The sequence below is a fragment of the Phaethon aethereus genome (assembly GCF_964289735.1).
Source record: "Phaethon aethereus genome assembly, chromosome: 1".
NCBI lineage: Eukaryota > Metazoa > Chordata > Aves > Phaethontiformes > Phaethontidae > Phaethon > Phaethon aethereus.
This window is the reverse complement of record NC_138575.1, coordinates 56,222,632-56,344,527: the sequence shown is the minus strand read 5'-3', so window position 1 is coordinate 56,344,527 and position 121,896 is coordinate 56,222,632. Positions and strand designations below refer to the sequence as shown.

General features: G+C 39.6%; 1 protein-coding gene across 1 annotated transcript; it reads right to left on the bottom strand.

Annotated features, from left to right (window-relative positions):
• Nucleotides 1-734: 734 nt before the first annotated feature.
• Nucleotides 735-62,387, bottom strand: ATF7IP (activating transcription factor 7 interacting protein; the record flags this gene model as incomplete). Its single annotated transcript, XM_082008783.1, has 14 exons — nucleotides 735-1,151; nucleotides 2,580-2,692; nucleotides 9,912-10,097; nucleotides 11,170-11,328; nucleotides 18,956-19,034; nucleotides 35,206-35,273; nucleotides 36,648-37,286; nucleotides 38,549-38,637; nucleotides 40,099-40,172; nucleotides 40,883-40,948; nucleotides 42,716-42,853; nucleotides 44,070-44,215; nucleotides 48,552-48,641; nucleotides 61,334-62,387. 14 exons carry the CDS (start codon nucleotides 62,385-62,387, stop codon nucleotides 735-737), a joined length of 3,318 nt encoding a protein of 1,105 aa, XP_081864909.1.
• Nucleotides 62,388-121,896: the final 59,509 nt, after the last annotated feature.

Genomic DNA, 121,896 nt, shown 5'->3' with positions numbered 1-121,896 from the left:
GTGTGAATGTAGTCTCTACAATCCAGTTTCAGACCTGACCCGGGAACGCTCCCAGTGGGAGTGGGGGAGGATGGTGAAAATCAAGGAGTGTTCTTATTTAGGAAAGGTAGAAGGTAGTGGGGTGATTTTTTTCCCCCACCACCTCCAAATTTACACACATACTGGTTCCCTGGCCAGACTCAAGTTCCATTCCCTCCCCTCAGAGAGCTCATTACAGTTTGTAAAGTAAGACCAAACCACTCAATCTTCCAGTACAAAAGTGAGACCTTGAATCACCCTTCATATCACAGCCTGCTCACAGAGCGGTGGAAGGCAAGAGGCAAATCTGTCCTTGCCCTCATGTTAGTGACTTGATAGATATTACAGATGTGTATGTTTTGCTTCAGACAAACTGTAATTTATTACTGTGTTCCCACTCTGAAGCAGAATCCCAGGCATCCAGGGTACGCTTGGATAAAGGGTAGGTAGGTATCTAAGTGGAACAGCTGTCATGGAAGGGAAAATGAAATTTTCAAACGGCCCATGACTTGAGCTATCCAGAAAAAACAGGCTCTCTTGCTGCAGGTGAGACTTTATTTTTCTTTTGGTTCTGAATGCATATAGTGTATCACACAATTTTCTAAAATAATCCTGCAGAGAGTGGATTTAAAAGTGAATTTCATGCATGGGATCAACCCCCCAAAACTGGGGTAATTCTTGGTAGGACAGGTTTAAAGGCTCCAAAGATCTCTAGTTTAACTGCTCTGGGAAGAGATCACATCTGTGGACTGGGGGTCACAGAAGGGTCCAAAACGTCCATAGATGTCCTTAGCCCGGACCGCAAAGTAGTATTTGCTGCCAGACACAAACTGCGTAAGAGTGCATGCCATAGGTAGTGGGAGGGCCTTCACTTCCCCAATCTTCTTCCACTGGGAGGGCATAGTGGCACTCGGGTCCTCGTGGTACGCATAGAGATGGTAACTGTCCACAGCAGCGCAGCTCCGGTCCACCTCCATGACACTCCATGATAGCACAATACCGTTCTGGCTCTGTACCCGTGCCAGCTTCAGTTGTGGCTTTTGAGGCAGAGAAGTGTTGGCAGCTTCAGGGGGCAGACGTGGTGGCTGTGGTGCCTCCGGGAGCGGGGCAGGATGTATGGGGCGTGGTGGCTCCTAAGCAATGTAAGAGCAGTAAGGGAAAGGTCAGCGTCCACAGCAGTGGAAGGAGGCTTTAATTCATCGTTCCCCAGCCAAAAGGGGAAAATGAGCCTGCAATCACTCAGCCATCACAAGTCTCTGTGTGCAGAGACAAGAGACCAGCAGCAAAGGTTGAGAAGGGGCGGGACTAAGGATGCCGTAAGTTATTATTATTCACATATAAATCCCTAGCTGTACAGATGATCGTTGCCAGTTATTTCCCTATATCCTCCTCGGTTCCCACTCAAGAGGTGATGGACAGAACACTGTGCCCTTTACCAAAACTCAGCACAGGCAGGTTCACAATGACTTTGAGCTAATTTACATTTGAGCTACTGTTCCCACATTACCCAAAACACTCCAGGCAGTGAATTAAGCTGACATTTCATCATCTTTTAAACAGGCAGGTTTTCAGTCACAAAAGGAAGAATGAGTAACGGTGTCACATGGATTGTGTCACCTTAAATTTGATCACAAAAGCTCAGCCTCAGTTTCAGAAAATTCTGAAATAAGAGCACAAATGTGGCTTTCCATTGTTTTTTTTTTAATACAACAGAAACAGTCCTAGGTCTCTCGTTTATGTTAGTTAAAATGAATTTAGGAATGTGTTTACAAGGAGTATGAAATTTTGTTATCCTTCCAGTGGATATCCAGCCAGTGGCCTTTCAGGTTGGAATCTGGGGTAGCTTTTGTGTTGTGTGTGATGTGGACATATGTATTCAGTGTGACTGGAGAATGCATGAAGTTGAACAGTGTCTAGATTGAAAGAATGGTGAGCCACCCTGTTGATAATGTATTTACCATTTCAGGACATCAGAAGTGATGTGACTGCCCAACAGTGAGTATGCAGGCAATGTATTTGGTTCAGTCTCAACAACAAAACCATATGAAATGAGTCAGAGTAAATTCTCAAATACATACACAAAGGGGTTTGAGGTGATTAGAAGTAATCACCCCCAACAGTGATTAAAAAAACCCTCTGAAATTTGGGAGTTGGCAACCTTGAGGATCTTGTATCTTGTTCTCCTACCTCAGTTTTGCAAACAGCTGTACCGAGAAACTGGTCATCCAATTCATAGCCAAACCATGACTAAACTTTTTAGTGGCAGTTCTTCTGTACCCGTGACTCCACAAGTCACCTGCAGACAATTCATGCGCCGTTTTTTAGTATGAGCTGCTGGTGATCTGGAGAACTCTGGGGTAAGCTAACAGATTGCATAGCTTTTACCATTCTTGCCAGTGGTTGCTCTAGGTGATAGGGTGGTGCTATGCACGTGAACTGGCTGCAAAGTGTCTACAAGGCAATTCACTATTCTGCAGTTCACACTAAGAAGCAATCTGCAAGACATTAATGCAGAGACAAGCCTGTAAATTGCATCAAGTAATTCCAAAATGACTACTTACAGCATGCACTTGTGGTGGTCGATGATGCACTGTAAGCTGAGGTGCCCCAGATCCAAGAGTTAGTCCATTGTTCACAACATATGCAGTTGTTTGAGGCATTCGTACTGTCATACCTATAAAAAGCACAGTGAATACTCTGAATATTCAATACTTAAAATCAGCTAAACGGAACACTGGAAGACTTAACTCCATGGTTCAGTTGGATGACATCAAATTTCAAACTGACACACTCTCCTCAAACTGCCAGCAGACAGCAAAACAACAAAACCAACCTCCTGTCTCCTGAAGCTGTAAAAGTGAAAGAGAGCAAGTGCTTATGTCTGCAGAGGGGACAAAATGATGTTTTAATAATTTGTAGCATGAAAGAAATGGGCGGGGAGGGGAAGCGTGGGAGATACAGGGAGCTTAAGTATGAAAAGAAAAACTATCACTTTGGGATTCAGAAAGGAAAAGATAAATGCTGCTGCAGCAGAATGATATCCACTCAGTATTCAAATACCAGAAGGCTGTGCTGTGGATGGCACTGAAAACAAAAAAGAGAAGTTGTTGTCCAAGAAGCTTGTCCTCCCTCACAGAATGGACACCACAATGGATGTTACTCACAGGTGTTACCATTTCATTAATTCTCACAGCAAATTGACCTTACTGTCAGGAATAAACTGGGTAATTTTATAGCCTTGAAGATAATACCCAGAACACTTGCAAACTACCAACTTTTCATTCATTTTATACCACATCTCACTCTCTTAAGTAATATTTTGTCCATTTACTGTTGGAACATGTATGTTCTGTGAGCTCAAAGTTTTGCTCATTGTTATGGGTTGCCTAAGGTGTCCTTATATTTCTGTCTAGAAATACAAGATCTAGGGCAATCTCCACACTTGTATGAGATAAAAGCATTCTAATACTCCAGAAGAGGAGCTTTCAGAGTAACACATCAGGAAACCACAGCTATTGTATGGTAATTCCTTCTCTATAGACAAAGTTATGGAATTGTACAGTCACTAAATAGTTTGGGTTGGAAGGGACCTTTTAAAGGTAATCTAGTCCAACCCTCCCTGCAATGAGCAGGGACATCTTCAACTAGATCAGGTTGCTCAGAGCCCTGTCCAACCTAACCATGAGTATTTCCAGGGATGGGGCATCTACCACCTCTCTGGGCAACCTGTGGCAGTGTTTCATCACCCTCACTGTGAAAAATTTCTTCCTCATGTCTAATCTAAATCTTCCCTCTTTCAGTTTAAAACCATTACCCCTTGTCCTATTGCAACAGGCCCTGATAAAAAGTCTGTCCCCATCTTTCTTGTAAGCCCCCTTTAAGTATTGGAAGGCTGGAATAAGGTCTTCCTGGAGCCTTCTTTTCTCCAGGAGAAGTGGAGAGGTGTTCCATCCCTCTGATCATTTTTGTGGCCCTCCTCTGGACCCTCTCCAACAGGTCCATGTCTTTCCTGTGCTCCAGAGCTGGATGCAGTACTCCAGGTGGGGTCTCACCGGAGTGGAGCAGAGGGGCAGAATCACCTCCCTCAATCTGCTGGCCACGCTTCTTCGCATGCAGCCCAGGATATAGTTGGCCTTCTGGGCTGCGAGGGCACATTGCTGGCTCATGTCCAGCTTTTCATCCACCAGTATCCCCAAGTCCTTCTCGGCAAGGCTGCTCTCAATCCCTTCACCCCCAGCCTGTATGGATACTGGGGATTGCCCTGACCCAGTTGCAGGACTCTGCACTTGGCCTTCTTGAACCTCATGATGTTCACACGGACCCATTCCTCGAGCTTGTCCAGGTCCCTCTGGATGGCATCCTGTCCCTCGGGTGCATCAACTGCACTACTCAGTTTGGTGTCATCTGCAAACTTGCTGAGGGTGCAGTCAATCCCACTATGTCATTGATGAAGATATTAAATAGTACTGGTCTCAATACGGACCCTTGAGGGACACCACTCATCACCAATCTCCATCTGGACATTGAGCTGTTGACCACCACCCTCTGGATGCAACTAACCAGTTCCTCATCCACCCAACAGTCCACTTGTCAAATCCATCTCTCTCCAATTTAGAGAGAAGGATGTTGTGGGGGACCATGTCAAAGGCCTTACAGAAATCCAGACAGACAACATCCGTAGCTCTTCCCTTGTCCACTGATGTGGTCACTCCATCATAGAAGGCCACTATGTTGGTCAGGCAGGACTTGCCCTTGGTGAAGCCATGCTGGCTGTCTGGAATCACTCCTTCTAGGAGGATCTGTTCCATGCTCTTCCAAGGCACAGAGGCGAGTCTGACTGGTCAGTAGTTCCCATGGTCCTCCTTTCTACCCTGTTTAAAAATGTGTGCAATGTTTCCCTTTTTCCAGTCCTGAGGGACTTCACCTGAATGCCATGACTTTTCAAATATCATGGAGAGTGGCTTGGCAACTACATCAGCCAATTCCCTCAGGACGCTGGGATGCATCTTGTCAGGTCTATGTCTTATGTATGTTCAGGTTCCTGAGGTGGTCTCAAACCTGATCTTCTGTTACAGCAGGAGGGACTTTGCTCCTCCAGTCCCTGTCGTGCAGGCCATCCCCTCGAGGTGTGGGAAGAGAGACTGCCAGTTGCAATTGCAACTGGTAAAATTTGCAAAGTTGTTGTTGAGTACCTCAGCCTTCTTGTCATCTGTTGTTACCAGTTTGACAGTTGTCTTCCTTGGAGGGGGAGTATACTTTCTTTGGCCTTCCTTTTCTGCCTGGCATACCTGTAGAAGCCTTTCTTATTATTCTTTGCATCCTTTGCCAAGTTCAGCTCCAGCCGCACCTTGGCCTTCCTGACCCCACCCCTACACAACCAGGCAGTGTCCTTGTACTCATCTCGGGATCCCTGCTTCCACTGCCTGTGCATTTCCTTCTTGCCCTTTAGTTTGATCAGCAGGTCCTAACTCATCCATGCCAGTCTCTTGCCTTCCTTTCCTGATTTCTTACACCTGGGGATTGAGATCTCTTGCAGTCTATGGAAAGCGTCCTTAAAGATCTGCCACCTCTGTTCTGCGCCCTTGTCTCTGAGGCCAGTTTCCTGGGGGCCCTATTGACTAACTCCCTGACGAACTGGAATTTTGCTTGCCTAAAGTTCAGGGTACTGACTTTACTCTTCACCTGACCCATATCCCTCAGGACTGTGAACTCTACCAGTGCATGATCACCGCAGTCCAGGCTGCCTCCAATCTTGACATCACTGATTAGCTCACTTGTATTGGTGACCAACAGGTCCAGTATCACATTCCCTCTGGTAGGCCTGGCTTAAGAAGTTATCCTCAATGCATTCCAGGAGTCTCCTGGATTGCCTACAGCTCACCATGCTACTTTTCCATCAGATGCCGTGGTGGTTGAAGTCCCCCAGCAGGACAAGAACCTGTGAGCACAATGCCTCCTGTAGCTGGAGTAAGAAAGCTTCATCAATAGTCTCCCCTTGATCAGGGGGGCTGTAGTAAACACCGACCACAAGGTCCCTTTGTTGCCTTGGTCTCTGATTCCTACCCATAAGCCTTCAACCTGATTGTGGCTATTCTTCAGAGACAGCTCTTTGCACTCTATCCACTTCTTGATGTGGAGGGCAACCCCTTTGTCCTTCCTTCCTCGCCTGTCCCTTCTGAACAGTCTGTAGTCATCGGTAGCAGCACTCCAGTCATGGGATTTGTGCCACAAAGTTTCAGTAACAGCAACCACGTCGTAGCTTTCTAGCAGCACGGTGGTTTCCAACTCCTCCTATTTGTTGCCCTTGCTGCATGCATTGGTGTAGAGGCACTTTAGGTGGGCTGTCGGCCATGTCACCTTCTTAGAGGAACACCTCTTAGTTCCTTTGAGGTATTCCACTGGTGTTTCCTGTTGGCTCCTATTACCTCAGGAGCCCCTGGCTCATCTCCATAAGACTTCAAGCGTGCTGCAGTGTAGCCAGCATGTCTCAACAGGCTGAGGGCCCTCGCTAGCATCCCGTCTCTCTAACCTTGGCGTGTCATCCCACAGCTTGTCACGGGCAAGCCTGATATTATCCCCCTCCCCTTCCAAGTCTAGTTTAAAGCCCTGTCAGTAAGTCCCACTAGCTTGTGTGCAAAGACCCTCTTCCTCCTTTGAGAAAGGTGAATCCCATCTGATGCCAGCAGGCCTGGTGTCATGTAGGCCATCCCATTATCAAAAACCCAAAACTGTGGCAGTGACACTAGCCACAGAGATATGTATTAATAGAGTGGGCCCATCTGCTTCTTCCAGTATTGCTGCACGCAACTGGAAGGAGAAAACCTAGCACCTGTATCATGACCATCTCCACAAGGAAGAAAAGACAGGTTATAGTTGTAGGCAACTCCCTACTGAGGGGAACAGAGGGTCCAATGTACCAGACAGGCTCTCCTCTTAGGGAAGTCTGCTGCCTCCCTGGAGCCCAGGTTGAGGACGTCACTAGGAAACTTCTAGCCTGGTACAGCCCTTGGACTATTACCCATTAATGCTCGTCCACGTGGGTGCAATGAAGCCACAACGCATAGTCTAAGGGCAATCAAAAGAGACTTCAGGGCCTTGGGACAGCTGGTAAGGGAATCTGGAGCACAGGTTATTTTTCCTCATCAAGCTATATCATAGGTCTATGTAATCTGTGAATCTGAGGCAGGGAGCTCAGAATGCTAAATCTTAATGCTTTTATAATAAAGTGCTGAACTCTAGGTAGCTGCTTCCCGTCTTTTTCCTAATGGCGTCTATCTGAGAAGCTAATGAAGCTGTGTTATCCTGTAGGATAAACAGTCACCTGAACTGGCTATTTCTCATGTATGAGAATCCAATCAGATATGCTGTTTTAGCATGACTGTGATTCTATGTCAGGAAATTACAATAATCAGATGGACAGAAATGCCTTAATAAGATATAAGGTACAAATTTAGCATTATTTCTAGGTAGGCATACTACTTGGTTGAGATAGAAGTACAAAACTACAATTTGCAAAAAACCACTTTGGATGAGTTCTCACAGTTAATCTTTCAAAGATAAAGGGCAGAGGTCTCACTCCTGACGTATCTGTTACTGACGCTAAAGATTATTTCAATGATAATATAAACTAATACACATCAGTAACAACATTTCTGAAAGCTGTATAACAAAGATGGTGAAAAATGTAGCATGGACTAAAAGATGAAAACTCATGACAGCTAAAAGGGATCAAGAAACACGATTGCTTTTTTGTTAACAATACGTGAAACCTCTCTACCTGATATGCAAATACAAAGCCTTGAAATAATCTGCATTCTACCTAAACAAGTCTTTTATCTACTCAGGTTAACCATCTGGCTTCCTTGTCCTGAGGTACAGGAAATACACAATACTATGAAGGAATTGTCATTTTATTCCTTCTTAGGTGGCTTGTCAGACTATAGTACTATGAAATACATAGACTTTTTTTTCAAGCCAGAGTAAGAGAACTGCCTCTAACAGAATTACAGAAAAGTCCAGGTTTGAAGGAACCTCTAGAGATGACCTGTCCCAACCTTCTGTTGAAAGAATGCTCTTAGATTAGGTTATTCAAGGTCTGGTCAAGCTGAATCTTAATTATTTTGGTGGAAACCTGCCTTGATTTCCAAGAATTTGTAAGCAGACAACTGAAGGATGAGCATTCATTGTATCAATGGACCATCATGTCAGAAGCACATTACACAGAGATCAGTTGTTGGATGACCTCGCCCGAAAAACGTATGAATTCCCTACCTCATTGAGTTCTCCTAGAAAAGGCCTTAAAATAGCGTATTACCTATTACATGTTCTTCAATAACATATTAATTACCTTGCATGTGTAACACTAAAAGGTATTCTGTAGCTATTAATACTAGCTATGCGTCATAGTAACTGCCCTAAGAAGTGGCAGATTTTGACAAAAACATGTTTTATATTTTGGTACAAAATAATTATTTTTAATAGTACTTTCTTAACATAAGTGAATGCACGGTTAAGTACTCAAAACTACTTCCAAAACAACAGGTAGATCACACACGTCTAACTTGTAGCTTAGGGTAATGATGAAGAAAACTAAGTGCAGGCTGAGGTTACCTTGTCTTTTAATGGCCTTTTGCCAACAGGAATGCAAGATGCAGACATGCCCCTCAAAAGATACTTGCAGGTCAGAAAAACCTGAACTCAAATGGCATAAGAGTGTGAGAAGTTTAAGAAAGATGAACAAGTACTCTGAAACAAACAGAAATTTCCTCACACCCTGACATTTCATAGAGATCGCTCAAGAACTGTCCCATCAAATTCTGTTTAGCTAGCACAGCTGATTTTTCACAGCCTATGGCAATGGAGCTAAATCCAGTCGTAAGAGACACTTACAACTGAATTGCTACAAACATATGCGGATATTCTCCTTTCCAAAAAACTGTAATTTCAGAACAATAAATCAATTATTTCTGCACAAACCTACATAGGTACAGTCTTACATGGCTCAAGCATGCAGTGTTCCGAGTCTGGTTTATACAGATGGTGTCTAAAAAATCACTACCTGGATGTCACAAAAGTAGGTTCATACTCAGTGCACTGGAACAGGGAAATTTATGTTCAACATGATGGTGTTAAAATAACCATAGTGTAGAAATTGTGGGGAGCTAACAAAAGGCAGTTAAGATCCACCACTTAGTATTAGAATCTAAACTATCATTCAACTTTAAAGTTACTTTGGACACCTACCTTTGGACACCATTTCAGAAAATGTGTTTACTGCTATGGTAAGATAGCAGTTTTTATGCTAAGATACCAGCTATGTTTTTCAAGATGAACTTGCTGACATCTCTAGTCAAGGAAACTCAAGCATGCATCAATTTCTGATACCTTTGGTGAAAAATTTCATTTCTCCAGACCTTGAGAAAATAAGAAAATTTGCCGGACACAAGACATCAGAGATCATTAAAGAATTACCTTAGGATGCCTGATGTAAATGTAACTTTTAGACAGGAAATCGAACACCATTTACTACATGCATAACTGTTTTAATTTTATTCCACAATAACAAAATGGTCTCTAACTATCTTTCTACAAAACAGTGATAAAGTATTGGGCATGTCATCCAGAGATGCTTAATTGGCAGAGTTAGTGCCTGAGATGACTTAAATCCAGTTTTTCCCCATTCACATAGTTGCAGGGGGAATGATTTCTTAATAGCCCGAGATTTACTCAAGTCTGTAAGTTGGAAAAAACCCCTAACCTCTATAATTAGGACTAATATTGTAAATAAACACAAGCAACAAACCCAGAACAAAAAACCCAAACCCCACACGCATCAAGTAGAACATACCAGGCTGTGTTGTGCTAAAATGTGCATGGAAGAAAGCATCCCCTACCTCCAGTCTGTGGGTTGACTGGCCTTAAGCCTGGGCTTGACACGACAGCTCCTCTTGCAGGATTCTGAGCTGGTGGTGCAGGAAGAGTGGTATAGACCACCTGATGGTTGGCAGGGGCTCTTGGTATAGGAAGTTTTGCAGCAGTTTGAGTCACTGGCCGATGAGTTACATTCATTGTTGCCGGAGCTGGAAAAAGACAGAGATATCACAACCTAGAGTGGAATTCCATGACATTAAGCTAATATGCCTATTCCAGAGTATACACCTCCTTTGGAAAAGTGACTCATCTGAGCCATCCAAAATAAAAACTCTCTGTGAAATTCTATCTGCTTTTGATAATGCAAGAAAAGAGAAAAGAACCTAAGCAAACAGTAATTTTCACATGAAATAATCATGCCAATATATATACAAATTCCAAACAAAAATGTAATGCCCTCTCCCCCCAGGAAAAGAGGAGGAAAAGAGGAGGAAAAGAGGAGGAAAAGAGGAGGAAAAGAGGAGGAAAAGAGGAGGAAAAGAGGAGGAAAAGAGGAGGAAAAGAGGAGGAAAAGAGGAGGAAAAGAGGAGGAAAAGAGGAGGAAAAGAGGAGGAAAAGAGGAGGAAAAGAGGAGGAAAAGAGGAGGAAAAGAGAAAAAATTCTGAATGCAAGCACAGCTGTGGAGAATATAAAACTCACCACCAAAGAGTCTGTAGAACAGATCAGTCATAATAAAGAAAAAAAAGAAGAGGACCTATGTTTCTTTACGCTAGAAAGAAAAGGGCGGGGAGGGAAATCACACTGCAGACAAAGTAACATTTAACTAGGGACAGAACTTCAATGTCAGCCTTGCCATTCACTCTGCCAAAAGGAGTAATTGCCATGTGCAGGTCGACAGAGCTAGGAGTGATGTCACTAATGTTTTTTTCCCCATTAGTTAAACAATGCAACTACTACTGGTTTCTTCTCCTTCACTTTTACAAAGAGCAGTATATTTAATAATTTCCATGACCATCCTTAATAGGATTTCTTCCTCTCCATAAAATTAATTTCATCCTAAATTCTTTCCAAACCCAACTGGACTATCTTTCCCTTTCACTTCATCAGTTCAAAAAAAAAAAAAAAAGTTATGGGAAACTGACTAGAATGGAAGATTAAAAAGTGACTCAAACATTCTGAATATCCACCTGAAAAGATTAGCATCCTGTAGAACACTCAAGAGTCTAGTTTAAGAAAAAAAAGCGGTCACTGCATTCACATAATGATGTAAAATGAAGTTACCTGTAGGTAATACATGTATGGTGGTCTGGGAAGGTCCACTTGTTGGCACACCTGTCTGCTGCACAGGATTTGGCTGCAAAGGCTGCAAGGGTCGAGCCAGGGGCTGGGTGGATACACTCGCCCCTGTAACAGGTGTCTGGTTCTGTTTCTTGCCATCCGCTTTAAAACAAAATAAAGTTATTGACAATAGCAAACAGAAATTAGAACATCACAGAGTTTTAAAATATTTTCTCCCTGCTGTCATTCACAGACTAGCAAAGAGTATTTCCTAGCATGACATTTCTTTGGCCTTTTCATTCTGCAAAAAAAGAAAATTCATTCAGTTCCCCTCATTTTCATTATCTCACTCTCCCACCCCCCATAATGTTTCATTCTGTCATCATGAAGTCTGTATTTCAGCATAATTTGGAAACACAAATTTAATGGAACACTATGCTGAAGTCTTTAGAAGTTTCTATAAAAAAAGAATAGCCTGAAACCTTAAAAAGACCTAAACACTGCTGTACTCAATTTGTCTCAAAAGTGATAGAGGTCCCTAAATAAATCTTGTCTACCTTTGCTGCTTACATCCTTTTATTATTTGCTCTTTCCTTTGTTCAATCTGTTAGTCAGCCCTGTTTGTTGCGGTTGTGAATTTTCATGCTATTTTCTTAAAAATAGGAATTGCTTTATTATTTATAGAAAGCTTTAAAAAGAGAATTGAAGTTGTTTTCTCATATTGACACCATCCTCAACATGACTTAGTGACTTGTGAGAAGTGACAAATAGTGTCTGTAGTTTACTATAGCAATATTTTTTCCTGCTTTAGTTTATGACAACATAATATTGTTATGATAACAAATATTCATTTGAGTGCAAGTCTGTATGTAATCAAGCCTGTGCACAAGTTGAATAAAGAAGAATTAAGAAGCTTTTGCCTGGATATTTCAGTCAGAATACAGTAGTAGTTAGGCAGAGAAGGAACCACCAAAACCCAAAACTTACAAGAAAAAAGAGTAAGTTTTAAGGGTATTCATTCAAAAAAGATTTGCCCTAACAAAATTGTACATGCAGCAGCCACTGATTTAGTAAAAGAGCTTTATTTCATTTGCGTGGCAAGGTTTTGGTAGTGGGTGGAGGGGGAAGCTACAGGGGCGGCTTATGTGAGAAGCTGCTAGAAGTTTCCCCATGTCTGATAGAGCCAGTGCCACCTGGCTCCAGGATGGGCCTGCCGCTGCCCAAGGCCAAGCCCATCAGCAACGGTGGTAGCACCTCTGGGATAACAGTTAAGAAGGGGAACGGCAACAGAATGCGCAACGGCAATTGCAGCTGGAGAGAGGAGTGAGAATATGTGAGAGCAACAGCTCTGCAGACACCAAGGTCAGGGAAGGAGGGGAGGAGGTGCTCCAGGCGCCAGAGCAGAGATTCCCCTGCAGCCCGTGGAGGTTAACAGTGGAGCAGATCTCCACCTGCAGCCCATGGAGGACCCCACGCTGGAGCAGGGGGATGCCTGAAGGAGGCTGTGACCTTGTGGGAAGCCCGCACTGGAGCAGGTTCCTGGTAGGACCTGTGGACCCATGGAGAGAACCCCAGGCTGGCGCAGGCTCTTGTCAAGACTTGTGGCCCCATGGGGGGACCCACACTGGAGCAGTCTGCTCCTGAAGGATGGCACCCCGTGGAAGGGATCCATGCTGGAGCAGTTCGTGAAGAACAGCAGCCCATGGGAAAGACCCACGTTGGAGAAGTTCATGAAGGACTGTCTCCCGTGGGAAGGACCCAACACTGGAGCAGGGGAAGGGTGTGAGGAGTCCTGCCCCTGAGGGGGGAAGGAGTGGCAGAGACAACATGTGATGAACTGGCCACAACGCCCATTCCTTGTCCTCTTGTGCCATTCGTGGGGAGGAGGTAGAGAAATCAGGAGTGAAGTTGAGCCTGGGAAGAAGGGAGGGGCAGGGGGAAGGTGTTTTAAGATTTGGGTTTAGTTCTCATTACCCTACTCTGATGTGATTGGTAATAAATTAAACTAATTTCCCCAAGTGTGTTTTTCCTGTGATGGTAATTGCTGAACGATCTCTCCCTGCCCTTATCTTGACACACCAGCTTCCCATTATATTTTCTCTCCCCTGTCCAGCTGAGCAGGGGAGTGATAGAGCAGCTTTGGTGGGGACCTGGCATCCAGTCAGGGTCAACCCACCACAAGAGTGCACAATATTTAAAAAAAAAACCTTAATAAAAAAAAAGTTAATTACTCTTGAGAAAACATAGCAATATACTGAAGAACACATTTAGAAACTATCAATTAAGTCTGATTTCAAGTTAATTTTTAAGTTAAGATTTCAAAGAATTAACAACAGGGTTAATAGCAGTGTAGCTCAGAATGCTGGGGTTTTTAGCAGTTGGAGACTTTTGATGTCTCACCAAGCTGTCTAACACCAACTACTAATAGCTTGAAGTAACAGCACCCTTCACAAACTGCTATATGATAAATTAAATACAATTCAAGACTTCAAAAATAAAATACAATATAAACTGCAGACCACATTGTCTTTCTGTAGTCTGAATAGTTGAGATAAAATTATGTTTTCATCAAATGGCTTTAGTGAATTATTTTCTTTCTTTTTTCGAAATCTATAAAAAGAGCAGTAAAGGAATGCTAATTTTGGGAAAAAAAAAAAAGTGAGAAGTTTCCTGCTCTTTCATCAACAGGACTTGTGATTAGTTCAAGTTTCCTTCTTTTACTTTCCATGAGAGATTTCCCAGTGTTCAACAAATCATTTGATGAAGAGATTCCTACAAACATGCATACACCTGTTTGATGCATACACAAACTTTGAATATTTACAAACTGATACACATTTCAACTGCCACTGGATAATTTAAGTGACGCGAGCACATTCTTAGTCATGACTTACAGAAGATGTGCTCATGATCTAACTAGTAAAAATGCAGACACACTACTGCTGTAAAAATGTAGTTCAAGTAAAAATGACAGTCTGGACAAATGTGAGGACTTTTTTGGTTGTCCTTTTGTTCTTCATCGCACAGAGAAGCAAGTTCATTTGTCCCTGACAAATCAAGAGCCCCATCCAGATTCCAGTTGCTGGAAAAAAGGTCAGGATTGTACCAGCCACAGGAAATGAAAGATAACCAGTTAGATTTCACTAAATAAATGGAAACAAATAGCAAAGGCTAATTTAGCCATGTAAGTAAAAAATCAGCAAGGAAAATGGGAGAACTGAGTGCATAGTAAGCACAGGACTAAGGTTAAAAATAATACAGGAACAGTTCCAATGCTAAAGGAACACAGCATAATATTTATTAAAAATGAGGAACTGGAAGAGACTGGACAATCTGATTTATGGAAATGAGCATAAAACGGAAATCATTACTACTGGAGGTGTAAGCAAAACTCCAAATCTAATACACAAAATGGAAAAGAATAGGGGCTAATTTCCGTGCCAGAAAATGGGCATACAACACTGCAGTTACAGCAGCAAGCAGTTTTAATCATCATATTAATTCAGAAGTGGTATAATGGGATTACAGAACAGCAAACATACCATACATGTTCAAGAATAAGACAAAAAGTGATCCAGAAAACTAGATTTGTTAATCAGATAAAACAGCTTATAAAATAAAAACTTGACTGGTATGTATTTAATAATTTTCCCTATAAAAAGATAAATGCTAAAAAAGTCAAACATGGCTGTTTTCTAGAGTATACTTCTGTGTCTTTCTTAGATTACAAATCCATTTTAGAGTAGGGATAGGTATCAGCTAAATCTATTAGTTGCTTTAGTAGTTTTATGAAATAATTTGATGCAGTGTGCTACACATATATTTAATAAAAAGGACAGCAAGAGGACTGTACAGGTATTGCAAGATACTTGCAGACAGGTATCTAGATTTTTATCTCAAATAAAAGGATGATGTCTGAACAGAAATTAACAACACACTTTCTCAAATGTTACACAACATTTTCATTAATAATTTTTACACGCATCAGAGGGTGTGCACTTAATTTAGTGTACTAATCTGGAAGATGCTACCAGTATGGAGGTGGACAAAATATCACACAGGAACAAAGCTAAGTCTTGATAACTAGAAAAAAGAAGATAAGAGAGAGAGTACAACATCAGTCATTTAGGAATTTATAAGAACTTCTACTATTAATGTGGGAAATCATGTGTGGGGTAGTGAAGATGATCAGGAAAACCTGCATATTTTATTGATTACAGAATATCTGTGTGTTGCTTGTCTGATAAGATAAAGAGAAGAAATGCAAACCTAAGCTCTGTGGGTCGAGTGTTTCCAGCGTGGTGGTAATACTTCCCCCCCCCATGAAGCACAAACTGCTACATGTAAAGAAGGGGCTGGAAGTTAGAAACACACATTTCAGTGTTAATAGTGGGGTTTCAAAATGCCAAACCAATAGCTGTTGAAGGACAGCTGCTCTGTTTTGTAGGAGTACTGTGTCCAAACCCAGTGGCTCAAGCACATGATTAGAGGTCCCAGTAGCTATGACACTGTCCCCCCACAATCTCCCCCCCCCCCAACTTGATCAACTCTTAAAAATAATGCACAGGGTTTTGTCTATCTACCATGACTGAAGACTGGGCTTGATGACAGTCTATACAGGTCTGCTCCTCCATGACCCAGTACAGAAACTCTGATTTCAGTTTAATATCCTCACAAAATGGAACACCTAAAAATTCCATAGTTCTTAACCTAAAGTTTAAGTCTAATTTACCCTATATGCATACACTAGTATACAGTATTACAGATATTGATTATTGATCCAAATGGCAACTTCATTGGGAAAAGGAAGGGTTGGAGAGTCGATTACACTAACAAGTTTTAAAATCTGCAACTATGTTAAAATTTACTCTCAACCTGAATCTTTAGTAGTTTCAACCAACAAGGACATACATGGTAGTTGTATACTACCAAAATAGTGTAACTGTTTCCTAGTTGCACCAGAAGAGATTTAAAGGGAAGCACATGATAGACATCTCTCTCCAGATATTAACATCTATTTAAATACCTTTTGTAAGTAACAGAATTAGGTTTACCTAGTATGTGGTGACACTGCTTTAAACAAAATAATCAGGATCTGAGTGTTCCCAAGAACACTATATAGGTATTGCTCTTCTATTTGAATTAGTACTGAACTGACATTCCAGCATACTGCAGAAAACACCATAATGCTGGAGGTACTTTCTACCCTAAGGTTATGTACCAGTAAATCTAGAACAAAATCAAACTTGCTCCACATTTGCTGTAAACAAAGTGCAGTGGAAAAAATATGTGGCCAGAGGTATAACATGCATATGATTATGCAAAAGGTGTCAGAAGTGTAGTCTTCTTAGAACACATGAATTATTTCCCAAGAAACTTGTTCAAAATCCTAGAGATGTGTTTTCACTGCATGGTGAAACTCAAGCTTTTATTAGGATTTCAGTCCATACATTTCTACAGCTTGTATGAAAAATACTGACTCCTCACACAAACTAAATATAAACTGATCTGCAAGGCTGCAGACTATCCGTTAGAGGCTGGCTTATGCTTTGCAGTGAAGAGACACACAGGAGCTAACCCAGCCTGGAAGTACCCCACTAACACTCCTCCTAATGAAAGGATGATTTTCTAAAACCTGGTAACTAAGGAGAAAGAATCTCAGAATATCCCAGAAGAAAGAAATTATAGAGATACTGGCTCAAGCCCCAGAAAAGAAACCGAGAAAGAACATTACTATACTGTAATGCAGCTACGACTCTGCCATGGCTGGTAGCATTTCTACTTAGAGAAGCATTCTTACAGTTGTACATGCAATCATGGTGTTGATCTTTTATGGTAATTGTGAAGACATACTTTATGCATCAGGGAGGAAAACGCTCTCTGAAAAATGTTACTTTTGGTAGACAAGGATTAGCTGAAATACATTACAATACTGTGACATGCTACTTTAAAACATACCATAAACCCATTCAGATCTGTTGGTGTCTTTCACAGACTATTAAATAGGACTGGGTAGCTTAACCCTACCTGACAGAGTTCCACAGTTCAAGTGCAAGAATCTTTTTCATCTTTTTGAGAACCAGCCCTCAGAGAGATGACAGTGGTTAAAACTTGATTCCCTATGCTATTCTGACACTCAGCTAAGCAATTCACAGAATCATCAAAATCCTGGCTGGAAACGACCTCTGGTGGCCATGTAGTCAACTCTTCTTTAAGCTGGACTGTCACCAACACTAAATCAAATGACTTGCGGTTTGGCTCAGCTGAATGTTCAGAACATTCAAGAGTGGAGTTTCTACCATCCCTCTGTGCTGCACTACCTTCCTACTGTGATTTCTTTTCCCCTCAAGCTCAAACTGAACCTCCTGAACTTGTAGTTCATGGCCACTGCCCCTTCATATTATCATCTGGCACTGCTGAGAAGAGTTGTCTCTATCATCTTTGTAACTACTCTAATCCTCCAAGCAGTTGTAGGCTGCTATCACATTGTCTCTCAGTTTGCTCTTTACCAAACGTGCCACGGTCTGTCAATCTCTTCTCACAGGTCACGTACTCTATGCCCCCATCATCCTGACACCATCTACTGGGCCCTCTCCAGTGCCACCACAACTCTTCTGAACTCAAGGAATGGGGAGCCAAAACTGGACACTGTATTTCAGGTGTGAGCCCACTAGTATCAATGTCGGGGGGATACTAACTTAAATTTACATGAGAACACACTGTTAACTCATACGCAATTCAGCGTCCATCATATATCCTCTGTTGATAAAAGAACCAGACTGACAGCTATCTGTATTGCATAATGCTTCTCTAATACCTGTGTACCACATGAACTCCTTTTGGTGGTAATACTATATATCTCCCTCACTGAAAGAAATGCTACCATATCCCAGTATGATTTTCTACTTTTGTGTAATACTAGTATGGAGCAAGTAAAAATATTAAGAATGTATCTGTAGAACTTCAATGCAGTAGCTAGAGAGATCGTGTAGAGGAATCAAACTTCTTGGTGGCTGGACTTCAGAATATGTTTAGAGACCACACAGAACTTAAAATTTATCTCTAATAGTAGAAAGATCAATTTTTCAGTTAAGATGACAACACCATACATGGCCTTAAGTACAGACTCATTACTTCTCTGAAATAAGAGAATTCTTTGCTAATCCAATGCAAATATACAGTGTATATATAATTAGACCTGCCCACAGTTACACAAGACTTTTAAAAGAATCCATTTTTTATAAGATGAAGTACATCCACACTGCCAAAGGATACAAGAGCAAAACTGTATTTACTCTAATCTTGGCATACAGTCCCAAACCAAAGAACAGATCTGCATTCGGAATCTAAACTCTTGCAAGCGAAATTTTTTTAGTTAAACAAAAGATTAGAAGCTGTAATAATCTAATGCCTGAATACCCACTGTAGAATCAAAAGGTCTTTAATCAGTAAACAGAAAAATTAAATATACCTGGAAGAACTTTCCAAAATATAATAAAGAATTCAAACATCTCAAATTATTCCACAAGCCTGACAGATTTAAGCATAGACAGCAACAATGCCTAAATTAAGGGAAAGGTAAAAATCTTAAAGACAGTTTTACAGCAAGTAGAATTCTTTTTATTTAATGCCTATAAGAATTCTTTAATAACAGTCCTGTTTAACTGAAACACCAGGGAATAAAACACACTAAGCAGAAACAGAAGCTTATCCCTTTCTATCATTCAAGGGATGAAATAATACTTGTAGCTGAATTACCCCTGCAGCTAGCAAAATCTTTTTCACCTACCTTGAGAAGAGGCGTCATCCTCTTCATCCAGTGTAAGATCAATGACACCTCCTGAATCGCTTCCTGTGACCTTCCCGCTCTGAAAGACAAAACTCCTTCATTTTGCAAAAGCAAATCCAGGCAACACAGGCGGAAAAGGGATACAAATTGAACATAGAGAAGGAGAGGTCTCAGAAATGATGCACTTCTTAGAAGGAATTCATGAAATGAGCAGGAGAAGGAAATTGCAGACAAATTTCCCAGGAGTTGAAAAACAGGCAATAACCAAGTGACTGTACTGTGATATCAAATATTAACGTATATTTAGCTTTATAAGGAGTAAAGAAACCCAATGACCAGTAGCATATTGTTACTTTGACAGGTAAATAAATAATACTTTGGTGTTACAGAGCATCTTTCAGTTATGACTTTTAATATTTTAACCTAATTGTAATCTGTGCTTTCCTTTACAGTAGTACAACCTTTTGACGGAACAGTCACTAGGACAATATATTACTTATCTTGAGACAGCTCGGCCTATGTGCTTATAAAGAAATTGACTTTGCAATAAGAAAAAGGGAAAGCTACACCAGAACCTGTAATGTTTATAAAACATGTCATCAAAAGCCATCAGAAAACTCCAACTGTATCCATCTTTTTAAAGTAATTTCATCACTGTACTTTTATCCATTTTCACAAATTTTAGGATTCTATTGTTCCACATATGAAGCCATTTGTAACTGTCTCTTTAGAGAGGATAAAGGAATCTTTTAAGCTATTGTGAAGTCTAACTGTTAAAATGTTATTAAAAAAACCTAGAGGACCATCAAACAAGATTTATCTTCTGGATCAGTTGCTGTCCCTCGTCTATTCAGACTTGGAGGGACCATCAACATTTTCCTTTAGGTGATGGAAGAAAATACTGGAGGAGGTCCTATATATTCCTGTGTTTTTAAATATACTTTCCAGAAAAAAATCTTGAATTATGTAAATTTCTAGTTCCTTAAACTTGCTGCAAAAATTAGGGTTTTTTTGGTTTTGTAGAAGAGATTATCATTTATTGTTGCATTGAACTGCTACCAATTTATGGATTAGAGTAAACCAAGTTCCTTAGGACAGACAAAGGGTTAGGAAAACAACATAATTATCAAAATCTCTGAACCATACGATGGAAAAAAGTGTAAAGAGTTATCAGCCCCACAAATGTCAACATCATAAATCCTAGGAAGAGTAGAGATTTTTCTGTGCAGTCTGATGAGGGCAGATGCAAAAAGCCTAAGCATTGAGATTACCTGCTCTATGACCTTTCATTTGGGTAAAACTAAGCCTTTAAGGAGGTCCTAACGACAATTCTCATACCGGCAAGGCTTTGAGGGAAAAGAGGTATTGTATGATTACTAAATGCAAACAAAAGCTGTGTCCAAATTATCAGCTACTGAATCTGGAATGCCTGACATGACTATCTCTTCATTATGCATTATTACAACCCAATTTCTTCTCGCCTTAAGTTCTGATGCTGCCACCGATGAAATTCTGGTAATAACCTATATGATACACAATTCAGTAAGAAATATCTAACTACTTATGGTCACAGGCAATAGAAAAGACCTCTGTAGGTACTCCCTCTTTGCTATAGAAAGAGAAACATCTTTCAGATTTATTAATCATGGAATTCTTCTGTTGAGCAATTTCTATTTCAATGACTTTCCAGCTTCAGTTTTCTTAGTATGATGAGCTGATTTACCCACTTGAAGCATAAGATAAAAGGTGCACTCAAATAATCAATGATTACTCGATTAGCATAAATTCAAAGGGAATTTCATTCCAACTTGATAATCTTCCCAGTAAATTATGTATATTTTGAACTATGGCATGCTCTGCCAGGCGAAAGCAAATTGAAAAATGGAGGGGGAGATTTATAAGAAACTGGAGAAATAAAAAACTAACACTAAGCTATTCATTTCTCCCCACTATAAAATACATTAGTCTGAAGTAATTTCCTTTCAATTCTTCCTCCACAATCTAAATCCTTAGAAAAATACTCTGTGTGAAAGCTAACTGTTTTGAAGTCCTACTTAACTGTGCCGGTCAAGAAAGTTCTTTGAATTTCCAAGTCAGCAAGTGTCACTGCATGAATTTTTTATATTGGTGTGTCTAGACAGACAAAATCTTGAATTAGTTAAACAGGCAACATGAAAAACATGAAAAATCCAAGCAGCTGACAAGGTCTCACACATGCACTTCTCAGGAGCAAAGATCTTCTTGTAGTTAGCCACACTACTCAAGGTTTTCTACTAAACAACCCTGGTAGCAATCTCCTCAACAGGTAGCAGTTAGGTTCTTTCCACAACCCACACCAGAAGTTATAGATCTGCAGGGCAACGTTTTTAACCGTGCTCTGTGGTACATCCCCCACTCCTGGTTCCATGGCACACACTCCAGCTACTCCAAGAATATGCTGTACTCCACACACTGCACACCCTGAAGTCCTGACTCCCCAGGGTCCTCAATTAGATTCTCCTAGTTCACAGACCATGCATCTCCCTTGAATGAAATTTAGGGGTACAGGAAAATTTTGAGGGAACTTGAACACTGAAAATGCTGCACATTGTGTTTCCTACTTAGCGGGGGTATAGTGCCAGAGTGTTGTCACTTAACCACCTGAATGGTTAAGACCTACAAATGGAACTATTTGGAATCATTCCTACCAAAAGCAAGTAATAAACTATCTTCAGATAATTCTCTGCCCAAGCAATCAAGAAAATAAACACATCCCTTTTGAGTATCATGACTATTTTACTCAGAAATTCTCTCAGGGAAGTTTTTGTTGCTACAAGGACTTGTGAAAACTCCAGTTTACAACAGAGTTATGTTTGAGGAAAGGCTAGAGAGAAACAACTGCTAATGCTTCTGTAAACCAAAGGGAATGGGATTCTGAAGAGGAGACTGCAATGTCACACATCAGATTCAGACAAGCTGCTCTGAGCAAAATCAGAAACCAGCTTAAGGCAGTTGGCTTGCAGCCCTGACAAAGGCAAAAGGAAGCCTGACGTTGGACTTTTGGTCATGTATGAACAACCTTCACATTTATGTCAAAAACATAAGATAACAAAGTCTTTCAGTGCCTAATACTACATTTCAGCAAGCATTTCGGCAGAAACTGCTAAGACAGAGAAGCCAAGTCAAAGCATTCTGGTCTGCTATCAGTTTTCAGCTTTCTCCAAATACAGGAAGTCAAGAACCTGAACCTGCTTCAGCTGATCTCGGCAGAAGAGCAAGATGATGCAATCATAAAACCTTTTCATCAGTATAGTCACACTAGTGAAATAATTAAAACCATTTAATGGAAACCCAAAACATATGCCTGGTGCTTTAGTTCACATATTGCCTAGCAAGTCTGAATAACAGAAGATTCAATCACCTTAAAATACCAAATAAGCTGAACAGAAACAAAATAACAACAGTAATAAGAAGTGATCTCTAGCTATTTAAAGATCACAGTTACCAAAAAACCAAAACAAACAAAACCACAAATCCCAAAACCACCTTTTCATCATTTGTTAGAACCAGAGCACCAGTCTCCAAACAGACAGGAAACGGCATTTAAATCTGATTGCTTACTGACAGCAACAGCATCTGGGTAGTTTATAGTCATCAAACACAATAAAGTTTACCTCAAGATCTAACCTAAATGTAAACTGCCAAACTCCCTTCTCCATCCTTCGTAACATCTCACACATGTTAATGTGTATGCCTTTAAACTCCCAGGTGAGTGGAAATCCTCCAAAATACTGTCATTCACACTGCCATTTTGGACCTGTTTTATCTATAGCTGAATGAGGTAACTTTGTACACCCTGGAAGTAGTAACATCATGAACTGAACTATTCAGTTAACCACAACTGTTTCTAAGCTGCCAAAGTTAAATCTTTCTCTATTACAGTGCTGGCTGCTATGTGAAAGCAATCTTAACATAAAACAATGCAAAAAAAAAAATTAAATTAAAAATTAAGTCTAACAAATCCAACTCTGAAATGTCCTGGTTTTAAAGATAAACATGAGAAAAATTTTTAGGAAGAGAGCAAGAAAAATACAAACTTCATCTTTTCCTGACTTCCTAATTTTAATATAGTCACATCTTTATTCTTCATCTGGTTGGTGAACTTCCATTTGCAATTAAGATGTTTTGCATAAAAATGATGCGGCCTGTAACTGAACATTTCATACTTAAGTCTCATGTAGATCCAGCCCAAGATGATGCACGCACCTTGGAGTTGAAAGGCAAAACACTAGGTGAAGTGGGGGAAGAGGACGGTAAGGTACAATTAACAGCAGAAAAAGGTGAAGAAAGGAGGCAGAATGAGGAAAAGGCAGCAGGGGAAAAGAGAATTACAAGCCAAGAAGCAACCATGCATGCACCACCGCAAATAGAGAAGGATGCTGTCAGCATACTGTACTCTACTATTCTCATTCAGTGTTGTGTATTCTTCCTGAAACAACCAGCCAAGGAGAAGGCACTTCACATTTACAATCTTGATCTGTTTTGAAAAGCGTGTTCTTTAAAGAAAACCTTGTCAAATTGCAGGCCTTCTGCCCCAGCTTCTTCAGTTTGCAAAGTCATGTCCACACCTACTGCATTTATCAATATATAACTATCCCTGGGCTCTGTTTGCATGCCAAATGCCCCCGGCAAGCATCTAACTTGGCAAGTGTGAAGGAAAAAGTATTTTAATGCCAAGCACATAACTTGTGAAAGCTGCAACTGAAAGACCCTAGAAGAGGGGCAAACCCAAAAGAATAAATCCTTATTCCTTTCAAATATCTGAGCGAAACCTGGTAAGTCCTGAAACAGAGGCTAAATCATAACCTCCTCTGAATACCGCTTAGTTAAGCATAAACAGCTTTATAGTACATATGGAAGATAAAATAATGAAAAATATGTATGAAATGAACACAACTATTCAGATTTGTGCATATTCTCACTTAAAGTAGTATTAGAAATAGGTATTTCTACATGTTCCATTAGCTGTAAAACTTCTGCTGAAAAGTGATCTATAGTACTTCCTTGTTCCGAGTATCATTTTCCAATCTTTTTTTACCATGAAAACTACTAGAAACAGACTTTGATTTAATTTCTTTTCATATTACAGTAATTATACTTCAATTCAGGGTTTTCTACAAAGGATGGGTAAAAATGACCTATACTCAGAATTTCCTGTATTTTCCACTGCATATACTATGAGAACGTAACATATTCTTCCTTCCAATCCCAACCACAAAAGTCTTTTTAACAATTAAAGAAAGTACTGAGAAATAGATGTACTGACAAATGAGATATACTTATGGGGAGAAGTGCTAGGAAAAAGCAACAATAATACAGTATTCCTTAAGGAAGAAAATAATTATACAGTGACTTTCTAGAACTAATGCCATATAGGTATTACAGAAATTTTTAAAACAAGTATAATAGAAAAAGAGTTCTTCGAAGTAATAAAAATCCTGGAACTTGTTAAAAACACATAAATAAAGTGAACAGGGTCACCTGAATCTGATGTCACAATTAAGATGTGCAAAAAACCCCAATATAAATGCCTTTTAATTAAGAACTTTCTTCCTTCTTTTGGAAGACTGTCATTATATCCCATATGTCATTGACTGCAATATCTAATAATTAACCTACACACTAGCTAGTAGTAAATTAATAAAGGGAAATCAGAAAGGAATCAGCCTCACAATAAAATGAAGGGCTGCCTCGTGTTGAAGTGATTCTGAAGCAGTCTCCTCATCTGCCTCCGGAAAAGCACGGACACAGAGCCAGGCTACTATCTTATGTGCTACGCTCTGTTTTTCCACACACTAAGACCATTTCACACTGCTGTAATATACACTGCAGGGTGAGACAGAAAGAATATCGCCTTAGCTTTCCGATCCAGCAACTTTTACAAATCAGCACTGCTGCAAATTAGGCTGATTCATCATTTGTAATTTTGAAAAAGGAAAGAAAAAAAGGGATGGGGGTGGGGTTCGGAGAAAAAAAGCTATTCCAGTTCCATGAGGAAAACAAATACAAGGAACGAGACTTGAATTTCAAGGCCAAAGCATGTACGGTAGACATGATGGTGAAACAAGAGGTATCTTCCACCATAATTACAATTGTGAAATTTAACACAGAAAGTAGTACTTAGAACATCACAGCATATATATGTCAATGGCAAACTACTGAAGAAAACTGGGAAAGAAATCTCTAAAACTCAAATTGAACAGAAAATATTACCCATTACATTGTTTTATATAACAGCACACATACGCCAACGTGCACATGTATTGCACCACATGAAAAACCAAAAAGGTAAACGGTATTTTGAAGAAAGTTCTGGATATGCACTATTAATTCTCTATTCATATATGATATGATTAAAAAAAAAAAGGTTTTGGTATTATATAACGCCACGGTTCAGTTCATCACATAGTGATAACAAAGCTACTAATTGTAATGCCACCTGCTTTTCATAAAGGAACATTTCAGTAAGTAAAAGTGAAAAATGAAGGGGAAAAAAAAGGAAACAAAAAACCACAGTGCAAAATAAAAATTAATTCCAGGGTAGTAAAGTTAAAAATTCTGAAGCTTACATGTGGCACACTGACACAGCACAGACAACTTTATTATTAACAGTTTCTACAGTAACAAAACGGAAAAAATTCTGGGGGTTGTAAAACAGACAATCCATGAAGCATCACACCACCACAATCATACACGACGCACCAAGGCGTTATATAATAGCAAAATCAATGTTAAATTATGGGGAGCGGTTAAAAACATGTTCTCGGAACAAGGTGTGTGTTGGGAGGGTGGTGATACTGTGTATGTATGCATAATTATAAGGCCCATATTACTTCTTTAGTGATACATATACAAAACAATAGATTTCAAGCACAGTCTAAGCAGCTGTGGAATTTTTTTTTTTTTAATACATTTTGGAGCATATTTCAGTCATTAACTGCTTCAGTGTCAGACTTATCACTTCTTAACAGTTTTTTCCAATGCAGTAACTCCCACAAAATTGAAGTAACTATTCCAGCCTTGCAAAGCTGTCATGTATTTGTCATCTCTTACCAAAATAAAAATGAAAATGATAATTTAACGAAGTCATCAGTTTACCGAGATCACAGTTCACACAAACAAAATTTCACAGGGCTGTAATATATGTTTTGATAGTGTGTGGTTGCATACTTGTATAATATTGAAACACTATTAACAGACATTTTATGTATTGCATTTACAAGACCGCTGCGTTCCCCTTAATAGGTACTGTGCAAGACTTCCTACAGAACAAGAACAATGCAAACATGGAAAAGATGAACAACCAGTCTTAGTAACCCCTATGTATTATATACACTCTCATTTCTTTGGTGCAAGCAGTACATCTTAGCTCTGCCACCCCTATTAATAAGAATCATAAATCAAGAAGGCTGAGAGATTGGTTGCCAGAAATGCTGGTTTTAGGCATTAGCAGTCATAATTCCAACTAGAAGCCATAAAGGAACACTTGACACAATGCTTGAAGTATTTCTCTACTGCTGTGAATTTGTTTTTCCCTAATCAATTAAAAGGGTATATAATAAACACATACATGCATGCACGCGCCCACACACATCTCTCTACTGGTTCTTACTCTTTTAAGGTGAAACATCTACCCTGCTTCCCCAAAGCCCACTGGCAGTTTCCCAACAGTATTATGTGGGATGGCCATTTTGGGTAACAGAAGATCATCTTATTAATCAGTAAATATATTTTATTTATATTGCTTTTCAGACTAGTATAATGAAGCTTTTAAAAGCTATTATCCGTGTCTGGTGTAATGACATCATCAGTTAGATTGTTTTAGTATTCCTCTCAATTTTTTGGCCCAAAATGACAAATTGGAGCCTACAAAACACAAGTGTATTTACTTACTGAAAGCTGCTCTCAGTAACTGGGGAGGTTTAGATAACACAGATATTTTAAAAAAATAACCTGAAAAATTCCCAACAGGACGTCATGTAGCTGAATTGGGTGGCTGTTGTAATGAACAAAATTCAAATTAATTCATTCTTGTATGTCTTTTAAACTGTCCTCATGCTAGTATCTTTGTAATTTAGATTTCTAATTAGTCTCAGGTAAAGGTTCCACCTCACAGATGAGCTAGTTGCATTTTAAACAGCACAAACATAACCCCAGGGTCAGAGACAAAAATCAAATATTCCATTTTACATATATAATTATGCATGTTTATTTTCAGTGACAAAACCATGAAATGCAAGGAAACATATTCATCAATAATGCTTCAACAATATAGGATTAATAGCTGCTTACAAATTGTAAGCTGACATATTCACTTTGTTCACATTGTTTCCCAACAGACATTCACAAAGTTTGTTACACACTGCAAAGTAAAGGGATAGGAATTATAAATGTACTTTATTAACATTTTACCAGATGCATTTCCAATAGCTAGCAAAATACCTTAAATTAAACTGTAATTCAACCAAACAAATCAAGGCATGTCAGAAACAATGGGAAATGGATAGAACACAGGTGGATTTTTTTTTTTTTTTTAAAACTACTATTAGCTGAAAAGGTGAAACGCACAGATGAAATTTAGACTGAAAAAAGATATACTCCATAAGAGGGTAAGGTGCACCTGCAGTGGGGAACAGGGAAGAAAAGACTATTCACCTGACCTGGTGTTTTAATAAATATAACGTAAACATTCCTGAACAGATTGACTTTATGCCAGCCATTTTTAACACATTCAACCCCATTCAAATTTGTCCACTGTTATTTTATGTCATAACTTAATAAAAGCTGCTTTCACAGATTCCCTCAGTATACCATTGCTATATTTATATATTATATATAATATATATAAATCCTATATCTATAACTGGGATTAATAATAAAATACTTAAAAAGCATTCTAAAGATTTGTTATATAAGTAGAAATGCCTTTGCCTCTGTAACAATAATATTTACCCCAATACATCAAAAGTGCTTGTTAGTCTTCAGAAATGCAATTCTAGGACCCGAGGCACTGGAACAGTCATTGGTAAAATGACAGGGACTGAATAACAACCCTTAAATTTCTATGTATGCAGGAAAAAGTTGAAGTTGAGAGACTAACACAAACATAGTAAGATGCCTCCTCCCACATTCCTGTGGCCATTCCTTTTGGAGCAAGCAGAGGAAGGCTGAAAAAGGAGAAGCAGTCACACAGCAAAATCATATGTCCAAGCTGCTTACTGAAAACTTTGACTATAAAACAAAACAGTGTGCAACTATTGAGAAGTTGTATAGTTCAGGGTAACAAAAGAGAGATGTACCAGACTAAAACCACAACAAAGCCAAGAACACGTTCAGTTTCAGAGCATCCTTCCAATGCTTTCAGGTATTTGACATTGTGCACAATGGAGCTCTTTGGGGGCACACAGAAGGTGCATATAGCGAAGAACATTTACCTTCTATATCTCCCACACTGTAGATCACAGTGCCTTACAGTGGGATGAATTACTTAAATAGCAATAAAAGAATAAAAAAAAATTACATACTGTAAGATACTGTGCCAACTTCATAAAAAGTAATTAGGGTACTCCTTGAAGTAACGGCAGAGATTTCCAAACATATCACGAAAAAACACAAAAACCCCCAAGTTCTAGATTCACAGCACCAGTACCGAATCTTCATTATGAAAATGAGATTAAAAAAAATAAATATATATATATATTATATAGGGTTCTAGTAATTTCCCACTGTTTTCAGAGTCATCTGCATCAAGGGAAATGGAATTTAATCAATGTCATGGCAGCCATTATTAAAAAAATAGTTTAGTTGACTTGGTTAAGGCTAAGTGCTGTTTTTTTGCAACTGAAATTAAATATTCTTATTCTAGGAAAAGATCTAATTAGAAAATTCAAGAGTGACAGATGACAAATTTCTTTCAAAGTATATTTGTTATATTTAAGTTTTTAAATTATGATTAAAAATTCTGTATTAAGTTTACAGACAAAGTCTAAATTTAAGCTTAGACAAACAGACTGTATGTAATCTGTTGGTTCACCAACATGCTTTACCTATAATGGAAATAAAATGGAAAAAAACTCCCAAACCAAAACTCAATTATCCTGCTGTGTTGACATTCTCTGCTGATACTGCCACTGAGGAGACCAATTCATGTCTATTTTGATAGAATTCATGATGTTCACACAGCATAACCTGTACTGCAATGAACAAGATTGACCTGAGATTTTATCTCACAGTTAAAAAAAAACAAAACAAAAAACACATAGCCAAAGTTAACTTTACCGAAGTGGCAAAACACCCATTCTGTTTGCCTACTTCAGGTTTTCTAGGATGGAAATACATGTAGGAAAGAGTCATTTAACGCTTTGGATGGCAGGGGGAACAAGAGAAAGATTTTTGAGTTCTGGAAGGTTAGAAATATGTTCTATTAGTTAGAATTAATTCAACTATTAGCAGAAAGCTTAGTGAACACCGACTCCGGCTCTTGTGAAGCAATACTACTTCCAGCCCAAACCAGGAATGCTTTTTCTTATTTTCAAAAAATATTTCTCCCATACGAAAATAAAAAGCTAGTAATACTGCAGTCAGTAGCTTTGAAGTATCAGGTTCAAACTGAAGGTAGTAAGAGTACATTGTATAGCTGGGTGCCAAGAGAATTAGAATTTAACAAAAGAGAAGCCAAAAAAATCCCATTTTGAGCCAACAGAATGGAAGTCAAGTTAGAAGCCAAATGATAATTAAAAAGAATCAGAGACATGCCCAGATTGGCCAAAAGAGTCCCTTTTTCAGTGTAAATCACCAACAAGATTTGTGTTAAGGAAAGAAACAATCAGCAATATGCTGTTACAGTAAGTTACCTAGATGCAGTTAGGACCAGAGCAGGGCATGCGGTCAGTATGACCACAGTATGCAGCAAAAGGAAATAAAAAAATCATCATCTCCTGGCAACATATTCTTCTTGTTTCTGCAGGATGAATGTTCAACGCCAGTATGCTGGAACAAGCAACTACCTGAGACAAAGACAGGATTTTTTTTTTTTTTTCTTAAATAATAGATACCCATCTTGGTGAAAGTTTAGAGTAAATCTCTTCAAACAAGAAATTAAATTTGCCAGTATTGCTGAATTATGAATTCTATGAATCCCTAACATTTGGAAATCTGTTACGCTAAAATATCCTAGACGAAGTTACTGCACAGTTCTCCTATATTTTGAGAATTGTTTGCCCTTTCTTTTTTTCAATTTTTCTTCCTTTTTCTAGCCATTAGAAAGGATTACTTTCTTTACCATTTCCATTTGATTTACTCTAGGCTTGACAAAATGATTATCCTGGATCCGTGATTTCTTTCCTCTAGTCATTGATGACATAAGTTAACGCTGCAAGTAAGGAAGTGTAGGATTGTGCAGAAGTAATTTTTGTATTAACAATTACATCTGATCAACTAGCTCAATCATTATAAAAACAGCAAATAGAAGTGACTGTAAACACAATATGTAAGATGAATATAGCACTTTCAAAACCTTTTAATCTTTAACATGATCCATCAGAAAGTGGAACACTTTCTGCTGGTCTTAAACTTTGAAAAATTGATGCAGTAAGTGTGAATAACCTACCCAAGGCCACAAAGGTAAACATTATCAGCCAAGATGAAAATAACTCCAAAGTTCAGGCATGAATTCCTCTGTTCAGACTATAACAAAGCGATAAATCTCGTTCAATATTTGAAAGCCTTTCCCAGCAAGGAAGTTCTTCACAGAATTAGAAGTTTATAATGGTCAATTTGTTATTTCAGCTGGGATTTTTCTTCTATTTTGTCCACTGCTGAGCAACACAAACACTTCCAGAAAGTCCTTAGTGTGACAAACTGTGTGTGTGGGCACGTGTGTGTGTACATACAAATACACATGCACTTCAGAAAGACAAAGTCACTTATTTCATTCAGTTAACATAATGGAAAACAGTTTTAAATGCTACACTGTTTCTTCTTCCAAGGTGAACCTACCATAATTTATGATTTGATGACCAGTTTTGCATTTTCATTTACAGGAAGATCTCTCAATTTGTCAAAATCTCTGATGAAAATCATGGCAAAAGAATAGCAGAGACGAACCATAAGTTAGATTCTCAAGTGTGATTCATTAAAATGAACATGACTAGCCCTCCTAATCTGTAATTTTTCTTCATTAAAGAGCCTTTTAAACTACACTTTTATTCCTTTTAAACTACACTTTTATTTCTCTGACAAAATCCACATCCACTATCATGAGAATTTCTAACCTGTAAAAATTTCCTATGGAAAATGTAATGATAGGATCAGTTTGCTACAGTGAACAAAAGAAGTTAAAACCAAAAATAATATTTGTAAAGGTTTGGTGAGGAAGAACAGGATGCGCTTCTTGTGAATTACACTATACTGACAAAGACTATACTGACTATACTGCAAAGACAATGTGAAATGTAATGGAAGGACTAGGTGAGAGGAAATACAAAAAAATCTCTCACAAGATAAGCACATACAGAAACAACACTTCCACTTCAATTACTTGCCATTTAAGCAACCAACCTGTTCTTGACTCTTTTGAGAACATTTTCCCCATTTCATGCATAACTGAAGAGATCCCAATTTTAATATAATTTCTATCAAATAGTGCCTTTGGAGAACAGAATGACTGAAATCTCAGCCAGAAATATTAAATAGAAAAAGGAAAGACCTGCAATACAAATCTGTAGCTCACAGATAAAATCAATTTAGAATAATGCGCTTTTTTTTTTAAAGAAAGGCACAATCCTCTGGTAAGTCTGATAACTATTTGAACAGAGAGGGTGACAGTGGTCAAGCAATTCCAGGTGTTTTCATGCTTATGTATATATTTGTAGTGTATCTGTGTCTATTTCATTCAGCTTCTACTTTCTCTGTGCTCTTCAGTAATCAAGTGTTTGATTTATAAGATGCTACATTAGTGCCAACAGGCACAAAATTGTATAATAAATACACTCTTCACAAAATATAAAAGCCATGCAGTCAGTGAAGAAAGCATAGCTCTTCAGCTAAGTGGAAATCAGTATCTCCCTTTCATTTTTTTAAAATAGCTCTGCTCGGCCACTTCAAGAGTCCCAGCTGCCACAGAAAGTCATACAACTCTAGGCCCTGCTCTGTTTAGAGTCTCTGTTCCATAGCTCACTTCAGGAGTGCGAACAGGATACTTCTTGCTGAACTAGACCGTAAGAAATTTCCTTAGTAGACCAAGTGAAAAAACAAATATGGTAATTTTTCCATTTTAGCAATTAATTTGAAATCAGTTCCATTACAGATGCATCAAGTCATTGGTTCTTGTTTTATCACACGCTTTATAAAGACAGGTTCATTACAACAGCCTTGAAGGGGACAGGCAGTTAGGTTCCCACTGACCATGCTCTTGGGGAGAAACACCTTCGACAAACTGTGGTTCAACAGGACAGGGCTTTTGGAATTCAGAGCTGGGTGTCCCTCAGGGACTAAAGTCACAGAATTAGTGCCAGGTGGCACCAGAGATTTCTTAGGGAATGAAGTTTTGCTTTGTTCTAGAACATGGTTTATAGAAGAGGTGGAGGCACCAGATAATGATTCTTTTATCACTTCATTTGGGATCTTGCCATATAGGTAATTGGGGGCGTTACTCTCCATTATATCTGACCAAGCCCTGTAGCGAACTTCCGCAGCTCCCCAGTAGTGTCTAATAGCAGACTCGGAGCGATGGCCTGTCACTGCCATTATTTCTCTAGGCCCCAGTCCTGCTTCACACAGTAGCTGGATGGTAGTAGTTCGGAGAGAATGATTGGTATACCGTTGAGAGAGTCTGGCTGCCACACTTATCCTGGGCATCATGGTACCTAAGTAGTTCACACCCATCGGTTCTCTTTTGTACCAGACAGGCTGTTCTTGCATTTGCTCTGATGTTAGCTTTAAAGGATGCAGGTAAAAGGCAGGGGGCTCCGGAGGCAACTTAGACAAATAAAGCTCCAAGGAAAAAACAGGACAGTTTGGGTCCCCTGGCATATCATACATTTTACCCATTTTATGAGGATCTTCTCCATTTTTCCCTTTGCCAGGATACCTAAACATAGCATATCGACGCCCGCTCTTGTCCTTCTCAACAACAAAGGCATCTGGAGCCAGATCTCTTAAAATTTCCCTCCCTCGTTTGGCAAAATGCAACTGCAAATCAAACCACACCTTGTTGACGAGTGCCAGTGGACTGTGCAATCCCAGCACACCAGATTGTTTAATCTTACGCAAGTCCTCAGCGGCTATAGGAGGATGGTGGCGAGTCTCATCCTTTCCCTGCATGCGCAGCATCTTCAGCACGCTCACAAATACCATGTTTGCACTAGCAAACTCTTTGTCCTTCATTAAGCAAATCTGACGATTATAAGGTGGCATTTTGAGATGCCGGTTTAAGCCAGCACGCATTGACTTGTAGCTTGCCACACTGTAGGTATTTCCATCATGATTCCTTATTGTGTAATAAAACTCTCTTAAGATATCATTGAGTTCACTTACTGGGGCCAATTCAAAGCTAGGATCCTTGCCATTTTTGGCCAGCCATTGTTTTAATAGGTTAGCTGCCCAGCCAGTCTGCTTGTGGGTGTTTTTGATGCTCTTAGCATCCTCTTCCTCTTCCTCCAAGCCAAAGAGGACATCCTCGGTGAAGTTAAAATCCGTCTGTGCTGCTTCTACCGCTTCTTTATTTTCTGACGAAGTCTCTTCCTGTTTCAACTGCTTTTCGAAACAATTGATCAAAGTTGTACCATCAAATATGCCACAGGTATACGGCACACAGCGAACTACTTTTTGTTCTGAGAGCTGTGAAGTGCGGAGTAATACATAATATTTTGGATTTTACACAACAAAAAGCAGGTGGCATTAATTGGATTTTTCAAATGATATGGCATGTCAATTCCATACCTCACTAGCCAATTAAAATGCATCAGGTCCTTCTTTATTAACCATGGCATTACACATGCTTTAACTAATTTGACTGAAAGCAAACCTAGAAAAACACTGTAACAGAAGACTGAAAACCGGAAAGCATCATGTGTCCTTTATTTCCCTCCTCCTTGCTCATCTTCCATTGCTAAATACCACTATCACACACAATCTATTTTTCCAAAGTCTTTTCCGGGTTTCAGGCTCTACTGAAGAAGAAAAATTCCAAAATATGCATCTTATATTGAAAATTAAATCTTAAAACCATACATCTGTCATCCATTCTGGTACTGAATTTCCTATGTATCAAGTACTGACAAATGTTTTAATAGCTATAATCCACAGGTATCTTTGAAGTTCCAAACAACCATTCTTTATGGAATGCCTTAATAAAAAGGTAGAGTGAGGCACAGTTTATGCTCTATAATACTGGCTATCTTTGCCAGACTATTTCTCTGATAGGTGAAAAACAGAATCATGTCCAGTATATTTTCTTCTTGCTTTGAAATACAATTCAGATTTAACTATACCTTGAAATACTATTAAATGTGGAAATTTTGGCCAGAAGAAATTAATTTTATTCCCCCTAATAAAAAGGCTTCCAGTTAGCAGCAAGGTACGTATGAGGTGCTTTGTGAACTATCTGGATGCAGAAATAAAATTAATTACAAAGTACTTAAAATAGTTCAATGTCAACCTTTAAATTTTAAAGCAAGTCAACAAATCTCAGATGAGGAATCCAGAAGTACTGCAAGTTCTCCCTTATCATGAAGTAGTTATTTGTGAAGAAAGTTTCTTTTTCCTTTTTTTTTTTTTAATGACATATGTCAATGAAATATTAGAACCCAAATTCTTATTAACTTCTGGATTAGTGTGGAAATGAGAGCGCTGCAATAATTTACAGAATATTTGTAGCTTTAAGTTCAAGCCCTTCAGACAGAAACTGGGCAGGGTTTTCTTTTGTATGTTAGCTCTGTTGTATCAGACACATTTTTAATATGCTCCTGAATTACTAACTCATCTACTTACACAAACACCATCAGAAAACTTCTGAAAAGATTATCAGAAGCTCATGCTCCCAGTAATACTCTGGATCAGAAGAAGAAGAAAAATACAAATGGACAGAAACTAGAAAGGATGGCACAAAAAAGAAACTAAAATTGTTTCATTATAAGCAATAAAGGTAAAGAACTTTTCTCCTGTGGATTGTAACTTTAGAATTTTATATAGAAACATAATCAAAAACCTACCTGTGTTGTTCCCTCAGCAGTTCGCTTGTTTGCCGAAGTATCTGCTGGTGGCTTGCTTGTCTGGTTTTCTGAGGGGTCAAGAAATTGTTCATTTGCAGTATCTAATCAGTATCAAATACTGCTATAAATTTGGAGGCAATATTCAAAATTGTTTGATGCTAAACATTCAGTATGTGGCACATTTAACATTTTTAAGCCCTAATTTTCAATTGTAAGTATTCAAGCTTGATTATTACCATTTTTCAGAGGGAACAGAAGAAACAGAAAAGCAAAAGCACTTTCCAGCCTAGAAGCAGTATATGTTTCCTTGCTTGAAAGTCTGGCATTGTATTCCAAATATTTTATGAAAAATTCCCTTGCCTAGCTGAGGACAAAGCATAACTCCAACGTCTCCTCCTTCTGTATGTAAACTGACAAAGATATTAAACAAAAAACCAGAGCTTATCCACAACAGTGCTGGCCCAAAGCAGTGTTTCAATTCTGGTGAGAAAACTACTATGGTATACACCAAGGCTGAACTGCAGAAAATGAGACGCATCTTTGGACTCACATGCCCTTCCTTTGGTCACTGTCCCTGGTCTGTCACAACCCTTTTTATGTTGCATTAAATCATTATATTAGTTTTAGAGTTAAAAAACCAATACAAAGCATATAACTGTCCAACTCCATGGAAGATATATTTTAACACAGGTAACTTAGAGATGGGAAAATGAAATAAAACTAGTTCTGACATCAAGTTCTACTTGGAGTTCATTTTAACATATTGTGCCAATGAGAAACTTGCAACTCACTTAGAAATCTTGAGGACTTCTTAGAAAAAAATTTTCAAGGTATGCAAAATCAGAAGTGCACAGAATCATCATGGCATGGCCAAAGATGGAGAGAAAGTATATTTTCACTATAAAATAGTTCATCTAGATACTGTATTTGAATATTCATTATCTTCAGAGACTTTATTTTAAATACAATAAATGTACTTGTTTGGAACTTGCTTAATATTCATTTGCCTTTTGTTGCCCCATTTTGTGTACTTTTAAGTGTTGTGAAAATTAAGTTAATGATTGTACTTTCCTTTCAGTATGTCTTTGCTTAGAAAGGCAGCCAGATTATTTTGAGAGGCTGTATTAAAAATAAATACCAAGTTGTTCATGGTAGAATAGGAGTTTCTGATTTCATGCTAGGAATGATATAAATCAAGTTCTAAATAAAACAAAACTTACAGAGCCACACTACTGACTCCTTCTAAGGAGAGATGATTTTAAACAATGGCTGAAACACATCTATGATGGATATGATTTCAATCTTGACAATTTCAGCAGAAAGGCAACCCAGAAGTATCTCGGTAAAATACACTAACAAACAAATTTCCACAGAGTGGAGTTTTGTGTTTCTCTTTGACAGCTATTTTTCTTTCCCAGTGTCAACATTCAAGCATAACTTACCAACTCTGGGCGCTGTAACGGCGGGTGGTTCAATAGGAGCTGTACTACTAAAAGCAGAGAGGGGAATCTTCATCTGTAGGGGGGCTCGACTGGTGGTAGCATTATAAAGTCCTGAAGTACCCACTGTGGGCAAAGAAGTCCTTGTGGCCTGGGCAACAGGATGTGCAGTAGAAACAGCCTGTACTGACAATGTTGTGCCTACTGACCCAGCACTAGCTGGAGAGTTCCTTTGAACACTAGGACTGGGCACAGATGGGCTGTTATTTGGTTTCGTTGGGTTAGTTGATGCCAAAGACACTGTAGTTTTGGTAAGGCTACCAACTGTAGATGAGCTTTGTACAGATATAAATTCAACATTGCCTGACTGTTGGTTAGTGACCAAAGTCCCTGTGTGGCCTTGCAGGAGCTGAGGCTGGGAGGACACTGCCAGAGGTACATGCAAGATTACGGGCAAAGACTGCAATGAGACAGACACTGACTGAGTGCTGCCACTAGGCACTTGGTTAGTGCCTACAACCGTAGCTGTGTTAGCTGTGGGGAGAACTGTTGTTGTCAAAGAGCTGGTGGAGGTCGCTGGTGTCTGAGGCTTAGGATGTCCACTGACAACTGTCGGAGGAGCAGCAAGACTGGAAGTGGGCACTACACAGAAAAAAAAAATTAAAAAATTTAAGTACTTAAACCAAGTGGGAAGTTTCACTCCAACAGAACAAATGGAAATGATTTATTATGAGGACAGGACACTGCAACAGAGTGTCTGGAGAACTTGTGAATGCTGTATCATTGTCAGTGTTCAAAGTCAGGCTGGACAGGACTTTGAGCAGCCTGATCTAATGAAAGATGTCCTGGCCCATGGCAGGGGGTTTGAACTAGATGATCTTTAAAGGTCCATTCTAACCCGACTGTTCTATGATTCTATGAAAAATGTGGTACATGATTAATCTTTTTTCAAAGACAGTCTATAGGTACTCTTTTTTTTTTTTTGTACACTGATATTCAATGGCCTAGTTAAAGACAGTTAATATTGTATTTCTGTTTGAAGGAACTATATATAAATGGTGAAAGATTAAGAGATACAAAACACATGAAATACAGCGTTTTAAACACTCATTACAGAAATGGTAGAACAACTGGTCCTTCAGAAAACACAAGGAAAGAAAAACTAAGATAGTTATGAGTAACTTGCCTTGTATAGGTAGGACCTTGTATCCAGAAGGTTCCACTGAAACCAAGGATTAATGTGTCAGAGAAGATAATCACTTTTACACAATAAAATTTCAGGAGTAAATCTAGAGATCAGGAGCATAATACACTACAGAAAGCCAGTATATGTCTACTATGAGATGATTCTGTGGGAAAGATTCAGCTTTCAATATTAAGTAAACTATTTTTAAAACCAAGGATGGTGTGACTACAATGAATGTAGTTAATGGTGGTTTTGATTCTACATTCCCTGTAAAATTCTAATCTAGGAGTTCCATTTTTCAACTTCATTCTTTTAAGGAATAGGGTTTATAACTTCCTTTGGTTCCCCACTCAACCTCTGTAGCCATTATAGGGGAAGATATCAACATCGTACTATGATCAAGTACAAAAAATGGCCTGTGAACAATGTGTTTCACCTGTCTGCAGCTCAGAGACTGCAAGTTTTGCTGCCATACCCAGCAAGCAGTCTGCCGATTTACCCACATGTTCTAGGTGGCCAAATCAACACATTTTTCCCTTACACAGTAAGCACACTACACAAATGTAAACTGGGAATGTGGCAGGGAGCTGAAAATAATGATTTTTGATGTCAGAAAACAAATGTCATAAAATCCAGCTTTGGTCTCTTCAGTTACCTAATTAATGGAAAGCAATAAAAATTTTAAGAGGTGTGTTTATAGTCCATAGCAGTTTCTTACCTGCATTCACAGGGGCTTGAAAGGTTGCTGGTGTGCTCTCTCCTGTATTCCTCTTTGACTCCAGCATCTGCCTCACTGTGCCAGCATTTCTGTGGAATCACAGAATCATTAAGGTTGGAAAGGACCTTCAAGATCATCAAGTCAAACCATTAATCCAGCGCCATCGTGACCCCAAACCATGTCCTGTAGCGCCACATCCACACGTTTTCTGAACACTTCCAGAGATGGTGACTCCACCACTTCCCTGGGCAGCCTGTTCCAATGCTTGACCACCCTCTCGGTGAAGAAATTTTTCCTAATATCCAATCTAAACCTCCCCTGGTGCAACTTGAGGCCATTTCCTCTTGTCCTATCGCTAGTTATTTGGGAGAAGAGACCAACACCCTCATTGCCACAACCCCCTTCCAGGTAGTTGTAGAGAGCAATAAGGTCTCCCCTCAGCCTCCTTTTCTCCAGACTAAACAACTCCAGTTCCCTCAGCCGCTCCTCATAAGACTTGTGCTCCAGACCCCTCACCAGCTTCGTTGCCCTTCTTTGGACACGCTCAAGCACCTCAGCATCCTTCTTGTAGTGAGGGACCCAAAACTGAGGACAGTATTTAAGGTGTGGCCTCACCAGTGCCGAGTACATGGGCACGATCACTTCCCTACTCCTGCTGGCCACACTATTTCTGATACAGGCCAGGATGCTGTTGGCCTTCTTGGCCACCTGGGCACACTGCTGGCTCATATTCAGCCGGCTATCAAACAGCACCCCCAGGTCCCTTTCTGCCAGGCAGCTCTCCAGCCCCTCTGTCCCAAGCCTGTAGCGTTGCATAGGGTTGTTGTGGCCGAAGTGCAGGACCGGGTACTTGGCCTTATTAAACCTCATACAGTTGACCTCTGCCCATCGATCCAGGAGAATGCTGTGGGAGACGCTGTCAAAGGCTTTACTAAAGTCCAGGTAGACAACATCCACAGCCTTTCCCTCATCCATTAGGCGGGTCACCTGGTCATAAAAGGAAATCAGGTTGGTCAAGTAGGACCTGCCTCTCATGAACTCGTGCTGGCTGGGCCTGATCCCTTGGTTGTCCTGCACATGCCCTGTGACCACTCTCAGTTAGCGTTTCTCAATGACCCACATGAAGTATAATTATGAACAGTACAATGATTAAAAAAACCCTATTTTACAACTATTCTTTTCATTGACATTTTCTAAACCCATCAAAATCAACCTTAGGTATTCTCCTGCTAAAAAAAAAAAAAACCACAGAATTATTTGTAAATTTTCAAGAGCTTGCACCAAGTTTGCCTGTCCTTGAAATTAAACCTCCATTTTTATCCATTATTTTTTAACTGCTGAAACACTGATCTCAGTTTACCTACGAATGGATTCAATACTGTCCATTTATGACTTCTGTGAAAGAAAATTGAATTTTACAATTGAAGACCAATGAAGGAAAAAGAGCACTTTAAGTAAAAAAAGAAAATACAGGGATTATCCATTACATTAGGTATCTCAAGTGTCCTATTGTAATTTTTAACATGGTCACAGTGAAGAGGTTTGCTTACCGATATGTCACATTGTTTGTGTTTGCAGTGTCACTTGCTGTTTTCCCTGGAGACAGAGGTGCATTTGATGAATTCTAAAAAAAAAGAAAAAAAAAAAAAAAAGAAAAAAAAAGAAAAAGAAAAAGTGCCATAACGAAACAACCATAAGTCAGATTGCAAACTCATTGTATTTAATTTTCACTAATTTCTGTTACTGATATGTATTTTCTGGAACCAATGCTGCAGGAGAACTTGACATGTTTTACAACCCCCCAAAACCTCCTTGATTCCTACTTGCCTCCCTCTCCTCCATCCTCCTTTTTTGTAAGTCTCTTGCCTTCAGGTTTTTATAGCATGATAACAAAAATTTCTTCTTGAACATTAATGGACTTCTAGCTTCCACTTCTTCACAGTAATTAATCCAAAATATTCATTCTACACACAGAGAAATACTATTGCTTGTATCCATTCCTCTCCCCACTCCACCCCCAAAATCAAGGTACTGGGATTCACTTTTATTTACTCTGTATTCTTCATATTGAATCAAATTCCATTTACTTACATATAGTTTAAGGTGCTTTCACACTAATAATGCCTACAGAACCTTCTGTACAAATCAGAATTACATAACAGATGTTAAAAGGCTATTCTTTCATATCACTGCCTTTAACCAAACAAGACAAACCTACTTTGTGAACACCACTGAACAACCAAGTCACATCTTTCTGTATATAAAATTTCTTTATTTTTCAACACAGGGTTTAGGCTAACTCAGAAAAACAAATGTAACAGATCTAGTTCTTACTTCCTGTCTTTTCTTCAAGTCCTCCCTGGCTGCTCCAAACCGCTTTGTCAATCTAGCAATTTTAGCCTAAATGGGAAGAAGATGAAAACAAACAAACCCATAAATATCCTCCCCAAGAACCAAAGAAATTATACAAACTAAGAGATACGTAATTAAGACATCAAGTCAAAGTCTGTTTTCATATCAGGGGCAACTATTCTTCCTTGAAACATAGTACAACTATATTACTTCAGAGCAGCAGAAAGACACACATGTGTATCACAATCAAGCTATCTTGGAGACAACTGAATTATTTTCCTTCCTATTCACAATCGCACAATCAGAATCCATACTGCAGAGTTTCATGCAATATTCTGCATGAATGAAAGCAACTGAAAGCGTTTGACTGTTTTAATGCCTTAGGTACCAGCCATATCAACAATTGCATGCCTTTTTGCCTTTCATGTTATCTACTCAACCCCTCCATTTATCCTATTTCTGCCTCTCACTGATACACTTCATATCACACACACCTTACTGTCAGCTTTGTTCTACTCTATTTGATGGTCAGGTGCCAGGTTCATTATCTTCTTAAGCACCATTCTTACATCTCGTCTTTTACTCCTTGTGCTTCCCTCAATATACTATTTGGTGACCATTCCTTCTGTAATTACCTCAGCATTACAAGATACTAATGTACCCTATCTAGGTTGCAGTTCTGATGGTTGACTTATTCTGGAGGCAGCAGCTGTGCCACTTGTTCTAAGCAGGTACTTTTTCTTTTCTATTTTTTGGGGTTTTTTTTTTTTTTTTTCAAAGAAAGAAGAGTTAAATTATTTTTACAAACTCCTGAAAACACTAGGTTAGCACTAGAAGAATGGAAGTTTTTTAAAAAGTCAGTGAGTTTCATATACCATGATTTCAGAACTTCTTACCTAAAAGGAGCTGGCCCATTGAGAAATCTCACCTCTTTCACATTTTTACAAAGCAACATGACAGGCTACAATTATAGTCTGCCTTTAATTACATTTATATTTCAATTTCTGTTATCTTTTACAACGTAGAGGTCTTTTGGAGCACCTTGCATAATAAAACCTTGTAAGCTTAGATTGCGAGGATATTAACACATTCACAGCCTTATATGAGGTTATTAATTTGACACTGTAGTTGATGGCTAAAGACAGTGAATACCAAAAGCGCCGTAGCACTTTGTTAACAAAAAGTCAACATAAAATATCTGGGGTGGCGAGGGGGAAGAGTTATATAGTAGGAACTTCAAAACTGTGATGTTTCTCACCTCACCACTATGTACATAATCTCTATAAAGAATGCACGAAAGCATATGGCATTCAACACTAGTTATTTGTTTCCTTGCTAGAACATAACTACTTAGTTTCTGGGGAAATAAAACGGGTAAGTATCATGTGATGTTTCTTTGCTTGAACATTCTACAAGTACAGTGCTATTGTCCTCTCCTTTCTGCACTTCTCTGTTTTTAAGCAAGTTTCTGGCTTCATAGTGGCATTAGATATTTCCACACTTAACATTTATTTGAAGAATATCTAAATGGAACATAAGAGTGGAAAAGTGGTTTATTAACTAATGAATCAGTTTGCCAGAAGGAAGATTTGCTTTGGGTTTTTTTGATAATTTATTGGTTGCTTTCTTCTTTCAGTAGGGAAATAGAATTTCACAAGTTCAAGCAACATTATAGTATTTGCTGCTTCCTCTCCCTTCCCTTTGTGGAGTCAAAATGGCTTTCCTACTGACAATTACAGGAAACTTACTACTAAATGTTGAGGAACTTATTTTTAAATTTGACTCTAGTATGCAGTTCAACACACAAACACTCACCTGTAGTTCAGTAAGCACAGTTTTATGCCTCTTATTACATTCTACTTTCTCTATTCGGGTTTTCAAGTCTGCCAGAGTCTTGTCAAATACAGCACACTGTAAAGCAGTAAGTTTTTCTTCTAACAGTCTCTGGATAACCTGCAAAATTATTACATGCCCCCCCCCCCAAAAAAAAAAAAAAAAAGAAAAAAGAAATATAACAATGCACTCCCAGAATCAAGGAGACCATCTATAAAAATGTTCTCAACTCTTAACAAGTATCCTGCTACAAAAAGGACAATGACAACGGTTGTGCCCTGCCAATCAAATAAATCTATAGTCACCAATAAGCATGTGGTTGCACAGCTAAGAAAAGTTTCTACATCTATTTCGGCAAATACAAATGGTGCCTCTGTCATTAATTCAAGAAATTAATTTCATTGTAGTATGATAAATGTATAAAACCTTATTACATATAAACCTTATTACATATAAAAAGAACCCTAACAACAGAAGATAGTTTCATAAATTAATTTTTTACAAATTTATTTGTTTACACAAATTAATCTTTTTTCCTCTTACTTTTCTGTTCTTGAGAGGGACATTGGCATTCAAACAACAGAAACTAAAGACATTCAACAAAACTTTATTTCCGAGATGCATTTTCCCCTAGTAGAAATGCCCTATGTTGCTTTTCTTGCAGAAGCTAAAAATGGAAAAAGAGACTGATTTCCGCAAAGGTTATTTGTTACACTTGTTATTTAAATTTTTTCTCCCTCCTACACCTATTGCAGTGCAAAAATTTTCCTTAGGAAACAAAAATAAACAAGCAAACATGGTTCAACATTAATGAAATTTTAACAGCCACTAGCTAACTACCTAATGGAAGAAATGCACAATTTTGTTTTTCTTCAAGAACATAGGTTTCTTTACACACCAATGGTGCAATCAGGCAATTAACAGCTCTATAAAAACCTGCAAAATGCTATGTTGATTGCACTCCTTTGGAGACAGACTTTCTTTAAAGCTAAGCACACAAAGTACACCACATATAAACCTTTACCACACTGAAATACCTCCTTAGCTAAGATTGTCTATCTATAGTCACTTAAGAATTTAAATATTTAACGCATTTCAAATATAATTCTTGCAGCAGTTTCCAAATGATATTTGATCTCTTCTTAAAAGTAGGGCTATACAGGACTTTATATGAAAAGCCACCTTTGTTATTTGAATTATGTCCAATCTGCAACCACAAAAAAGAGAAAATGTTTTGGAGGGGCAGGAAATGTGTTGGAAAGGATAGCTAATTCAAAGACAGTATGACAAGTGACTGGTGTCTGTTTCCTATCTTTGCTCTGCACCTCCATACTACCTTTTGTAATTTTTGGTCAACATCCCTTCTGGCTGTAATTTTTACTTGAAGTTCTGCTTCATAATCTTCTCCCATGTACCGACGACGCTTAGAATGAACATTGTCCATGTCCTCAGATTTGGAACGCTTTCTCCTTGATGCTTCACCTGGAACAATTGGATACAACTGCTCGTGAGGAACTTTTGAAAAATGGCAGAATGCCATGATTCTTATGAAGTTTCATTTGTCCCCAGTTTCAGGGTGTCATCCTAAACCAGTAAAAACGCCTTTGGAAAAACAAGATGCTTGATGACATCAAAGCAGTTCCTTTGGTCTCTGTACATCGCTGCCCTGTTAGTGAGTTCTGCTTTGTGATTTACCAAACCACTGCCCCAAACACAAGACGGCTCTAGTACCACCATTCCCTTCTCCAGAACTTGCCTCCAGTTCTTCCTGCTCCTATCAGCACCATCTTATAATGAAACATGGCTTCTGAGAAGCAAAACAAAACCCTCTTCTAAAAAAGGAATCCTCTTCTCAGGATTCCAGCCAAATAAAACTACATCTCATTCTGCCAGTATCAGCGATGAACTTTTTTTTCTACCTGCCATTGAGTTTTAACCTGTACCTCCAAACCCTGGCTGAAAAAACATTCAAACCTTTTTCTTACTTCTTGGGTAAGAAGGAAAGTAAAAACCTAACAAAAGAACAGGCTCAAAGCAGAACTGTATTTTAAAAGTAATTTTCATCACAGCAATGAAGCACAAAAGTACCAAAAAGAGACCTCATTCACACCTCCAGCTTCTGGCACTGTATCCTCTAGAGATCCACGTAGAAAACAAGTCTAGGTAAATTATCAGGAAGGGAAGCTACAGAGTGTACTATGGGTGGGTACCTGACCACCATCAAAACATCAAAGACCACAGGCCCAACCCCTCCACCCCAAACCTGAGGATGATTCAGAAAGACATAATGAAGATTCACTGGAGACTGAAATGGCGTAACAGTTACTTTCTATTGCCATTTTTTCTTTACTTATATTACCTACACTCTGTGAGTTGTATTTCTAACTTCACAAATTTCTTATAATCTGATTTTTTTGAGTTAGATTTCTGATAGTTTCAGTCTGGTCTGATTTCCTGATGGTTTCTGGGTTTTTTTGAGAGTTGCAATAGAAATGCACTAATGTACTAAAAATTATTAAAAGGTAGTATTTCAAAATCTGCATGACAACCTAGCTTATTTTTAAAAGTTTGTGAAAGCGTAGGTCCTCAAATTTTAGGTAGGTTTTATAGGGCCACAGGGCTCTTCATAAACATTTGCAGAATGCTGAATATTTGCAAGCAATATAAATGTCTAAGGTATGAATTTGTCATGGTTTTTCTCAAAATGATAGTAAACAGTGGAAAATAAAGGAGAAAAAAAATTAAATAGCTACATCTCCAGTTTTCTTCCATCCATCAGAAAAACTTGTAGAAATAATAAATAAATAAATCGGAAGTTAGAACACTATTCCCAGACTACTGAAGACAAGTTTATTAGGATCTTCCAGACTCCTTCCTACTCCCAGTGAGTCTCTTCAGAAAAACCCTAGTCACTGAACAGTACAACAAGTAGTTTGTAACATGCAAGAGCTGCTTACATATTTAACAGAACATGTTTAATGTTCAGGTAGTTTGTTCTAAAGCAGATGCTACATCTAATTTTATTGCAGTTTGATTCTCTTTGAAGAACTTCAGGTTGCTTATTACTAGTGGAAAGGATATCTACAGGAGGCTGTTACTTCCAGGAAACCCTAGCAGCTTCTAATGAGCTCCATCTTGATCAAAGGGTGCTTTGCGCTTATGCTCCAGCTGATTCCTTATAGAGGTTGAAACACCCTTTCAGCAGGTACTAACTAGAGACCGACATTTTTGCTGGGCCTAGAGTGCAGCTCCCAGAGAGCAGTTAAGAAACATAGGACTTTGCACAGCAGGGTGCACAGAAGGTGGTCATGGTCCCTGTGCTCAATAATGGTGGTGATGTGCCAAATGGTGTGGTCTCCAGCAGCCACTGGAACAACTCTCTCAGTAACATCTGAGCCTCCACCCAAACTGAGCTATTCTGGGGAAAGATATAGCTTTGCAAGTCTTGGGCTGCAAGGATTATGTAGGGCCCCCTGTTCTGGTTGAAGCTATGACAGAGGTAGAGGAGTTTCTTGGCTACAGAAGGTGCAAGCTAGTGGGAGAACTGTGTCACCAAGTTAAAAGGAGCTATGGGAGGTGGTCAGGGAACGGCACAGCATCAGAAATAATGAAAAACAGACTGACTGGATTTACTTCAAGATCCTGCAGCCTCAAGAACTGCAATCCCCAGCTGTACCAAAGGAGGTACAGCCAGAGCCTGAGCTTATCCAGCTGTGAAATGGAAACTCCCATGTGATAACAAAGGCTGGAAGCATGAGGACAGAAGCTCCTGCTCTGTCTGCAGATGTACAGGACAATGACAGAATCGGTTCAGTGCCCTCATAGCAGATAGGGGCTGTGAGCTGTGCCCACTGAAATGTCTGACCTGGTTAAGCCTGAGCCATCCAGTAGCATCACATATTAGTAGTGAGTGACTCCCTGCCTGCAGGGAGTGGAGACACCCATCTGCTAGGGACAGGTCACCCATGAGAAAGATAAAGGCACTGTGTGGGTGGGAATTGGATTAGGAAAGCTGAAGGTCACCTTAAGCTGAATCTGGTGAGGGACCTGAAGGGCTACAAGAAGGGCTTCCACCAGTATACCAGCAGCAAAAGGCAAGCTAGGAAAAAAACGTGCCCCCCTGCTGAATGAGGCAGGAGACCAAGTGACAAAGGACAAAGAAAAAGCCCAGGCACTCAATGCCTTCTTTGCCTCAGACTTTAATGCGACGATTTGTCTTCAGCAATGCCAGCTCCCTGAGACCAGTGGGACAGACTTGCTCTCAGTAGAGGAGCATTGAGTTAACATTTAAACAAACTGGACACACACAAGTCCATGCAAGCTAGAAGGATGCACTCATGAGTGGTGAGGGAGCTGGCTGAGGTGACTGCAAAGCCACTCTCAACCTCTGAAAGATTGTGGCAATAGCAGAAGGTTCTTGAGGACAGAAGTAATATTTGCTTTCTTCTAATCTTCAAGTAGGGCAAGAAGGATCCAGGGAATTACAGGACGGTCAGCCTGACCTCAATCCCTGGGAATGTGATGGAGCAAGTAATTCTAGAAATCATCTCTAAACATATTAGGAAGAAGGTAATGGGGAACAGTCAGAATGGATTTATCAAGGGGAAATCATGCTTCATCAGCCTGATAGCCTTCTATGATGAGACAAATGGCTTAGTGGATGAGGGGAGAGCAGTGGATACTGTTTCTCTTGTTTTCAGTAATGCTTTTGACACCCAAAACATCCTCAGAAATAAACGTATGATGTATGGCTTAGATAAATGGACTGGCTCAACCTCTGGGCCTCAAGAGCTGTGATTACTGGCACAAAGTCCATTTGGAGCTTGTCACTAGTAATGTACACCAGCAGATGATACCAGTACCAATACTAAGCATCTTCATTAATGACCTAGATAACGGGATAGAGGGCATCCTCAGCAATTTGCAGATGATACAAAACTGGAAGGAATGGTTGCTACACTCGATGGTTATGCTGCCATTTAGAGTGACCTTGACAAGCTGGAGAAATAGGCAAACAGGAACTTCATGAAGTTCAACAAAAGGAAATGCAAAGTCCTACACTTGGGTAGGAATAATCCCATGTACTAGTACAGGCTGGGAACTGACTGGCTGCAAAACAGCTTTGCAGAAAAGGCCTTGGTGGTCTTCATGCACAACAGGTTGAACATGAGCCAGCAATGTGTTCTGCTGGCAAAGGTGGCCAACACCACCCTTGGCTGCTTGAGGAAGAGTATCGCCAGCAGGTCGAGGGAGGCAATTATTCCCCTCTAATCAGCACTGTGAGACTGAACCTTGAGTCTTGTGTCCAGTTCTGGGCTTCTAAAAAGAAGAAAGATGTGAGCATACTGGAGAGAGTTCAGTGTAGGGCCACCAAGATGTTTTACAGACTGGAGCATGTCGTATGAGGAAATGACAGCTGGCAGTGTTCAATTTGAGAAGGCAGTCAGGGGATATTTTATAATGTGTGTAAATTATCTGATAGATGGAGAATGAAAACGAGCAAGACTCTTGGTGAGTACCCATGAAAGGACAAAACAGATACGAATTGAAATACAGGAAATTCCACTCAAACATACCAAAACCTCTTTACTGTGAGGGTGGTCAAACACTGGAAGTGGAACATTGGAAGGCTGTGGAGTCTCCACCTGTGGAGATACTCAAAACCTGTCCGGACATCATTCTGAGCAAACTGCTCTAGTTGATCTGGTTTTGAGCAGGGCGTTTAGACTAGCTAATCTCCAAAGTTCCCTTCCAAGCTCAATGATTCTGTTTCTAACATGTGCCTCCAGTAAAGCATAATAGTTTTAACATTACATACTTCTCTCTGTGTGTTTCTCCTCTTCTTTGTGGGCCTCTTCTCCTTCTTTATCCCCTTCACTCTCCTTTCTTCTCTCCTCTTCAACCTCTTCTACAAACAGAAAAAAAAAAAGCCCCATGTATTACTTGCGCTGACCAGCAAAAGTCTACTAAGACTCCTATTGTGACTAACAAACTTAGAATACTTGTGAAAAACCATGCTGGGGAAGGTGAGAGAAATAAGGAGGACACAGAGGACATGCAGAGATGAAAAAAAGCAGGGGATACCTTCAGCGTAAAAATTTGAACTATCATACAACACAGTAAGATTCACTTCTGGATTTGCTTAGCTTTAAAATCAACAGAATGCCTCAAAGTTACCTCTGAAATGAAATGATGTATTTCTAATGTATGTAAGTTCTCAATAAATGATTTTAGTTTATTTTTCACCTAGGAAAAAAGTATAAAGGTTGCCATAACAAAATACTAATACATTTTTCTATTTATTTACAATTGGCAAACTCACCCATAACCTTTATGGTAGAAAAGGCCTAGATTATTATTTTCTTAACAAATATGAATTTTCATTTAAAGTTTCTTCCTAATACAAAGTATCACAATTCAAGAACATTACAAACATACAGTTTAGGAAATTCTTAAAAAAAGAAAAATCTGAAATAACACCCCCAAATGCACACAGATTAAAATGAAAGATACTAACACTTCCTTAAAACTTCTATTGTATGTTCCATGAACTTCCATTGCGTGTTTCATATAGGCTGCATTTGCCACCTCCTGTGCTTGCCAGATACAACATAAAACTATTGCTTTTCAGATTGCATTAATAAATTCTTCAAAAACAATGTGATTTATTTTTAAGGTAATAAAATGGCATAGTGCCAATGTCACCTGCTTTTTAAGACTTACAGATAAGCTTCATATATTTAATTGTTATTAATAACAAAGGACTCAAGAATCTAAAGGAGATTCTTGTCCTGGTTTCAGCTAGGATAGTTAATTTTCTTCACAGAAGCTAGTGTGAGGCTATGTCTTGGATTTGGGATGAGAAAATATTGATAATGTGCTGATGTTTTGAGTTGTTGCTAAGCTGTCAAGGACTGTCCAGCTTCTCATGCTGGCCTGCCAGCGAGAAGGCTAGGGGTGCACATGAAGCTGGGAGGGGGCACAGCCAGGACAGCTGATCCAAACTGGCCGAAGGGATATTCCATACCATATGATGTCATGCTCCATATATAAAGCTGGGACAAAGAAGAAGGAAGGGGTGGAGGGACATTTGGAGTTATGCCATCTGTCTTCCCAAGAAACCATTACACACAATGGAGCCCTGCTTTCCTGGAGGTGGCTGAACACCTGCCTGCCCATGGGAAGTGGTGAACAGATTCCTTGTTTTGCTCTGCTTGCATGCACGGCTTTTGCTTTGCCTATTAAACTGTCTTTGTCTCAAGCCACGAATTTCCTCACTTTTACTCTTCCGATTCTCTCCCCTGTCCCACTGTGAAGGAGTAAGCAAGTGGCTACGTGCGGCTTAGTTGCTGGCTGGGGTTAAACCACAACATTGTTATCAATAAAATAGGCCTCATTTACCTAAGAATTTAAAGGAGTCTCATTAAGTTCAAAAGTGCTTTTCCCACAATTTAGATCTTAATATTCAACTGAAAGACACAAAAATTCCATGGAAAGATACACATACCTAGAGTGTCTTCAAAATATCACCTTACAATTTTCAAAGTTGATCTTTTCGAGTTCTGTGTAGAGAACAACGTAATTTTAGGGACAAGGAAGTCCCTTCCTTACAAACTCCTGTCACTGTGTGAACAAATTTAGCTTGTTTGACTAAAAGTGCTTTAAACACAATGCCCAGCTAAACCTCTCTACTTAAGAATGTTTGAACCATAATACAGAGATAATTTTTACAATTGGCTATCAGCTTATTTTTCACTGATAAGCTGTGATCTTGTTATGCTGATGCTAGACAGGCAGAAGCAATAAATGCAATCATTTAAAAAGATAATAATTTGATGGTATCATTAAGTTGTCACTATTTATCACACAGTCGTCTTAATAAGTCACACTATTTGCTGTGGATCTAAACACAAAGGTGGGGTTTTTTTTGTTTTTTACTAGGTGTTTGCCTATCACTAAACAGCTGAAAATACCTTATAATAATTTCTACAACTGCAAGCATTTAAATCTGCTTAGTAACTGACTGGATGCATATTTGGATGTCAGTTCTGCCAAAACATACATATAAATGGAAATAAAAATAATGAGTAAGCCTAAGAGTATCTGAACAGTATTTGCAAGTTACTCTGGACCGCATAGTCATACTCTCACTATTCCATAATCCTGTAACCACAACATTCTCCTTATAGATTGGTTAGAACTGATGTGCACAGGCAGCAATCACAAGAAAGTACAAAAGCATAGCCTTTTCCTTTCTAAGTAGTGAATCCTTGATCAAACTCTACCCAAAAGTTATTATAAAACAGAAATACAGGTTTTTCCCATGAAACATGACAGGATTTCATTATTTATGTTTAGGAAGAAATCATAGATTCATTCATTTTCAAAGAAATCATCATGACCTAGACAAGCTGAAGAAATGGGATGACAAATGCTTTAAGATATTTAACAAGGACAAACACAAAAGTTCTGCACCTGGGAAGGGAGAACCCTTGCAATGACCCAGGCTAGGGCCCGCATGGCTGGGGAGCAGCTCTGCTTTGAGGACTCCCACAGACAGCAAGCAAAGCATGAGCCAACAGCATGCCCTGGCAGCAAAGGACGTCCACAGCATCCTGAGCTGCATTTACAGGAACAGAGCCAGTATATCATCAGAAGTGGTTATTGCCTTTTACTTGGCACTTGTTATGCCGTCTCTCTGTACAGAGCAAGAGACTGCTAAGGGTCTGGGAAACATGGCCTGTAAGAGAGGCTGAGGGAGCTGAGCCTGTTCAGCATGGAGAATAAAAAGCTTAATGGAGACTTAAAACCAGTTTTCCAATACCTGTAAAGTGGCTTTTGAGAAGAAGCAGCCATACTCATTGTAAAGGTACATGGCAAAGGATAAGAGACAATATGTATAAGCAGAAACAAAGAGATTCCAACTGGTAGAAAGAAAAACATTTCCCACATGAAGAGAGTCATTGGAACAGGTTGCCCAGAGAGGTCATTCAGCATTCATCAGTGGAAGTTTTCAAGACCTAACTGGATAAACCTGAGCTACCTTGTCTAATTTCACAGCTGACTCTATTTCGAGCAGATGACTGGACTAGAGACCTCTTGAGGTCCCTCCCAACCTGAACGACTCTATTATTTGGTCACAACCCCTCCTCCCTATCAAAAAATGTAATTAAAAAAATAAGTGATTCAAACACAAAGCACAATATTCTCTTCTTTAGTTATTTATTACCACAATTTTAGTTTAAAAAAAAAAACCATAAAGGATTTAAAGATTACAGATGATGAATTCAACATCCATTAATTGGCCCTCCAAAGTCTGTTTGACAGAAGCGTGCCTGATTTCAGGTTTGCAAGATCGAGTGGATCAAAAATGCAGCAGTTGTGTCTTTGTCTGCTACATTAAAGATACCTCTTTCCACAATATATTCAGCTCCTGTTTAGAGATATTATAGACCTTCATCTTCTACTGGATGAACAAAACTTATGTTCTTTTAAGTTTTCCAGTACAAAATTTTGTTTCCAAAATGCTGAAGTATTTTCTGCAGCAACTCTTTGAAAGCCTTCTATTATGACTTTTTGAAGTAAAAACCAGAACTAGAAATATTACTGCAGAGAAGCGGTCTCACCGGTGCCATTTAAGTGTAACTTATTTTCCTTTTTGCAAATTCAAGAATTTTCAAAGCTAGTTCTATCACAACACAGAAACAAAAGTTCACGTTTAGTTGTTTATCTGCCATTCATATGCTCTGAAGTTCTCTTCAAACACTACTTTATATAAGACAAGCGGTGTTCTTTTAAATGTTAAATGCACTTTTTATTCTTGAAAGGTTGTACTTGGGTGTGCTGCTTGACTTCAGACTCCCTTAAAGATCAGTAACAAGTATGCTCTCTTTCGAACTATCCCTGGAGGGCATGAAATGCCATTGCTGTAGAGAAGCCTAGAACCAAGGTGTCTAGAATGCACTCAAAGTGCTAGCAATTCTGAGAATGAAAGACTTCAGATTTGCTTTGGCAAACATCCTCACCTCGTCAAACTTGAGAGTGTACATATTAGGTAAGAGAAAGAACATAGCAAGAGCAGCAATAGGGAAAACCAACAATTCACCTAATCCAGGATTGTATCTCCCAACACTTACATGTAAAAAGTAGATGATCAAGCAGGGAAGAATATAAGGAAGAGAAGAGAACACAGTCCCAGAAAGCTTCCTCAGGTTTCTGAAAAATTGCTGGTGGATGACCTCCAGAGCCTTAGGGTTTCCGTGCTTGAGAAAAAAACTCCTCCTCCACAGAAGATGAATGTAGGTAAACTTTTAGCAGTCACAGTATTGCTAGCAAGGAGTTCCATAGTTCTCCACATGGAGAACCATCTTTTATTCCACGCCTTGACCTTGCCTCTCACTTTTTTACCCTCCTCCACTTGATACATGTAGTTCTTGTAGAGGAAAAGACAGCAAATATTCATTTTCCACACCACTTACTCTTACTAAGATTTACAGATCTTTGTCACATCCCTCCTCCATCTCTTTTTCAGTCCATCCTTGTCTAAAAGTTCTCCCTGTGATCTAAGTCAGAAAATGAAGAAGCTGTAGGAAAAGATGAGCTGGTTGTCTAGAATCAACAAAGAGGGGATAAACTACAACGCTGCAGAGACAAAAACCCAAGCCCCACAATGCAAGGAAACAGGGACAGCCAGAGGCTATATTCAAAATAGTAACAAATGGAGATTTTCAAAATGAAGGAGGTAAGAAGCCTGTGACTTCCAGCAACAGAATGAAGACTCCCTCTTTACCTGCAAATCTGCATTTACCGAATAGGTAGAGCACTGATGGAACACATTAAAAGGAAAATCTTGTAATAAGGGAAGCATCAGAGCCAGCTGAGTCTGAACCAACCGCCTGCATAAGGACAGACTGGTGATAGTACCAGGGACTCCCTCTCACAGGAGGTACCCACCTAGCAACCTGGCCTGATGCCTCAAGATATTAGCTGTTTGCTGATGGCCTGGATGCCCAATGTTGCCAAGCGGCTAGGCAAGGCTCATCCGGTCCTCAGTCTACTACCTCTTGCTGTTTATCCACGTGGGCACCAGCAATGCTACCACAAGCAATTTTAGGCATATCAAGAGTGACAATCTTGATTGGATCTCTGCAGAAAAGGATGAAGGGCGCAAGGGCCCAGGTGGCGTTATCACTAATCCTCCCAATGAATGAACCGGGACAAAAAAAACACCACTCTAATAAAAGTGCATGCATCCAGAAGATCAAGACCTGGCTGAATGACAGGTGTCACAGGTAAGGTTTTCACACCTTTCACTGTGGTAGTCTGTGATGATCAAGAATTACTGAACAAGGACCGAATCCATCTGAAAAAGTTGAACAAGAGTTCTGCAAACAGGCTTGCTAACCTAATGAGGAAAACCTGAAACTAGGCATGGTAGGAAATGGTTGTCATAACCTGAAGTTGAGGTATGGGAGGCAGTGAGGAAACATCTGGGGAACAGCATGACAGGGAAGGTGCTTGCTTGTCCTTTGTGAAAGCATCATGACTCAAGGTTCATCATCTCAAGTATCTGTAAACAAATGCAGCACAAGAAACAAGAGGAATTACTAGTCTCTACACAACTGCAAAATTATGATTTCATTTGTATCAGAGACATGGTGGGATAGCTGAAATGACTATTGCATTGCAACAGATGAACACAGGCTCTTCAAGAAAGACAGGCTGGAAAGGGTGAGGAGTGGTTGTGCTTTATGTGGAGGGGTGCCCAGAGCTTTGCCATAGGGCAGGTGATGAGCCAGTTGGGTGCTCATAAGCAAGGAGAAGGCGGCAAAGCAACATGGGCAATATCATGGTAGGCACTCTGTAACTACAGACTACTTGATCAAGGAGAGAATCAATAGAGCCATCTCACACAATCACAAGCCTTAGGACTGACTCATGGGTGTACTTTAACTGGAAGGGCTATATGATTGGGCACAATCCAGTCGGTTTCTGGAGTGGGCTGAAGACAATCTCTTGACACAGGCAACTGATGAGTCAACTAGGGAAGATGCTCTGTTGGGTTTGTTATTCACAAACAAGGAAGAACTGGTCTGGGACATGATGGTCAAGGGTAGGTTTGCCTGCAGCAACCATGACACTGTGAAATATTAAATCCTGCAAGAAGTCAGCAGGACAAATAGCATCACTGCCCGTGCCTTCAGGATAGCAAATTTCACCATATACAGGACCTACTTGGTAGTATCCCAAAGGGAGCTGCCCTGGAAAGCAAAAGGACCCAGGAGAGCTCATTGTTCTTCAAGGACAGCTTCCTCAAAGTATGAGAACAGTTCATTTTAATGTGCAGAATATAAAGCCAGCATGGAAGAAAGCCAGCATGGGTGAACAGATGTGAGCTCTGACAGAGCTCCAATGTAAAAAAGAATTACACAGGAAGAAGTAGTAAGAAAGAGGAATATGGGGACATTGTCCAGTTGTGCAGGAATGGAATAAAAGAAGCCAAAGCTCAACTGGAATTGAAGCCAGTGAGGGATGTGAAGGTCAAGAAGGGCTTCTGTAACTACAGAGGCAGCAAAAGGAAGGCTAATGAAAACTGTGGGGCCAGTGCTCATTGGGGCAGACAACCTAATGACTGAAGACATAGCAAATGCTGAGGTACTCAACATTTCTGTCTCCATTTTTCACTGGCAAGTTTCCCTCCTAATTTCCTCAGAGCAGAGGGAGAGACCCTGGCAGAGCCTGCCTGGCAGTGGTGTGCTACCCACAGTCAAGGAGATAGAGCTAGGGCACACTTAAGCCAGGTGGATACAGAGAAGTCCACAGGAACAAATGAGATGTACCCAAGAGTGCTGAGGAAGGCAGGCTGCTGGCATTATGAGGCCACTCTCCACCATCTTCATGGCAACCAAGGGAAGCTCCTGATGACTGGAAAAAGGAAAATGTCATGGCCATCTTCAAGACAGACAAGGAGAAACTACAGGCTGGGTGGCCTCACCTAGCATCTTGGGGAGGTTATGTAAAAAAATCTTAATAGGAAGCCATTGCCAGGCACACAAAGGACAAGAAGGTGACTGGGAATAGCCCACTTGGATTTAGTAAGGGCAAATTGCAGACGACACCAAGTTGGGTGGGAGTGCTGATCTGCTCGAGGGCAAGAAGGTTCTGCAGAGGGATCTGGACAGGCTGGATTGATGGGCTGAGGTCAACTGTATGAGGTTTAATAATGTCAAGTGCCGGATCCTGCACTTGGGTCACAACACCACCACCCAACGCTACTGGCTTGGGACAGAGGGGCTGGAGAGCTGCCTGGCAGAAAAGGACCCAGGGGTGTTGGTTGACAGATGGCTGAATATGACCCAGCAGTGTGCCCAGGTGGCCAAGAAGGCAAAAAGCATCCTGGCCTATATCAGAAATAATGTGGCCAGCAGGAGTAGGGAAGTGATTGTCTCCCGGTACTTGGCACTGGTGAGGCTGTACCTCAAATACTCTGTTTTGGGCCCCTCACTACAAGACAGACATTGAGTTGGTGGAGCGTGTCCAAAGAAGGGCAACAAAGCTGATGAGGGCTCTGGAGATGAAGTCTTATGAGGAGCAGCTGTGGGAACTGGGGTGGTTTAGTCTGGAGAAGAGAAGGCTGAGGCAAGACCATATCACGCTCTACAGTGACCTGAAAGGGGGTTGTGGTAAGGTGGGTGTTGGTCTCTTCTCCCAACTAACTAGCGATAGGACAAGAGGAAATGGCCTCAAGTTGTGCCAGGGGAAGTTTAGACTGGACATTAGGAAAAATTTCTTTGCTGAAGGAGTGGTCAAGCATTGGAACAGGCTGCCCAGGGAGGTGGTGGAGTCACCGTCACTGGAAGTGTTCAAAAAGCATGCAGACATGGCACTTTGGGACATGGTTTAGTGGGCATGATGGTGTTAGGTTGACAGTTGGACTTTATGTTTTTAAAGGTCTTTTCCAACCTTAATGGTTCTGTGAAATCATGCCTGATTAACCTGCTAGCTTTTTACAATGGGCTCAAATTGGCATAAGTGGTATACAATCCAGCTGGTGGCTTGGTACTAGAGGCAGTCCTCAGGGATCCATACTGGGCTGATGCAGTTTACCGTATTTACTAATGACCTGGACTTGTGGGCAGGAGATAACACTTGGCAAGTTCACAGATACAAATTAGGGACAGTGGTAAATATTCTGCAGGGCATAGCTGCTATTCACAGGCATACTGACAGGCTGGAAAAATGGATTAACACAAAGTGCAGTAAGTGCAAATGCAGAGTCCTGCATCTGGGATAGAATAACCCTATGTAGTAAGACAGGCTGGAGGTTGATTGGCTAGAATGTAACTTTGTAGAACAGGGCCTTGATTCCTGGTGGAAAACAAGCTGAACATTAGTCAGCAATGTGAATTAAGTTCAGTAGCATTTTAGGCCATATTAACAAGAAATGTATCCAGCAGGTTAAGGGAAGTGATTCTCATTTGTTCAGCACTTGAGAAACCCCAATGTGGAGCACTATGTCTTGGTTTTGGATCCCCACTACTAGAGAGGCACTAACAAAACCATAGCAAGTCCAGCGAAAGGTCACCTGAAACATCAAGGAGATGAAGTATATGCTCTGTGAGGTGCAGATGACAGAACTGGCTTTGGTCAGCCTTAACAAGTGAAGACTACTTGGAGATTGTATTGCTGCCTTCCATTACATAATATGGGAAGGCACAGAGAAGATAGAGCCACCACTCTTTAAGGTGCACAACAACAGGACAGGTGGCAATGGACACAAGTTGGAACACAGAATATTCCAATTAAATATAAGCAGAAAGTTTTTCACTGTTGAGGCTGGTTAAATATTAGGCTACCCAAGAAAAAGTTGTGGTATACACATCCTTGGAGATGCACAAAAGTAAACTGCCAAGGTCCCCGAGTCATCTGATGTAATTGGACCTGCTTCAAGTATGGGGCTGGAATAAAGACCATCGGAGGGTTGAATTAAAACTACTTTGCAATGCCATCATCTTCCCTGTGGTCTTTCACATACCTTTTCCAGTTCTGTGACATCTTCTTTGATATGGGGAGGGGGAAGGAAACAGAATGATACAAAACATTTAAGAGCTTGGTGTCCCATAATGAAGTTTTCCTCAATTTCTTAATTTTTCACAGCATTCTTTATTTGCTTTCTTCAACTGCTACTGTATCAATGTTTTCACAAAACTACCTGCTGTAATCCTGGAAAATCATTGCTGAGTCTGTTCTACTTTCCTATCAAGTTATGAACACTTTTGTATTAATCCGTACCACTTTGTAGTTAACCACAATGAGTTTCATCTGCCATTTTATACCCCAGTCACTCAGCATTGCAAGATTCTTCTACAGCTCTTCACAGTATCACCTGCAAACTGTCACCCTGCTAGTCACCTTTCATTTTAGATAAATTATTAACTCCATCACAGAGCACAGCCTCTAGAACAGATCACTGTAGATTTACTTTTGTCCTGGTTTCATCCAGGAGAGAGTTAATTTTCTTCACAGAAGCTAGTGTGAGGCTATGTTTTGGATTTGGGATGAGAAAATGCTGTAATGTGCCGATGTTTTGAGTTGCTGCTAAGCTGTCAAGGACAGTCAAGCTTCTCATGCTGGCCTGCTAGCGAGAAGGCTGGGAGTGCATGGGAAGCTGGAAGGGGACACAGCCAGGACAACTGACCTAGGCTGATAAAAGAGGTATTCCATACCATATCATGTCATGTCATGCTCCATATATAAAATTGGGACGAAGAAGAAGGAAGGGGTGGAGGGACATTTGGAGTTATGCCATCTGTTTTCCCAAGAAACCATTACACACAATGGAGCCCTGCTTTCCTGGAGATGGCTGGACACCTGCCTGCCAACGGGAAGCGATGAATGAATTCCTTGTTTTGCTTTGCTTGCGTGTGTGGCTTTTGGTTTACCTATTAAACTGCCTTTATCTCAAACCATGAGTTTCCTCACTTTTACTCTTCCGATTCTCTCCCCTGTCCCACCGTGGGAGAGTGAGAGAGTGGCTGCATGGGGCTTGGTTGCCAGCCAGGGCTAAACCACAACAACTTTCCATTCTTCAAATGATTATTTGCTCCATGAGGACTTTCCATCTTGTCTGAAGACAGATCAGTTTCCAAAAGTTCTTGATAAGATATCATTCGTGTTTGGATATCCAAAAGAATTCGGAAATATCAGTCAGGTGTTCCTTGTCATGTGCTTGTTTACTTACCCAAAGAGCTCCAAGGTTTTCTAAGGTACAATCTTCCATTACAAAAATCTTAAGTGCCAATATGGCTGTTATAGTTACTAATTCTACTTGAGAAAAAGATTCTATTAATCTGCCCATTTAAAGAAAGTCTTCTAGTACCATTCTTTACATTGTTGTTTCGCCATCCTAGTTTTCATCTGGGCTTTTTAAAAACTGTACTTTTTAACAGAGCAGCTTGCACCTGTGCCTCCAATGATCTCCATACTGTCTCCACAGATTTAATTCTCACAAACTCTTTCCAAAAGTTAATCTTTATCTTCTAAGATAATGTGTCACTTGTTCACTCTACCTGTTTTCTCATACAGTTGTTCCCTGCCCCTGCAACCTCTCTGCTATTATCTTTGTTATTGAAAGATTGAAATTGGTGAAAGGACTGCAAAATTTTTGTATTAATACCATGTTAAATTTAATACAAAATGGGTCCCCAAAAGATTTGCTTAAAATATTTCGTACAGAATTTGCTATTCAGTAAAATTTAAATTCCCTTCTCTGCAACTCAATGGACAAGCTTTACAAAGCTTAGAACGCAGAAATAAACTGCTGACTACTGGTTAAATACTGAATATACTTCACAGTGGCCAGTTTTCATTTCACAAACAGTCTCAGTTACAGCCATGCCAACTGCAAAAGTCAAACACTGCTATAGCCAATAAATAAAACAACTAGCCAAGAGAATTTGTCCCATCACCAAAAATGCAAATCTAGGAAAAAAATAGTAATATTGCTGGATACAATAATTTTAGCCTTCTGCAAATCGTAGTCCAATATTTAATATTAATCTTGGTCTTTCTGCTCCAGAGCAAAAACTCCTCTGTGACCACAGCATGTTTTCTCACTGGGTAAGATGAAAAAAGCAATCCTAGTATCATAACTGCATTCATGTCCAATGAAAGAAGCCTTAAATTGCAGTAAGAACAAGGGACCAACAATTTACTTGTAATGCACATTTTGTAAAAGGGACTTGTAACACACTACAATTTCTACACAAATATACACAGCATTCTTTCTCCCTGCCACTCCGCAACTCCAGTTTCTGGAAGACTCAATTTCACAACAATGGTATCACTTTTGCAATCTCAGTGCAACACCTAACACCTAAATAAGATTCTTAGAAACAAACTATGGAATCTACCTTTTCTCTGTTTAACTGGCATAAATTTAAAGGTAAATACCAGAAAAGAAGGGTCTGAAACATGGCTGACGAGACATATTCTCATCTCCCTTTCTCTAGCTGTTTAGAGATTGAAGACTCAGAGTTCCATCACACATTAGTAAAAGACAAAGTTTCATCATTAGTGAAACAAGAGTTGAGAACTATGCATACTGACTTCCCAGAGACTGAAAGACACCTGAATCTTGTTTAGTCTATGGAATTCCTACCCAGTCAAGCATGTTTAAACACATTTGGGTCATCTTTTCATAAAAAGCTATACAACAGGAGGGGAAAAAAAAAGAAAGAAAAAACCCAACCACGATTATTTAAAACAACAGCTTTCTTAATTACAGATAAAAGAGCAGTGTCAACTTATCTGTAAATTATTAATCTGTGTTATTTTCAGAAGTGCAGTAGTATGACAATGAGTGCCCTATTTAAAAAAATAAATATGCTTACAAAACTCTGTAACAAAAATATAGAGGGCATGCATTCAGTTTAACATCAAAAAAAACTTCTGCTAACTACATTAAGAGACTGAAGTACCAGCTTCCTACATTTAATGCTTTCAAATGTTAATCAGTTGGCGTAGTCATCAGATAAAGGTTAGATAAAAAACACTAGGAGTTAAATGAATAAAAGCTATATGGCATGAAAACCATATATGACTTGTATTTTTCGTGAAACCTTTCCCATACTGTCTTTTGGTGAAAAAAAAAAATTTGAAACAAATGGCATTTGTGGCATGTCTGGATTACCAGCATGTTTTCATTCTTACTATTTATTTGCATGTTAAAGAAAGTTGAAATCCCTTCTTTCCCTCAAGAGCAGTAAGTGAACACATTTTTCTTTCCACAAACCTTTCTGTTCCATGTCTGGCAATTACTCATCTTTCCTCTTCTTCCACCCACCACCTCACCTCAGTCTGCAAAGAATATGAGGGGAAAAAGCTCCCAACAAACCAGATCTCAAAGATGACAGTTTTTTGGTGTTACTTTCAGTTCTTCCTGGGCCTCAAATTCCATCCTTGAAAACTGTAAGACTACATAACACAGAATTGGTGGGTAAGACTGCCTTTTTCATTTAGAAACATGTCATAAGTGTGTCATTCTAAGAAATAAACAAAATCTCAGACTTGAATCAAAATTACCAATTTAGAAAATCTTACCTGGAAAACTTGACTTGTTTGGTAGTATCACTTCAGCACGTTCCTCCTTCTCATCATTGGGATCCTCTTCATCAGACAGTACTAAGAAAGCCTCTTTTGGCAGACTTTCATTGCTTTCCTGTTTGGATGGTGAACCCAAACAGTTGTCTATTTTCTCTTCTAAATCTGTGACTGTGTCATCCACTGGAAGCAGAGAACTTTTAGAAAAACAGCTCAGTTCATCTTCAGCCGGGGCTAGTTTTTCCAAAATTGGGATAATTTCATCTGTTTCCATAGAGTCAGTATTGTCCAAGATACTTTCACTTGGCTCATCTATTGTCTTCTGAACTGTGGTTTCTGAAAGATCTGAAGTGCAGTCTTGTTTGTCCTTTGGTTCCTGGTCAGCTTCCATACTGCTAGAAATGGCTGCTTCTCCAACAGCATCATCAACAGTTACTTCTTCAGCCTTCTTTTCCTCACCAGATAAATTGGAATTAATAGTCAAGTCATTTGTTTCTCCCTTTTCTTCTGAAGAGTCATTAACATCACAAATTGATTTACTTTCACCTTCTGATGGGATGTCACCCTCTCTTTGGTCCGCATGATCTTTTGTATTATTTTCTTCATGGAAGTTATCTTTATTGCTACCAAGCACTCCATTTTCAGCCTCACAAGCTAAAGCAGTATCAGTACCTTTATCTTTCTCAGGATTAACATTTTCTGGAGACAGCATTAGAGGTTTGGGTTCTATGTCATTGACTATGTTCCCTGCCCTACTTTCAGGGCTTTTGGCTTCACTAATTTCATCAGAAGCTGTTCTTCCTCCTTCAGAGTCAACACACAAATCCACTAGGCCATTAACTTCCCTCTTGTCCTCCATACAGTCTGTATTGCTTAAAGGGGAATTTAAATCAGAATCTCCATTCTCATGCTTTCCATTTAACAGTTTAACTTCAGTTGTCTTTAACACGTCCTCTTTAACCTTATAGACAGCTTCAAGTTGTTGTCTATCACTTACTCTCATTGTTTTTCGTGCTTTAAAGACTTTTTTCTGGGGTTCATCTGTGCTATCCATCTTGACCCTAAAAAAACAACATAAAGAATTGTGAAGGTAGCAATTCATTATCATATTACAGTGTTCCTAAGACAGACTGTGGCACTTCGCACATTTTAAAGCAAACTGGTTTAACTGTATCTGCAATAACAAAGAAACACTAGACAACACACTTAAATTTTGTTTGTCCTCAGAAAAAGTGAATATAAGTTTCTACATATGCTGTACAAACATGTGCATGTAAAGACCATTAAGATCACGCTATCACATTAATATTATGTAGTAATATTCTGACTACACATTTTAGACCAGTCGTCTTGCGGTATTATAGCAAAGCCACAAAACGAGGTTTTCTATCTAGACACTGATATTATGCTAATGTAAGAGCCAGCAGCTTCTCTTCTCCTAAAAAAATAAGAAATATTCTTGGTCTACCAGTTTACACTTATTTTATCTTTCTAAACCTCCGTAATTTCAATGAGTTTCAAATAGAATTAACTGGGGTAAGTGCAAAGATTTTTATATCTTCTAAGAAAATTTCAATATATTGAAAGAACTTCTGAATGTGTCAGAGAGAATTTTTTTTTCCTGTACAGATAAAATAGACCTTCATCACCCGTATTTATACAATAGTTAACTGAACTTGGGTTTTTAGAGCACTTCCATTCAGTTTGCAATAATATTTTACTGAGACTATTTGTACTCATAAAAACTACAGTTTTTGTAGTTGTTTAGAAAAATTTCTTTTTCAAGGAAAACTGATGGGTTTTGCCTTCCATTATAACTTTATTCATTCCATGACAAGTAAGAGCATTAATAGATAGAAAAATAATGTTAAAAAAATCTACTTTATGAAATCAATAAATGGAGTTAAGTCCAGCATTACCTAGGAAGTTAAAATAATTTTGTTGAAATACAAAGAAATCTCATTTCATTTGTTTCTATTAAACAAAACAAACAAAAAATCCATAAGGATTTTAAAATGTATTTTTTTTCCCCATGTGGTCTTGTTTTAGGACCTGGTTTTAAAGGATTAGGCACAATCATTCATATCACATGAGATTGTTCAGAAGCAAAAAGCAGTTAGGGAACTTGTTATATCCTAAATGTAACTCAGCAACTAAGATCTTGAATCAGCTGATGCTAACCAATTTAGCTCTACTGAAGTTACTACACCATCATAAGTTACTCCTGCCTAAGAGAAGTTTCTCAAAACATGCAAAAATTCACTTGGGTAACAGTAGTTAAAAGATATTACAGCAAGTAGAACAAAAGAAAGAAAATAAATCAGGCTGTTTTCTCCATATGAATTTTATTTTTTTCCCCACAAGCACCAGATAAGCAAATGTTTATACCATCTATACAGCAGAATTAATTCACAAAGGATGCATTTTGAATACTTAGCACAGTTAATTTTGCATCTTCCCCCAAACCACTTTAATTCACAGAGCTGAGAAATCATTAATAGATAGCATTTTGTCTTTTCAGGCGGGGTATAATTTTTTTTTTTTGATAAAAATTCAAATATCAAATCACACAAACATGCCTAGAGCTTTCAAATATGTCAATCTCTCCTTCAAGTCCAAAACTCCCAATTATTCCTGAGAGAATCAATCATGTTTTATCACCAGAAGTATCTGTGGCATGCAGTATCATTACAATACCTTTACAGGATATAATGTTTTGAGGTTTCACACCAAAATTGTCAGTCAAAAATAGAAATGTACCACTGAATTCTGGTGTTCATTAAAAGGAAAGCAAGAGTTGCATATTTATTAGGTAAGTTCTCCAGTATCCTTCTTGTTTTAAATATACTTATCTTCACCAGTTTAGCACACCATTTTAGCTATGGGAATCAAGAGTTTATGGGTTTGGGGCAGATTAAGCTGCAACAGCTGGGGTAGGTATCAACATCTATTCCAGTTCAGGCCAATATATCAGATTATTTAGCTGTTCAACAGTTGATTAATCCACTATTCAAACTGCTCCTAACTTTGGGCAATAACTTTGGAGAGTGGCTGGTCTGACCACTGTGTGGCTCAACAACACAGCAGTTAATCTAGGGGCAACGGTTTAAATCTACTACCAAAAGTCCACTGACACTTAAATTAGTTTGCCCACAGTGGAAACATTCAGCACAGAAGGAAGTCCTTGAAGTCTGAGCCATGCTCTGCAGTAATGATGGCAAATCTTTGTTTTAACTGATGTCAAATTTGTTGTCAGAAGCCCCAGCCCTCACTGTCATGTATACTAGCTCATTTGTTAGTCCCAAAATTGACAGCAGTTACATATTTCATTAACACTGTCTTAAAAGATTTAAGATAACAAGTTATTTTATTTCAGAGCAGGTCTTACAGAGAAGCCTATCTTTGAGGAAAAGAAAAAAAATATTTCCCTTAGAATTCTAAGGAATCTCCTGGAATGACTGGGAAAAAAATGCAAGTTATACCACAGAGTATTACTGCCCAATCTAGCTACAGTTAACTACCTGAAGGAATCAAAGAATCATAGAAATGTTCCTCTCAAGACACCTGTGGAGGTCAAATAATCCAACTTTCCACTCAAAGCAGGACTATCACCGACATTAGTTCGGATCAGAGATGGTGTTGTACACCAAGTTGTAAAATCCACAAAACAGAGATTCCACAGCCTCTAAGTAAGTTTGACTCCACCCTCTTTGTAACCAACCTTGCCTACAAGTTCTATTTAGGCAGCTGTAAGACTGTCCTTTAGCCTTCTCTTCAGCAGATTAAAGTTGTCAATCTCCCTCCATGCCTCATTATACATCATATGCTTTATGCTCCTATCATTTTGGTAGTCCTCTGCTGGATCATTCCTAGTTTACCTGGAACAGTTTGTTTATGAAGGAAATTATATAAAATCTACACATTGCCCAACTAGAATATTCTAAGGTAAGGTATGACTATATATTCTAAGGTAAAATATGAATTCAACTATCAAGACAAACTGTAAACCTTACACTCATTACATACCATACTTTATAATTATAAGGCATCTGTTACATTCCGTTAACATGACCTGACAAAAATATGGACAAAATAGAAAGCAATATGATAAAAACCAAGATTTTTTTCCCCCGTCTTGCATTTCTATTAACATAACATATTTCAGTTCTTTTCTGCATGACAATCTAGAATCCCCGTATTTGAGTAACTGATGGTGCTTAAACAACGCTTCAATTCACACCTCAGGAACAGATGAACAAATCTTCACAAAATGTTGTATTGGCTCTGTTTACAGGCTGTCAATAATATGATTAAGACATGAATGTTAGTGTCTTAATCACAATCAAAGTCTAGTTAAGACTTTGCCAGTCTGAACTAGAGTTTCTGAACAGAACTATCTATTACTGCATTGCCACTAGTGGGAGCAAAATACAACACCTATAAAAACACTGATTTGAAACGCCAGTTTGCTTGTTTTTAGAAAATGTTCTAATCGCATAACTATTTCCAGTCACATGAAATATGAACTCCAGGTGAGCTGTTAATGTCCTTCCAGAGCTGTCTACATGCTAAATACAGTATCTTTATATTCCTCCAGAAGAGGAATTAACACAGTAATTCTAGCCGTGAAGTTAGGAGAAGCATAAAAACCTCTGGTATTTCAGAAGTGCATGTACACTTTTTGAAAGCATATCCCTTCCTTCTTCCCAAGAATTTAGAATGTAAAGCACATTTTTTCATGTCATTATAAAAGCATATATCAGGCTGTCAAGTAATAGAGCACTGATCACCATATTCACATTCCATGCATCCAACATGCATGCTGTTACAGATGTAGACCTCGTACAGCCAATTTGGAAAAGAATACAAAATTCCAGGCTCGGCCAACCTTGAACAATTCTAAGAGCTAATAGGTGACCACCTAGTGACAGTCTTCTGTTAATGTAGTACAAGGATACAGGGCCTTTGTATCAAAATTAAGACAAGTAGTTTGATCTCGCAGGCTACGATGTTTTCTTTTATAAGCATTACCCAGAATTTAGAAGTTCTTATATTACAAAATTCAATCCTACTTCTCCTATGACCAAAAGATAAACTAACAGATTAATAGTGTTCACAGACAACTTAAAATCAAATTCCTAAGTGTGTCACTTGAGTAATCATAAAACATAACAGAAATTAGTATTTTCTGCTCTACTTTCCTTAATCATCTAAGCAATCTTTCATTCATATTTTTAACAGAAAATAAAATACAGTAAATAGAGAGTAAAATGAAGGGCAATTCCTTTTTAAATTTGCCAAGAATAGCAGTCTTAAAAAAACCAAAATACCTTTATACCGATGCATCCTTACTTTTTTCTTAAAAAAACCCTGAATGAATCTCAAATTTCTAACATTTCAAAATTACATTTACTTTATATCTTAGGATATTATTCAACATCTAGTTTAGAAACAAAGCTCTAATACAGTTCTACAGTGAACCCGTACAAAAAAAAAAGGATTCTCATAAAATTCCATTGTTAGACCGTTATTTGAGCAACTCATGCATATTTTCAGCTCAATCCCACAATCTTTTGCAGCCAAATAAAATCCAGCAACAGCTACTGTAAGTGACAAAATTATAAGCATAGATGAGATTAAAAGATGAACACTAAACGCTGGTTAACAGCTAAACATCATGTATCACTGCAGACCAGCCTTAAAGTGTTTCCAGCCATACCCACAAGGGAGCACACTCCAGCCAAGTAACAGATCTCATGTGAGAGCTGAGTAAAAGAAGAAACAAATAAATCGGTAACCAGTCCAGACAGGCTTGGTCATACCCATGCCAGCCAATCAGCATTCATCTGACAAATACTGCCTTCCAGTCTTCCGAAGGGGTAAGGAGGTTGCCCTTCAGACAGCAACTCCAGAGCAGGCTAGGTGAATTCAGTCTTCTACAAATAAAACATTTAAAACTAGTAGTGTTCTGTGGGAATTTATGTCGGTAGCCTCCCTTTATACTTAAAAATTAACACAGCATTTAGCTATGTTTGCTATGCACTTCCCTCACCTGATGCTTGGGTATTTTCAGTTTTTGCTCATTGTGTGACCAAGTCACAAGAAGGGAACAAGTGGCCCAGGCACCAAGCCAAGAAAGGGGCATCTTTCATTTCAAGGAAAGGTATTTGTACAGAACAGCACAAAATGACTCCTGCACGTAGAGCTAGGTGTGTAAGAGGTAAACACTGTAAATAAGGTGGTGGGTTTTGGGGTCACTTCTTTTGTTTTGATTCTTTAAACACAACACACACAAACGTTATGTACATTTGTTTAGGTACCATTTAAGAAAATTCCCTTTTTCATTTTAAGCTTGAAAGTCATATATACTTCAACATGAGACACAAACACACCACTAGGCACCTCCCTCCAACAGTATCTGGAGATTTCTTTCTCATGACCAAATGTGTGCTACATGGCAAAACCAAAACGTGCCAGTGCAGCGAGGAATACGGGAAGGACTCCTCTCTCAGCCAATTAGAAAGGTTTTCCTTTTAAAAAAAATTATTATTGTTATTATTATTACTCTGGAGAGGGAGATCACAGCTCTAAAGCCACAAAGAAAGGTATCAGTTTAGCTGCTATGGATTAGCCTATAATCGTGTGCTCATAGGAGCTGCCCAAGAGCTGCTTGAAACGTCAGCCAATCAGCAAGCGGCTGCCTGAATCCTGCCTGGTAACACGCAGCAGGCAGAGAGAAGGTCATGGAAACATGGGCGGGGGGGTGGAATCGAAACAATAGAGCACAATGGGGTTTGCGTAATAACACCAGTCTAGAACAGCATTGGCACAGAGCTCCTGGAGCACACGCAGGGCTAGCCAGAAGCACCACAACCGTAAAACATTTGCCAAGGCACAAGAACTACATGGAGGAAGTAAAGCCTTTGATCATGAAAAATCAGTGCTCAAATATGCAAGTCTGCATAGAGCATAGCATAGCCAAATCAAGGAAAGCAAGGCAGCAAATGGTCAGGAGTATTTTGTTCTAGATGGAGAGTCCCAAAGAATGAAAGTGGTGAAGAGACTCTACCTTTTTAAGTAGTGGTTCATAAAAAGCAGTTTTCAGTTGAAATCCTCTATGGTAATGTTGGTATCAATTGTCAGAAATTTAAAAACTATTTTCAAATAAGAAAAAAATAACCGTTTGTGACCTATTCATACTGAACATGCACTGAAACTATACACCAATTTGTTTTTCTACCGCTAACACAAGTCTACTTATCTGACTGAACATAAGACACGCATCACCAGCCTACCGAGCTCCACGTAGTACTGCGTTTATTTTAAAACGTCATAAACACAAGAGAGGACATATGGTAAGAGCAAATAGTATTTCTTCTAGCACACCACTGATAATTTGAGTTTTCCTCCCTTTTAGGCTAAAATTCTGTTACTATTGGCTAAACAAAGTGAAAGAACAACGTGCCATTTTCTGAGAAAGAATTACGTCACCATCCTGTCCTACTTCACCTAGCGCACATACAGCAAAACAAGGTCCACTGTAATTAAAAAAATCTTGAGCTTATATCCCCCCCGCACCGCCCAGTACCGAGGCCGGCGGTTTAAGGAACGAGCGGCATTCTCCCCGGCAGCAGAGCCCTGCAGTGGCGGAAGCGCACCCGAGGGGGAGCCCGCCGCGGCCCCGCGCCGCGGGACGCGCCCGCGCCGGCCCTCGCCTCGGCCCTGCAGGGCAACGGACTCGAGTCCCTTACCCCATTGGCTGGGAGGAGCGGCTGCACGGCAGCCAATCAGACAGCAGTTCCTTAAATTCAACCCAGCAACAAACCCTCCTGAGGCCATCGGCAAGAGCTCAGCCAGGATATGAAGACGAAGACGGGGCCCCACGGCGCGGGCAGGCGGGTTTGCGTTACACGAACAGGATTTTCCAAAGAGCTGGTAAATGACATGAAAGAAAAGTTAAGCGTTTTCACTTTGAGACCTGGAGCTGCCCAGAAGTGCTAACCCACGAGTGCAGCGCGCAGGGGGTGCGCTGCCTCAGTGGTGATTTGGTGTATAACGTGCAGGAGCATTTTTAGGCTATTTTAAGGCTACTAAATTTCTGTGATGTTAAATGTTGAACAAAAAAAACCTGCCGAGATCCAGCCTGGGTTCAAGTACGGCAGCTGTTAACCTTCCCTTTCTTCAAATACCGTGCTGTGCCCATGCTTTTCTAGTGTCCAACAGAAGCATCAAAATCGGTGCTTCTTCACGGCTGCAATATGACTTCTGCCTTGAAAGTAGAGGCCATTCTCCCCCACCCTAGTGCTTTCCCTTTGAAGAACCAGCTCAGTAAAACATTAAGTCCACACGTGTATCTATGGCTAAAAGAAACACTCAAATATATGGTTACAGTCTTGGTAAACCAGAGTAAATTCACAGAACTGTTTCACAGAGGTTGTATAATCTTGTGTACTGTACTTGATTGACAACTTCTTGTACAAACTTGAACTACGCTCTTGTCACTTGGGCATCACAGTGAATTAAGCAGTTGTCCTGTGTCTTCTCTACCTCCAAAGGACAATACCGCCTTTGACTTTGGCTCATAAACCCGTTTCTCATACTAATGTAGCAATTCTAGAGTTCTTTTCCCATGAGGCTGCCATGCCTTGTGGGAAAAAATGGATTCCTCATGGGAAAAAAGGACCGTCAGGTCCATTTACACATCTAAGATCTTTTCGTCTGGTGGTTTTGCAGAATTGTCCTGACATGGTTCATCAGTTTATGCCTTGATAACGACTATACATAAAATGCATACTTTTAAAGATGGAAGAACAGAAAATGTGCGAGAACCTTTCCTAGACAACTTCTAATTAAAATACATACTCCAGTTAGCCTTATACAAGCAACTCAAGTGCCATAGAAACACCTGCTCTTTAACATAGCAAGCTTAAGCTCATTCTCCACAGTTTTTTCTTTTTCTGTGAACTAAATTTTAACAGCCATTCAGGTTGTTAAACCCATAATACTGCTTGCGTGGAATTCAGCCAGAGCAAGTGGTAGATACTGTGTTTTCTTACTTCCCACAAGTGTTAGAGATTTCAAATTTTATCAACAACTCAAAACATAAGCTTTCAATTCAGCTGCCAGATCTCCAAACAGTAAACAAGTACTGCTGTTTGAAATATCTGTAACAGTAAAATTCAACTTTCTTACAGATTGATTTTTTTTTAGCACAAGCTAAAGCACTAAGTATGTTTCTTTCTGAAAAACTGTATTTACTAAAATTTTACAGAAAGTTGAATTTGTGCATTTTAAGATACATTTCTGGAATATTTTTATTCTACGCCACTTAAATGTTATACTGCAGTTCCTCTTTGGCACAGGATTAACAGTTACCATTATCCTTAAATATAAGGAGGAAGATAATTCCATAGAGGTGAACACTAACTCCCAGAACACATCTATGATTAAAAACTTACCCAACTTCTGATATTCCAAACTTAAAACCTGAACAAGCTGAATTAATCATTCATGTACATGCAGACCAAAAAATATGAGAAACTGTTGAAAAAAATCCTTTAAAAAAAGGGCAAGATGTTCTGTTCATGTTTAGGTTTATCTATGCATTACAAAATATGTATTTTTCCATTCATAGGTGAAGTTTCAAAGGAAATTCAACAGGCTATGTCTGTAAGAAGGTATCCCTAATGTATGCAGAAGTGCATCCTTCTAAGGCAGATCTCTTTATGAGTCTTCTGTTAGATAAAATGGAGAACAACACTATTTTACTTTAAAAATTGATACATTTACCCTAAACACACTGTAAAGTATTTTCTAAACTAGTTCACATACTACATACACAACTAACTGTACTGATGTAATCTTGGCGTTCAAACACTTGCAACTTGGTGACATCACACTTTAGAGGTGAGCTGTCTGATACTAACAGTGGTCCGTTGAGGTTGCTTCTCAAATGCCAGAAGAAAAAGAAATGGAAAGAAAACTTGCAACAAAAAAAGATGATACTGCATTAAAATGTTAAGTGTTTGTCATGCATACAAGCATGCTTGAGAAGTTTTTTTGCAAAGATTACATTTTCTCAGTAACAGAAAAGCAACAATTTAAAATGGAACAAAAATAGCAGTTGATTAGTTGGCTGTGGGAACCTGCTCTTTTATAAAGTATTACCAGTATTTCACAGAATCATTAAGGTTGGAAAAGACCTTTAAGATCAAGTCCAACCATCAACCCAACACCATCATGCCCACTAAACCATGCCCCAAAGTGCCACATCTGCACGTTTTTTGAATACTTCCAGTGACAGTGACTCCACCACCTCCCTGGGCAGCCTGTTCCAATGCTTGACCACTCCTTCAGCAAAGAAATTTTTCCTAATGTCCAGTCTAAACTTCCCCTGGCACAACTTAAGGCCATTTCCTCTTGTTCTGTTGCTAGTTACTTGGGAGAAGAGACCAACACCCATCTCGCCACAACCCCATTTCAGGTAATTGTAGAGAGCGATAAGGTCTCCCTTCAGCCTCCTCTTCTCCAGACTAAACAACCCCACTTCCCTCAGCTGCTCCTCATAAGACTTCATCTCCAGAGCCCTCACCAGCTTTGTTGCCCTTCTTTGGACATGCTCCACCAACTCAATGTCTGTCTTGTAGTGAGGGGCCCAAAACAGAACACAGTATTTGAGGTGCGGCCTCACCAGCACCGAGTACCGGGAGACAATCACTTCCCTACTCCTGCTGGCCACATTATTTCTGATACAGGCCAGGATGCTTTTGGTGTTCTTGGCCACCTGGGCACACTGCTGGGTCATATTCAGCCATCTGTCAACCAACACCCCTGGGTCCTTTTCTGTCAGACAGCTCTCCCTCAAGCCTGTAGTATTGCATGGGGTTGTTGTGACCCAAGTGCAGGATCCGGCACTTGGCATTATTAAACCTCATACAGTTGACCTCGGCCCATCAATCCAGCCTGTCCAGATTCCTCTGCAGAGCTCTGCTACCCTCGAGCAGATCAGCACTCCCACTCAACTTGGTGTCATCTGCAAACTTACTGAGGGAGCACTCGACCCCCTCATCCAGATCATCAATAAAGATATTGAACAAGATCGTCCCCAGAACCAAGTCCTGGGGAACACCGCTTGTGACTGCCCACCAACTGGTTTTATCTCCATTCACCACAACTCTCTGAGCTCATCCATCCAGCCAGTTCTTTACCTAGTGAAGAGTACATCTGTCTAAGCCACAAGCTGACAGTTTCTCTCTAGGAGAATGCTGTGGGAGACGCTGTCAAAGGCTTTACTAAAGTCAAGGTAGACAAATCCACAGCCTTTCCCTCACCCACTAGGTGGGTCACCTGGTCATAGAAGGAGATCAAGTTGGTCAAGCAGGACCTGCCTTTCATGAGCCCGTGCTGGTTGGGCCTGATCCCTTGGTTGTCCTGCACATGCCCTGTGAGCACCCTCGAGATGATCCGCTCTGTAATCTTCCCCGGTACTGAGGTCAGGCTGACAGGCCTGTAGTTCCCAGGATCCTCCTTCTGGCCCTTCTTGTAGATGGGCATCACATTGGCAAAGCCTCCAGTCATCTGGGACCTCCCCTGTTAACCAGGACTGCTGATAAATGATAGAGAGTGGCTTGGCAAGCTCTTCTGCCAGCTCCCCCAGTACTCTTGGGTGGATCCCATCAAGCCAGGACTTGTGGTTATCCAGGTCACACAGCAGGTCCATAACTGTTTCCTGCTGGATTATGGGGAGTTTATTCTGCTCTGCATCCCTGTCTTCCAGCTCAGGGGGCTGAATACTCTGTGGATACCTGGTCAGGCTATTAAAGACTGGGGCAAAGAAAGCATTAAGTACGTCAGCTGTATCCTCAACCTTGGTGACAGTGTTCCCCCCTATATCCAATAAGGGATGGAGATTCTCCTTGGCCCTCTTCTTGTTGTCAATCTACTTGTAAAAACATTTTTTGTTTTCCTTTACGACCGTGGCCAGACTGCGTTCTAGCTGGGCTTTTGCCTTTCTAGTTTTGTCTCTGCTTGGCCTAACAAGATCCTTGTGATCTTCTTGAGTTGCTTTCCCCTTCTTCCAAAGGTGATAAACTCTTCTCTTTTCCCTGAGTCTCAGCAAAAGCTCCCTGTTCAGCCAAGCCAGTCATCTTCCCTCCCAGCTCATCTTACAGTACATGGGGACCACCTGCTCCTGCACCTTTCCTTCTTGAAGACTGTCCAGCCTTCCTGAATCCTTTTGCCTTTCAGGATTGCCTCCCAAGGGACTCTCTCAACCAGTGACCTGAACACATTGAAGTCTGCCCTAGGGAAGTCCATGGTAGCAGTTTTGCTGACCCCTGTCCTTACTTCACTCAGAATCAAGAATTCTATCATGTCATGGTCACTAAGACCAAGACAGCCTCCGACCACCACATCTCCCACCAGTCCTTCTCTGTTGGTAAACAGCAGGTCAAGCGGGGCACCTCCCCTGGTAGGCTCACTTGCCAGCTGTGTCAGGAAGTTATCTTCCACACACTCCAGGAACCTCCTAGACTGTTTCTTCTCTGCTGTCTTATACTTCCAGATGTCGGGTAAATTGAAGTTCCCTACAAGAACAAGGGCTAGCAACTGTGATACTTCTGCCAGTCACTTTTAGAATGCTTCATCTGCCTCTTCATCCTGGTTGCATGGTCTATAAGACTCCCAGCAGGATATCTGCCTCATTGGCCTTCCCCCTCATCCTCACCCACAAGCACTCGACCTGGTCAGCACAATCATAGATTTCTATACAAACAAAACACTCCCTAACATACAGGGCCACCCCACCGCCTCTCCTTCCAGGCCTATCCCAAGAGCTTACAGGCATCTATTGCAGCACTTCAGTCATGAGAGTCATCCCACCATGTTTCTGTGATGGCGACTGAAGTCATAGCTGTTCTCGCTGCACAATGGCTTCCAGCTCTTCCTGTTTAATGCCCATGCTGCGTGCATTAGTGTAGATGCACTTAATGGGCTATTGATTTCACCCCCAACACTGTCATGCCACCCCTATGCTCATCTCTAGTGAGCCTGGTTTTATCCCCTTCCTCCTCCGAATCTAGTTTAAAGTCCTCTCGATGAGGCCTGCCAACTCATAAGCTAGAATCCTTTTCCCCCTTGAAGAAAGTTGCACTCCATCTGCTGCCAGCAGGGCCAGTGCCATGTAAACCACCCTATAGTCAAAAAAATCCAAAATTCTGCCGATGGCACCAGCCCCTGAGCCATGTGTTAACCAGATGTGCTTTCCTAATTTCCTCCAGGGAAGGAGAAATACTGCCCTTTCTCAGCAGGGGCAGCAGCCGCTGCCTTGCTCACTTGTTCCTTTCTCAGACCAGTCCTTCTACACACATAAATCACTGCTGAACTCCCACCAAGAGCATCATCTCAGACTGGAGGAGGTGGTATATGAAGGAACCAGCTGTTTCATAATTTCATCTCATTGAAGGCTTATGAAGACTTTTCATACTTTTTAGGTTTGGGGGGGCAGGAAGGCTATTTGCCTATTTTTCGCATGAAATGATTAATTTTCTTTCTGTGACTGTCAGAGGGAGACCCCGCAGCCATCTAGCACCAGCACCTGCACCCCCGCACCCGCTCCCAGGCCGGAAGAGCCAAACTCCGGCTGCCTGATGGCCGGGGACTGCGGGAAACCTGCATACCCGCTCGGGATTGGCTGCAGGACGGTTGCTTAGCATAAACCAATCCGCAACCGCGAGGCGGAACCACCGCCGGAGGCCCGCGCCAATCCGCCCAGCAACCGGCCAAAAACCGAAAGGGCGCCCTGGCGCGTCACCAAGACGGGGCACGATGGTGACGTGTGTACGTATGCAAACACGTCATGCGGGCCCTCATCCTCCCGAAACGTGGAGCCGCCGCCGCGGAGGTGCAGAGGAACAGCCACTGCAAACACTAGGAACGAAGGGAAACCCAGTCTTCAAGTTTTATGCCAAAAGCAGAGGCATTATGTGCAGGTATGGCATACTTACTTGCTCAGGTTTTTCTGTGTTTTAGGATTTTTTTTAAATAGAAAAAAATATTTCTGAAGCACTGCAGTCATTGTCTTTTCAAATCAAAACATGAACTATTATAATCTACACATTTTCTTCTTTCTCTCCTTTATTTCTAAGCAAGCATGAACAGAAGCCATCTTTCTTACTCTGACTGTTTAATCAGAATAGTTTGGGTTGGAAGAGACCTATAAAGGTCATCTAGTCCAGCCTCCCTGCAGCGAGCAGGGACATCTTCAACTAGATCAGGTTGCTCAGAGCCCCGTCCAGCCTGACCTTGAATGTTTCCAGGGATGGGGCATCTATCACGTCTCTGGGCAACCTGTGCCAATGTTTTATCACCCTCCCCGTGAAAAATTTCTTCCTTATATCTAGTCTAAATATACCCTCTCTTAGTTTAAGATTAAGACACTAAGCCTTAGACTAAGTTTAAGACATCACCCTTTATCCTATTGCAACAGGCCCTGCTAAAAAGCCTGTCCCCATCTTTCTTATAAGCTCCCTTTAAGTACTGGGAGGCTGCAGTAAGGTCTCCCAGGAGCCTTCTTGTCTCCAGGCTGAAAAACCCCAACTCTCTCAGCCTGTCCTCATAGGAGAGGTGTTCCACATCACTTCGGTGATGTGAAAAATGGAGTCGCCCACCCCACTGCAACAGATGTCATCAAATCCTCATTAAATGTGGACTCTCATATCTGAAGTTAAATACTTACTTTTTGCCTCCTGAGTTATCCCTTGTTAAGTCACACCTCACCAGAGACACCCCTGTACTCAGGTGCACTCAAACTAAAGAGAATGTGGGATTTTGAAAGGTGAGCAGGCTGAACCAAGGCAAGAAACTCTGTAAATAGATAAGGCATCTTGAAAATAAAAATGAAATACAAAACAGTATAAGTAAAGTGCACAATTTTTAAATTATATGTAAGTACATGTTCTATTATGAATAACTGCAGCAGTGAGCTACATGTATGCCATTTTCAATCTACAAAACAGGTATCATCTACACAAGTTTGATTTTAAGTACTACTGAACTGATGGCATAAACTCTTCTGACTGCAGCAAAAGCAAATAAAGAGGTTTCTGCACCTTCTCATCCACCACATCTGCCCCCAGGTTTCTGTTTCATGGAACTGGTCAAATGCAGGTGAAAGCCAACACAGTGAGACTGATGAGAACAGCACCCAACATATGTGGGGCATGTATGCCTAATCCAGGTCTTCAGTAGCCTGAAAAGCACCATCTAGACACGTGTTACATATGAGCACACCTGGTACATAAAATTGTATGATTTTTTTCTACAAGGCTGTCACAATTAAATAAGGAGAGAAGGAAGAAAGGTGGCCAAGGCTGATGGTCATAGAGTGACCACTGACAATGGTTGATAGCTTCTGAATGACTTGATAAAACAGAATCACAAAAATTAACGAGAAATCACAAAAGAAAGGTTAAACTGAAGGAAGATAAAAATTTGAATTTTTATCAAAATCTTCAAAAGAACACTAGAAGAAAAAAAAATTTAAAATTTTCTTGCAAAAGCTACAATTTACTGAAACTTTGTTACCCATACCTACTGCTGGAAATATTTGTCACAAGCATCCTTCCTTAAGGAAAGGTAGCTCATTCCATAGATCTTAGTTACTACTGCTAATAAACTTTACTAGCAACTGTGCCCCCCCTGCACACAAGATGGTTATTCATTAATCAACAGAAGCTAAAAATCAACGGAGGTTTTCCAAAGGAAACTAACGTCGGGGAAGGATAACGTCGGGGAAGGATAACGTCGGGGAAGGATAACGTCGGGGAAGGATAACGTCGGGGAAGGATAACGTCGGGGAAGGATAACGTCGGGGAAGGATAACGTCGGGGAAGGATAACGTCGGGGAAGGATAACGTCGGGGAAGGATAACGTCGGGGAAGGATAACGTCGGGGAAGGATAACGTCGGGGAAGGATAACGTCGGGGAAGGATAACGTCGGGGAAGGATAACGTCGGGGAAGGATAACGTCGGGGAAGGATAACGTCGGGGAAGGATAACGTCGGGGAAGGATAACGTCGGGGAAGGATAACGTCGGGGAAGGATAACGTCGGGGAAGGATAACGTCGGGGAAGGATAACGTCGGGGAAGGATAACGTCGGGGAAGGATAACGTCGGGGAAGGATAACGTCGGGGAAGGATAACGTCGGGGAAGGATAACGTCGGGGAAGGATAACGTCGGGGAAGGATAACGTCGGGGAAGGATAACGTCGGGGAAGGATAACGTCGGGGAAGGATAACGTCGGGGAAGGATAACGTCGGGGAAGGATAACGTCGGGGAAGGATAACGTCGGGGAAGGATAACGTCGGGGAAGGATAACGTCGGGGAAGGATAACGTCGGGGAAGGATAACGTCGGGGAAGGATAACGTCGGGGAAGGATAACGTCGGGGAAGGATAACGTCGGGGAAGGATAACGTCGGGGAAGGATAACGTCGGGGAAGGATAACGTCGGGGAAGGATGGGGACTGAAAAACTTGTCAACCTAATGTTCTATTCATTACTAGATACAAGAGAAAAATCAAAAAGTGTGTTTTCAGTGCTGGTAACCCACTGTATTAATATGCTAAGAACCCTAGATAATGCCAGTAAGTTGTGTTTTTACAATGATAAGCACTCTCTAATAAATTTCTATGGCAGTCAATTTCTTATTATACCAACCATAGAACAGACTAACATTTATTTACCCTAGTAAAAGTGTACAGCAGCAGATTATATTCTCTTGGGTCAAGGGGCAGACAATTATTTTTCCGTATTTGCTGCTAGGCAAAGATTTGTCATGTCTCAAACTTGTGAAGACTTGTAAGAAAAATTACCCAAGGTATTACCCAAACTGCACTTTAAACATTTCATAATCCAACACGTAAGCACCCATAGCATAGATGATTCTTCAACCTAAGCATGCTTAGAACATGCAGATGCAGACTTCCAGACTTAAATTAATTTGTTGCTTAACTGACTAACAAACAGAAGCAGAAAGTGGACAAACACAAGGTGGTTTCTTTATGTAGTTCCAATCATGGAAAACATTAAGAACAATAGAACTAGTTTTGAAAGAGCGTTTGATGGCAAAAAGTAACCTGAAATTGTACTGATTCTTGCTGTATTCTTCCTTTATAGAACCTTCAACATACCCACCTTTTCTCACTACACCAGCTGCATAATCAGTAGCCTTATTATCTTGCTACACTCCATTTGCCAGAGTTGTTTCAAGACGAAATGCAACATCTTAGGTTTGATTGTTACTGTATAAAAGACTCTCTTTTCTACTTGGTATCTTCTTCCCACACTTTTAAAATTCAATACAAGAAGGTATAAATTTTGAAATAATGTCACACTCATTAACTGGCAGCTGTGTTTACCTGCATCAACAAAGCATTATATGCCCTATTGATTTCTGAGGTGCTGACTTACACCTAACGCTAATACACTCATGTCAACTCAGTCATACACTCTGAGAAACACAGATATTTGAACAAAAGCAAAGGATGACCAGAGGAATGTCCTGAAAGTAATCACTCAGTTGATGGGACAATACTTTTGTACTTGGCTCTTTAACAACCAACCAACCAACCAAAACCAAACCAAACCAAAACCAACCAAACAAAAAAAATTCTTCCTATCACTGTTTTTGAATGAACATTAATAACAAAATTCCATCCACTCCACAAAGTGTGTTGATATTACATTACACAGTATGAGAGTCACATTTGCATATGAAGGATGGAATAAAGAGAGAATATGAGGCAAGCACTGGGGAGGTTGCATGTGAACTCCGATCAGGGACCTCGGCCACGTTAAAGCTAACCTTTCAGTTGAACCCAGCAAACACAAATCAACCCAGCAAGTGAAAAAAGCTTCAGCCCAGATCAGTTGTCTGACACTATTAACCACGCAGCTGCTTTTAACACTTAAGCCAGCACAAGACGGGGCAGAAGGCGGAAGAGAGAACCGCTTCAAGACTAGGGTGTTGCATACCAGCCTTTCAATACCAACTTGCATTACTTGCACAACTACAGCACTAAGCTATATCAGGGAGCGTAACTTCCAGATACGTATTTAGTAGGAGTCCTGCTTTGTTGAACACAGCTTCTTCAACTGTCTGATGAAACAATCACAGGAACACCAAGGCTGCCGCACCAGAACATGCAATAGACCAGCCTTGGGATTTTTCCAGGTGTAGATCTATGAGACAAGGACAGGCAGACCTTCCAGAGGTTGACAAAGCACTACAAGTGTCCCACAAAGTCAGCTGCATCTGGTTATTCATGCTTTTTAGAGACAGGGCAAAGAGGCTGTTCCCACAATGAAATACGGTTGATATCTTCAAGTATATGTCCTAATTATTTTAAAATGCTCCTAACTACTCCTCTGACATAAAAGCAATAGGTGCAATAATATTAATTACATATACAACAAGAGGTAGTTATTTCTTGAAAGCTTCAAAAATGAAGTACTATAAAAAAGGAGATTAAAGATTTAATTTAACTCCTGGTTTTGGACTGTACTAGATTATCCAGTGGTGGAAGGACCCTGAAACACACAGTGCTTTTGGACAGAGCATTAAGAAGGGAGACAAAATTTGCCTCTGCTCTATAGACAATACCAAGCTCCTAATATGAAATTTTATTTAGGTATTTCCAGACCTATGTACTCAATTACAGATAAAAACTTGATTATACTTGGTATAATGAATTCAATACCATGAGTATTAGTACAGAAAATACGGAAATCCATACTATCCCATCCCTTTAAAAAGATTTCAGTGAACATCCCGCAGTATGTGCAAACATTTTATTCTCTATTTAAAAAAAGAAAATACTTATTTTTGGTGGCTCCTATAAATATATACACATACTAGGCTTTTTGCCAACTGACCTGATGATAATCAAGTATGTTATTACTAAACATTACTTCGGTGCTTTAAATTGGATGACAAACTTTATTCCATAACATTCTCAAATTTTCTTGGTCACATGAAGACAGAGTTACATGCATTTGAGCTGTAGAAATTTTCTGTGGAAATTCTTTACTCACTCATCTATTTGGATTATCCATTAATTTAGTAATTTGGTATCTATTTTAAACATACCAGGAAAATGAATTAAGGAAGAGTATATTTATAACCCACAGCTGGCTTGGATGGCTCTACTTAATATTCAGTTATCCCAAACAAACACAAAGTGTCATCATCACAAAGTTGAGTGTTGCATCAACTAAAAAGGTCAGACTGCTGAGAAAAAAAACATGTATAGTCTGCCAGAGTATCCTTAAGGGAATATAACTATTGAAGCTTGAAATGGCTTAGCCTAAGGCTAATTACATCTTACATAAACATGATTTGCAAAATTCATGTGTCTGCATTTGATAATCAAAGAGAATAGTGATTTGTGACAAGGACCAACAGGGAGAAGTAACCCCTTAAGGGGTCACAGATTATCCCAAAACTTAAAAGAAAATTTCTAATCTTTAGCAGAGGTTGAGAGCATTAAAGCATTTCCTTCTCCCCCACCCCAATCATTTTTCCTACAAAGACAGAAAACTGATTTCCCTGGCCCTGTTCTTCCCTGAAAAAAACAAAACAAAACAAAAAAACCACAAAACATTATTGAGAAACTATATTAGGAAAAAAATAAACAGAATAAAATCCCCCAAACACCAGTTCTACTTCACATATACCAAACAATTGGAGTTTTTGCTCATCTAAACCGCTTTGCTAAGTATTAAAGACAGCTTACAAGTAATCACTTGTGGTTTTTAATTACATAGTACAGTATGACTTCACAGTAAGTACAAATAATAAATGTACCTTTCTGTGTTTATCAGCATTCAGTATCTTGATTTAGAGATTAAAATAACTACTAGAGTTTATAACTGCCAAGAACAACAGAGAAGCTAACCTAAGCAAACTATAAGGTAGCTGTACTAAGTTGCCAAAAGTCAGCTATAAATACACTAATTCAAATTTGATGCAGCATTCCTGTCTCAAGAGAACTAGTATCTGATGACTGATCTGATCATTTGGGGCCACGTGGTTCAGACAGTAACACATAGAAGTAGCGAAGTTTGGAGCACAGCATTCCAAATACGCCTACTAGTGAATTAGTTTGGACTAGATGACTCTCTTTTGCTGGCTACATGCACTCACACCTGTCTTCAACTCAAATATCAGATATCAACCCAGATCTTGAACAAGGCATGCAGAAATTTTGTCACATTTGTAATACTCTGCATTCAGAATGATCGTATTTAATCTCAGCTGATTGCATTCACTCTTTGAGTCCCTAAGGAAGAATTTAAAACATTTAAGTACCAAATCTGAAACCAGGTGCAGACAATAAATTATGCATTAACAACAGCAATTCAAAAATGCTGTTAAACAGATGAAAATAAATTTTAATGTATACAAAAAGCCGATAACAACAATTTTAGGCAAAGTGTTTTACCCCATTTATCTTTTCTGTCCTCACATACACTTCACTGAGAACATCAAATGTTTCCCACACTTAGACTGCTAGAGAAAGAAAAACACATAGTTCATGCAGGGGAAGTGGAAACATGGAGGGACACACACACACACAAGGCAGATGAGAGATCGGAATTTTAATTCTAACTGCATTATGAAAAAAAATTAATTATGACTAGAGTGAGCAAGCAGTCAAATTTATTTTTATTATGCTTGGTACTTTACGACTCCTTCACTAACAAAGACCTGGCTTATCCCTCTACTTAATGCATGTATCTTGCACTTGCTTTATTGATGAAATGAGCCATAGAGAAAGAATGCTAATGAGCTTACTCAGTATCAGACAAAAAGCCTAGAAATAAAACCACAACACCAAGAAAAAGTACCCACAATTTGTAACTCTCAAGTCTCTCCTAACCTACTATCATTTCATTTATGCATTGTCTTGATTAAAAATAACTAGTTACTTTCCAAACTGACTCAGCTTTTAAGATCAGGCCTTGCATTAGATTAGATTATTCTAAAGAAAACTGATGTTATCTGAAGAAATAAGAGTGACATCTACCCATTTTTGCATGTTTACATCTGTAGCCTATTACCACAACCACTTACACTTGTGTTTTGAATCTGTCCAGTACTTTAAGGTGCTTTGACAAATATAATGAAACTAGGAAAATATTTTATTTGATAGTTAATGCAAAAAGGACACACAGCAAAGATTGCATTTGGCAACAGCCCTGTGCCATTTCTTGATTTATATGCAGCTACAAGACGTTTACAATAGAAGCCTAAGATGAACAAAATCTTTTCAGAATGTTTTACCTCGGGGGGTAAACTCCTACACCCCTAGCACTTAAGCTTTTTTGGAGCCTAGTTCCTAGGGTATTCTGTAATTAGTGAAGGTTCTTAATTGTTCTGCGTGACAATTGGTAACATAACAAACCACTTAGTTTGCTTTTATTGACAACTCTTTCAGAAAGATCAATCTGATAATCCACCATTGAAAACAAAAAAACCCAGTATGCTAAATGCGTAAATACAGAAAGATCAACAGTGTGATCATTAGTACCTTTCCAAACACATTTTGCAGTGAGTGAAATATGTAGCAGAAATAACCTGAAGAGCTGATCTCCTTTTCCATGATATGCCCAGATAACTGAGTCTTCTGTCCTTCAAACAAGATTTATGTTTAGTACAGCTGAAACACAACTGAAGTAACCTGTGCAAGGGCCACCAATGCAGAGATTTAACTTTCACTATTGGACAGCGTCCTCTCTGGATAGGTCAGTACTAACCAGTTCGAAAGAGAAGCAGTATGAAGATGAACCCAGTGACTGCAAAAGATGCAACGTAAGCATTTACACTTCTATTCTCTGGTACTGTCTGGAACAAAAAGGCAAAATGAAAAAGCTTTATTTCTATTGACACCATTGCAGGCTACCTTAAAACATGGTTATGAGTAAGCAAAAACAATAAGCAGTCAGAAGAAACACATATATATACACACAATCAGGAAGTCTTCTACATATTTTTGCATTAAAAAACATCAAGCAAAACTATGAAAATAGGAGATTGTTCCAGTTCTGTATAACTGATTCTTGTCAGTAGAGACTTTGGAGTTCTCCCAAGAGCAAAAAAAAAAAAGCACTGTCTCTGGCATGTCCAAAGTTGTATGTGTGCCAATTGATGAGCTGAGCGCTACTAAACAGACACTACTGTGTATGAGCCCTCCCTCTACCTCAGTAGGAACACTAACTGGAGATTACTCCAACTTCTGTCCAACTAGCAATTCTCATAAAGTTTGTAGGAATGAACTTTAAAGGTTTGCCTTTAAAGTTTGGCTGAAATCAGTTGGTGGGTAAAGAATCATGAAAAGCAATAACTTTTATCTCAGTATAAGAAAGAATTTTTTACAGTGAGAACAATGATTCACTGGAACAGCCTCCCCAGGTATGTGGCAAAATGCCCACTGCTGGAGGTTTTCAGGATGCAATTGGACAGATATTGCTAGATAATCTTATCTAGGCCCCCTTTCCCAAGGAAGATGGACCAGATGATCTTTCAAGGTCCCTTCCAACCTGGGCTATTCTGTGAACTTAGCTGTAAGACTGACCAAAAGATCTGCATTAGCTGCAACATATTAAAAAAAACCCTCTAAAACAAGACCTTTAAAGGTGGACAGATGACTAGTCCACCAGTCTTCTGAAAGTTACATCTTCAGCAAGAGAGCAGTAATTGCAGAGTTGAGGAGGTACCTTTCAAGCTAAACAGTCTTCTACCAATAATCTAAGCCATTAAAAAAAGAGGTACTTCTCTTTGAATATGTTACATATATACACACACATTCAAAATATATTTGATATACTTTTAGTATTTTGTATTTACATAGATACATATATATGCTTGGAGAAAATGCGATCAGCTGACTTACAATAAGAAAAGTCTAAAAGATGGTAATTATGTTGTGAACTTAAAGGATCTAGTTTTATTTGCATAGGTTTTTAAATACAATTCTTGTATAAGGAAGCTGAAAAATATATGCAGAGCATAGAAGACCAGACTGAAATAAGCAGAAGTGAACTTATTTTAGCCACCTTCCTCCCAGGAAAACAAATTCAGCTTGTTTGGCATCTCTGATCAGATATGCAAAAAATTGATACAACTGAAACAAGACTCTGCTTCTGAAACATAACTTCTAATTTATATTAAGACACAGACTTCTATCAGACCTGAGATACGAATTCCAAGTACCTGGCTTCCATTTCTGTGGTCAACCAATACAATTAGGGCTTCATTTTGTGTTCTTGAGCTCACTTTTTTATCGTTTACTGTTTTGACATGCTGAGATAAACCACTCATTTAGTAGTTGCTGCTGATAAAAGTAGAGAGATATATACTTGAAGACACTGCAAGGAATACTAAGTTTAACAGGATCTTACAAAATTCTTCAAGTTGCACAAAGAGATGAAGCAAGTGATTTTAATATTTAAGGGTGAATAATGAAAAGAGAGTGTATGCTTCAGAATTTGTTTTATTTAGGAATACCCTATACAACAATGTAGACAAACAGGATGTCAAATTAACACTACTATGAATGTCTTTGATTTAAGGGCACGGTAGACTGCAAGGTTTAAGGATCCCATTCTAGAAGGGGAAGGTTATTTATTTTCCGAAGTACAAACTCTGGGACACTGAGCAACTGACAACAACTTTAAAGCACCTGTCAAAAACAGCACTTTTCTGGGGTTTGGGGTTTTTTTTAGTTCAAAGAACTCAAGTGAAAACATCAGGATAATCTTGAAGTGCAATGCAATGCATTTTTGATTCAGATCCTCACACCTACAAAACTTGTTGATTAAAATTAGTATTGTTAAAATTTCCACAAATTTAGACTATGCTTTCATACATAGGTTTCAACCTTCACATTCCATTTACTCATCTTCATCTTCCACCTCCAAAATTTAATTTCAGAATAACATTCAAGAGTTCACAAGTTGCATAAGTAAGAAGTTAAATTTCAAAATACATTTGCACTAGGAAATCTTCTAGTGAAGGAAAGAAGAAATGAAGCTGCTTCCAGTAGGGTTTGTAGAACTTCCCTAAGAACGCACAATACAGTCGAATAAATGTACAGCAGGGAGCATTGCAAGGGTCATGGAGGATATTGGGGCTAATGCCACAAGAAAAAATACCAAAAGCAATTTATCCTCAGATATAATAAAATATTTTTAGTTCTGCTACTATAGCCTGTGCACAACTAATCCAGTATAATCCTTCCTCAAATTCTTAACACAAGTCAAGGAACAGAAATACTAGATCTTATCACTACTATAATACAAAATGTAATACTAAAATATTTGATAGAAAGTGTTGTTTACTACTAGGAAAACATCAATTTGCAAAATCAGTTTTATTGCCACATTGTTGTTTCCCATCCCTGACAAAGCTAGTTTGAAGGTTCACCAGAATGAGGACAAAATAATTTTTGAATTTCATAAAGAAAACGAGCCTCTTTAGACATCCTTCTTCAGACAGACTCACTTTACAGCAACACTGCTTCTGTAAACACTCATTGTATTAGTCTGTGGCCACCAGAGACTTCCACAGTTGCTAAGCAACATCTCTTAGTTTCATCTCAGTTTTGACATTTGCCATTTGGGAATATTCATTGGAACCTAACACTCTTAATAACCCCATCTCGTTCCTCTCCTTTTCCAAAGATCTATAATGCACTGACTTGACTATATAACATCAGATACCAAATGAAAAAGTGAGCTTTTCACAACTGTTTCATGAAATGCAATCAAGTAGATTTTTCAAGGACCAGTAAATGCTTTTTCTTTATATATGAGAATCTGCCCATACAATTCTGTTTTGGTGATCCTCTCCCATAAAGACATTTTTTCCCCAAGTCTGCACATCAAGCTATCAAAAATCAGGTAGCAAAATATGGGGGATGGGAGGAGTGGGGAGGGAAAAGCCTCTTTTCTGCTACGCTCTTCTGAATATCTGTGTGTATCTTCTGCAGATAAAGTATCTTAGAATATTTGCATGTGGCAAGAAACAGCCATCATAGTGCTACACAAACCACGCAGTTTCAGCAACTGTCTTGCCTTTTCTGATTTCTAGTTTCTCCACTTAAGGTAAGCAAGAACAGAAACTAGAGACTTTCATAGCAACAACAATAATAAAAAATTCAAACCACAGGGAAGTTAGCATATTATCTAGATTTATTGTACTCTTGGAATACATAAACTCCATAAATGAGACTGAACCCTCGCAGTGAAAGAAAATCACACATGAACCTATACGTGTTCTCTTTCTATCTTGCCAAAAAAGGACCAAACTAAACAACCTTCAGTGACTCTGCTGCTTGATGTCTGCATGTTGGTAGATTCCCCAGTGGCCAGAAGAAAACAGACTGCAAAAATTCATGCAATAAATATGTTTCTATGGATAATATTGCTATGAGGTTAACTGCTCCTTGAGAGACTGCCCACACAGATTGTCAGCTAACCCATAGGGGCTTCCTGCGGAGCAATGCCTTACAGTTCAGCATCCTATGCCCGACATGGTTACTCTGCACACTATGAATACAGTAGCAGTATTCAAAAGAGACAGTAAGTTTTCCAGAACTTCAGCAGAATAAGCACCACTGCTGCTATGCAGTGACATCTTGAATAGTTTAGTCAATGTTCATACATAGAACCCATTGTCATGAACTCTCTCCTGACCTTATTAAGTAGCATTTAAGCATTAAAGAGCATTCCTGATTGTCTTGTAATAAGTGTTACGTTATGTGACATTTCCCATTGGGCTGAGTAAGGACTGGGGAAGAAAGAGAGGAGAGGATGAAATTCTAGTAATTAGGTGTAGGTTCTCGAGATGAGAACTATAAATAGCTGAATTTTTATGAAATACTAAATAAGTGGAATCATGCATGCACTTCAAACAACAGCTCTTCAAATCATAGCCTTAATCTGATCAAGGAAAAAAGCAAGTGCTTAGTTAACCATTTGAAATAGGAAATGACAAACCTGACTAATGTTACATAGATGTCTCAAAGATGCAGAGTAAAAATGTTTTAGATAAAAGTAATCCAGCTATTGCACTTTCTCATCTCGCAGTATGAAACATAATAAAAAGGAGTCAACTAGAAAGTTTTGTATCACTAGCAAAAATGAAAGTCATAGAAAATTCCAAAGCAGTATCAGATTGACAAAGAAAACACTGTAGAGAGAGAGGGTTTCCATTTGTATTTCTTACACAAGCAAGTCTAGTTCAGGACTTACAGTAGAACCTTCTGGGGCATATGCTGCCAGACCACGAGACAGACACTGAGCATGAACTGCTAAGTTTGTGTGTGCAGAAACTGAATAGACTTAAAACTGGTCATGATGACCTTTCTTTTGTTTCATGATCTCCTGCACCAAGAGGCATATGTGAACTGTAGTCTTCAAGGAAAGACGTGTTTTACAGACATTTCTGGATAACCCCCTGAAAATACCAGTCTAAGAACATTACCTTGCTTCAAAATCCAGACATAACAGCTCTCTGCAAGAACAAGGACTTGATTCTTCCCTTTCTGTGAATATATAAAACCCACTGCTGTTACGCTGTCAGTACCTGAACTCTCTCATGGGAAGGTAGAATTGCCTGGCAGACTAATTAGATGGCCTTATTTCCCAAAACATTCTTACACATCTTCAGGGAAAAAGAAATTCCATGATATAAAAGATGACATGGCTAGATTGCCCATCTCCAGCTGGAAATATCCTTCCCAAATGCCTTGATAAGGGTAAATGATGGATAATACATTGCATGCATTATTTTTTTCACCCATTTAACATGAGAAGGTCTGACAGGTTGCTTACAGCCGACATTCTAACACTGTCTCTAGTCTAGATACAATCCACTGTAAAAATTTTTGCATGGAGGTACTTCTGCAGAGGACTTCTAAAGTCTGGCATCTTGCTTCACCCAACTGCATGAATAAGTCCAACAAACCATAAATATGCTTTTGGCAATATCTCTGTATTAAAAAGCTTCCCCTGAGTTAGGTATTTGTCTTGCAAATTCTTATTGACACAGGTCCCTTTGGATAATTTTTACAATCTTTGTGGTTTACTGATCGCAGAAATCCAGTTTTCAAAGAAAGCTAGTTCCTTACAAGGGTGATGTCACTTAGATTAACCTTTAAATCACCAGTCTATGAACAAGGTGCTGAAGCTGCTAAGTAGCTTGCATTTATCTTTTGTGTTGCAGGATGACCAAATGTCAACAGCCATACCTGTAGCAAAACACTAGCACTAGGAATCTGAAATATTTTCTGTGAATTACAGCTTATTGTTAGTGTTACAAAGGAATGTGAACTTCTAAACATAAGAAAATGAAATGAAAGTCTGTAGCCTAAGGCATCTCCTCATGACCAAGAAAGAATCTTTGTGTTTCCTCAGTATCTTAGAGAAAGGTTCTTGAAGAAGAAAACAGAAAAAAAAAGTTATATGCAAAATATCCTCTTGACAGTCCTCTTGAACACAGCAGGCTGCAGGTTTTCTCGGACTAGGCTTCTTAGAGGACACAAATGCAAAATAAAGAGGAAGACTGCAGAGATGTTCCACCTGATAAATGAAGACCTCTGCCTTTTAGAATAAGAAGCTACAGGCCTCAAATGAGATCAAATCACACCTCCAGAAGTATTTATTATGTCTTAAGAGGCTCTTCACTAACGACCCCAGTGACACGTGCAATTACACAGGATGCACAAGAATCACTCCAAAAGGCATTCCTGGCTTTAAACTTCACATCTAGGACAACAGGCTGTAATTTTTTTTCTGTGGAATTCTTTTCAAAGACAGCTATGAGTCCCAGTTTGCAGTCGCTCAACACTATCAACTGTGTGTGGTAGCTGGCAGTGAACTTGTGGACAGAAGTAGTCAGCTAGCAACTTTTTGTTGGTGCTGACTAGCAAGATATACTAGCCTGGCGAACCAGAGAAACACAGAGAGAGATACACGATCCTCCTAGGACCCATGCCTCCTCCTGCACTGAAAGAATGGGTCTAGAGCTACCTCCAATGCCAGTGCTGCACTCCTAAGTGGAAAGGATGGAAGTAAACAAAAGCAAAACACATGTCTTCCAGTAATGACACCATTGTTTTGTTTACTACTGCAAATCTTTAAAAATAAAGACGACAAGACAACATTATAAATTTATGAAGCATTGATAGTCTGCATAAAACATCAAGCTAGCATTCACAGTAGTATACAATACAATTAAAAAAAAAAACAAACCCACAAAAAAGAGCTGCAGGTTTAGCTTAACCTATATATTATTTGGCAAGGATTTTGCCAGAACAGTCCATAAAAAGTTTTTTGAGCCTGGACCTAAAAGCAATGGCCAGGCTATAGTGACACTGTCAGCACTTTCAGCAGTGGTTAATATTTGGTCTGTAAAAGACTTCTGCAAACTGCTGTCTGAAGAGCTCAAAATAACCCTATGAAAAGCATCCTTAATTTTATGATTGTGGGTGGGAGAAAAGCAGTTGATGAAACAACAATCCAGGAGCACCATCTTCACAGACACAGAAGTACACGAAGAATTTATACAGCTATTTTAGACTGCTTGCCTTCCCAAATGTCATCGAAAATTATATGGAGAAAAATGCATCCACACAGAGTCACTCAGAGCGATCACCTACAATAAACTTAATTTTTCTTGTCTAGAAAGCTTCCCAAATGCCATTCAATTAGATGCCAGAAGCAGACAGTATGAATTATACTCAGGAATGCCTCTGCTGACAAATGGTGTAAAAGCCTCAAAGGAAAGCTGTCTTAAATTTTAACTATTTAAGTTTAGCTGTACTAGCTCAACCTCCAGAAAGTTTTTACTCAGAAACCTTTAACATCAAAAGGAATATTATGAATGTAGCTCCTCCATAGGCTGACTTTTGCCTGGTGAACCAGCAAGCCACAATGCTTGTTTGCTTGCTTCTTGTAAAGCAAAGACTGCAGTTTCACCTTATCCCCAAAATCAAAGGCTAGATTTCTCTTTGAATAACTGCAGACACCAATATACATCCTTTTTTCCATGTACTGGCACATAACATAGCTGAGCTGTTTCCTGATCATTTTGCAGACTAACTCCAGACTCTCCTGACAATTATATATGTGTGACCATCTCACTACAAGTTATCATTCCTGATTATAAAACTATTTTATTTATGTACCCAAAAAGGCAAATATTAACCAGGTCATATTAATTTGTCACCATGGGACCTGCTTGGTGAAGAAAGTCTCTAAGCAATGGAACACTGAAGAAACGGTAGCAGAAGCTATTGAACTGAATAACATCCTGAGAATCCTTCTCATCAATTTTCTTTGGAAGCTGTTACTAGCTTCTTTAAAATCTTGTGCAGACAGTTTTCACTGAAGCTCTACAAGAAACTATTATCTTGAAGGGTCACTTTAAAAACCAGCTTGTTCTGAGAGGCCAGATGCTCCCTAGAAGTTCTGTTTTCTCCTTTGAAATAAGGCAAATTTCTGTGAAGCCTGTGAGTATTCAAGACTGAATGTGCCAGGATGGTGTTAAGAGACACCCCCACCCCCCCACCTATGAGAAAACTGTTAATAGAACACTCTATGGCTGTGACATTTTGACTTCAAAAAGAAGCCACCCGAAAGAATGATATTGAGATGTTAACCACCAATACTGCCAACCTCCTAAAGTGCTTATAGTACTTTTCCTCAAATGGCAAGACCTTGTAGGTATCATAATGGCAATAACCTAGTATTAAATTGAGTTGACTATAAATACAGACTCCGAGGATTCTTTTCCGGCATTTGAGCCTAGATTAACAGTTAATTTTTTCCCCATTTTTTAGCAGATGCTGGATTACTAATCTATGATAGTATTGGTCCAACAAATGAAGTGGTTTTAACAGTAACTGTTGCTACAATAGTGTAAACCCTTGCAAAAAGAAAAAACACATTCTTTTATTCTGTTTATGAGGTAGTGTGGTAATGTCTTTTTTCTGTTTCAGCATATCCATCTTACAGAGGGATGAAGAATCTTATTTTGAATAAACAGTATAATTATAATACCTAGCAGTCTTTCAGTTTTGCCTGGAAGAAGCCTTCATCCTAATTGTGAAGGTTTTTTCTTCTAAAAAGAGTGATACTGAATAAGGATTCTACCTCAGATTGAATGAGTAGGATGCTCTTTCTCTTTTGTAGACATTTCCTTAGCAAAAGGGGTTTTTTTGTGTTTTTTTTTTTTTAAAACACAGAATAGTTTGATCGAGATGACACACCCTCTCCTGCCAGATATTCTCTCTGGAACTACATCAGAACTGGAGGTACCTATGCTTTATTCTCTCCAAAATACTAACGGAGAGAAACAGATTCTGCTCAGTATGTTTTAGCAAAATCCTCACATGACAGTGACAGAAAACTGGTTCCTTTGCCATTTTACTCATTGAGTTTGTCAGTCAGACTTTGACGGATTTTCTCACTGTCCATCTCAGAATACTTAAAGAAAAGGACAACCCTTTTCAGATCCTTTTTGCTGGGGCTGCATATTTTTTGCTTCACAGCAAGGTCCAAATTTAGTCCTTCCTGATTCTTTTTATCATGTAGAGCAGAATTTGAGATAGGAGTCCTCTGACGGCAGGACTCAGGGTTTATTTTTCAAGCAGTCTTTTTAACTTGAAGGCTTATGCATGGTTGAAATACTGACTTCACAAGGTGTCTCCTAGACACCTCTGCTTTGTTCAGTGGAGATCCGTTTTCACAGGAAAAAGAGTGTGTTCAGCCTATGACCAGAGTACCAGATTCCAAACGATGAGATCCAAAACTAGCCAGAGTTCTTTCTCATTCAAGATGCAACTGGGCTGACATTGCTAGCATGACACAGCTCTGCTTCACTTTGAAACTGCACAAAGATAATGAAGATTGATAGGAAGAGTGAGCAGTGAGCTTTAGAGGTTCTTACTCTGCCTTGGAATCCTGTTGGCTGGTGTCTTACTGCCACAGTGGCTTCAGAGTGAGTAACTTTTTCAGACTTGAACTTCAGTTCAAGTTCTTCCATCTTTCTTTCCACTCTTATCCAGGCAAGGAAGAGCCGCTTCTCTGTAGCAGATGTTTTACAACAGAGGGTCTACCATCACTTCTTGGAAGATCTTCCTTAAAAAGGCTGAAAAAAATCCTGCTCCAGCCTGAACCCTCTAGAGGATTTGAGACTTCTCCAAAAAGGGGGGGGGGGGGGGGAGAGAGAGAGAAGGGTCAAATGCTCAAATTTTAAAAATTACAAAATCTAGTTTGCTTCTCCATTTGTGGCTTTATCTATGTTCTGCATGGTATTTGAATAAGCTGAGGAAATGAGAAGGAAGACAGACCTAAGGCAGGAAGCATTTCAACAGAAGTTAGGCTTGAAAACCGAAGTCTGTTTATTCAGTCAGACTAAATGACAGTGTGAGAAAGAACCACCTCACATTACACCACAACTTCCACACATTTATAGATCTCTCTCACTGTTATTCTACATGGACATAGTTTTCTGCAAAGCCAACATAATAAGAATACTTTCCAATTTAGTAAGATTAGACTCCAATCCCCTCTAAGCCAAAAGCAAAACTTTAACGCACAAAAATTATGTAATGCCCTGGGAAACAAAGAAGTCTTCATTTTTCTCTGTCCTTGTAAAACATGGTCCTTCCCCAAAACCATCAAAAATTCTATTCTACAATTACTGCACATATTTACAGGATTGTTGACACTGAAATAAAGGACCAACATGCATTTTTGCAGTGACAAATCCTATATCCATATTCCTCAGCCCCGCATTTCCACCCTACGCCAGTTCTACTATGTTGGCAGAACAGCCTGTAAAAGACAGCACAGTGAGCCATTGAACCAGCTTCCCCCCCGCCAGTAGTTTTTCAGATCAGTTTTCTGATTCAGCTCCTTGCTGTGCCAACATCATGAACAGGATGGTAAAGGCTAGGAACAAGTAGCTAAAACCAGGAAGTAACAAGGGCTGCTTAAGTAATGTTGATGCAAAATGTTGAAATCACAGCTTAGATTATTTCCAGCTCATTTTTAATCTACTCAAGCTACAACTATTGGCAGCTTATGTACTTTACCACCAGATGATGGGGGGTAGGGGGTGTCTACCTATATGTGAAATTCCTTAAGGTACACTGTCGAGATGCATTTTCCATCATGTATGCCTACATACTCAAAACCCTGAACTCAGTTTCCTTTTGCCTGTACACACAGCTGCGCATCCCCCTTCCCTCATGCTCAACAGCAAGTAAGTTAAAAAATTCCCATGCTTTTGGCTCATCAGGGCAATTTTACTGCCACAAAGATGTCTGAGCCTCAACATTATGAAGTATTTAATGAGAAACCAAAACTAGCAAAAGATTTGTCTTTGTAAACCAGAAAAATTCAGAAAGCTATCAAGCAAGTAAAAAATCTGTGCAGCTGAACAACAGTGAATACTCCAGCTGTCCCAAACAAAGCCATCCCAGCTCTATCAGTGACCTCTGTCTACCTTTAAGACTGCCAGGAAGTCAAAAAATACAGCCAGAGATGGCAAAAGTCTGGATCTCAAGTAATTTCAACTACTGATAAAACTTTTCTAAATGGTTACAAATTTATGTTTGAAGAAGTCCACAATCACCTCACCGCACCAGTGGACCACTTTCAGAACCTAATGTGGACAGGTTCTGAAAAGAATCATCTGTTCTACCTATCACAGTATGGTCTCCAGACACTTGATATTTAACCTAATTCCAAAGGGCTGCCCTGAAAAAAACATTTAATGACAGACATACTCCAGAGAATGGATTCAGCTTTCGCTGAATATAGAAGCTCTGACCATCCTTAACTGATTCACCTCTAAAAGCTTTGGCACAATCCAATATTCAACTAAACAGTTCTTGAGCAGATGCAATGTTTGTGTTTTTTTGGTAATGAAAACCAACATCTGAGAAAACTTCCATAAAGTTTTGATTCAGCACAGGTAAAAATTAAGACTCTTCTCATACCAAATAGATGTACAGATGCCTCAGCACCTGAAACCAATGCTCAGAAAAAAATTACGAGAAATCTTCCGAACAACATTAAGTACTGTGACCAAGAAGAAAGAAAACTTAGAATAATTCCTTAGAGATCTGGCTCAGTGAAAACAGAATATGAACTACATAAATGCCTGCCATAACTCTCTCTCCCCCTCTCCTCAAACTAACAGCCACACAAAAACCCCACTTCATCTAAAGATACGGACTCAAGCTGCTAGGATATTAGAGCAGAGACTAGGTTTACATCTCACTAAGCCATCACAACTGGAGCAGAGGAAATCGATTGGCTAAATACACAAAAGCAATTCAACACCATGTAGAGAAGAACTGATCTTCCATAGGCAAATAACACAGCAGTTACCCACATTGTTTAAAAAAGATGGAAGTCAACTTGCTTTGGCTTACCAAATGATTTGAGAAAAAGAAAGAAATTATGAGGAATGAGATCTATCACAGCAGCACACCAAAAATTTCATCCTGGAATGTCTCTTTGTATCTTCTGTCCATTCTACTGCCAAAAGCTTCCCAGTACCTAAGCTAAGACAACAAGGTGGAAGTACCAGCAAGCTGATCTACCTTTGAAAAAGAAGCATGGTGATTGTGCCACTCCTGTGATAAAGCAATGAACTGAAATCACCTATCTGCCATAAAAAAAAACCAAAACACACCCCCCACCCCCCAAAAAAACCCCAAAAATCCAAAAAACCCACAATCTGCTCTCCTGCCCTGCCTGGGGATAACAGGAGCAGGCCTTGCCTCTAGGCACTGCCCAGAAAACATGTGCACCTCTACAGGAACAGGGAAGAACTCCACATATGTATCAGAATTACCTTGAGGTAAGGAGGTATGTTTGAAGGCTTGATATAGGATTATGTCTTGGTAACACACAGCTGCCTCCGATTCTGGCTGAGGAAGATGCCGCTGACAATTATGAAACAGGGTAAGACAGGCTGAAGTGGATTCTCTCTCATGTGGGAGAGAAAAGCAGTCTCTTTGTGTCTGAAGCAGTATCTCATAATCCTCTCCACACCATTTGCTGGGGAGTGATACGTGTCCTTAGTTTGACCATCCTAGAAGTTATCCTTGAATGTAACCCTGAAGAACATCTGAAACATGTCTTAAAAAAAGGTATCAAGAGACTATATGGGTGTCATCCATTTCTCTGCCTCAAAGTCATATGGCTTTGGAACAGCCAGAATGCTGCATAGAAGCATCTAAGGAAGCAATGGTCTCATGCCAAGAACTGAATCCTAAAAAGTAACAACTAGCACCAAAGTGTATTCTGGAAAAGGAGCTACTTGGTTCATCAGGCTTCTTTCCCTTCTAAACGTCTCAATTCCCAGAAATATAATCAACAACCAGGCTAGGCATAGAGGCAGTCTCACCAAAAATTACGTAAAAATGCTCAGATTCTTGCATGATCATCTTGTTCCAGAAGCTGCTCTCTGCTTTTGAAGGTGTGGCTTTTTCAGCTTCTCTTTCAAGATTTCTTCAAATCTGAGGTTCCATAGGAAGGGCTGTAATTTCTCACACAGATCAGTAATACTGGCAAGTTCGTTATCTTTCAGATTATCCAGGCACTGAAGGTGAGATGAAGCAGACAGCATACATACTGAATTCAGCTCTGAGCAGAACCAGATACATTCGCAACATCTGTCAGTCCGAGGGGATGGGTAAAGATTTACACTAGATCCAGGTACAGTGAAGGCCAAAGGCCTGGAGATTCCAAAGTCTCCACATGCCAAGAGCAGAACTTCAGTAGTAAAGATGCACCAGCCTGTAAAAGTAGAGAAGCACTGAAAGCAAAAAAAAGTAGAGAACAAAACAGAAATATTTGGGCCAAGAATGTAACAGCAACAAATTCTCTACGCCTTGCTGGACAGCTAGAGTTTCAGGGCAAGGTCTGCCTGTTTGCTGGCAGGACAACACACACGTTATCTTTATGGATACACACATGGCTTTGGCCAAAAAAGTCACCAAATGACTGTTCCTCAGAATCCCATAAAACTGCGGGTGGGATGGGTGGGGATGGGGACAAACCCAAAATAAAACTTTAGTATTACTCTAATACTTGCTTTCTACCCACAGTGCATGTGTGTGTGCATGCATGTGCACATGCATGTGCACAATGACAAACCATGAAGGAAGATGCACAAGATACTATGATCTGGAGAATAAAGCACCAGACTGGAGCTGATGATGATCTTGTTTCCATTGCCATTCCACTACTGATCAACAATTTAGCCCTGTCAAATAAGCATTATCTCCTGCCTCAGTTTTTCTTGATTGTAAAGTGAGATACAGAGGTGAGTGTTTTTCTGTAAAGTCTACTGCTAGAAGTCAGGAATTATGACGAAGTGATCTAGAATAGTCTTGCCTCTTGCATTTTCTTAGGGAAAAAAGCTTCAGCTAGTCAGCTGGTACAAGTGAAAGACTCAGTAACACATGTAAGTAAACACAAAAGCAAATAATTTATTTTGAAAAGACAGCTTTTATCTAGTTTATGCTTTTTAAGAAGACAATACATTTCAAGCTGACAATGGATATGGACTGTATTTCATCATCTTAAAATCTACATCTCACATAAAATCATTGCTTTTCAAGTAAAATAAAGAATGAGAGAAAGACTTCTAATACATCTGAATATCCTGGGTATACCTCTTGATCTTTAGGGTCATTATAGCACTATGCCTGTCATATTTTTTCCAAATAAGGGTATTTCCTATTATTGATGAATGTTATCCAGAAACTGAATTAATTTTGAAGAGTGGAAGTTAATGTATTGCTTCTAAGAAAATTCCACAAGTTACAAGTTCATTCCAAATGACACTGTTTGTGTAGTCTTTTTTCAGAAGAATATTGAAATAAACATGACCAAAACCCCCAACTTTCAGTCTCTAGGCTAGGAAATTATCAGTCAACTCAATAATGGAAGAGGGCAGGCATTGCAAAACCAAGTCCAAGACTGTTCATTTGGCACAGAAAATCCAGCTATCGTAGGAACTATCAAAGTTAAAATGTTAAAACTTAACTTTAATGCCACTTAAAGTAGATGATGCAGGCTATCAGTTGGTTAGGACGTGCCATGATTATTTCTAACTTAGTATGGAAGATGAGCTTCCTCTAGGGGGAAGGCTTTGCTTCCGTCTTCTAAAGAGAAGTGATTGTTTCTAGCAAAGAACTAGCATTCATTTAACAAGGATATTGGAAGAACAGCCTACAGAATAATGAAAGCATTTTAATGAATGTGAACCTGCTAAAAGACTGGCTGATACTTGAGCTGGAAAAAGCTGACATTACCTAGCCCTTAGTAGGTACAGTGGTGTTTGCTTATATGCAAAATATGACCAGTTCTTAATCTCTAAGCACAATTATTATTGTTTTCAAAATCTCAAGTCGATTGATGAAAGCAGCATGCATCCATGATTTATTAGTCCCTATTTGCTGCTGACTTTCCCTAGGGGAAGATGGAAGCACTTTAGTGATCAGTACTCTAGTTATGTTAAAATAGAAAAGAAACTTTTCTTCCCAAACAGCTGTGGTAATTAACTATTGTATTTTAATGCAACATATGTGGTAGTTTGAGAATTGTTGATAGGATCTTTTTCTTCATGCTTGAAGGAATGCTGTGATACTGCTGTAGATTCTGCATCATTTGGGAAGGCCATCATACTGCTAGCAGCAGCCTTCTCTTTGAGGATTGTGCACTTTGAAAACAAAATGGAAATTCTCAGGGTGCATTGACTATTTAAAAAAAGCCAAACATGTTAGTACAAGTGCTCAAACTTCTAGCTTCAGTTGGTTCTGAATAATATAGCAGACACTTTCTAAGCTTCTAGCTTGCTCAAAGAATTGCCTCTTGATTTGCAATACAGTTTAAGTCCCAAGGAACAGAGATGGTTTTGATATAAAGCGTTTTCAAGTTGAGGGTAACTTACAGCTGGATTTCAGACTTCCTATTTAAGATTCACAAGTACATTGTTGTATTCTGTCAGAACATGACAGTGTCATGTATTTTACAAAAGATTAAAAGAGGTGCCTTTGGTGAGGCACAAGGATAATACTGAATTGGGCTTTGTGTTTGATGTATAAAACATATGAAGAAAATGACATTTTAGGGATTTGGGTCCCTTAAATGTATACCACAAAGTATTAGTTTTGTTACATGGCTTAAGTAGTCCCAAGAGACTTTCTTCACAGCAGCCAAACTGTTTGTTGGTAGCTTGGAGAAAGAAGGGAGGCATTTGCTGTGAGTTTCCTACACTTCTAGACTTTAGCATTGGTTAGTTTTAAAGGATAGGGTTCACTTCATAGGCAGAGTCATATACAGCCATTCTTAGATGCTCTAGGATGTGACTTCTGCATCTCAGCTGTGATTCCAGAAGGGCACTGGTATCCTCTAGGTCTTGTGTTACATCTGCTAGCTTCATGCAGATTCTAGAGCATCAAAACCAGCACTAGTTGCCTGTGCTTAGGCTACTGAGTCTCCATGCTGTGTGTTCGTATGCTCCTGGACCTTTTACATTTACCACAGCTTATTATAACGTCTGTCTCTGCATCCTGTTGTCCTTAAAGTTTGAAGGTCTGAGCACTTCAGAACTCTTCAGGTAACACATGGCATTGTGCTTTACTTAAACTTAAGATGCAGATGTTTGAATAATGGAACACAAGTAGTTCTGTTTTCTCCCATCAAGATATACCACTTGGTGTGTTCTGTGTTCTCATAAATTTGAATGGTATGATACAGGAAATGGATTTTAGAAGCACTGTCTAAAATTTTTGGTGATTGCTATTTTCCAGAAACTGTTTTCATAGGAGAAGCATTATAATTCTCAGCAAAAATGCTGAAGTACTGAAATAGATTTTTTGCTTTGGTTATTCAACAACAGGAAACATTTCTAGTCTCATCAGACCATTAAATGCCCTTAACCATACATTTGTTGACACTAGAAAGGCACTTGGCTAATGCAAAGCTGGCCAATTTTCTTGACCTCACCATCTAAGTATCTTATCTGGATAAGAGCCACAAGATGAGACAGTCCACAAATTATTCTTGGGCTGAAGATCTAGACAACTTTTGTGGGGTCTCACCACATCAATATAAGGCTGGGCATGGTTTGGCTAAATATGTAGCCAGCCCTGAGTCAAACGAGTCATAAAGGTTGTAACAGTCCCTACTAAGTAACTGCATCCAGTAACGAGAAATTTAGATTACATGGAAGGCTTCATGCAGCACTATCCCATGCAACCCAGCTGCAGAGTTGCCATAGTGGGCAAGCACACATCAGCTGTTCCAAAACCATGCGCCATCTAAGTGTCATCGGTTGGCCATTCTTTTAAACCTGTCTTCAAATCAAGATTAGGTGCCTTTCTAGAAGACGACAAAACAGAAAGAAAGAAAATTCACTGCTTCCCTTACTCACTCAGTAACTCATTCACTCAACAGAAGTAACTGCTTTACAATACCAATCATAAAGAAACTTTACTTAGAGCATGCTTCCTACTCCACTCTCCTTCAAAAGCTTTAAAAAGCTTTTTAATAAATTGGGGGTGTGTGGGGTGTGTGTGTTTGTTATTTAAGAAAAAGACTGTATCAAGACATAATTGCATTTATAGATATTGGGTATTTACACTAAGCAACAGTGTTCTAAAACAAATTAAGTTAGGATTTTTTTTTAAATAAAGTTTTATTTCCATTAAACCACCTCAGCATTCATTCTAATATTATTATGTCACATTTACCGAATCCCTCAGTTGTTCCTCCATTATTTTTCCTCAGGATTGATGTAAGGCTATATAGTTATTTAGGTCATCCTGCTTGACCTTTTAAATAAAAGGTCTTCAAGGTCTTCTGGAATTTCCATTGTATTTTAAGAACTATTGTGAGGGACACCTCAGAAAAGAGATACTCTCAGCCAATTCTTTTAGAACTCCTGGATGCAGACTACAAAGACCTGCTTATAACCTTTGTTAAGAAAGGTCTATCATATACCCTTTTAGTACCTTCCTTATAACTTCTACATTTTAAGTACTTAATTCATCTGCAAGATATTACAATAATCTCACTTCTATAGAAGAAAAAAACCACAAAAATATTTACGGTAATCTTCTGCCTTTTCTTTTTCACTATGAATCATGTTATCATTGTCACTTACCTTGCTGTTAGGATTCTTTCTCAATTTCTAACACTGTCACCTTCCTTATCCTTTACCTTAGCAGTCCAGGTTTTCTCAGGAACATTTTGTTTCCTTTAATCAGTTTTCTACATTTTTCATGCCCCACTTAATGCCATTTCTCCTCTACCATCCTCGCACTTACACTTTACAGGAAAAGGAGGGAGGGGCCCTTCACATTGCAATGAAAGCAAGACTGATTTTAACAGAATTTGCCCTTTATGGACAACCTTTACAGCTGTTAACTGCAATTTCTAATGCAATGTATTTGGGCAAGTCTTCCATATACATCTTTACATACTTTCTCACCCACACACCATTTTTGTCATCTTTTTAGTCTGGACATGCCAGAAGAAGAACCAGACTTCTACATGATAAGCAAAATCATCCCCCATATCAAATCTTAAGTGATCGCTAAAAAAAGTTATCAGAGATTTCAAAGTAAATGAGATACGTGCAAAACAAACAAGACTCATTTGGCCCCACTTGTCAGCATGCAGCATTTTACTCTGTCATATCAATGCAGAAGTATACCTTCCTCTGTTATCAAATTCCCCCTTCCTCACTATCAATCAGTTGTAGTTCCCTTTCCTAGCATACTCACATCTTCTCTATTGGCCTTAATTCACAGTCCATTTCAAAATGGCTCTAATATTTTTAGTCCCATCACTGCCATTTTAAACTCAAATAACCTACCTGTCAGCTTTGCCCTTCTCTCTTTTTAGTTTTATTTTCTATCTTTTTAGTTCTAGTCTCTTCAATTAACACCATCTTTCCACCACCTGGACCAGGCCTGTCTACTGCCAGTTCCACATCCCTGTCTTGAGCTAATACCCACCTTTAAGTGACCATGTTTTCCTTGGCCTGTTAATGCATTTCCAAATCTCTCTTTAGCTCAGAGACTTCCCAGATCCAGTATTTTTTTTTTCCCCATCTCCACTTCCCAGTCTGTCACCTTGTACTGGGTTTGTGTGGCAAGGTTTTAGTAGTGGAGGGGCTGCAGAGGTGGCTTCTGTGAGAAGCTGCTAGAAGTCTCCCCCATGTCCGATAGAGCCAGTGCCAGCCAGCTCCAAGATGGACCCACTGCTGCCCAAGGCCAAGCCCATCAGCGATGGTGGTAGCACCTCTGGGGTAACATCATTAAGAAGGGGGAAAAAACCTGCTGCATAATGGTAAATGCACCTGGAGAGAGGAGTGAGAATATGTGAGAGCAACAGCTCTGCAGACACCAAGGTCAGAGCAGAAGGAGGGGCAGAAGGTGCTCCAGGTACTGGAGCAGAGATTCCCCTGCAGCCTGTGGTGAAGACCATGATGAGGCAGGCTGTGCCCGTGCAGCCCATGGAGCTCCACGCTGGAGCAGATATCTACCTGCAGCCCATGGAGGACCCCATGCCAGAGCAGGTGGATGCCTGCAGGAGGCTGTGACCCTGTGGGAAGCCCACGCTGGAGAAGGTTCCTGGCAGGACCTGTGGACCTGTGGAGAGAGGAGCCCACGCTGGAGCAAGTTTGCCAGCAGGACTTGTGACCCCATGGGGGACCCACACTGGAGCAGTCTGCTCCTGAAGGACTGCACCCCGTGGAAGGGATCCATGCTGCAGCAGTTCGTGAAGAACGGCAGCCCATCGGTAGGACCCATGTTGGAGAAGTTCATGGAGAACTGTCTCCCATGGGAGGGACGCCACGCTGGAGCAGGGGAAGGGTGTGAGGAGTCCTGCCCCTGAAGGGGAAGGAGTGGCAGAGACAACGTGATGAACTGACCACAACACCCATTCCCCAACCCCCTTCGCCACTTGGTGGGGGAGGAGATAGAGAAAATTGGGAGTGAAGTTGAGCCTAGGAAGAAGGGAGGGGTGGGAGGAAGATGTTTTAAGATTTATTTTAATTTCTCATTATCCTACTCTGACTTTTGGTTGGTAATAAATTAAATTAAGTTCCCCAAGTCGAATTTGTTTTGCCTGTGACGGTAATTGGTGAGTGATCTCCCTGTCCTTATCTCGACCCACAAGTTTTTCATTATACTTTTTGTCCCCTGTCCAGTTGAGGAGGGGAGCGACAGAGCAGCTTTGGTGGGCACCTGGTGTCCAGCCAGGGTCAACCCACCACACACTCTGTCACAATTTTTTTGACTTGTAATATAGAAACAATGCAAATACATGTGTATGTAACTAACACATCTGCCCCATGCAGTCATTTCATGCACTATATGCATAACCACAATACAGTATATTATGTAATTGGCAATACTACCATTTTGTTAAAATTTGGTACTTTAAGTCAAGCTTATTGTCTTATGAGGGAGATCAGACAAATATCATATTCTGATCCATTTCCCTATTTACAAACACACCTTTTTAAAATTTGCATAAATAAACTTGAGATTGTGCATTTATACTAAAAGATACATGGACAGCAGTTCAGTGTCCAATACTTTCAACAGCTTTGCCATCTCAAAAAGAAGAGAATTCAAACTGCAACCAAGATAATGAAATTCCTTCATAATGCCATGAAGCCAAAAAACCACCATTGGTGGATTCAACCTTCATAATTCTGCACCCTTTTCAGGGGTAAGCTCACAGTATTGCTAAGCCTCCATGTGCATCAACTGGTGTCACTACAGAGAGAAAAATAACACAATAGCAAAACAGTAGAGGTTTGAACCAAACCAAACCAGTAACAGCAGCAAAAACTACATAATCTGACTCCTAAAGTCTTAATTTTTACTTAAGTAAACATCTTACAATAATTGCTAATTAACATTCCCTGTTACAACAGTGACCTAAAAATAATTACACCAAGACCAAATGACTTCCGGGCTTCCCAGAAAATGCCTCTGATATTTAAATTTAATTCCTGGCATTATGCCAAAGTGGCGGATGGGCACGTAAGTGGAAAAATAACTTTAAAGGCCTCTGATACATTAATGCAGAAAATGAGTTGCTTCTCTTACCTGTCAAGAAGGCGTCACGTGCAAAATGAACTTCCTCCTCTGAGTAAGCCTCTGACATGTAGCTCATTTGCATAAGTAGCACGAGCTACAAGTAGACTTCCAGGTCGGCCATCTTGATACTAAGATCTTGTTTTGTTTACATAACAGCACGAGTACTATTTTTTAGCCAGCCTGAGCTCTGCTGTTGTACCTCTCAGCTAGCAGCCTACATCTGCTTGTTAAAGCCTGCTGGAACTCCCACTTCTCCACACCAGCGGCAGAACGTGGCAGGAGTGCCTCTGCAGCTCACTGAGCATGCCACAGCCTCCAAGGGAACGTTGCAACTGCGAGTGCCTTCAGTCGGACTCTTTGCACTGCCTTCTGTGCTGCCAACTATTAGCACTGCAGCAACTATGTGCAGTGAAGTACCTCCCACATACCACACAGTAGTACCAACAAGCATGAATTTATTACAGCACAGCGCAAGTCGGCACACTAAGAAAAGCAGCAAGCTGACATTCCCTCAGTATTTTCACTTACTAGCAAGCTAATTACACCTAGGTTGCTTTGTACATCTTTTCACGTTCATCAGTGTGGCTCTTTCGGTCCAGAAACCAGAGTGCTCCTGCAATCCGTGCACAGGAGAAGTCCATGACACATGTTCGTTGCTGCCGACGCGGAGACAGACTGCAGTTACAGCTAGCTGGCGCCAGTAAAAATTTACATAAAGGGGCCTCATTTCAAGACTAAATGGCAGCAGGATATTGCTGAGCAAAGCCTCCTCCCGCCCCCGCGAGACTACCACGGGTTCTAGAATATACCGTCTAGCTATTTGCTTACTAATAATCCAGATCCATGTGAAAAGTCAAGTCCTGCTCTGTTTATATAAACGAAAATTGACAATAGTCTCTGCAAAACAGATTCCACCTTGAAGCCTGTTCCTAGTAGGAATGCTACACACTGCATTGTTCACAGCAATTCTGGTGAGCCCTCTGTAGTAACTGAAACAACACCAGGTATGCTCAGTGCTCAGCAACCAGCTTTTCTTAGACTGGTATTTCCAATATTTTGCAGCCTACCAGTAACAAATAAATACATATCAGCTCCAAGCAAGACAGATCCATTTTTAAGCTAATGTTGACAGGTAACATGCCTGGCCATTTAATTTACTGTTTCCACTTCATGTTTAATTTTTATTCATCAGGCAGATGAAGGAAAAAATCCCCCATCTGGAGCTTTGGACTTGATCTTTTTGAGTGGCTAAAAGGTACGGTGACAGGTTGAGTCAGAAATTTGGATTTCAGTCTCGCTCTGACTTCAAAGAGTTAATTTCCTAATTCTTACCTCTTTCCTTCCAGTCAAAGTCCAATTACATTAATAAATTACATTTTACAAATGCTTATTCTAAAAAAGTCACTGTAGTTTTTTTGGGGGAGGGAAGAAGCTAGGCTTTGCTTACTATTAAGCATGCGTATATAAAGGATGAATCATCCGCCAATATCTTTTTCCCCTCATTTGCTGCCTTATGAGAAACTCTTAAAGCATGAAACAACTCAATGTGAATAAACATACCATTTATTATACTAACTATAAAAGTGAATTTGTGAAGCCCTAAATAAAATGAAGTTAAACCCACAGCAATGTTTGGCTAGCTACACACCTAGCAACACTGCTGTAGTTGCAGCCTGGCACCATTTAGTGGAAAAGGAAAGCGACGGAGACCATGATGCTTGTCGATTCCAGCAGGGCAAAGGCAGACCTGCCTCAGGACCAGAAGAGCCTGCTTTGCACCACAGGCCTCTCCTAGTTCCCTGCATTGTTCTTCTTTAGAATGCCAGCAGTGTCAAGGCTATATATAGTCAGATTACTTTATATGTCCCCTTTTCCACTATGAGTGTAATTTGCTGTATGGCTGGTTCTAGGTTATTTGAGCATAACACAGTTTGCTGATCTGCAATGTCAAAAAGATGCAGATTCTGTGCCTGAAAGTATCTAGTGATGCAAATTACTCATCATTGGTTGTTACAATTCATCCTCAGCTGTTGTATCCAAAAGCCTAAAGTGATGTGTTAGGGAAAAATAATCATTTTTTCAGAATGACTGACACATTAAAGCGATAGCTATTAACTATACAAGTGATCTGGTATTGTTCTGCTTTGACATCACGTGCATCTTTTGATTTATCTTACTTTCAGACAGATTTGTGTGTGTTAGCACATTTAAGCGCTGCGCAGAATACTTTCAGTGATGCTGTTTTCATTTGCAGAATGAATCATCAGATGAACAGCCTCTGAGCTTAAAAATAAAGAGCACCAATGCTGCTTTTAAAAAAAGCAAACTAAAAAAACCCCTTGTGTTTCCCACCTACAGCCGCCCCCCCCCGCCCAACTCTACAGCCTTGTGCACAAAAACCAGAATAATAGTATGATTCTCAACACAGTAAAACAGATACTGCAAAATAAGAGCCTTTACTCGCAGCATTTTCTGTTCTCGGCTCCAGTCTGCTCAGGGAAGTCCACGCCAGAGCTTGCCGGCAGCTCCGAGGGCGAGCTCTCCATCTGTCTGCCGTCTGGGGGAGGCACCACCCCGCTTCCAGAACGTTCCGGCACAGGCAGCCGCAGTCCGTCGGCTTTATCTTCCTCTCTGCGTCTTCCTGCCTCTCGCACCACTAGCTATGATAAAGCTCGGTTTCAAACGCAAAATGTTTTTACGGAGAGGAGGAGCAACTGGCTGAGTAGTTAGAAACGCGCCAACTCGGTGGCTCGGGGTAGAGGGGCCGCCTCCCAGCCAGAGGTGAGCCGAAGGAGGGCTTGCTGGGCCCCAACCCAACTGCAGCGCCGTCCACCTGCCGCGTACAGGGCAACCAAACCGACCCCGGGACCTAGCGCAGGGACTGCTCCAGCTGCTTCCAAACCGGCGTACTGGCGTGGGGGGTTCTGGTTTCCCTTTTTGTTTGTTTGTTTTGGTGTGGTTGGGGGGGGGGGGGGTGTTGGGTTTTGGTTTTTTGCGGGGGTTTTTTGTTTGGAGGGTTTTTTTGTTTGGAGTTGGTTGTTTTTTTTAATACAGGAGTCTAACCTGGGAGAATAAACAACAGCGTACTCATTCTCCAGTGATTGCCGCTACAGAAAAAGCCAAAACGTCTGCCCACTTTTCCCACATTTAGCATGCAGTCAGTCGAAACACGAGAGCTTTATGACTGCTTTCTCAAAGCCAGTCAACACAACTCTTCCTCCATCCACCATGCACACAATTCTCTCGTCTCTCATCACACGCAACGTTAAAGAGCGGATAGCACAGTCAAAAGTAACACGGCCAATTGCATTTAGAATAATTGCTATCAGCTGCATGGTTTCAATTGTTACTTATCAAAGACAGCATCCTCAAATTTCAAATGTCAGTTGATTCATCTCATAATAGAATGGTACAGAAAAGTCTGCCACAGAATGATTAGCCTAATTTAGACACAATTTTAGATATGAAAGCATTTCATTGACAGTTCGTCTAAAAAAAAACCCCATGATGAAATCTGTCCCTAGTAGTTTGTTGAAAGAAAGGAAGGCCCACTACAGAGCAAAAGAACACAAAAGGCCCTGGGCCTTCTGTAGGCAACACGCACACTCCAAAACATCCCCTTCCAACTCCCCTCGGACTTTGCCTCTTCTCCAAAGCATGAAACAGAATGAATAATTGACCCAAGTCAGCCAGGAGTTTGGTACTTCCCAGGTTTTTTCTCATGTTGGTCTTTGAAAGGCACAGAAAATTATGTTCCATTTCTGAAATACAGAACTTGTCTATCAACCCATTACCTTAGCCAGTGTGGTTTATTTGAGAGATTTTACAGCAGAAGCCTATACCAGCAAAAGGAGCAGTGAAGGGGGGGGGGGGGGCGGGGAGGGATGTGTGTGTGTAGAAGGGCTCACCCTTAGTTATATCTGCTTTTTTACTGTAGAAAAGGGGTGAGAATGTGTCTAAAATGGGTAACTTCCAGGGAGTAACAGTCTAATGTTGCACTCCCTTTCTTTTAGAAAAGGAAAATACTAATTTTGACTCATTATCAACTTTAGAAAAAACACTTTTGCTCACTTAAGTTTGCATGAATTTTGTTATTTACTAAACAAATACTGAAAAGTTGACATCTTAACCTGCAAATCAAGATCCTGCAGAAAAAAATAGCATTTGCCTTAAAATTCCTTCAAAGACACTACATTCTTGAGGAAAACATAGTAAAGTTTACAGCTAAAAATAAAGGTTTAATGTAACTGTTTAGTAATAGTCATCATATGATTAAGTATTTAAGATTCAAAACAGTTCTAAGTGCGTGGTAACCGTTTGTTTGGTTCTTTGGGTATAGAAATAAGTCAGCTGTTTCAAAGTGATTTGCATGCATTGAACAGTATTAACTCAGCAGTCCATTCCAGTTTATTTAGAATCCTGCCTGAAATTGTTTGCTCCCAAAATATCTACCAAAATAGAAGATGCAGCTGTGCAAATTGAGACAATTCTGAGTTTTAAGAGGAACATAAAAAAAAAAAAAAAAAATCAAGCCATGTTAGAATGGTTCCAAGCAAGTACGATTTATTAATGAAAACCATCGAAATAGTTGGAGCACAAATGAAAATAAAGTAGAATCATTTTCTTATAATCAAATATACCATTTGCAACAGATTTTATTGAAAAAAAAAGGTGAATCTATACAATCCTTCAGAGTAAACTACTGTGAGGTATTTCTCTTTGAAGGTCACATATATTTGAGACTGCTACCCTATTAGCAATTAATTTAATTCTGAAAGCCTGTCCTTCAAGTTTACCTATGAGCAGTACAAAACTAATTTTCTAGAATGCAGCAGGTCTCAGAATTGAAGAAAATTCAGACGGAACACTGAGCAGAGTCTGACAATGCATCTTGCATTAAAAATTTATACCAATCAATTCAGTTGAAGTTGTTTATTCATTATACACACCTATTTCTAATTCAAATTATGAACATCTAATTTATATATTTATTAAAGGCGTACTTTTTTTTAGCATCCACTGAAGTGCCTTGTTCCTATGCAGGTAAAATGGTGGTTTTAATTTTATTTTTGACTACTAAAAACCAAACTATTAACACATGGGAGGGAACAGAGCTGATCATGCTGTCAGCTGCAAGTACTACTGTACAGCAAGCATTACAGTATACTCAGGCTTCTGGAAATGGGTATGTGTTCCATATGCAACACAGGATTCAAAACCTACCATACTTTATGCATTCAAACACCCACTTTAGGAAAGACACACACACCCGCTCCCCCAAACCCAAACAAAAACAACCAAAACCAAACCTAAACCACAGCACCCACCCAGCTCACTACAACAAAATGCTACAGTTCCCTAATGGGCCAGTCATTTTGTACAGCACTTCCAAGAATGAGGCCTGTTAAAGAGCAAAGTAAACCAAAAGCAAAGGGAAAGGAACACACTGAGACAAAAGCTTTCCTCTGAACTCTGGCAATCTCTCCATGCCTTTTCTGTAAAATGGGAGTAAGCTTACTTAGCTCACAAAAAAACATGGGCAACACAAAAGTTCGAAAAGGTCTATATGAAAGACATGGTGTGAATATACAATATTTTACTCAAATGTAATGCATATGAAGAACCACCCCTTACAGCAAACATCAGAAAATACGCTACTTTTCCTTTTCATCTTCCCATTAAGGAGGGGGTTAACAAAAACCCCAAACCAACACAACCAATATCACTTAACAATTTTTATATGCCTACTGTTTTGTAACATTTTTGTATGTTAGTTTAAAAAAACCCACAACTAAACAACAAAAACACACCAAAAAAACCCCCAACAACAAAACCACCACTGAATGTCTATGGTCAAGTATGTTTCAGGCATAAAATTTCATCCCCTTCAATGATTACTAAGTAAGAGTTTGGTGATCTTATTATAAAGAATGAATTGTTTCGGCTTGCTTTGAACAATATGAGTTAATGATACCTGGAATTAATCAACAATAACTGACTAAAAAACACACAAACACAAACCTCAGTAATCATTTATAAGACTGGGCTCAATATGACTTGGCTCAAGAGTATCTTGAAGAAAACCAGAAAGATTATTGTTTGGGGGATGGGATGAAGGAAATCTCACTACATTATTAATCTGCATTCATTAGATGACGTGAATGTATGGCAAAACTTCACATATTATCTTGATAAGTGCATTTGAATAGAATGAAAATGTCTGAAAACTCAGACAACAGACGTACCCAAATGCTCTCAGGATCTTAACTATCTTACCCAATCAAGAAAAGCCACTATGAACTAAAATCTGCCTTAAATCAAATCCACTAAACAAAATACCACTAGCAGTAAAACTACCTATCAACCAGCATTTCATGAGCGCCTGTGACCACACATTCGCATTACTCCTGTCTCTGAACTTTCATCCTAAAGCAGGAAAATCCTATGACCAATTACATACAGATTTACAGTTACCTGAAGTCAGCAATCAACCTGGGCTTAAAATCCTGTATTCTACCGATTTATTTTTTTATTTCTTCATACCAAATGTACACGGTAAACATGGAGAAACCATGTCTCCTGAGAACCTGATATGCACTATCTGCCCAGAATACTTTTGTTTCTTTATCAACAGTGTATTGTCATTAACTATAGAAGATCATATTGTCTAACAATAGAAGATCATTTATGGGAACAGATATTTAAAAACCAATTTAACCACCAGGTGCTTTGTTACAGAATATGCTAAATGCACCAAATTAAGATGCAAAAATATTGAAGAAGGGTTAATCTTAGGTGTTTAGTACTGGCTTTCACATCCTTGGCACGAAGTTCAACTTCAGGCAGGAAAATACTACGAGTTACATCCAGCTTTTCTGCTGCTCCGGATAAATTTCTGGAGAACTTCAAGTAACTCCCTATTTAATTACTCTCAGATTAACTCATATCCAGCTTGAGATCCCATAAAGACCTTAACGAGGTATTTGAGACAGACACAAAACAAGAAAATGAATGAGTCATGAGGAAAAATGTCTTCTCCTCCTTTTCTGTTCTCCCCCTCCCCCATGGAAAAAAGCTGAGCACTGCTTTTCTTCCACCTTCATGTCCCTGAGCACTGACACCTATCAACTATCTTTTAATGAGTGTTGAGGATGACAGATAGCTAGGCCGCCAACCAGTAGCACAGACAGGAAAAGATTAGGCCATGTGAAACCACTAGCGCTTTGAAGCTCAGCAAAAGAAACAAAAGAATAATTTACCTTGAAACTTTCATTCTATCATTTGTAGTAGTTCTGCAGAATTTATAGTAGCGTTATTCTTGAGTAGCAAATAACTGCTATCTGCAAAATAGTTAACATTTACATAATCATTGCTATTCCAATGTATTTACACAGGTTTTGTAGTTCTTATCTACCATTGGGAAAAGTTACATGTTGAAAATATGATAATGAAATGTAAATCTAACCACATAGTTACAAAAATGTAATGAAGTTCATAAAAAGTTTATTTTATGTTTTAGTTAAAGTATGAGGCAAGCTTTTGAAAAAGGGCAGCATAAAGTGAGAGCTCTTCTGGCCCGGTAAGGAAGTAAGCCAAAATGAAGTAATTTGATTAGCCAGACATAGGGGTATGACCTTTGACCTCTCCTGTCCCACCCAATCTAGCCAGTAATGGAGAAAGGATAGAGGTCTATGAATTAGTTCAGTGAGAGAGGGGAGGGAAAACAGAAAACACCAAACAAAAAAAAACCTGCCAAAAAACACCCTCCTGTTGACAAGAAAGGAAAAATATTTTAAGATAGCTTATACAGCTTAGATTGACTTAATTTTGCCTAAACAAAGTTTGAAATTGTTTCTCAGCAAAGCAGAGCTATTGCTTACCTCTAAGATCTGGAGCGTGTGATGCCAACAGCTGTGCTCATTTGCATACAGTCAAGCTGAACTGCTGCAATGAACAGCACTTCGTCAGCCATTTTGAAACTGCACTGTCTCAGCTGCACTGAAAAATGTGATTAAGATGGCTGCAATGTGGACTCAAGACCAGCCACTCAGGGACAACTCAGCAGTGGATAAAACATTTATACAGCAAAGCACCTCCCCCTTTGCCACACTGCAACAAACTGCACAGGCAGAAGGGGGCCAGAGGAATGGCTGCTTTGAGAGGCAGGAAATGGTTAATGCACGGCTGCAACACTGCAGCTACTCAGAGCACCACTGGTAACCAGAAAACTAAAATAAGCCAAAACCCACTGAGAGGCAGCCCTCCTAGGTCTGTGATCCAGGATTTGTATCGCATACTTCAAATCCCTCCCGACTCCAGGCAGTTCAGAATCCATGTCACACATTAACAGCCACAGATACAGAGCCAGATCACGCATAAAACTGACAAACATTAGGGAATACTTTTCAAGAGCAGCCTCATTTCAGTCTTTTAAAAAAAAAAGCTTCAGAAACTGATCTATACCTTCTTACAGCACCATCTATTTTGAAATACTGTGCAATATTAGTTGCCCAATAAAACAGTTTTACTTGGAGGGAAAAAAAAAGGAAGTTCACTTTATAAATAAAGAAGCTAGCAAAAACCCCAAGAACACTCCAGAACTTCAGTGCCCACAGAAATGAAGTATCTAATTCTTTATAAATGATGCAGTATGTTGTGTAAGCTTTTCAAAGAAGAGACAGATCTAGAATCCCTTCAGCAATTTTGCTGGAATTTTGTTGTAATGATACTGAGTAGTTTGTTTCTAAAGAACTGGTTTGGGAACCTATGAGGGGAACAGAGGGGTTGTCAAACAAATACACAATTTAATAACCTGTTCATTAATGCCAACCAGCTGCTCTTGTCCAGGCAACAGTGGATCTGTTCTGGAGGGATCTCCTCTATGTCTGCTTTACTCCATCGCACCTCTTCTACAAAATCCAAATATGGCTATGCTAAAACGAAGTAACTGCAAGTGCACGTGGGGCAATCCTGAAGGAAATTAACCTTTTATTATTCCTAACCTCCTACGAAAAAATAGCCCAACACGGTAAGCCCCCACCCAGAAGTGGGAGAACATGCCTTCCATCCAGTTCTTTTACGAAAATGTCTAAACTTACATAACTGTGCATGTCTGTTGCCAGCTGGAGCTGATTATTTCAGGACTGATTAATCATGCCAGCAGTAGTTGTCTGATGCATGCATCAGCACCACAGTTAGTACTTCAAACTTAAAAAATGTTAAAATACATCATCTGGCTAATACAAGGACAAAAAGAAAAGCATGATTTGCAACACAAGAAAAAGCCATGCCACATACATGTAAACAGCTACACTGACTATTATCATCTGTGATAATACTGTACAGATTCAGAGGACTAAATTAAAATATGCTTGAAGTTCAAATGCCCAAAAGACAAGTCTCTCAAAAACAAATTTGTAAAGACTGGAGAACAACTTCATTACAATTAATTCAAAGTTACCCACTACACTGAAGCTTTTTTCCCCACCAAGTCCTATTACTAAATAAAAAAAAAAAAAAAAAAGAAGTTTACAACCAATTCAAAAGAAACATTTTCTATTAGCCAATTATAACCCATGTTGCTTACTCTGAACTTCATAAATAGAACACCTTCAGCTTACAGGTATATATGTTACAGTAACTTGTAACATTTCAAAATTCAAACTTAGTATTTCATTCATATGACAAATACATATACATTTCAATTTCCACAGTAGTGATGTTTTAAATAGAAGAGAATTCTATGTTCAGCACACCTACAAAATTCCTACATCAAAAGGTGAAAGCTGACCTCCACTCCTGGAAGTTCAGCAAATACCTAGGGAGGTTCTAACCCCGAACCCAAGAGCTGCACTTGTACTACACTGCATTCTCTAAGAATTGGAGCTCGATATATGGAATCTCAATGACTTAAATAGGTTTGAACAGGCATAACTACTTGGAGGGAGGGGGAAAAAAAAAAAAATCAGAGAACACTTTGATCAGGCCAGAGAAAACAGAACCCATTCACACTCCAGTTGCTGCAGTCAATCATCTTACCTTGTCAGAAAGCTTCATGAACAGGCAGAGGTACTAATATGTTAATACAGACATCTAGCTGCAAAAAATCTAGCTGAATAGTAAGAAACCATATGCGTTTACTCAAGACTTCACTTCAACATGCTTTGGTTAACATACACAGCCGTGTTAATATGTTAAAAAGTATTAACCGAACTATTTTTAAAATAAAACCTGACATTTACTTAAACACAAAATTAGGAGTGAAATAACTCATCTGAGAATGCTTTGTTCCAGGAAATATTAAAGTGAACCTACACTAATGTGGAATTCTTGTATTAGTGTGGGACTACAATTTCTTAATGCTACTTAGGGTGGCATCTATAGAGGTTCTCAAAAAATAAGAAAATCAGGCATTTAAAAAAGATTCAGAATGGAATTTAAACTTAACCTGTTATGTTTAGATTTCTCTTAAATACATAATAAAAATGCCAAACAACCTTAACTCTGCCCTTTCTGATGACATGCCAACATGCTGCAGTATCATCTCAGCAAGTTCAATTATTCTAGTCATAAGTTAAATTTTAAAACAGAGCTTCCATTTTCCAACCTTCTCATGAACATCAAACAAGAAACGCAAGAGAATGATACCCTGTCATTTCTCTAATTGTTGCCCTGTATAAGTAATATCATCCACACACACCTCTTTGAAATATCATTACATAGAGTCAGACTTTATACTGGGGCTCCTACCCTGAAGAATCAAGGGGAGGCAGAAAATTCTGGACTTTCAGATGGGTTTTATGCCATTTCACATTACAAGGGCAGTAAAAAAGCAGCCAAAGCATAAATAATTTCTTTTGCTCTAATTACATGCTTAGAAACCAGTCTGCTACATATCATCCACATTTCCGTGTGTACAAACCACATTTCATATACTTTCCTCCTTTACCCTCTTCTTTTGCTCTTTTTTGTTATTTTTTTGGAATGTTAGTTGACATTAAGTGGACAAAACAGCTCTTACACTGATGAAAATCCTGAGAGACTACTACTGTTTGTATGCAGCTGAAGTCTCAATAGACCATCTACTGAAACTCTCCTTTATTCCTATTTGCATAGGCCAGTAGGCTCACTTCAGGAAACATCTCAATTCTCACTTAGGACTGCAAGAACTTTGCAGATAAAAACTAAACTATTGGGGGAAAGAAGGAGTCCATGATGATCATGAGACAAGGAACACTAGAGTTCAGGAAGTCCACATAACATTTGAGATCTTCCCATAATCCCAGGCCACTTGAAGGTATGACCAGTGATGGAAATTTTCAGTATATTGACTGAAGTCAGCAAGCATGTATGTTTATGTGCTAGTTTGCTACTGAACATAGTTTGAAAGACTTAAAAAAACCCTAGACTGCAACATCTTTTTTTAAATGACCTTCTAGAAACTGCAGTAAATTGGAGGCAAAGGTAGAAGGAACTTACTTTCATGTCAGGGTTTGGGTTCATCGTTTTTTTAACCATAACATTTCTCTACACTATTGTGAAATGGAGGATAATGCTTAGGACAGCACAAAATGAAAGAGCGATTATACAGGTTATTTTAACGCTACCTGAAATATCCAGAGTCATATAATTCATAAAATGATGTGCTTTGAGTACGTGAATTTACTTAACAGCATTTTCAGAAATTGGATCTAGAAGAGAAAAACATTTCTCCTGTATTAAAAATATCCAAGTCACACACAGCAAACAAGCTCTGCCAGTTTACCTAAGTATCCTAGAAAATAAATTATTCAAAAAAACCCAAAACTTTGCACAGAGCCATCTAATTTACTAAGATCTCACATGATTTGATGTTTGTTCCTGGAAGAAACAAGAGCTGGTAGCTTCTCAGTACAATTTTTAGTCATTTATAACATGCACAGCTCAAAATAAAACACTTAAAAAAAAAAGCTATGCCCTTTAAAGTACTCATAAATCCCGAAGGAACATAAAGGGCATTTACACAATATACATAGCATTCTGAATTCCTCCACAGGGATATGATGGAAGCTGACATAAAACTGAGGATCAGGCATTTCTTTAATACCACAGTTAATATTATGCCTTCAGCTACACCACCAAGGGATCGTTACTTTAAAAAAAAAAACACAAAAAAAACCCAAACCAAAACAAAACAAAACCCAAAAAACCCCCCAACCCCCCCCCAACAAACACAACCAACAAAAAAAACAAGACAACAAGGGGGAGGAATGACAGGGGGAGCAGCCTTGCTGTAAACACACTGGCAGTTTTAAAAAGTATCTGTCAGTGGTACTAAACAAGATAATGAGTGAACAGCAGAACTAATGAAACCACGTTTCCTGCAGATTTATAAACATTGTCTTGCTACTTTTTATCAGAGTAACCTCCGGTTATCATTGGTGCCGTACCACACTGGGCAAGCAAGTGCACGTACACATCTAGTCCAAAGCTGCATGTTGATGCTACAGCCTCCATACTGCTTTGACCAACAAAGGTACCTATGTGCTGACTGACAGCAAGTTATCCCCCAAAACAACATGTAACTGCCAAGTTCCCTCACTGGGGACAATGATAACCTCTCCTTACCCCAGATGCTTGTTTTCACAAAATTTGCAGGAATTAGTCATCTTTGATACTTAATACTCTGTCAAATTCACTGAAAGCCAACAAGCTTTGAAGAATGACTAAGGATAGAACAACTGACAAACAATGATCACATAAAATCAGACTACTACACTAGAACTGATCAGATTTCTGTTAAAATTTGTAGGGCTGTAACACAATTAAACATTTTTGTCACATGCCCGTTTTGCAATTTTCTGCTTATGCAAAAAAAGATAATTTATATTTGTTAAACACATTTGTTTTATTAGTGGGATTCCTAAGTGCCATTTAATAACTTTATTCATACATCTTTTAAGTTTCATGCAGGCATTTATTAAACAAAAACCAGAATGCTATTAGTGAAAAATACTAACAACCTCAAATGAAAACCTAAATACAAAGCAACATAAAACTCAACTGTAGCTGAAATTCTACTCTCAACTTTGGTATGTTTTTTTGCATATCTATATATGTAAAGCAATAGTCAAGACAGAACCCAGGTTAGAACTAGAACGTTAACTAAAACCAGAATATGCAACTAAAGTAAAAGACAAAAAAAACCCCCAACCAAACAAAACAGACTCCCAGTTCTGGATCACAATTCAATTGTTTACACCTTGAAAAGCTATAGAATGCACTGATTTAGTTCAATCTTTACCATTCTAGAAAAATTACTAATGCATTCTTCAGAGCCCATTTTTGGATAACTAATCTCAGTACTTTATATCTCTGAAGTTGATCACACTCACTTTTATAGTCTGATCTGTAGTCTAATAACGATCTTTAATGAGCAGATGCTTCCAGAGACTTAAACATTCTACATGTGAACTCAAGGATTTTCTGACCTCCATTTCTACAGAAATAGGGAGGGGAAAAAAGGTAACAAAAAACCCCACACAAACAAAAAAGATAAGACACCTAAATACACTACAAATCATACACAAAATCTCTGCAGACAAATGAAAATTAAGATCCCATAACAACATGCAATATTTTGCTTTTAAAAAGATAACCAGAACTTAAAGGCTGACAAAATCGATGCTCCAGATAAAATCTCAAAGCTAGGAGACTTCACAGTTACCTTCTTTGGGATCAGCCACCAGGCTTTAATATCCAAAACAAGACTAAGCTACAGGAATTTTAAATATGAAGTATTACCCAACTTGCATTTAAACTTTATTCAGACATTCTGTAACTGTCCAACTTAACAAGAACAGCTGATTACAGAAATCACTTTAGAGAACAACCTAACTTTCTCTCCACTTCTTAATGAGCTGTCAAAAAAAAAAAAAATCAAGTTGGTTTTTGTCCCACACAACAACTCTATCTTAACTCTCCATTTGGATAAGTCACTGCTGCTTGTCAAAGAGTTTATTATAGTATGGTGGGTGGGAACAGGAGAGCATTTTTTCATACAGTACAGCATATAGTGCAATGACTGTAACTGAAATACTAGAATTACAAATATTCATCATGAAAGCATTATTTGTGTTGGCCAGTGTATGAGCTCCCAACTGTTTTGAGTGTGTAGGTTAATCTCCCAAAATAATGTCACATACTATAGAGAAGTAAAGAGTCCAGCTGCAGATTTAACTAAAAAATATTAAAAATCTTATTTCAGTCCGTTTAAGAGAAATATTATATAAAAATATACTGGGGAGGAAAACCAAACCAAACCAAAAAACCCGCATTCACATATCATAATAGTTTTATAACTTGTAACTTATTTCCTCATCTAACATCCCTTATGAAAACTGTGATATACATCAGTGTCACTGTAGTAATTTCCAAAATAAACTCATAATATAAACATCTAACTACCCCATAATATAGAAGAACACCAGCTGGAAATCAAATAGAAAAAATGCATTCAACTTGCAAACTATCTGGGTAAGGGCAACATACTGGTAAAGTATCTTTTGGCCTTACTATCTGCATTTCATGAATAACCTTGAGATTTTTGGCATAAGTATACTTTCTGACAATAAGCCCAGATAAGCCTTATTAATGATTATCCTATTAAAAACACCTAGATGGAGAGAAATCTGATTTTTTTTCTTGTTTTGGAAGGAAAATAGAGTGTCTGGTTTAGTGAACTACTTTTCACTGTGGAAATATTGTTTGTAACAGAAAAAATGCCTTCTCCCAAAAATCACAACCAAACACAATGAATCAGGATTTCGTTACTAATTAGGAATCAGTTACTAAAATAGGATTTTTAAAATTGTTTCACATGTAAACTGTTTCTGTTTGCAACAGATTCTGTAAAATCAGCTTTTAAAATTAAATTATTTTTACTCATAGGTTGTTCAGTCTCTTGGCTAGCAAGATCACCTCCCATGCTATGAGGAAAGCATATCTATATTATATCACATTTCCTGTCTTTATGCCCCAAATGGAAGCATTTCTAAAGGAGCCTTTACAGGAAAACTAACATACTACAGTTAATGCTGATCTTCTAAATATGTGAAATGGGCATAACAATACAAGCTAAAACAGGAGGTATCAGCAAATGCAGCAGAGTATGGCATGTATCCACATCTATTGGGATTTGCATCTTACTGGAAACAGACTTTGTAATGGCTAGGAAATGAGAATTAATAGGTCTCTCAATAAGAGCATCAAAATGTCTGTTTCAATAGATGTATATAATTATTGTATGCTTTTATGAATCAATACCATTATGATCAGTTTCAAGCCTACACAACATTCAAGATAGTCTTGTTAAATTAATTCATACAGGAAAATACAACACTATTCCTTATTATCACAGGAAGCATCAGTTCAGCACTGTTACATTTGGTAGCAAGGCTGCAGCTGATAAAAAGCCTTTTACTCAAAGCAACGTAGTAAGTCTACTACTAAGAACCTAACGATAAGAACACAGAGATCTCTTGAGATTCTTTGAAAAAGAACACACAATGAGCTGTTACTTATAAACAGTGACAAAACAAGCTTTTCTGTACTTTAATTATTTGGCAGTTATTGAAAAAATGTATTGCTATCCAAAATTATTAGTACAATTCCTTTCTGGATTATACGTACATAGGAACTTGATTTGATACTTCTGGAGCATACAAAATAGTAAGATAACTGCCAGACCTGAGGAATAAATAGTGGGTGTAGTTGCCATGATTCATGAATTGCACAAGTCCTCATGCAGTCATTATTGAATTCATTTTACGATGGGCTTGACAACTACCACTAGCCCCATTTCAGATATCTGAAAACTGAGAAATTACCTACCCATGATTACATCTCAATGAGCAGTATTTTTTGTGTTTGGCTTTTTCCCCTCCAAAGAATTCTTACTATTTGAGGTAATATTCTTGTTCATACCTTCCTGTAGGACTGCACAAACCAGTACCTAATCAGAAAAACATACTTATTTCTTACACTGATATCTGCTGTTTGTGTACACAGTTAATATTTAACTTATTTATTTTACATTTAGGCAGAAGTTAAGCACATTCTTCACATTTTTATTTTTAAAAACCTAAATATAAAGGAAATATTAATAACTGTAATAATTTGACTAGCTCAAACTCGTGTAACATAATGGCCCAAAACATATTTTAACCTTCAAGACTAACAAACAGCACATGTGTATAACATCCTGTTCTTGCAGATGCAAATTCCAATAAATTTATTCATAATAATATTGTATTTACTTGTATAATCTGGGATATTGACTGAACGTATTTATTAACATCCTCTTACTTCCGCCACTTAGCACGTTAAATAAGCTGTCTAGCTGCACAAGTGTTATTTTTCTGTGACTGCACGAAGGCTGCAGTTTTCAGCTCATTGACTGTTGCCTAGAACAACTGAGCTGTTCACCCCTTTAAGAGAATATTTTTCCATTGACAATTCCATCCAATTTCTCCATCCAACCAGTCTATCTGTGTTAACGGCCACACTGATATTACACTACGTAGATTTATTTCAAAATTACTACTATGCAACAAAAAATTCTACTGTAGGCATTTCCACTAGATATCTGTCAAAGATTAGGAGATCTAATAAGATAGATATATACCAGTTAAAAGAAAAAACTGCTTGAGGACAATGCTACATCTCTAACAGGACCCACTGTCAAATCAGAGTTAAAATGTGAAACGCTTCACCAGGAATAGTTTCCATATTTTAAATGCTTAAGTTGAAGGAAAATTAAAAGTTCAAATGTCACATGAATACACTACTTAAACTGTTAACTTTTGCCATTTTGTTTGATGTGAACCTCCACAACAACCTGGAGTGGGCACTCTGGCCTTGTTTACTGATGACATCGCAGAAATAAGGCGCAACTAGGCCCTCCCCCCCAACCCAAACACCTTCATTTCCAGTAAGTTAGCATGCCCATATGCTTCAGAAACTTTAATCTGCAGTTCATCAGGATGCTGTTGAGTGCAATAATAAGAAAAAACGTTTTCTCTTCATTGCTTCCACAGCCCATCCACCACAACACGCAACATCAACGCCCACAGTATTTGCGAGGATATCCACTGGCTGCATACAACACCGCCCAGGTCACGCCATCCCCAATTCGGACAAAGAGTTAGGAAATGCTTTCGAGGCATCAGGCAGCCTGATGTGCCCCTGTCCCACCCAAACACCCGCCAGGTGCGGCATAGGATGCGCCTCCGCCTCACCTACCCTGATGGGTAAGACAGAATGCAATCAGACAACTGCCTGGCATTGCCCAGCTCTCTATGCCTTCAGAACCCAGCAGCATACCCCAGCTGTGCCCTGCCCCACGCTAAACCTACCTGTGACCCGCAGAGACCACCGCCGGGATCCCTCCACACGTGAGGGGACGGAAGAAGGCGCCTCCCCGCACCCCGCTCCCCACCTGCTGCCACCTCTGCGCGAAAACAGCAACGCGCATGCGCGCCGCCGCCTGCACTGGAGCCGAGTCACGTGCTCCCATGCAGCACGCGCGTAGCTGCGCTGCGCGTGTGAGCGAGCGGGGGTGCCGGCAGCGGCGCGTGTGCAAAGCTGCAGCCCCGGAGCATGCGCATTGCCGCCGCCACCGCGCGGGGCAACCGTTCCGCGTAGAGTGCTGCCACTGCCCGGCCGTTCGCGCCCCGAAAGTGACGTGCGGTACCTGTGCCCCCTGCGTTCCACGGCAGCTCCTGTCTCAGCGCTCGGCGGCAAGCTGCCGCCGCTCCCGCCTGCCCGGTGCTGCCGCCGTAGATTCAAAATCGGAAGCCACTCCAGGCACCAACGCCGCCTCCCCACGTCGCACGCGCCGGGCCGTTATGCAAATAAGCCCCGTGTCCCCTCCCTCTCTCGACTGACCCCGCCCCCTCCGTGGGCACAGGGGCCGGCAGTGGGGGCTGCCTCGGAGCCGGCCAATCCCAGGGCTGGCCATCTTGCCAGCATGCAAATAAACGGCCGAGTTATTTAAATGAGCAGTTGGCTCCGCCCCTTGGCGGGCGGTGGCGAACGGTTATTCGCGATAACGCGTCGGGGCCGAGGGACGTGCTGCAGCCGTCACTGCCAGGGGGCGCTGTGGTGGAGCCGGGGGCAGGGCGAAAGCAGCCGACTCCTTCCTTCCTTCCTTCCTTCCTTCCTTCCTCCCTTCCTCCCTTCCTCCCTTCCTCCCTTCCTCCCTTCCTCCCTCCCCTCCCTCTCCTCCCATCCCTCAGCTTCCTGGCACAGCAGCTGTGGGCTGTGTGACTCTGGAGCCTTCTGACACCTTCAAAAGCCAGCCCGAGGTCCG